General features: G+C 38.9%; 1 protein-coding gene across 4 annotated transcripts; it reads left to right on the top strand.

The window, feature by feature from the left end:
• The first annotated feature begins 80,952 nt into the window (after positions 1–80,952).
• On the top strand, positions 80,953–143,318 carry XPO1 (exportin 1). 4 transcript variants are annotated; one of them, XM_007428833.4, is made up of 25 exons: positions 80,953–81,281; positions 85,982–86,113; positions 88,819–88,920; positions 92,901–92,973; positions 104,500–104,561; positions 104,670–104,714; positions 104,799–104,980; positions 106,076–106,124; positions 106,208–106,327; positions 106,440–106,568; positions 110,948–111,106; positions 114,990–115,187; positions 117,919–118,057; positions 118,622–118,803; positions 120,217–120,373; positions 120,983–121,146; positions 121,452–121,586; positions 124,463–124,646; positions 126,012–126,118; positions 127,193–127,387; positions 130,501–130,669; positions 131,067–131,201; positions 131,302–131,461; positions 131,550–131,646; positions 142,270–143,318. In XM_007428833.4, the coding sequence occupies exons 2-25, from the start codon at positions 85,988–85,990 to the stop codon at positions 142,414–142,416; spliced, it is 3,216 nt and encodes a 1,071-aa protein (XP_007428895.1). In that variant the 5' UTR covers positions 80,953–81,281; positions 85,982–85,987; the 3' UTR covers positions 142,417–143,318. The 4 variants fall into 4 exon arrangements, with proteins under 4 accessions (XP_007428895.1, XP_007428894.1, XP_007428896.1 ...); XM_007428832.4 differs by having other exon boundaries at positions 80,955–82,451; XM_007428834.4 differs by lacking the exon at positions 80,953–81,281 and adding an exon at positions 83,365–83,607.
• Positions 143,319–144,179: the final 861 nt, after the last annotated feature.

Below are 144,179 nucleotides of genomic sequence, written 5' to 3'. Positions count from 1 at the left end.
AGAAAATAAGAAAACACTACAAAAGATATCGAAACCAGTGCGGATTCAACAAAGCTTGGGGCTTCTGGAGTGGATTATAAAATACTTTAATACAAATATACTTATGGATTACAAATATTTAACTTGGAATATAAATGGAGCAAATGCTCCTCAAAAAAGAAAGAAAATTTTTCACTTTTTAAAGAAACTGAACTTGGATATAATCTGTTTGCAAGAGACTCATATTCGTAAAAAAGACATTAAGTACTTGGTTCAGAAGCAAATTGGAGAAGAATTCATATCGGCTGGACCAGAAAAGACTAAAGGAGTTGTTTTGTATATACAATCAAAACTGAACCCACAACTGATCTTGACAGATGACAGAGGAAGATATGTGGCAGTTGAAGTTAGTATACAAGGGGTTAAAACACTAGTTGTTGGACTGTATGCCCCAAATGTTGGTAAAGGGATATTCTATAAAAACCTAATGGACAAATTGATGGACTTACAGTATGAGAATAGGTGCCTTATGGGTGATTGGAACGGGGTAATCTCTCCAATGGAAGATAAACAGACCCCAAGGGGGCTGAGACTTAAACAAGGGAAACTACCCCAAACATTCTTCAATCTGAAAGACATGTTGGACTTACAAGATATTTGGAGACTTTTAAATGGAAATTCTAAGGAATATACATATTATTCCGAGAGATTTAAATCCTTTTCTCGAATAGATATGTTTCTGATTTCTAAAACTCTGATGATGGATGTCGCTAAAGTTGAAATATTACCTAAGACCTTTTCAGATCATAACCCTGTTAAGTTGACTATTAAGAGGAAAAAGAGTACATTTCGATGGAGATTAAATGAGACAATTTTACGGAAAAATGAAATAGTTGATACTTGTAAAAAAAAAAGATAAGAGAGTTTTTTCAACTGAATATGAACAAAGGCACTAATACAGACTGTTTGGGATGCCAGTAAGGCTTACATGAGAGGTTATTTTATATAATATAGCGCCCAGTTGAAGAGGAAAAAACAAGAGAAGATGCCATTGATTTTAGATGAAATTAAAAATAAAGAGATTGAGATGAAAAATAATCCATTGGATGAGACTTTGAACACACAAATTAAATTTCTACAAAAACAAATGTCAGTGTTAATGATACAGGAATTAGAAACTCAACTGAAATTCACAAAACAGAAATATTTTGAATGTGCAAATAAACCAGGTAGATGGCTACTTTACAAATTGCATAAACAAAGGCAGAAAAGATTAATTTCTAAAATACAACACGACAGGAAGACTTCAATGGTAAATGCAGGCATTCAAGAGGCCTTTTTTTGTTACTACTCATCATTATATAAAAAACAAGATGTTCATCCAGATGATATTGATAAATATCTGTCTACACAAAAATTACCTATTCTTACTGATCAACAGAGAAACTTACTTAATGATCCCATAACATTAGAGGAAATGTCAACTGCCTTTAAGAAAATTAATTGTGGAAAAGCACCTGGCCCAGATGGTTTATCAGCGGCCTACTATAAATATTTTGAGAAGGAGCTTTGTCTTCCTTTACAAATGACTATGAATTCAATTTTGGAAACAGGTGTAATGCCAGAAACTTGGAAAGAAGCCCATATTACCTTGATTCCAAAAGACCAACAGGATTTGATTTTGACAAAGAATTATAGACCAATATCTTTATTGAACAATGATTATAAGATATTTACAACAATCCTAGCGGAAAGAATGAAGAATATTCTTGTAAAATTTATCCATCAGGATCAAGCAGGATTTTTACCAAAAAGAGAAATCAGAGATAACATTCGAAATGTTCTGGATATATTAGAGTACTTGGAACAACACTATGAAAAACAAGCAGCCTTGATATTTTTGGATGCTGAAAAAGCCTTTGATAATTTAAATTGGCCTTTTATGTTTAAAGTTTTGGATTTTATGAAATTTGGGGAAAACTTTGTTAAATGGATTAAATCAATATACATACCACAAACCGCAAAAAAAATTGTTAAGAGATTTTTAGGAGATTTTACTAAACCATGTGAAATTCAAAAAAGTATGAGACAAGGATGCCCCTTGTCTCCATTATTATTTATATTGGTTTTAGAAGTATTACTTAGAGATATTAGACAAGCTGACAATATTTGGGGAATAAGAGTTAAAAAAGAAGAATATAAGTTAAGAGCTTTTGCTGACGACCTAGTCATTACCTTAGAAAACCCACTGGATGGGATTGAACCATGAATGCAAAAATTGAGAAACTTTGGGTCACTAGCAGGGTTCAAAGTAAACATACAAAAAACAATGGTTTTAACTAAAAATATAGATCTTTACCAACAGAAGAAACTGAATGAACTAAATGGATTTACAATAGAGAAAAAAATAAAATATCTGGGAGTATATTTGACACGGAAGAATGCTGGTTTATTTCAGAATAATTATGTTCCACTTTGGACAGATATTAAAAAAGACTTAGACCGATGGGAAAAGTTACAATTGTCGCTACTAGGAAGAATATCAGTGATTAAAATGAATATCTTGCCGCAAATTTTATATCTTTTCCAGACAATTCCAATATTGACTTCAGAAGCACCTTTTAAACAATGGCAACACGACATCTCTAAGTTTAAATGGCAAGGGAAAAAACCAAGAATAAAATATAAAGTTTTACAAGACGTGAAAGAAAGAGGTGGTTTGGGTCTTCCCAATTTGAAATTGTACTATGTAGCTTACTGCTTAGTATGGCTTAAAGAATGGATCACCTTGAGAAATGAAAAATTATTAAACTTGGAAGGCCACAGTTTGAGATTTGGATGGCATGGATATTTTTGGTATGATAAAGTTAAAGTTCCCCTTCATGGATCACTGCCTTGTCGTGGCGAAGGGGCTTGCGTAACTCAGTGAAGCCATGAGCTATACCGTGCAGGGCCACCCAAGATGGACAGGTCATGACAGAGAGTTCTGACAAAATGTGGTCCACTGGAGAAGGAAATGGCAACCCACTCCAGTATCCTTGCCAAGAAAACCCCATGGACAATGTCAAAAGGCTAAAAGATATGATGCCGGAAGATGAGCCCCTCAGGTCGGAAGGTGTCCAATATGCTACTGGGGAGGAGCGGAGGGCAATTCCAAGTAGCTCCAGAAAGAGTGAAGCGGCTGGGCCAAAGCCAAAAGGACGATCAGCTGTGGATGTATCTGGAAGCAAAAAGAAGGTCTGATGCTGTAAAGAACAATATTGTATAGGTACCTGGAATGTAAGATCTATGAACCAAGGCAAGCTGGATGTGGTCAAACATGAGATGACAAGATTGAACGTCGACATCTTGGGAATCAGCAAACTGAAATGGACGGGAATGGGTGAATTTAATTCGGGTGACCATTATATCTACTACTGTGGGCAAGAAACCCTTAGAAGAAATGGAGTTGCACTCATAGTGAATAAGAGAGTGGGAAAGGCAGTAATGGGGTACAACCTCAAAAACGCCAGAATGATCTCAGTGCGTATCCAAGGCAAACCATTCAATATCACAGTCATCCAAGTCTATGCCCCAACCACTGGTGCTGAAGAAGCTGAAGCTGACCGCTTCTATGAAGACCTACAACACCTTCTAGAACTAGCACCAAAAAAAGATGTCCTTTTCATCATAGGGGATTGGAATGCTAAAGTAGGAAGTCAAGGAGTAATCGGAATAACAGGCAAGTTTGGCCTTGGAGTACAAAATGAAGCAGGGCAAAGGCTAATAGAGTTCTGTCAAGAGAACAAGCTAGTCATAGCAAACACTCTTTTCCAACAACACAAGAGACAACTCTACACATGGACATCACCAGATGGTCAATACCGAAACCAGATTGATTATATACTTTGCAGCCAAAGATGGAGAAGCTCTATACAGACAGCAAAAACAAGACCAGGAGCTGACTGTGGCTCAGATCATGAGCTTCTTACTGCAACATTTAGGCTTAAATTGAAGAATGTAGGGAAAACCACTAGACCACTTAGGTATGACTTAGATCATATTCCTTGTGAGTACACAGTGAAGGTGATGAATAGATTTGGAGGATTAGATTTGGTAGACAGAGTGCCTGAAGAACTATGGACGGAGGTCCGTAACATTGTACAGGAGGCAGCAACTAAAACCATCCCAAAGAAAAAGAAATGCAGGAAAGCAAAATGGCTGTCTGATGAGGCTTTACAAATAGCTGTGGAAAGAAGGAATGCGAAAAGCAAGGGTGAAAGGGAAAGATATAAGCAACTGAATGCAGATTTCCAGAGAATAGCAAGGAGAGATAAGAAGGCCTTCTTAAATGAACAATGCAAAGAAATCGAGGAAAACAATAGAATGGGGAAGACTAGAGATCTCTACAAGAAAATTGGAGATATGAAAGGAACGTTTAGTGCAAAGATGGGCATGATAAAGGACAAAAAAGGCAGGGACCTAACAGAAGCAGAAGAGATTAAGAAGAGATGGCAAGAATACACAGAAGAACTATACAAGAAAGATCTTAATGTCCCTGATGTCCACGCTGGTGTGATTACTGACCTTGAGCCAGACATCCTAGAGAGTGAAGTCAAGTGGGCCTTAGGAAGCATTGCTAACAACAAAGCTAGTGGAGATGACAGTATTCCAGCTGAGTTATTTAAAATACTAAAAGACGATGGTGTTAAAGTGCTGCACTCAATATGCCAGCAAGTTTGGAAAACGCAACAGTGGCCACGGGATTGGAAAAGGTCAGTTTATGTTCCAATTCCAAAGAAGGGCAACGCCAAAGAATGCTCAAACTATCGCACAATTACACTCATTTCACATGCTAGCAAGGTTATGCTCAAAATCCTACAAGGTAGGCTTCAGCAATACATGAACTGAGAACTACCGGAAGTACAAGCTGGGTTTCGAAGAGGCAGAGGAACTAGAGATCAAATCGCCAACATTCGCTGGATCATGGAGAAAGCACAAGAGTTCCAGAAAAATATCTACTTCTGCTTCATTGACTATGCAAAAGCCTTTGATTGTGTGGATCACAACAAACTGTGGCAAATTCTTAAAGAGATGGGAGTACCAGACCACCTTACCTGTCTCCTGAGAAATCTGTATGTGGGCCAAGAAGCAACAGTTAGAACCGGTCATGGAACAACCGATTGGTTCAAAATAGGGAAAGGTGTACGACAAGGCTGTATACTGTCACCCTGCTTATTTAACCTATATGCAGAGTACATCATGAGAAATGGTGGAATGGCTGGAAGAATCACAAGCCGGAATTAAGATTGCAGGGAGAAACATCAACAACCTCAGATATGCGGACGATACCACCCTAATGGCAGAAAGTGAAGAAGAACTAAAGAGCCTCTTGATGAGGGTGAAAGAGGAGAGTGCAAAAGCTGGCTTGAAACTCAACATTAAAAAAACTAAGATCATGGCATCTGGACCCATCAATTCCTGGCAAATAGAAGGGGTAGAAATGGAAGCAGTAACAGACTTCATTTATTTGGGCTCCAAGATCACTGCAGACGGAGACTGCAGCCATGAAATTAAAAGACGCTTGCTCCTTGGGAGGAAAGCTATGGCAAGCCTAGATAGCATATTAAAAAGCAGAGACGTCACCTTGCCGACAAAGATCTGCATAGTCAAAGCTATGGTTTTTCCAGTAGTAATGTATGGCTGTGAGAGCTGGACCATAAAGAAGGCTGAGCGCCAAAGAATTGATGCCTTTGAACTGTGGTGCTGGAGAAGACACTTGAGAGTCCCCTGGACTGCTAGGAGGTCAAACCAGTCAATCTTAAAGGAAATCAACCCTGATTGCTCATTGGAAGGATCGATAATGAAGCTCAAGCTCAGATACTTTGGTCACTTAATGCGAAGAGAGATCTCTTTGGAGAAGACCCTGATGCTGGGAAAGATTGAAGGCAAAAGGAGAAGAGGACGGCAGAGGATGAGATGGTTAGATAGCATCACTGAAGCAATGAGCATGAAACTGAGCAAACTCAGGGAGGCAGTGAAGGACAGGAAGGCCTGGCGCAATATGGTTCATGGGGTCACGAAGAGTCAGACACGACTTAACAACTAAACAACAACAACAAAAGTTAAAGTTAATGTGGACTTTAAGAATCATTATATTAGAAGATCTCTATTAAAAGTTTGGACTAAATGTAGACCCCTTTTATGCCCTAAGATGCCGATGTGGACCTCTACACAAGAAGCCTTCTATAGAACTGAAACAAGAGATAAAAATAAATGGATGAGATACCAAGACTTATTAGAAAAAGAACAAAGAGAATATAAAATTAAATCAAAAGAACAATTGGTTTTAGAAGGATATACCTTTCAATGGCTTTCTTATATGCAATACAAAGAAAAATTTAAAATTGATAAAAAAGAATTTGGATTTGAACAGAATAAATCGGAATTTGAAATCCAATTATTTGAAACAGATGAACATTTAATAGTAAAAATGTACAAATTATTGTTGAGAGAAGAAATGGTTGAAGAACAAGTTAAAGAATGCATGATTAAATGGGAAAAAAATATTGCTCATAATATACATATGCAGCAATGGGAAAATATGTGGTCTAAAGTATTAAAATTTACTTTATGTTATAACTTGAAAGAAAATTTCTATAAAATGATGTATCAATGGTATATGACACCCCAAAGACTATCAAAGATGTATGGGACAAAATGTTGGAAATATAACCAACAAGAGGGGTCATTTTACCATACGTGGTGGACATGTAAAATTGCAAAGAAATTTTGGACTCAAATACAAACATTGATGCACAGCATACTACAAATACAGATCCCATTTAAACCAGAACTATTCCTGTTGGGGATAATGGACTTTCAAATAGGAAAACACCTTATTAGAATTACTCAATACATGATTACTGCAGCAAGACTTCTTTATGCACAGTTTTGGAAAACCCGGACACTACCAACAAGAATGGTTGTTAAAACTGATGGATATGGCAGAAAATGACAAACTGACTTGCCTATTAAAAGAAAACTCAGACAACTACTACCTCAAAGAATGGAAACCATTGATGGACTATTTGCAAAATACAGGTGGGGTGAAGCTTACATGGGGACTTGAAGATTAGATTATAAATGTAATGGGATATGTTTAGACAAAGAATTATTCCTATTTAATGTATTAAAAACTAGCACTTATGATAGCCTTATTATTTCTAAGGCCAAAGATAGATTGGAAGTTATCTATTTTTCATATCTTTTCTTCTTTTACTTTACCTCACTTTTTCTTTTCCTTTTCTTTATATTTTGTATTTCAAATTTTCCTTTTCATTTCTAACTTTTAAATACGTATCTTTAAAATCTGAATAAAATATTATAAAAATAAATAAATAAAAGGGAAAATAATTTGAAAGAGAAATTGAAACATCTACAGGCACAGATGGTTAGATGTCCATCTCCGGTTTTGTACAGAGAAATACAGAAAAAGAAATATGAATTAACTACTATAATATCACAGCAGACAGAATTTATGGTAACTTATTTGCGACAGAGATGCTGGGAGAACGGTGAAAGACCCAGTATGATCATGGCTAATCTTTAAAGCAAAAAAAAAAAGATAGGACAGTGATTCTGATCATTAGAGGTGAAAGAGATGAAATGTATAAAACTTCAATGGGTATTAATTGTCAATTTTTAAAATTTTATTCAGAAGTATAATCTAGAGACTGTATCAAATGAAGATATAAAGGCTTTTTAAAATAAAATTAACTTACCACAATTAGATGATACACATAAACAACTCTTATTTGCTCCATTATCTGAGCTAGAGATTGAACAAATAATTTTAACAATACAAAATGGTAAAACATTTTAGATTAGATGGAATTCCTAATGAGTAGTACAAAACATTTATAGATCTTTTGGTGCCAAAACTTCAGCAAGTAACGTGAAGAGATATTTGATAAGGGAATGTTATCACCAGCATTTAATCAGGCTTTTATTACAGTTATACCAGAAGCAGGTAAAGATCACGCTCAATATGCTAGCTCTCATCCACTCTCATTTATTAGTGTCAGTACAAAGATTCTAACAGCAGCATTAGCAAATAGATTACAGAAAGTGATATTGCTTGTTATTAAGAATGATCAAGCTGGGCTTATAAAAACTAGGCAAGCAGCAGACAATGTTAGGTTAATCGCAGATTTAATAGACTTGAATAAAAACAAAGATCAGTTTGTAATTTTATCATTAAGTGCTGAAAAAGCTTTTGACAAAATACACAAGCAGTACATGTTTGCCGTATTGAAAAGATTTGGATTTCCTCTGGAATTCATAAAATGGATTAAGATATTATATGAGTTGCCCACATCTAAAGTAAAGGTTAATGGTATGTTTTTTCCCTACTTTTCCACTATTTAGAGGAACTAGACAAGGATGTCCACTTTCACCCTTGCTCTTTAACATTTGCGTGGAACCCTTGGCTTGTGCTATTAGACAACATAGGGAGATCTATGGAATAGTGCATAGTTCAGTTGAACATAAATTGGTTTTATTGGCAGATGACCTTCTTTTGTTTATTTCTAAATCTCATACTCCTATTCCAGTGTTGATGCAAATGATAGATACCTTTAGTAAAATAGCAGGATTCTATTTTAGCAGGGTCCAAATGAGAATCAATGCCAATAGGTGAAAACTTGCTTCCCCGTTCATTTAAGGAATATCAATCCCGTATTTGTACCGAGTCTATTAAATATTTAGGTATGTCTATACCAAAGGATATAACTCAGTTAGCAGCATTTAATATAAACAACATATAGAGAGAGGTTTCTTCAAATGTCAGTAGATGGGAGTCATTAAAGCTCACCTTTTGGGGAAAGGTGAATGCTCTCAAAATGAATATTATTCCCAGATTCATTTATATTCTGAGAGGAATTCCAGTTTTTATATCTGGAAAATATAATTCAGATAAAATTTTAAATTCTTTGTTTAGAAAATTTCTATGGGGTTCTTCAATTCCGAGAATATCTTTACAGACAACACAATTATCAGTTAATGAGGGAGGATTTGGTCTTCCGAATCTGGAGCTATGTCATCATGCTTACCTATTGTCAAGTATTAAATACCGGAAGCCAACACATGGACAGTGTAGGAGCAAAATACACCAAAACTCTAATATCTCTGGAAACAATTTCACCAGTTAGAAAGATATGGAAGGTAATGTCTAATAGAAAAGATTTGAACCTTTTCCCATGCCAAACTGACTTTATGGGGAAACCCAACTTTAAAAATTGGGGAAAAGATGGTGATATGGAAAAATTGGATGGAAGCAGGGATATTGACTTTGGACCAACTGATAGATGATGAAGATGAATGTTTAACGTATGCCGTGTTAAGAGATAAATAGCATCTACCAGATGTAACCCAGTGGCAATATTTACAATTTCAACATTGTTTGGACCAGCAGCATCTTCAGCTTCCGAGACACTAGAACAACTTGTTAAATCCTTTAAAACTAAAACACCTACTATTAGTTTGTATAGATATTTATTATCAATAAATCAGTTTGATATGCAGATACTAAGGGAAGAGTGGAATAAAGAATTAGAAGTTTCTATATTGCCTAGACAATGGGAGAGTGTCTTAACTTCAAGAGTGTCAATGGACCTTAAATTACTACTTATACAACAGAAATTAATATTTAGAATTTATTGGACTCCACTACGTCTGTATAGAAAAGGACTGTCAAAAACAGCATTTTGTTGGAGATGTAATAAGGCAATGCTTCTTTATAAGATATGTTTTTATAATGTTCTATATTTAACAAGTTTTGGGAGAAAGTATTGGACTATATAAATACGACTGTGTGACAAAAGCTAAAATTTTCAGAGGATAATATTCTCTTGAACTATATACTAGTCCATGGAACCTGACAACTGGACAACATAAATGGATTCTCCATGCCCTTACCATGGCCAAAAGACTCATATTGCAACATTGGAAAGATAAATGTATGGCCCATTTAGTCAATGGACTGAAGTCCTGATTACACCTGCTACTTACGAGCGGATTGCTTATAGACATAGACTTTGTATAGACAAGTAGAATGAAATATGGGATTCATTTATACAAAATACACTGGATTAAAAAAAACAGGATAGTCATATAACTCTATTAGAAATATATATGTACTTGAATAACACTTGTATGAGATAAGCATACATAGAATTGGAACTGCGTACTAATATAATGATATATTAACTAATTAATAATATAATAATTAATTAATATAATTAATGATATATTAAGGTGCGTGGCCAGCTGCTGAAGATGTTCTGGTGCCCAGTTATGAGGCTAACCCCAATACCCCAGATAGAGCACTTGTTTTGGAAAGGGTTAGAACTGCTTTCCTTCAGAGACTGCGATTGGGTGTGCTAAAGACAGTGAATTTTCATTGTGTCCATCAAATTGTTCAGGAATCTAAAGAATCCCCTATGGAATTCCTGACATGCCTTAAAGATGGCCACCGCCACTTCACTGATCTTGACCCAGAAGCCCCTGCCAATGAAGTTATGATCAAAGCTGCTTTTGTTGGCCAAAGTGCTCCAGATATTAGGAAAAAGCTCCAGAAGTTACCTGCCTCATCAACCCAAAATTTTGAAACCCTTATCTAGATGGCTTTCACTGTTTATTCTCAGAGAGAGCTCGAAGAAAAAGAAAAAAGATGAAAAGAAAGGAGATAAGAGAATGCATAAACAAGCATCTCTTCTTGCACTGGCCTTTTGCCCACAAAGCAAAGGGAGGCAGGAATCCTCCCCCTCAGAGACTCATATAGAACGATCAATGTGCTAAATGTGAGCAAATTGGCCACTGAAGAAATGAATGTTTGTGGAATGCCAAGTCTGATGCCCGACCTTCAAGGGCCAACAGAGGCTGAAAAAGACCAACACTGCAAGACCAAAAACCACAGAGAGGCAGACCTCAAAACTCCCAGCAGAAGTCTGGACTCCTTTTTCTTTTTAAGTGCCCAAGCCTCTGAATTTTACCCTGAGAACAATTCATATTGAAAGGACTCCAGAGGATTTTTGTTTTCCCCCGATCCTCTGGCTGAGTTAAATGCCAACCCTATCATTTTCTCATTGATACAGGTGCAACTTATAGTGTTTTCAATGACAAAAATATTCCTTGCCCGACCATTTCCTCTGCTCCTGTAATTGGTGCAACAGGAGTTATGGAAATGGCACCAATCAGCTAATTTTTTCAGTTGTTGCTCCCAGGGACCTCAACTGGATCATTCTTTTTTGTTTATGCCACATTGTCCCATCAATCTCCTTGGTTGGGACCTTTTAGGAAAATTAAGAGCTACCATTTAATTCAATGATCAAGGCTTGAGTCTTCACATTCCCCCCGAACAGGCTTATTTTTGTTTTTATCCAAGCCAACTGAAGCCAGCCCACTTGATAACACCCAGATTGACCCACGGGTGTGGTATCAAGGGAAACCAGGGCTTGCTCGGTTTGTCAAGCCCCACATGGCTCAGTTGTTCCCTAAGGCACAACCCATCTCAATCAAGCAATGTCCTATCAGATGGGAAACATGCCTGGGAATTAAAATATTAATTGACCACCCTGTCTAGTGACCAAGTATGGTATACAGTTATTGAAAAACAAGGATGCATATTAGGAGTCCTTACCCAGAAACTAAGACCTGAAAAGGATTCCTATTGCTTATCTATCCAAAGTCATGGATGCCGTGGTAAAAGGCTGCCTTTGTTCAATTGCAGCTACAGCGCTTTTAATTCAAGAGACAGAAAAGATGTCTGCACCCCCCATTCTGTTCAAACATTGCTGGAACAAAAACTTCCTTCATGGGCTACTTCAGCCCGATTGACTAAATATGCCAGCTTAATTTTGGAAAATGATTCAGTTAAACTGTTTCGCTGTGAACAGTTCAACCCAGCCACCCTCCTGCCTCGATCATCAGAGGAGGCTAGCTCATCAGAAGGCCCCCATGACTGCCATCAGGTTGTAGAGACTATTGTTGGAATTCGCCCTGACCTCCAGGTTGAACCTTTTAACTTGGCAGAATGTCAGTTTTGGACTGATGGTTCTTCTTTTGTTGAAAATGGGGTCCGCCAGACCGGTTTGGCTGTGGTCACCACTGATGGACCTATTTTACTACGTAAGCTGCCTTTTCACTGGTCAGCCCAAGCAGCTGAACTGTTAGCCCTCATAGAAGCTTGTTATCTTGCCAACATTTTTACTGACAGCCGCTCACACACGTGCTGCTTTTTGGAAGGCCTGAGGATATGTGGAATGGAAAAGCCCTGAAAATGAAATCTCTTTTTGATCTACCCAATTAGCAATAGTTTATTGCAGAGGCCACCAGACTGATTGAGGTGAAATCTCCCAAGACAATCGTGCTGCTGATTATTGGGCAAAACAAGCTGCTTGTGGGGGTGATGTCATGCCTGCAGAACCTCACCAACTTTTGCCCCTCATTCCTATAGAGCCTGATCACCCGCTTCCCCCTCTCTATGATTAGAGAGATCATCTTGATCCACAAGGAAAGTGGAAGGATGGGTGGTGGATTGTTAACAATCGTGTTCAACTACCTCTTCAAATCCTGTGAAAGTGGCTTTCTCAAAGATACAGCAACAAGAAGCTGAGGCACCTTTGCCAATCAGTTGTAGCTTAATGCACTGTTTGCCACAGAAATAACCCAAAGAGTGATAAACCTACCCCTCCAGGCCACCTCCGTACTGCTCAATACCCAGGAGAAGCCTGGCAAGTGGACTTTACTGAACTTCCCAAAAAGGGACCCAAAAATCATCTTTTAATCTTTGTGGATTTGTTCTCCGGATGGCCTGAAGCCTTCCCTGCTTCATTTCAGCTTGCGGGGAAAAATGGTTAGGGCCTAGTGGAGCACATCATCCCAAGATTTTTGGTCCCTAAAAGGTTAAATCAGATAACAGCCGGCACTTCACCTTTGAAGTCATTCAGCAAGTCAGTAAATTCCTGGACATTCCTTGGTATTCACATTCTAATTACAAGCCTCAGGTTTCAGCCAGGGCTGAAGACATGAAAGGGGGCTGAAGATTGTACTTTAAAAGCTCAGCTTGCAAAGCGACTCAGTTGCCGTGGCCCAAAAATACTGCCCCTTGCTTTAACATGTATCAGGGCTATGCCCAGAGGGCCACTATTGCTGTCCCCCTTCGAAATGCTTTAGGGGAGACCGTTGTACCCCATGAAGTGCAAACTGTATGGACAGGGGAAGCTGGCACATGTTCTATGCTCTATCCCCCTGCAGGTCCAAGATGCCTTGCCAATTGCTCCTGACGTACCACCCATCGCCCAGCCAGGCCAGTGGGTCAGAGTGAAGGAGCTGTTCCCATCCCGCACTGATCTGAAGTGGTCTGAGCCGAAGCAAGTCCTACTGAACATGCCAACTGCTGTAAAAATCGAGGGCATCAAAGCTTGGGCGCACAGATCCAGGATCGAGCAGGTGAAGGAACCCCCAGACATTTGGCAAGTTTCCTCAGTCGATAGACTCAAATTAAAATTGCAGCGCTCTCTAGCTTCTCCAACAGATCTTTTCAAAGACTGATTAGGTCCACCGGTAGTGACCTAATTCAAGAACAACCAGAAGATTGGGCATCATAGATTCTACCAGCCACAACCCCTAGACGTGCTGGCTTTGTCACAAACTAAGTTGTGAAACTGATATTGTTTTATTGTGTTGATTGTTTGTTCTGAAATACTTTCCTTTTTTGTTGGTTTCCCCATGTCTTTTGGGGAAGAGAATTACTATTTATTGAAGGGAAGATGTCTTAATGCCCTGGATGCCCAGGGACAGATCAAAGAGTGTTTGTTTGAAAATTTGATCATAAGCCTATTGATAATTGAAATGTTCCTCTTGGTTGACAATATTGATGCTTATATCCAAAGGTATGGAGTTTGGAAACCACCCTGCCTGCACTGACTTATAAGGTAATACGTAGAAAAGATAAAGAGGAGTTTGTGTCCCGTTTATGGCTTAATAAGGCATATAATGCATACTGTGATTTTGTCCCAAACTCTGCTGCAGGAATGCAACCCCAAAATAGTAAAGGATTGTTGGATATGTTTACTTATAGCCCCAGGGGTTCACTAAGCCCTTCCAGTCCCAGCAGAATGATGGGACAAAATCAGGACTAAGTTGGTTTTCACTGGGAAAAGATCCCAGAGTGGAATTGCTCAAGCTTATTTTGATACACTTAAGAGGATGATATTGGGAATGGGACTGAAACAGGGCCCCCCCATAGATGGGCCTGTTGTTCTTGGAGTAGAAATGTTGGATAAAACCACCAATATGTGTTCAGCAACATGATCCTCATGAACTTAAGAAAGGAGTGGAAGTGGGAAGAATTGATGTGAATGCTTGTTCTATGGTGATTTCAATGGTTTGTAATCATACCCTCACGATGATGAAAGCTATGTATGCACCTACAAAACAGATCAAAAATGTGTATTTAACCAAAGGATCCAGAATAACTATTCTGCAAAGAAAAGTGAGAGAGAACTGGTGTCTGGATAAACCTGCCTGCGCCCAGTTCGATCTCCCCCCTTGGCACTTAAAGAGCAAGAAGGGACAAAATTGTTTTCCCTATTACCCAAAGGTCCCAAGAGGGACAATGGGAAGACTCCTCATATTTTGTGGACCCTTCCCTGCCAGGGGTGGTAGTAAACAAATCAATGGAAGCCCCTGTAAACCCACAAGAAGGGGTGTAACCATTGGTTGGAATGTATGTGACTGAGACTTTCACTGGGAGGTTTAGTGAAAGCTCACAGGAAAAGGTTTATGGATGTAAAGGGAAAGAGAGCGAGTGAGCAAGCTGGTGCTAGCAACAGGATGTGTGATGAGCAATGGCTGTGGACTGCTAACTGCCATAGAGTGTGTATATGTGTGTGAAAAAAGGAAAGGAAAGGAAAGGAAAGGAAATGTTGTTGTTGTTTCCACGATTGATGGTTTAACTGTAATTGCAGCCCCCAGAAATCAAGCCCAAACATTTGCCAAACTTATGATCCTTCGCTTTCTTCCGAAAACGTATAAGTGGAATCACATACATAAGAAGCATCTTATGTTCAAAAGCAAAGGGAGGAAATGAAGGGCATTGTTTTGATACACAATTTTACACTCTCTCATAATGTGTGGGCATGCATGTGATAGTGCACTCTATCTTATTTACAAAGGATTAACTTGCTTTGTAAAGAGCACAGCGTTTCTTTCCCCCACCTTATCTCTTTGTTGAATGCCTGATTGCCTTCTAAGAGAGCACAGCATTCCCCTCCCCCCCCATTTCCTTAGAAGCAATTAGCCAGATGCCTGAAGCCATAAATTAGATCGGTACCAGGCAAAGAAGTTGCAAGGAGAGAGGCCCTACATTCCAAAGAAGTTAGGTATTTCCTTGATAACCAGAAGAAAAAAAGTTAAACTTAGATTCACCTCTTTAGGCCTACCTTTACTTTTCCCTGGGTCATCCCAAAATTCCCTTGTATGGATATGAGGGGATGTACTATCTGAAATATCTGAATATGCCTATAAAATCTTTGTTGCTTGCTTTGCAAGGTGTGGTTCTGGGCAACACTCCTTGAGCCATCCAGAAGGTTTCCTTGGCCAATAAAACCTCTGTTAATTAAAAGCCTCATCTCAAGTCTTCTTATTTGGCTTTACTGAAACTTGGGAAATAAAAGGTGCCATACACTTTCTTTAACTACGTAAGCTTCCCCAGAATCATTTGGAAATTGAATGGCCTTATAAATCTAAACAAATAAAAAATAAATAGAATACAAATTAAACAGGGATGTTTAAAGCACCATTCATGTCTTCAGTCTTAAAGGAGACCACAATGAAAGCAAAATCTGCCTTCCAGACTGACAGTGAGAGTCCCTTGAATCATCTCCTTAGATAGTTAGGGTCTCACAAGCTAGAATGGGCAGGTCAACACTGACAACTTGTGACCAAAGATCATACTTTTCCAAAGGCATTGGATTCAACCCGCAGTTTACACCTAAACCCAGTTTGTTATTTTGAAGATATGGTAGAAATCTTGCCAAGAAACACTAACCAATTGGAGAAAATCCAATTAGCATTTTTAATTACAAAATAACAGTGATCATTGGATTGCAATCCAAGAGTAAAGTCTCAAAATTATAAAGTTATTTTATACCATATACATTTACAGCTAAAAGAGACGTGTCCAGAAGCAATACAGCAAATTACCAATAAAGAACTCACTACTACAGATATAAAAAAAAATGTGGAGGTTTTATCATGTCCAAAATTCCCTGCCCTTCCCCTTGAAAACCAGTTTAGACTAGCTTTTTTGTTATGCTCTGCTCTTTAGCTAAACTGCTAGTGTACACTATAGTACAGGGACCAAAACCCACCAGCTTAAGCAACTACAAACTATGACTAATACACCTAATAGCTAAACGTGTCGCCAGATGAAGTGCTGGTCTTGTGCTCTCTGACTAGAACACAGAAGAAGCCATCTGAGCTCAGAACAATAGACTGGGCAGCCTTATCTGATTCTTAGCAAAGCGAGTTACAGTATTACGCCAACACTCAGGAAAGCTGTTACCAGTTGCAAACACACTTCTTTCACTCTCTCTCTCAAGTGACAGTGAAATGTATGGCATTTCCCTAGCCAAGTTTCAAGTTTTCTGAGAGAGTTGCAGCAATAATAGCAATGAAAGATGAGAGAGATGCAAGATTCAGTTTAAACCAGTGTTTCTCAACCTTGGCAACTTTAAGATGAATGGACTTCAACTTCCAGAATTCCCCAGCTGGCTGGAGAATTCTGGAAGTTGAAGTCCACTCATCTTAAAGTTGCTAAGCTTGAGAAACACTACTTTAAACATTCCACTCAGGACATTAGAGTACACTTCACATAGCAAATAGTTAAAGTAGGGTCCTATGAGTCCTATGAGCTTTTACCTTTGTTCTATTTCAGCAGTGCAATCCAAATTATTGTCATAAAGTTGTATGCCTCTGTGGAATGGCCAATCTCACAAGTGACTCATTGTCAAGCAGCACATGATCAGGGCCAGCTGTAGACAATTTGGAGCCTTAGGCAAAGTCATATTCTGGTGCCCCCTATGGTTTGGCTCATCTTCCAATTTTGTTAGGAATTTCAAAAAGGCACCCCCTTGTTTCTATTTTTCTTCACGTTTTTGAGCTTCATGCTTATGATTTTCAGCTCTGGCCAATTTTTTTTTCTTTTCTTGGACATTTTCACCCTACTTACTGTGAAAGAAGAAAAGATTATCAGATTTTATACTGATATTGTGTATTCAGAAGTCTTTTCAATTTTGGCACCCCCTAAAATATGGTCCCCTAGCAGACTGCCTAGGTTGCCTAGGCCTAGAACCAACCCAGACAAGATATTTAAGAGAGGCAGGGGTTTGAGGGAAGGCAGGAGACTGAAAAATAGACACGTGTCAATAAAGCAACATTTGGAGCAGAGTCTCTGCTTTGGCCCAATATCCCAAGTCTCTTATGGTTTCTCAGGTCTACCCCTTCAGGTTCAGATCTTCTTGCTGGGGCTTTTGTAAACATAGCATGCCCTCAACCTTTGAAAAAAGATCTTTCTCGTGCAAGGAATTTTTCAACAGAGAAGCTATGTAGTATTTTGATAATAATAAGATGCAACAAATGTCTTGCTTAAGACTTGTAAAAGTAAAACACAACAATAGTTGCAATATTTCAGCAATTCATTTTGATGAAGCCATTACAACTCTATGAATAGAGAGGTATGTCCCATCCCAACAACAGGTTTTGATCCAGAAGCGATCCAAAGACAAAAATCCTTTATGTGTTCTGAGCATGTCCTCAACTGTTGAACTAAAGCCCTTCCTCCTTCAAGAACTTTTGCAATAGTGAACCCATATGAGTATTTTGAAAGAAATTATGCCCCAGATAGCTTACTTAAGTCTGGTAAAAGTAATAAGTAATAATCGCTTTTAGCAAATCAGTACAGTATGATGCAATCATCACAATACTATAAATATAGAGGTATTAAGCCCTTCTGAGTAGATAATCTATAGCGCTTCCTTCTGATCAAGTGACAGCCTCTGCTCTGATTGCCTACAGAGCCTGGCAAAAGCCCCTCCATGCAGCAGTTGGTTTGTAGAACAAACATTGTAAAACAAAGAGCAGACTGCATTACCAGTCTTAGTGTCCCCAAGGCCCACACAGCAGTCCCCATAAAGACACAATAGCAGTCAGTGCTAGCCAGATTGCCACAAGCTTAATAAACTCCAGTTTTACTCCAAGCACGTGCATGTTATTATTTACTAGCTAGAATTTCTAATCTATAAACTACATTGCAAGCCAGTGCTGTTTACTGTTTTTAACCAAATAGGTGGTATATGTGGAATACTGAAAAACACTCAGGATGCCAAGGACTCACCCACCCACAGCATCCCTTTTGCTTTCTCTGCAGATCATTCCCTGTCTGAGCAAGAATGTCCTTTGTAAAGAAAAGCCCTGCAAATCAAATCCTTGGAAAGGAAGCAAGAGGACATTCTGAAGAATACACAATACTATAAGTGGGGGCACACCACAAATTTTTCACAGGGAATTAGTACATTAATTATGTTATACTATTGTTTATTCTGTTTATTTGTATAACACTGCAATCCCCATGAACTCCCAGAGGATGACATCAGTAAAAACAGAATGTAACAAACAACACAAATACTACTAGAATTCCCTGGTCATCATCTGCCAAATGCTTTCCAGAAAAGTTCAGTTTTTACCAACTTTTGGAAAGTCAACAGATTCGGCACTAAATTGTCCTTCAGGGGGAGGCTGTTCCAGAGATGGGGACTGCAGCTGAAAGGCACAGTCCCTGCCCCTTGACCTCTCAGAAATGTGGAACCACTAACAGGTTCTGCCAAGGCGTGTTGGGAAATTACTGTGGGTAATGTCCAGTTTAGTTTGCACCCAGCACTATCAGGCTATCTTCAGATCCTTTTATATTTTTATATATATTTCCTTTTCCTTTTATTCTTTGTAAATGTGTTCTCTTATAAATTTTAACTGTATATTTATTTATTGTTTTAATATGTTGTAAGCCACCCAGAGTCCCCCATTGGGGGGAGATGGGCAGGGACATGTTTACTAAATAAATAAATAAACAAACAAACAAATAAATATCCAGATCAGAGCAAGCACATGTGTCACTAAGTTCAGCCAGGGAAAAAATGTAGCTTGATTTTTATTGATAATAAACATCAGCAAACCCCCCAAAATAGAAAAACATGATAAAAAGCAGGCAAGAGCAGGGAACGAGAGAAACATGAACAACAAGCAAGAATTTACATTATCTATATCTATCAAAAGGCACAAAACTTTCCAGAGACAGTCCCAAAGGGAGTGGTATTTGATTATTCTATCCTTAATCCTTTTACACACATACAGTAATAGCAGCAGAACAGAGATATAAAGTAGGACACCAGATGAGCCCTCCTGTATTCTGCACCATGAAGGAAACAGTTTGGTGGATGGGGATCATACACCCAACAGAAAGCATGCATGTATGGGTTGATTCCAGCTGAAGAAGGTCATCCTAGAAGGAGCACCAATGCAGGAGGCAGAGCACATGTATCACATAGCTATGTCAATTTTCATTAGCCAGGAAATGAGCCTCTGCATTTTGCACCAACTGCAGTTTCTAAGTGATCTTCAGAGGTAGCCCGATACAGAACACCTTGCAGTAGTCCAATCACATGGTAATTAGGGCATGAGTGACTATCACCAAGGCTTCCCATTCCAGGTTGGGCCACAATTGATGCACCAGACATAGGTGGGCAAAACTCCTCCTGGCCACTGCCTCAACTTGCCCATTTAGTAGAAACTGGGAATGCAGATGACTCCCAAATCCCAGATGAGACCCCCAGTCCACAGATTGCCCACCTAAATAGTAAACCTTACTAGGTAAGGGTAGGAGGACTTATATAATGTAAGATTTACATTATATCTCTCCCATAGTCACTGCCTTAATTTCTTTGTCATTGTTGTCCTTTTGTCTTATGCTATTTTTGTGTTTTTTGTATTGTATTGTATTGTATTGTATTGTATTGTATTGTATTGTATTGTATTGTATTGTATTGTATTGTATTGTATTGTCTGCCTGTTTCATTGCTGAACAGCTCTTGCCATTAATGATCTCTTCCTGCTGTCCAACCAGAATCTACTTCTTTGTAATTTAAACCCATTGTCCTGTTTTCTGGAGCAATTATGAAAAATTTCTCCTTCTCTAATGAAATTAGAACTTGCAATATCAAAACTAAAGGCAGGGATATTAAGGACCAAGGGAAGGAAGTACTGTACTTTTTTACACAGCTCGTACATGGACATCGACAGTGGGGGCAGGAAGCAAATGGCAAAGCATCCATCATGAAGTCCTGATGCAAATATCATGACTTTCATACTTATATCAAATGTCAAGACGCAAGCCCCTAACTGCAGCATTTACATGATAAGATCATCGTATCTGGGTCAGCAGTTTGATATCATCACAATTTGGGGTATAGATGTCTCTGAGCTTAATTTGTGGAACGTGTGGTCAGTAGTTGTGGTAATGACAGCCAGTCTAGATGGTCTTCAAAGGGGGGACTGGATGGGTTCATATAGGATCAGGCTGTCGGGTATTTGGTAAGCCCAGGAAAAGATACAGCTTATTTGAAGACTTGCAGATGGGCGCTCTATTCTGAGTCGTGCACCCTCCAAAGCCCCTTTTAGATACTGAATCTGAAGCACTGCGTGGCTCTGTTTACTATTTCCTGAATCATGGGCAGCAGGCCTGCAGGAAATAATAACGGAGAGCACCTCTTGCTCTCCAGTGGTCCAAGCTTGCAATGTATGCAACTGGCCCCTGTGTGACACTGACTGTTGGACAAGATGAGTAGAACTCTTTTTACGTTCTTATGGACTTCTGAATCATTTTCAAAGAGGGCACACCTATTATGTACTCAAGCTTCAAACATACCCCAGAAACCTATTTTATTTTATTATTTTATTTTATTGACTCCTGGCAACTGTCTGGACTAGTCCCTGCAGTTATCTTGGCAAATATAATTACAGCAAAATAAATTGTGTCCCCTCTGGAATAGTTCCAACAAGATAATTTGCCCAGGGTACCCATATTATGAGTTTCCACTCCTTCCAACACTGCTGTACTATTTCAAAACTAGGAAAACTGATTTACACTCAGAAAAGAACAGAGAAAACAGTTAATACTACCCCATTGGTTTTCCTGAGGTATAATGTTGACAAGTCTTGCAACAGGGAGCATCTTCAACTAAAGAATAAATATTATCAGTCTCAGCCAAGTATTATAAACTGGGGCCTCCCACAGTGCAAATTCTTTTAAGACCTTAACTCAGTAGTTATTAAAACAGACTTATATGTTCCAGAGGTCTCAAAAGGAAACTATAATTAATAATCAATCATTTCTGAAGCATGCATACCTACTATGCATTCAAGTTTTAAATATAGCTCATAAACCTAAGGCAAATAGATTTCAGTAAAATAAATTGTGTATCCACTGGAACAGTTCTAATGCCCAGGATATCATTATTATGAAATTCCATTTCATCTAACATCAATAACATTCAATCAATAATTTGCAAAGAGTGTAAACACCTATTATGTACTCAAGATTTAAATATACCCCATAAACCTATTGCAAACAGGAATAGGGTAAAATAAATTATGTTGTCTCTAGAACAGTTCCAAAAAGGTAATTTTCCCAGGATACCTACTGTATGTTATGAGCTTCCATTTCTTGTAACAGTACAGTACTTTTTTGGAAATTAGTAAAACAGATTTATATTCAGGAAAGAACAGAGTAAATAGCTAATAAGTCCACACTGGTTCTCCCGAGGTATAAAATTCACAAGGGTGTTGAAGTAAATAACATCTTCAAACAGTATCATAAACTATTTAAACATAAACAGTATCAAGCACAGCCAAATATTATATAATAGGACCTTCTACAGTGCCCATTCTGTCAAGATCTTAACTCTGAAGGTTATTAAACAGACTTATGTATTCTTGAAGTCTCCAGATGAAACTATAGATAGTCCTCGTTTAGCAACCACAATTGGGAACTTGGTTGTTAAGCAAAGTGGTCACTAAGTGAAACTGTGACTATGCTTACAATCTTACTTCAGCTTTCCTTTCCTTTACAGACCTGCAAAAATCATAAATGTGAGGATTGATCGTAAAATTACTTTTTCATCGCTGTCATAACTGTGAGGGTTGCTAAGCAAGGCAGTTGGTAAACAAGGACTACCTGTATAATTAATAACCAATCAATACACATATTAAATAATGTTTGAGACCAATGGTACTGGGCAATCAAATAATATGCAGTTGAGAATTTATGGGCAACATAGCACAGAGAATATTTGAAGTTAATGGCATTTAAGGCAATAAAATAAGAAGCAATGAATATTTTATGGGGACTCTAATATATTGAATTCAATGAAAAAAAGACAAAGCAGGGGTTCAGAGAGTGGCGGGTGGAATGGGGGAGGTGTCCATCGCTTCACACAGTGTTCAATTATAGAAGGAGAAGGCAGGTATTGAAAAATAGAGACTCTTTGAATATTTTCTGCCACAGCAAAGGGGAAGAGAAATTTACAAAATGTAGCATCCACACATACCCAAACACACACATTTACACAGCTAAGAGGTGCACCTTTTGCACAGGATCCCTTTGCTTAGAAATGTAGAATACAATAGCAAGAATGCTTCTGGGTTAAAGAGGGAGAGAAAGAGAGGCCACAAGAGTTAGCAAAGAATCATCTTTCTTTTGCAGCTTGGTCCTCAAAGATCAGTTTTAGGTAACTAACCGAAGGTACAGGCCGGGAAGAGTTCAACTCTGAATGTTATTTTGCACCGACATTCTTTTGCGACCTCTGTGGTCCTTTTAAGAAGACCAAGCAATCAACAATGCAAAAGGAAAGAGTTGAGGGCAGTGGTGTGCTGGACCTGGCTTGCACGAGCTGATTGTTAACTTTTGGGGAATTCTGTGAGCTGGTTGAAAGCAGAGCTGACTCCTGATGCCTAGTGTGCAATCAGCTGTTCGGCAGCTGGCAGTGCGGTGCAGTGGTGGCAGTGGAGCTGGCAAAGCCAGTTGTTAAATATTTATCAGCACGCTACTGGATGAGGGGGTATCTGCACAGGCTTAAACTGAAAAGGTCATGCTTGGACCCTTTTAATATTATTTATATTCTCTGTTGCTACTAGAATTATTGTACACAGGCGGTCAGGGAAGGAGTATTGAAGGCACCCTGTTTTTCTTCAAACTGGGGGCCTTTTCCCAACTAGACATGCATGAGCACCCACAAGATCTTGTTACTTTCATCTCAGTGATAAAAGCAGTTTTGTGCCCCTGCATTGCAAGCTCTGCCTCTTTCATACATGCATGCACCGCTATGACACATCTGCAAAAGGAGCAGAGCTTTCATCAGCACAGTGCAATGCTGCTTTCATCATCCTGTCTCCCCTTGTCCTCCCCCCCCCCCCCCGCCACACACACACACATCCACTGATGTCTGCCAGACTTCTCCAAGCACATAAGGATATCGATTGGACTGTGGTAAGGAACTGTTCTCTGCAATCAGCCTTTTTGACCTGGTGCTTTAACTGTAGTATTATGGTTTCATTAGAAAAGACTAATGGGAAATTAATATTATATAGGGTAACTGTGGCAAAATTATTGTACACAGATGGATGAAAAAGTAATGAAATACTTAGTGGAAGATTGGATTATAACATTAACTGAACTTGCAGAAACGGCGAAGCTGACCAGTTTGGCTAAGGGAAACACTGAGCACAAATACTGAGTGCACTTTGGAAGGGGGAGCAAATCAGATAATTCAAGTTATATCACATTCTATTACATCCAGTTTACAACAGAAATATATCAGAACACAGTAATCTGACTTCCTTGGGGATTTAGATGATTATTAAGTGCCCCTCTCTCCTTCCCCTTCCCCAGAAAACCTCTCGACCCTGCCCTCTGTTTCACAAAAACTTTGCTTTTACCTCCTCTACAACCCTGCAGAGTAGCTTCTCATGAAAGTTAGCAATATGCCATAGACTACAGCTAAGCAGGAGTTTTAAATTCCAGCCTTCCTGGAATAAGAACTAGCATTATTTTGCGACATGCCAAATATTTCAACTCAAACCATTACAAATTTGAAACACATCTGTTTCGTGTGAAAAATGGGCATTTTGGAATTATTTTGTGCTCAAACCGGAGGGTCTCATACTTAATCAGAGCTATTGTGAGCTGGAAGCACTTCCAAAATCCTTGAAACTGTACTTGCAACAGCTGTTCTGCACTTGAGGAAAGGCATTTCCCATTCAAAGCAAGGCAATTTGCACTCAAAACCAGTGCATTTGCCAGTGTCAAACTGGCAAGCGTGATCTGGCAATCTGCCCTTTTTTACACATGTGTCTGCGGAGCTGGGCCTGCCATTTTGGCACTCTTGCTCCTTGTGAATGCCCCTGTTCAAAACTGTTTGCAATTCCAAGTATTATTCTCCACAACTTAGAAGCATCTCTCCATCAACTCCATTGCCACTATGAAATATTTATTTTATTTATCACATACGTAAGGCCACCTGACTCCGTAACAATTCATTGGTGGTCCTCAAGACACCCTCAAGGCAAGCTCAGATTCTGGTGTCTGCATCTAGGTAGCTTTCTGGGCAACTTTATGGAAGTGGTTTGTCCTTGCCTTTTTCCAGGATATTTTTTCCCACTTCCCAGTTCAACCAACCACTCTGGAATTCCCCTCCAAACCCTGGTCCTCTCTGATCATGCTCAGCCTCTCAAATCAGTGAAAGTCAATTAGCTGTTGCTACCGGCTGCCAGTATTGCCAATAATAGTAGCTTACTACACATTTTGTGACAGCCACTTTGGGTACTCCCCAGGTTAAGAACATCCAGTTTAAGGACAACCCACAGTTAAGAACGGAGCCTATTGTAGCAAAATTTGAGTTAAATGCACAGTGATTCAAGTTAAATACACAATGGTTCAAGTTAATTACACAATGCTACTTATACAGTATTATACAATAATACTTCCTGCTTACATACAAATTCGACTTGAGGACAGATCTTGGGAACAGAACTTGTCCTTAAACTGGGGACTACTTGTAGTGGTTAAGACACCAGGCTAGAAACCAGGAGACTGTGACATCTAGTCCCGCCTTAGGTATGAAGCCAGCTGGGTGACCTTGGGCCAGTCCTTCTCTCTCAGCCCTAGGAAGGAGGCAATGGCAATCCACTCCTGAAAAACCTTGCCAAGAAAATTGCAGGGACTTGCCCAGGCGGTCTCTGAGTATCAGACATGATTGAACAGATAGGGAAAAAAAAAAACATTTTTTGTGTTAAAAACATAAGGAATTTAAGTCCATTTTATTAGTTGGCTCAGAAAATGATAGCACTTTAGCTGTTTCCTAATTGGTTATTCTCTGGGATTACTATTCAGAGGTAGTTATAATAAAAAAAAATAGGGCCCCTTCTTTCTGTTTACCCAGATTTCAAGGAGAAATTTTGGTAATCCTTTCATAGTTGTACATCTTTGGCTATGCTGGCATCTAGTGGCTCAACTGGAAGATGCTATTTATCCATCACCAGTAGTGGCAGCAGTTCCTAATACAAGTTCATACCATTGCAAAACTAGGAGGCAGGCAGCTGCTTTTTAGAGAGTTTAACTGGGGTTACCATACATCAGTAAATTCTCAGACAAGTTGTTGCTGTTTTTTTTAACTCTGAACTGCAGGCATGAATTTAAAAAGAGATAAAATGTCCAGAATTGTTTCTAAGGAAGCTGGAGTACCTACCCACTCTACTTCATCCCTCACAGGCCCCCATCATTTTACTTTTATTTATTGCTGTGTTTCTTTCCCTTGTATTCCTATTTCCCCACTTTGTCCTTCTAAGCCCTGATTTCTTCAAATGAAATCAATGCAATTAATCTGGCAAAGCCTAGTTACCTATTAATTGCTTGCATAAGACCTTGGGTTTCAGCAGATGTTCAGAGATCATTACAAGGAAAAGGGTTGGAAGAAAGAAGTCATCTGGACCTCTGCATGGATGTAGTTAGGTCCTCCTTGCTTCTTTATCCTGTCTTGAGCAAATGAAAGCCAGCCCCTCTGGGGATATTGACAGTTGCTTTGTCCAATTAAGTGAAATGTTCCTTTTCTGGTGTCCTAGGTCTAGCTACCAATTCAGAACATTATCTCATAACTGAACTCACCTTCTTAATGATCTCAAAAGGCCTACAATCCAACAAAGAAGTTGATCACTATTTTTCACACAGATTCCTTAACCTCCAAGTGTCACATTAGCCTTCTATTTCTGTGAAATATTGGTGTGTATATCCTTTTAGTACTTATATGAAAACTGTATGGGCTAATCCAGGGTCCTCCAATGTGAGGACAGATATGCTGCCTAGGAATTCTGAACATTTTACTTATCTGGAGAGCACCAAGTTGAGAATATCCAATTAAACTATGAAAGACCATTGCATTCATCCAGCAATAAAACCCTGAAATCCCTTCTAGATGTTCTTTTCTACAATCAGAATCTGTTTTATGTTTTTAGAAAATGTTCTGACATTGCCTCTGACATTATACACTAAAAAAATCAACATATAGATTTTTATACTTTAAAAACAGGTTCATACATGAAAAGGCTGCAAGAAGTTTTTCTGAAGACTGGGCTGGAAGTAATCCATTCCAAGGTTCTAGGCATACTAATGGGAAAACTCTGAAATCACCCTTGATGGACTTCTATCAAAAGAATCAGTTCACACATGACAAAATGCTGGCTAAACATTGTAGCCTTTGCTTGTACAATTTTCAAAAGGACAGCTTTGCAATGTTTCCCTCTTTTGGACTTTTTCTATTATGGCCTATTGGTGCCATCTGGTGGATATAGTGTAAGAAAAACACAACTGCATTTAAGTCAGGAATTTTCAAGAGGAGAGCAACTGATTCTCCCAGAATCCAAAGAAGTATATGAAAACCTTGTGGGGGGGGAAACTACAACCTTATGAATAAACATAGGCTTCATATACAAAAGATCCCAGGATCAACACACTCAGTAACTACTCCAGACAAAAATCTCTTTGATAACTGTGCTGTTCAGATTGGGAAATCCCCTGAAAGCTACAGCCAGTCCAACAAGATCATACTGGCTACAGTATATTATCAATTGTCCATCTCACTTTCATATTGTTATGGGTTTGAAAACTAGTCAAGCTATCTGCTAAAGATCTCTCCTAACTGTACTTATTATTAGATCTAAGACTTTAGATTAAGCTATCAAGTCAGGAGGGTTGAAATAATATCTCTTAACACTTCACAAACACTGTGTTTCCTCATTTGCCTGTAACTGTGGCACAAACATGCCCTAGCAGCACCTTTGTTCTGCTGTGTCCTTATTTTGCCTTCACCACATCCATAGATCATATCTAAGGCAGCCTGGAGTCATCTGTAGGTTCACCAATATTAAAGTAACATTTTCCTCCTTATCCTGACACACATTTTGCCATAGATGCACTCCCACATGCTTCTCCAACTAGTGTGTCAGTGATACAGTCAGATGACCCCTAGGGAGTGGAACAAGCGAGGCACCTATTGGCCACTTTAGGCTGGTGGAGACAAAACTCCTCCCCTCTAGTCCCTTGGCACTGTTATCCAGGGTCATTCTGCTCTGGGCAGTGGAAGAGTCCAGTTCTCTCAAACTGCATCTCTTCTTGTACAGCCAAGTCCCAAGTTGATCACCAGAGACCTGTATTCAACCTCAGCAGCAGAACAACAGCAGTGCACGTGGGTGTGCATGATGAAGTGGGAGAGAGAAAGAGGTGACTCACTCTCTGCTGTTTCACAGTGCCACTTTTCCTACCTGTCAGCTGTTGCTTAGGCTTCTTTCAGTCATGGGGTTTGCACTTGTCTGCAATAGCACTAAACCCATGTCCAACAGAAGCCCAACTGTCAAGTTATCTTAGTTGAGAGCCAGGCTCCTTTTGCACCTGTCCATAGTAAGTAGTAAGTAAGACTGTTGAATATTTTCCCACCAGCTGGTTCTATTAGATGAGAGGGAGGGAAGCAAAGCTGGGGACCCACCAATCCCTGCCTTTAATAAGGACATCCTCAATGGGGTTAGCTCCATTTGCTGCATTGTGCCTGTAGATAGATGCGGATTGCCACGGAGGGCAGCAAATGATGTGATGTGATGGGATGTGATGTGATGTGATGTGATGTGATGTGATGTGATGTGATGTGATGTGATGTGATGTGATGTGATGTGATGTGATGTGATGTGATGTGATGTGATATTCTGCTGGCTCAGGAACTACTAGATAGCATTTTAACTCAGCAGTGAAGATGAACCCTATGTTTTCAGATAGGAATAGGAAGCAAAGAGTAGAGTTTTCTTTCCGCAAGAACTCTTGAACAACTATAAGTTCTTATAGAAATTCAAAAGGAAACTAGATTCTGTTGCCGTGTTGTGCTATGTGAACAAGGTAGGCATACTTTTGGTAAACATGAGCTTCAATTTCACTTGAGGCATGCCAGCCAAAATATGCCACAGTGACCAATACAGTGTCCTTACTATTGGCAAGGAATGCTGTTTGTGACATGGATGCAATTAAGACACATAACCTAGTCTACTCTTTGTCATATTAAAAATATTATATGAAAGCCTCAATTGATGAAAGCCACAATGAGCGACTCAGATCAATATCAACCCATCTGATGACAACCATGGAATATGCAAGATTGTGACTTGGGTTATAAGAGGAGTAAATGGTAAAGAGTATTAATTAAGAAATGAAATGACAAGAAAGAAAAATAGATACGTTGTGCATCAGTGAATCTAAGAGAAAGTGGAAAGATTAATAGACTTGATTGAAGGTTACCTGATCTTATGAAATAGACTTGATGAGTAAATGCATGGAAGTGAAGGTGTAGATTTTATAATGAAAAGGCTAAAATCTGGGTTAGAGAGTACTAATTGGTGTCATCTAGATTCTCGTGGGTATGCGTGAAAGTAGGAATTCATGATACAGTAGTTAAATGTTATGCTTCAGAGAATAGTGATAATGAAAGAACCAAGGATACGTTTGGGAAAAACTTATGCAACATCCTGAATTAATATGATCGAAGAAATGTTACTCAGTGAGATGGCTGCTCATTGGGAATATGACAAGAGAATATAGAAAAAATGATAAGGCCATTTAAAGACTCAAGAATAAAAGAGAATCAAGATTGTTTATAAGGGTATCTGTGGGGGTAGTTAAAAAAATCAAGGTGCAATCACACAGTTGAAGCCCTCCCCCTTTGTTACATGCAGGAAAGCCACATTAGAAAGGAGTAGGGTTTCGATCACGCAGTTACACCCATCCTGATTTTTTTAATCCCCCCCCCCCCGAGATACCTCTGGTGGTTTGATAAGTATGTGCTTAGGAAAAAGGTCTGTTTCTTTAAAATAAATGCTCTCAGCATGTCTATTCATGCATACATATATTGATTGATTGATTGATTGATTGATTGATTGATTGATTGATTGATTGATTATGGGACATCAAGTTGGTGCCAAATCTACATAGATAGATTTTCTCCATGACAATCTGGCATGCATATAACAAAGGAATAAATTTAGAAGCATTACAGATTTGGTTGTTTACGTTGAAAAATGAGACAAATACAGAAGAGTACAAGAGTGACAAGAGGATCTGAATGTGGGTCTGAGCATTATTTGGTAGTGTGAAGAGGGGATCTTGGGAAAAATGGACATGGGAGAAAAAGAAAAAAGTAAAAGAATAATTAAAGTAGAATGAGTACAGGAAGAGAAAGTACAAGTCCTGAACAAAGAAATGTTATGAGACAAATTAATGTCCTAAGAAAATAAATGTAAAGTGGATATAAAGAAAGGTGGTATGGAAGCTTCTTAGAACAAAGTGAAAAAAATCATGTTACATAGTCAAGGACAAGTGTAAATCATGCTCAGGAGGAGTATGAAAAAGGAAACTTGGTGGAGTACTGAGGGAAAGAGGCTGTGGATTAGGAAACCTGCATATAAGAGTGTGACTGCTTTTCATCCACCACTGTTCTTCCTTTGTGATCTGGCCTTTCTTAGTTAGGTCATTGAGTGTTCTCTTGATTAGGGTGTCTAGTTTCTGTATTGGGTTGGTGTTGACAGGGATGTTAACAGGGATTGCAGCAATCCAGAACAGCAGAAAAAGAAAAAGACCACCTATACAACATCTTCCAACAAAATGGATACCCACGTAATTTTATCAAAAAGTGCCTGACCACTCAGCCTACTACAACACAACCCACGCAAGCTATGAAAAGGATCACACTGCCATACATCAGAAACATCTCAGAAGCCACCAACAGACTATTACAACCACATGGCATCTCCGTACCACACAAACCAACAAAATCACTCCAAAATACCTTAAGTAAACCAAAAGACCCAGTTGCCCAAGAAGAAAAAACAGGAATCATCTACAACATACAATGTAAGGACTGTAACAAACACTATGTAGGACAAACAGGCAGAAGACTAGCAGAACGCATCCATGAGCACCAACTAGCAGTCAGAAGACATGATGAAAATTCCTTACTTGCACAACACATGGACAGACTCAACCACAGTTTTAACTGGGAAACTGTCAGCATTTTAAACCAAGCCAAATCCAAATATGCAAGAGGATTCTTGGAAGCTTGGTATTCAGACAAGGCAGCAATCAACAGACACACAGAGATAAACAGCATCTACATACTATTCGAAAGAGACAAAAGACCAAAGATCGCCTCACCAGCAATCATCACCCAGATAAGCAGAGGTTACCACAAGGCACACAATCAAGCAGTCAACATATGCTAATCAATGAACTACCAGAAGAGCAAAACAGAACCCCCAACCCCACCAGCACTGGCAAAGCAGGCCACAGCACATAAACAGAGAGCAAACCTCATCCCATTTTAGCACTGAAGATGTTACCTAGCCAGGTAATGAAACGTTTGCAAGAAAAGAACCAAGCTCAGAGAACCCCAAGGACTCCACAGTTCAACCCTGAGCTACACATATTCGCCTCCATTGCTACAGTACAGATTTCCTGCAGGGGTAAAAAGAAACATTTGAAGGGGATAATTATTGCCCTAAGAGTAACACTAAGGGTTAAGGTTACACTTCAGTGAGCTCTCTGATTCCATGTGGTGCTAGGATTAGCTTTAAGGCAACTTTTAATGGTTAGTAATAGTCTAGCTTTTGGTTAGGTTAGCTTTTGAATGAGTTTTTATCATTATGAGTACTCTTCCATTACTGTGATAGTATAGATCGCCTGTCAGGATAAATTTTAGGGTAAAAAAATTCCCTTGGTAGTATGGTGGTAGTATGGTGAAGTTTGGATTTGAGTTAGACTTCCTTCGGCTTTGGGCTTTAGCTGATGTAAGGATTAGTTTGGCATAAATTGTAATGGTTAGTAGTACCATTAGATTGATAAGATGTGGGAATCGTTTGCCAAAATAACTTTTCAGTAAGAAAAAATGGACCTCAAGGAACCCTATATTCACCCTTCTGCTCACAGAAATTTTTCACCATTAAAACAATACCCAGTCTAAGTCTAATTCAGTCTAAGACTGCCACCAACCATAGCAACTTAGCTTGAAGCAAACCCTAGCGCCAAATCAAACTACAGAGCCCATCAACGCTTAACCCTAACCCTCTGGTCACCATAATGCCAACAACATGTTTTGTTTTGTTTTTTAGTTCCAGAAGTTATCTCTGAGATCCATACAGTAACAGGAACTTAAAATTACTGTTAATGATCAAATCTTGCCCTAGAGCTATCCTTAAGATTAATTTGATTCCCCCTCCCCAGTCTGAAGAGTAATAGCAACAGTTTCAGTAGCGGAGTATGTATAGCAGAATATTATTGTAATCAGTAAATCATGTAGGACATTAGTTTCCAAATACCAGAACAGTTCATGAGTTCACAGACTCAAGCACCAAATCTGTGTAGAATATTGCCTCTGTGTGTGTGTGTGTGTGTGTGTGTGTGTGTGTGCACGCACACATGCATACACATGCATGTGGTTTCCAGGATGATAGTGATAAGGGTGACTCACATTTAATGAATGGCAGAGAGAGTGCTACAGCTGAAAGAATGTGTATATTTAGCTCTGAAGATTTCTGTCTATTTGCAGTTGTGGAAAACAGGATTCGTACTGATCCTTCCTTCCTTCCTTCCAATACATTTTTTGTTTTGGTAGGGAAAAACTGCCACCCTGATTATCAGTCCATGCTTTCTGGATTTTACACAAGGAATCCTGAAGTGTACCTCTTACAGCTAGGTTGCAATCTGAACTTCATCTCAAAGACCAACTCCTTTCATACACTTTACTTGCACAGGTTTGTGGGGGGGTCTTCAAAGAGGTGTGTCAAAACAGAACTTGTAAGGGGCAAGGGAGGTCTTAGACACAGCATGCGGACTGACATGTTGCCTCTGTGGCCACCCAAGCTGTGTCACATTGCAAGCATATGTGATTGAAGATAACAGTATTACCAACAGTCCAGAGTGTTCCCTCAGTTGATGTCAAGGGCCATTCCTGGTACAACAAACACTAGTAAATCCTGATCTCAAAGGTTTTATTCCTCTGATGAATTATCTCTCATGTCTGAATGCTGTCAAACCTCCTGCTCTCATTTCTTGATGTTTCTTGGATCTTGGCCTTCTCTCTGACTGACTCTGCAGCTGTTTCTAGGCATCCTGATTGGCTGGGATCACATAATACACTGGAATGGCCTAAAATGGATTGGGCAGCTTACAGTTTGGCATTTTCTTAGCATACTGTCAGCACTAGGCCACAACATTAGGCTACAATATGGTTTATCTATTTGGCATTTCATATCGTATGGACATAAGAATTGAGTTTTATTAAACTGGTCTTGGGATTTTGTGTTGTGTGGACACAGCCACCTGCTATCACTGCTTTCATTTTTTTATTACTATTTGACTTTTAATGACATACTTGCCTCTGCCCCCCATGATAGTTGTTGTTCTGGAGCTCTACATCCCCCATTTTTAATCACATACTTGCTCTGGAGTCACTTCAGCTAATAGTCAGTTCCTTTAGGACCCTTCAGCTGATATTACACAGCCTGACCTTTGCTGAGACTTTACAACAAACAGGTAGGTAGAGCTGCTTGCGAAGCTAGCACACCTAGGTTAGATTCACCCTGATTCTCGCTAGCACATAGTGACTCTTCTCTTGTGACATGACAGTATTTCTCCTTCCCAAATGGGAATGTAATGATGCAAAATGAACCACAGAAATTCAACATGTGATGGTACTGGATAATAATTTATATCAATAGCAGTACACATTACAGTAAATTAAATATGAATGTAGTACAGGAATCTCATCCTTTCAGACAGTTCTATCCTAATTTTCTAATGATGTGCATTTCAGTGGTATTGCATTAATAAAATAAGTATAGGTGTGCACAGAAAAAAAAGTACAGGTATTCCCTGCTTAGCAACCACAGTTGGGACCAGCAACTGAGTCACTAAGCAGAAAATTACATGACCATGGCAGGCTTACAACCTCCCTTCCCATTTGGTCATTAAGCGTATCACCACAATAGTTAAGCAAGATATTACATGACCATGACTTGCAATTTTACTTCTGCATTCTCCATTAACTCTGCTTGTTGGAAGCCAGTTGTGAAGTACACAAATGGCAATCATGTTACCGCAGGACATTGCGACAGTCATAAATGCAAGGATTGGTAGCAAAGCTTTTTTGTTTTTTTTTACACCATCGTAACTTCGATGCAGACGGTAAGCGAGGACTACCTGTATATGTAAGAACCCAGTTTACATCCTCAGGAAGGGAGACCAAGTCGCTGGACCTCATATTGGTATTTTGCTTTGATCTATATCCAAGGAAGAATCTTCATTTTCTAAAGCTTGGAACACCCCACCCCCCACCTCACCCAGCTAACTATAATGTGGAAATTGTAGAATTGGAAGAGACTAAGTCATCAAGTTTTTATGTCTTGCCAGAACGAGATGAAATAGGCAGGTTCTTATGCAGGAATGAAGTTTGTTTCTATTTTTTAATTGGCTCCCTTATTCTTATGCTAAACCTCTTAAAAGTTGGAAAATCCACAGCAAACAGGTTAATCCACAGTTAACCGGCATAGGGTTTACATAGTATGAAATAACAGCTCCAAACTTTCTATCTTCTTTGGGTGCTTCCTCGTGGCTTTGTTAATGTGCCTTCCTCTTCTCCTAAGTCAGTATATATCAATGTAATATATCAATATAATTTGTGCTGCCCTGCTGGCTAAGCTTTATTGTACCTCAGCAACAAGGCCAGGGAGTCTCCTTACATATTTAATTAACATTTTATGGGAAGTATACACTGTCCTTTATACAAACTCTCAGAATAAAAACCTATAGCTGTTATTATACTGGAGGTTTCAGATTCTACCACTTCTGGGGGTGGGGGGGAAGGGGGACTATTTCAGTATATATTCCTGTGTTTTTTACATTACCTGACCACCAGGAGGCGATATACAACCGGTTTCAACCTTATTGGGACTCATCACACAGCCCTTAGAGTTAGTGTTGAATTTATGTGGTTCAACACCCCCCCCCCCACTGGGAATTGAAGTCAGAGGCCATCATGCTTTGTATACATGTACCTAGCTTAATGAGACATGGTGATCTAGGCTGGCAGGAAGAGAGAGATGTAGACATTCTACAGATTTAATATGAGACAGTTTCAGGACAGCGACCAATGGATTTCTCAGCTTCCTTTCCCTTCCTAACCATCATCACCTGCTATCTCTAAGCACCAATTGCTCTTCATAAAGTGTGTGGTGGGTAGGATTGAGGGACTACAGCACTTTCTCTCATCCCCCACCAGCTGATCAGCTGCATTTTTTTTTTTTGCTTTTGTTTTTTTCATAGGGCTTGCTCCTCTACTTCAGTAGTCCTGTGTCAAAACAAAAAAATCAAGCAACCTGTCAATTGGAATGGAACTCGCACGTACAGTAGACTGACAGAGCTCTAATACTTCATCCATACCCCTCTTAAACCTCACCAAGCAGTCAGCCAGAAATTTATTTTAGTTTTATTTTATCTATTTGCCATAGGACTATCAATCTCCTGTAACATTTCTCCTTCCTGCTTCACACAGCACCCCTCCCAACTGACCCTGGGATTTTTTGTTTGATTTTGATGCAAACGTATATTGATCTCCTAGAATACTGGCATTTAACCAGAAAACATCAGCCTTCCAGGATATTGATATTCCTGTAAGAACAACAACAAAAAGAGCTGCTCAAGTCCAGTGTATCCCAACCAAAATGACCATAAAAGGCATGGACAGGTAACCAGAAGAAGGCTACATCTGCAACAGGCTGAATTTGGCAGATCCATGCCCTTAACTGCTTCATTACTAGCCTTGTCACCACAGCATCGTAGGTTGTTCATAGGGAAAGATGTGCATTGGGAGAAGAGGGAAAACACTTTAACAGCAAAACATCTATAGACAACTTCAGTCTGCTTCTGCAGCAGGCTGGTGATGAGATGGAAGCAACATCATGAAGATATATGCCTTAAAAACAGATGTCTTTGTGCTGTGGTAAGTGGGACATGAAGATGAGGCTTTCATCAGGGAAAATGATAAAACCAGGAGAAAAAAGGAGGAGGAAGATGTGGCTGGTCTTTTTCATCCCTATCTATACTAATTACAGTCTTATATGGAGTATAACGGAATCCTCAGGTATGCAAATTGGTGTTATCTGATGCCCAGTGGTTAACAGTAGTGTCAAGTTGCTCCCAAAAATGCTGAAAAGAAACAAAGAAGCATTTGGTTTACATACTTTATTATTATGATCTATGATCCACATAAAACATAAAAACAAGAATCAGGAATTTGATACCATATTTAACCACAGAAACACAGAACTTAGCCGCATTTGGCTTAAGGCCCGCCATTTTAAAAAATATATATGCACAATTTCCAGCAGTTAGAATCCATACTGTTTCCATGCTATGTGAGATAGACAGATTCCTTAGCTGACATCATTTCTACCCCATGCCTCAAACCTATGTTCTCTATCCAGTGGCATTTCACTTTTGGGTTGAGGCAACTGACTATTAACCAAAAGATTTCATTCCTCCCCTCTAATATTTATAGGGTGACTATAGTTTTGGAGCAACAGTTAGAACCGGTCATGGAACAACTGATTGGTTCAAAATAGAGAAAGGTGTACGACAAGGCTGTATACTGTCACCCTGCTTATTTAACCTATATGCAGAGTACATCATGAGAAATGCCAGGCTGGAAGAATCACAAGCCGGAATTAAGATTGCAGGGAGAATCATCAACAACCTCAGATATGCGGACGATACCACCCTAATGGCAGAAAGTGAAGAAGAACTAAAGGGCCTCTTGATGAGGGTGAAAGATGAGAGTGCAAAAGCTGGCTTGAAACTCAACATTAAAAAAACTAAGATCATGGCATCTGGACCCATCAATTCCTGGCAAATAGAAGGGGTAGAAATGGAAGCAGTAACAGACTTCATTTATTTGGGCTCCAAGATCACCGCAGACGGAGACTGCAGCCATGAAATTAAAAGACGCTTGCTCCTTGGGAGGAAAGCTATGGCAAGCCTAGATAGCATATTAAAAAGCAGAGACGTCACCTTGCCGACAAAGATCCGCATAGTCAAAGCTATGGTTTTTCCAGTAGTAATGTATGGCTGTGAGAGCTGGACCATAAAAAAGGCCGAGCGCCGAAGAATTGATGCCTTTGAACTGTGGTGCTGGAGAAGACTCTTGAGAGTCCCCTGGACTGCTAGGAGGTCAAACCAGTCAATCTTAAAGGAAATCAACCCTGATTGCTCATTGGAAGGATCAATAATGAAGCTCAAGCTCAGATATTTTGGCCACCTAATGCGAAGAGAGATCTCTTTGGAGAAGACCCTGATGCTGGGAAAGATTGAAGGCAAAAGGAGAAGAGGACGGCAGAGGATGAGATGGTTAGATAGCATCACTGAAGCAATGAGCATGAAACTGAGCAAACTCAGGGAGGCAGTGAAGGACAGGAAGGCCTGGCGCAATATGGTTCATGGGGTCACGAAGAGTCGGACACGACTTAACGACTAAACAACAACAACATAGTTTTGGAAATTATGTGCTTTAACTCTTTATAGTATCAATACCCATAAGGCAACTGTAATTATATCAATCTTCTCCTTTGCCTTGATGAAACCAGCATTCCACAATAATATCATTATCTACTACCCATTTCCTGAACATATTACAGCAAGTATAACAGAGTTAAGGTCCATGAAGTAACTTACATTTCAGATATTTACAGAAATCAATACAGTCCTAAAAGATTCCCTTCAAATTACACATTATGACAGCTGATACAGGAATAATGATAAACCCCTAGAGCTCTCCTTGGAGGTCTCAAAAGTAAATTTAGTTACATAGAGTAACAGTTGGTGCCAATAGAGCACAGAGAATGTAAAAGATCTTATCAGTTGACAACTGCCCTATATTTACTTCAGTCTTATTTAAGTCCAACTATGTAATATTCCTATGGTAGAAAAAGGACTCCAAGTGAATGCAGTTAATGAAGTTTATTCTGATGCAAAGGCTAGATTCAAAGGCTGATTAAAAAACAGAAAAAAGTGAATACATGATGCTCCAGATCAACACTATATGTAAAAGAAAATGATAATACTTCAGCACAATCAATGGGAAATTATAACCGAGTTAGGTGAATACAAAGGCAGGGCCCTGCCCAAGAAGCTTACAGTACCGTCATATTACCTATAGTCAGTACAGAGGAAAATAAGATAAGACCCAATATAAAATGAGATAAAGGTGAGATAAGTCATATTTTATAGACAGTGACGGATAGGTCCCATGCACATCTGGTAAACATAAGAACTAGAAATTGGTAATTAAAGTATGGGAAGCTGAAATGTAGCAACTTACATATCATACCAGAATAACAGAGCATATGCTTTACAGGGAAGGGGCCACAGTTCAGTCTTTGACATCTCCAAATAACCAGGATCTGCATAGCAGAGACTTGAGAAAGACCTCTTCCTGAAGCCTTGGAGAGACACTGCCTGTTAGAGTAGACAGCACTGGGCTAAAAATTTCAAGGGCCTCACTTAATACTAGGCTACATCCATCATATACTAGGCTACATCCATCCTTTAAAACAGTTTGGTTAAGTTTTTGTCTTCCTAAATGGTTTTATCCTGACCTTAGATTCATTATATTAAATTATTTTGGATTCTTTTGTTGCAATATACACATTTTATTAATTTTTCTTTTATAAGCCATTACAAAATGACACAGAGGGTCATTTTGATTGCAGCAGAATACAGATAAATTAAATAAATCCTGCTGTCTTTTCAGTTTTCTGGCCTGCACTTGAACTTCTTGTCTTTGTTGCTTCAATGAAACAAAAAGGCTGACTAGCCATCGTGTTTTTAACCCGCAGAATCCTACCGATCAAATAATATAATTCCATGCAGAACTGTGCTTTTCCTGAATACATATATCAGTCCCCATTGCAAAGGGAAGGAATGTGCCTAGACACAATTGCAAGGGAGATGTTGAACTTCTGACTTAATAGGATTCAATCAAAAGCTCATTTTGGGCTGTGTGACACAAGATTTGGCCAAAAGGGAAAACTACATGGGAAGCCGCCCCATTTACTAAGGATGCCTTCCATGCACCAATACTTCCAGGTGGTTTAGCTAGTACTTCTAATGTTTAAAAGCATTTAATGAGGTCTGCTTTAGAATACCTTAGCTAACTTCAGAAACTTATCCCATGTAACTTAAGTACCATCTACTATCCTAATGCTCAGAAGGTAGCATTACATTCCCATACTATCCATACCCATTTCAGTCTTCACAGTTAAAAGTATTCATTACCCTTTAAGTATCATAAGAGGGTTTGCTTCTTAAGCTATCACAGAGTAGGACCAAGGTCACCCAAAGAGCAATGAAATCTGATATGAGGCTCCATTTCTTAAAATGCTGAGCAAGGTGTCCAGCTAAGTTAGATGTTTCATACCAGCAGCTTCAAATTTCACCCCTAAATCTTAGTGCCACACAATACTTACATGGCACAGCTCCATAATCCAAGTGCAAAGCCCACATTTCTCACAAGGCATATGCATTTCCTTAAAAATGAATAACAGTTGGACTAGCAATTCTGCCTATTTCTCTCCCCATTTATGCTGAATCAGGGGCAGGAATGTTTAAGCTTTCCTTAAGGTCACATGAGATTTCCATGGCTTTTGGGATTTGCTGTAAAAATAATCAGAATCTTGAATACTTTTAATTAAAAAAAAAGAAAGAAAAAATGTGAAATTATCTGGATCTAGTGATAGCAAAGCAAAACTATTTTTACTGTTCTAAAACCTCAAAAATCTAGACAGCACTTTATTTGGCTCAAAAGCTGGGACTTATATTTTATTTAATATCTCAAAAATAAAATCAAAAGGTATACAGTAGTTAAATAACAATATGTGAAAAATCAAAACAGTAAACCAGAAACATTTAAACGTAGAGATCATTTCACAGAATATGCTTTCAGTCAAAAGAGGCCCAAACCAGCTTGTACTGTAACAACTTATTCTATTAGCTAATTTAATTTCTGCATGTTTCAGCAACCTGCTTATACATTCTGGTTTGCAAAGAAATACTTCCTGGCAGCCTTGGCCTTATTCTGTATATTTCTCCTATGCACCTCTTCATGTGGCGTTCCTAACCACAGCATGAGGCTGCTCTGTAACTCTTCTTCTACATCAGGTCCTCATGACATTGCCTTTATCTCATCCCCAGCCCACAGAGGAGAAGCCTTCATCTGTTTTCAGTTGCTCCAGTTTGAAAGTAGTGTTTTCCCTCTTCTCCTGACACATTTTAGCTGTGGGTATAATCTAGCATGTTTTTCTGAAGATGTGATTGATATCTTTGTCAGGGGGGCATCTGCCCAGCTCCACAGTAACCATATTTTCTTGGGAAAAGCAAAGGGAAAACCTGAAAAAGGGGCAAATTTGAAAGAGGTTCATAAGGATAAAAAAAATCAATTGTTTATGTTTATAATGTTGCTTTATAAAGGAAAATTCAACAGCAAAGCCAAGAAAAACTTGACAAAAATGCATATATTAATAATATCTAAACAGTATATGTAAATTTATTTTTAAAAGACTGCATTAAGTGGTACCATTTGTACAGTAAAAGTTAAATGACCAAAATAAAGGACAAAAGTAAGTTTTTGAAAAATAAATAAACCTAAAGGACAGCTTTCTGAAATAAAGGACTGTCCTTTATAATAAAGGACGTATGGTCACTGTATCCATAGGTCCTTTTGACTGCTGTGGGCATTACCTTTCCAGCTCCTGGGATCTGCCCTCCATGGCTATTTGGGCTGGGGCTGCAGGACAGGCTGAATATCTGCAGACCTGAGAGATATCTGGCCACTTAACGCCTGACGGGTACTTTCCTAAGTGTCTGTTAGGTTTTATATAGCCTTTTCTGAAAAAGTGCTAAACCTGGGTTTTAAACACAGTCAATTTAAACTAGGAAAGAGAGTTAGGTTCTGCCAGTTATGTGTTGCTGGTTGTCATCTTTGTGGGATTACAGGTTTTCTACCAACAAGGGGTTTAATATGACTATTTTTTACTCTTTTTATTACTTTAGAGGGGAGGAGAGCCATTTTGTCTACTTCATTCCAGCTTCATGGCTATCCATGAGCTATATCCAGGTGCTTCCAGCCACAGGGACAAACCTAGACTCACTGCCACCATTGCCATTCACTTGCAGCATTCCTTAAAACAGTAAGGACAGTACCAGTCTTGCTTCTGTGGCAGAATAGGGGTTGGCAATCAGGGCAGCAAATTTTAAGCTGGCATATATTTCTGCTGATTCAAGGATTGGTGGATAACACTTTCACATGGCTGTCTGGCTGTGTCCTCAGTCCTCTCCTCTGGCTCCTTACCTACTTTTTCAGTTCCACCTTTATACAGATGTTACTGATACAGTGATCTATAACATCTGCATTAAAAAATCAAAATCAGTTTCACTACAATGAGATTCCAAATTAACAAGAACGACATTTAAAAAACTAAGACAGTAATCCATGTACAGATAACCTCAATAGTATATGTTTTTTTTTTAATTTGTTCCCTCAAGAGTCTTTTTTTCTTATAGCAGGATAACATGGTTACTACTTCTATAAAAAAATTCTTAATTCTACTCTCCTTAGTGAAAAGTGGATTAAAAAAAGAAAAGAAAAGTGAATCATTAGATGGAGTGCATAGAAATCAAACTGATTATATTATTGTTAAAAGGTGGTGGAGAAGCTTAATTATAGCATCAAAGACATGGCCAGGTGCTGACTGTGGAACAGATCATGAATTACTCATGTGCAAGTTCCAAGTTAAGCTAAAGAAGAAGAAGAAAGCCAACCAGTTTCCACAATATGATCTTGAGCATATACCCACCATATTCAAAGAGAACATCAGGAATTGCTTTGAAGTCCTGAACCTCAATGATAGAGAACCAGAGGATATGTGGAATGCACTTAAAGAAGCCATTAAGGATTAATGTGAAAAGAGACTACCAAAAATGAAGAAACAGAAGAAAGCAAACTGGATGTAAGAACAAACCGTGGAAATTGCCAAGAAGAGAAGAGAAGCCAAAGCCAAGAAAGATAAAAATGTATTGTCGAAGGCTTTCATGGCCGGAATACGATGGCTGGTGTGGGTCTTCCAGGCTGTGTGGCCGTGTTCTGGAAGTTTTGTTTCCTAATGTTTCGCCAGCATCTGTGACCGGCATCTTCAGAGGGCAGGAGCACAGACAGGAGCAGTTCTCTCTGTGCCCAGGATAACACCAAAACAAGCAGCCACTTGTTAACCCAACCCCCCCAACCCATCCCCTTCAGACACCCTCGCTGATCTCTATAAATACCCACAACAGGGTCACATCATCCTGGGCACAGAGAGAACTGCTCCTGTCTGTGCTCCTGCCCTCTGAAGATGCCTGTCACAGATGCTGGTGAAACGTTAGGAAACAAAACTTCCAGAACACAGCCACACAGCCCAGAAGACCCACACCAGCCAAAGATAAAAATCTCAGAAAGGAACAAAGAGTTTCAGAGAGATGAGAAGCAGCCTTACAACAACTGTAACAGATGTCCTCACTTAACAACCACAATTGGGACCAGACTTTCCGTTGCTAGGCGCTATTTGGAGAAGGAATGGGGCTCGTGATTTGGAGAATGAGGTCTTCTGAATCACCGCGAGAATGGGGCTCCTCCATTCTCCAGGTAGTGCACCCATTCTTGCAAGACCTGGAGAAGGCCAGAAGGTTTCTGAAGGATCACGAGAATGGGGCATGCACTTTGGAGAAGAATGGTGCAAGCGGCTTGGAGAACAGCATGAGTGGCCTTGGGAAGAAGGCCTGGCATGGCCAGCAGCTGTCTTGCATACAGTAGGGTCAGGCTGGGCATGCCTCATCAGCAGAGGGAGGAAAATGACAAAGCTCAGCTGGGCGCAGCAAAGCCTGTGGGATGTAGGGCGGCAGGGGCAACTGGAGCTTTGCGCAATGGTGCTGGAGTGGCTGGCTGCAGTGTGGGGCTTGAGGCAGCATTTCTCAGTGGCAGCACCAGGGCTGGGGCTAAACTAGGCCTGGGGAGTGGTGGCAGCTGGCTGAGACTGCTGAAGGCCCCGGGCCTCTACTTCAGCCCCAGCCCCAGCATTGCCACCAACAAGTGCTGCTGTGCAGGGCAGCCAAAAGGGCATAGATGGGTGGGGGGAGTTGCAACGCTTCTGCAGTTGTAAGTGCAGGCAGGCTGCCAAGTGCCCAAGTTTTGATCACATGACTGCAGGGGCACTGCAATGGCTGTAACTTTGGACACAGGTCATAAGTCCATTTTTTCAGCACCATCATAATTTCAAACAGATACTGAACGAATGGTCATTAAGTGAGGACTACCTGTACTGCAAAGACATTGAAGATGGAAACAGACATGGACAAACAAGGAAAGTCTTTCAGAAGATCTCTAAACTCAGAAGGAGGTTCCAGCCTCAAATTGGTATGCTAAAGGATGCCAGTGGACAAGATAGTAAGGGATTCAAAGGAGGCAAATCAAAGATGGAAGGAGTATACTGAAATACCATACAGTAGAGATGTCAACATCCAAGATACCTTAGAAGATACTCCCTACTTACAAGAACCTCTAGTATTAGAAGATGAAGTCAGTTCAGCACTCTAGTCATTATCAAGTCAGAAGGCTACAGGAACTGATGGAATACCCACTGAAATAGGGCAGTCAAGGTTCTAATGAAGCTATGCCAGCAAATCTGGAAACAACACAGTGGCCAACCAACTGGGAGAGGTCAATCTATATTCCAATATCAAAACAAGGAGACTTAACAGAGTGTGCAAACTATCATACAATATCCTTAATTTTACATGCTAATTTAGGATCATCCAATGCAGATTAAAGCAGATTAAAGCCCTACATGGAAAAAGAGATGCCAGATGTTCCAACCGGCTTTAGAAAAGGCCAAGGAATATGAGATATTACTGCTGATGCATGCTGGATAATTGAGAAAGCCAAAGAATATCAAAAAGAAGTCAGTATGTGCTTAACTCATTATAGAAAGGCCTTTGACTATGTTGATCACGTCAAGCTGTGGAATGTGCTCAGAAAAATGGTAATCCCAGGACATCTCATTGTCCTTATGAGAAACCTATATTCAGTTCAAGAAGCCACAGTACGGACAGAGCATGGTGAAACAGACTTGTTCCAGGTTGGCAAAAGAGAGTGAAACAAGGCTGTATACTTTCCTCTTATTTATTCAACCTATATGCCGAATATATATTAAGGGAAGCTGGACTGGAAGAAGATGAGTGAAGTTGAAAATTGAAGAAACAAACTTCAATAACCTGCACTATGCTGATAACACTACTCCAAATAGCCAAAAATGCAAAGGATCTGCAAGGTCTAGTAATAAAAGTGAAGGAACGTAGTGGAAAAAAATGGGACTAAAATTAAATATAATGAAGACCAAAGTAATGACAATTGGATTATTACAATGTGCTGATAGTCTGTGATCAGACTAGCACCATGAGATGCAGGAAGAGGTCAAATTGTTCCAACTGTGCTGATATTGCAACAGCTTCCCCACCCTGTGCCTACTGGAAACTACAATTGGTTATCGGAAGGAAACTACCAGTGGCATTTGTGGCAATTTATCTGACAATGAGCAGCTTAGATCAGGAGAGGATCAGAAGAGGGGATTAAGCCTTTCTCTCTCCCTGCTGTTTCCCAATTGTGATACAATCCTCAGTCATTCTCTTTCACTTTCAAACAAACAGTGATATGATTAAACACATTCACATACTGTACATAATTTACAGTTTTACTCTAAGATACTTTTCCCCTCCTGGGTGAAGCATGTCTTCCTTTTTTTAAATGGAGAAAGGGGGATAATACAGGGCTTTATTATCTCTCTAACAGAAACTTCACTTCCTCATTTTCCCCCCACCACCTTCCATCCTCCTCTTTGCCCTTTCTTTTGATTTGCAAAAAGACAAGGTGCTCTGATGCAGCTTGTTTATATCTGTCTGGGGTACAAGCCATTGGTGGAAGGTGAATATAAAAGATCAACTCCTGTGTTAGCTGTCAGAACAATTTTTTTACAGCAGCTCTCTCTTTTAACAGACAGGCCTTTCAGAAGCAACCCGTCCCTTCACCCAGATTTTTTCTGAAAAGTTATTATAATGTATTATTGACCTACAAAATAGTTCAAAGACTGAAATTACCCCGAATGAAAGATAACACCTGACCACAACACCAGCAACAATTGGTTTGTTTGATATGTTTTTTCAAAGAAATGCCCTAGCAACTTAAAGGCCAAGAGAAATGGCAGAATTTTTTTTTTATTTCATTCTTCTAAAATTAAAGGAATGTAACTAACACAACTATTCATCTATCAATAAAACCATCAGGAGAACAAGCAGTCAAAAGAAATTTTACACTATTTAAAAGTAGAAACAAGGGTGCAAATCATGGAAGGAGAATGAGACCTAGAGTGGATTTTTCTCCAGAAAGTGTTTGAATTCAGTTCCAAACTTCAGGGCTGAGCATGGGCTCAGAAATAAAGGGTCTGGTGGCAGGGAAGTCCACAGGAGGGTCAAAAAGGTCATGATGATAACTGCAACTGTGCAGTTGAAACTCTATCCCTTTTAACATGTGTTATGGAATTTCAGTTGTGCAGCTGCAGCTGCATCTTGATTTTATGGCACCCCCCCCAGATGCTCCTGATGCAAGAAATAATGTTAATATTTTTGAAGTTATTTTTAAAAAAGCAACTGCGTAAATTTGATGCCCCTCCTGAATCCTGAAGACCCCTGAGAATACCATGGACAGCCAAGAAAACAAGCAAGTGGATCATCAAACAAATCAACCCAGAGTTCTCCCTCAAGGCACAAATGACAGGCTCAAAATTATCCTACTTCAGACATGATGCAAAGACCCAGCTCTCTTGAGAAGGATCTAATGTTTGGAAAGGTGGAAGGAAAGAGAAGAAAATGACCAGCAGCAAAGTAAATGGAATCAGTCATAGTGGCAAAGGGTGCAGCATTAGAAGACCTGAAAGACCAGGTTAGGGACAGATTGACATGAAGAAAATCTATCTATGTGGTCGCTAAAAGTTGACAATGGCTTTATGACTCATAATCAATCAATCCTGAATGTGAGGCCAAGACAAAATGCTCCCTAGGGGATGTTTCTGTTTTGATTGGTTCCAGCAGCACCCTACCTTAACACAATTTTGCCCCATCACTGGGGGGGGGGGTCCCCTTTCATTCTGACAAGTAGTTTTCATTTTTAAAATGGGAGTTATTTTCAAGATAGACATAATTTTCATTTTTTTAAAAAACAGCTGAATCTTATCCATATAACTGAAGATCCCCACCAACTGAAACTGTCAAAACACAATCATACTTAATGTGCTTAAGTGAGTCTGGAAAGGCGGGGCGGGGACGGGGACCTTCACTTTCTAAACAGGAATAAAGGTACCATAAAGGAGGTCTTGATGTAAGATGATACTTACTATATAAACCAAGTAGGGTAGTACGCCATAGGGATTGGTGAGGCCTTGATTAAATTTCACTCAGCCGTAACTTTCATGGGATGAACATGAGCAGTTCTTTCTCAGGGTAAACTACATCACATTGTACCCTGGGGTGGAGTACAGAGAAAAGCTTATGCTGAGCTAGTTGAACGAACAACAAAACATAATCGCAAAAAATAATAATAACAAGCAGAACAAAAAGTATTTGTATTTTCATAGCTCAGGATTATATTTATTTCCACTGGGTATGAATATGTCATTGGCTGCATTTATCGGAAGAATTAAGATGTGTTTCAGCCGTATAAAGAATCTATGCAAAGTAGAATAATATCTATTTCCTCAGTCTTGCAATTCCACCTGACGTGGACAATGTATATCGGAAAAAGTCTCTGCTTGTCTCCTTGTCATATAAAACTGTCTTATTTTAAATGTATGTACATCCTCTCTCTCTCCAGACTGAATCAAGCTGCCATCCAAAGTATATTTAATAAGGTGTAAGCCCTGGTTAAGCTTGGTGGAGCTTATTTCTAAATAAAACAGGCTTAACTGTGCTACATATATTTTAAACTTTATCTGGCATTGTTGATCTCTTTCCTTTCTTCATACCTACCATATGTGTTAACATTTTGTGGCTTTGGGGGGAAAGCCTTTCTACAAACTGGTTTGCTTCATCCATGTTTAGTTCGTGTTTTCCACCCCCATCCAACACATATGGTTTTTGCCTTGTAAATTTCCACTTCTCCTGGTAGAAGTATTTGTCAGCTGCAGAACCTGCCCTGACTCCTTATGGGCAGGGTCATCTTCTGTCATTGTTTAGTGTTTACATGCATTCCATCACCCTTCACATTCCAGGGAGGGGGGCAGCTCTGTTACTAACTACTAAAAAAAGGGGGGGGGGACAAAAGCAATGTTTGCTCCTACCTGTCATTTCTTATCCCCAACATGTTCGAGAAAAAAATAGGATCCCTCTTAATGCATCTGAGAGCCACTGTGGTGCAGTGGTTAGGCACTAAGCTAGAAACTGGGAGACCATGAGTTCTAGACCCACCTTAGGCACGAAGCCAGCTAAGTAACTTTGGGCCAGTCACTCTCTCTTAGCCCTAGGGAAAAGACAATGGCAAACCAGTTACAAAAATGTTGCTAAGAAAAGTGCAGGGACTTGTCCAGGCAGTCACCAGGAATCAAGATTGACTTGAATACACCCACACATCTAATTCACTTACAATATTCCTTTTCCGTGAACCACAACTTGAGTGCCTCCTCACCTTCTATTACATGCCAGTTAGGGCTCTACACTTCTTGTCATCCTTTGTGAAAGTCTTCATAGGGCTGGTTTTTTAACATTTTCCTAAAATGGAAGGGCCATAGCTGAGTGGCAGTGTGTATGTTTTGCATATAGATGCTCACAGGTTATTAATGATATTTCCAGGTAGAGTTGGGAATGCTTGCTCATTAGAACAGAAATGGAGAAATCACAGGGCATGGATCACCCTTCAGCTCCTTTCTAGCCACCCTGAAACCCCCAAGATAGGTCACTGAAATATAAAATTACAGGTTTCCACTTTGTTTTGTCACAAGGAAAAGGAAGAAGAGGGAGAGAGCCTGCAATTAGCTTAAAGCAGCTATTTTACTATTTTTTAAAAGCACACAAACATGGGTAAAAGAGCCAAGAAATCCATCCCTAACCCCTCCAATAATGTCATGGCATCATCACTTTGCTCCTTCCAACACTAAGCTGCAGAAAGGTTTCTCAGCCTACATATAGACCACAGCTTGAACAGCCTGAGTTGTTGGAAGTTCTTGAAAAAAAATGTTTTTCTTTTTCAAATAGTTTTAAGAAAACATGAATAAACAATAAATGTGTCTTGTAAACAATAATCCATAAAATGAGTAACTTTTAAAACTGTTCACTGACTATGCAGATGTCTCAGTTAATTATGCAGAAGACAGACATATAACAAAGAAAAGAGATTCCCCTTCTCTTGTGCCCAGAGAACATGTTCCTTCTGTTATGGTACCTACCATGAATGACGTTGTCCACCTTTTTAAAAATTAGAAAAAAATACTTCCTTCTCAGTACTATTTCTGTATTCACATGTAAATGTGTGCAAATAAAATTATTTAATCAACTAACTTATTCAAAACATAAGAGTACAGAAACAACAAAATGTTACAGGTACGGTTGGCATCCCAGCCAACCCTGGAAATTCCAGAAGAATTTCCCTGCTTCTGGAAATCAGAACTCTAACCTGGAAGCTTTTTGAACCATGCCAAAGAAGTCTTTCCGGATGCTTACTATAGTCTTTTCTGCAATCATTTGATCATCAAAAGCATTTTTTCTATTCCTAGAAAGAAACCTATGGAAGACCCCTATTCCTAGAAAGAAACCTATGGGAGTCAAATGGAATATAAATGTTTATTATACTTGGTCACACAGTCAGCCAGATGTTTAGAGTGGATTTGGCATTTTTATCCACCTATCAAGTCCTTCCCAAGGACCTGGGATAAGCAGATGTTTTTGTTTGATGGTGTTAAAGGTATTGTCACAGGATGCAAGCTGTTCCAAGTAAAGCTGAATTTTTCAATTGACTGGTGGTGATTTTGTCAATGCCAATGGTGTTCAGGTGGTGCTCCAGATGTTTTCGAGGCACCTATTACTATTGATACTATCTTTGCTTTCTTTTGCCACAGTCGTTCTATTTGCAGGTCTTTGTATTTTGTAATATTCTCCAGTTCTTTCTCTTCTATTCTGTCTCCAGTTATTGCAAAGTCCTCTATCCAGACTTTTTTGTCTTTCTTATAAACAATTGTCAAGTCTGGGGTGTTGTGTGGCAGGTGCTTGTCTGTTGGAATTCTAAAGTCCCAGAGCACTTTAACTTCTTCATTTTCTATTACTTTGTTTCATGGTCCCACCAGCTCTTGCTTGCAGGCAAATGGTATTTCTTGCAGATATTCCAATGCACCATTGTGGCTACTTTGCCATGCCATTGTTTGCAGTCAGTCTGTGCAATCTTCTTGCAGCAGTTAACTAGGTGGTCCACTGTTTCTTCAGCTTCTTTGCAGAGGTGGCATTTGCTGTCTGTTACTGTCTTCTCAATTCTGGATTTATATGCATTTGTTCTTAAGGCTTGGTCTTGTACAGCCAGAATTAGCCCCTCTGTCTCTTTCTTCAACTTTCTGTTCTTAGCCATTGCTAGGTTTTGTTGTTATCTGTTTGCCTACTAGTTTGTGTGTGTACGTGTGTATGTGTGTGTGTGTGTTTGTACTGGCTATGTAATATTTTGCCTTGCCATGTCTCTTTTCTATTCATCATTTGGTCTTTCTTATACGCCAGTTTGGTCTCTTCGGTATTCAGTAAGCCTTCATGGTGTACTAGCTTCAGTTCATCTTCTTCACTGTCCTTCAGATATTCTTCCAAAGCCCTTTTTTCTTCTTCAACTGTCTGGTGTACTTGCAATATTCCACACCCACCCATGCTCCTTGGTAAGTAGAGTCTGTCAATGTTGCTGTGTGGATGAAGGGCATGGTTTATTGTCATTGTTTTTCTGGTCTTCCTATCCAGGGCTGCTGCCATCGCCGCCGATGATGATGATGATGATTATATGGTACAGTAATGCATCCTAAAGCATCTGACAACTGACTCCATGATGAGAGGGTTTAATAGATATAATTTTGTTTTTGTTTCTCTAAAGAGCCTCTGCCATGTAATCCCATTTATATGAGGCAGAACTGGTAACAAGAAGACTGAGTCTTGATAAATTCACCAGGGGTTGTTAAGAAGGTGGGTTTAGCCCCTAAATAATTTCTGATTTATCAGGTGGATTCAGGATGACCCAGAACATTGTCTTTAACTGAACAAAGCAACAGTCTGCCTCCCCAAAAAGGCTGCCCTTTACTTGTCCCCACATTCTATAAAACCTACAATGCAGCACCAGGATATATCAGGCATTGCCTTGCCCAAATCCACTCCATCCATCTGGTTCAGTTGCCTTGAAAAGGCCTGCTGAGAGTGTCTCCTCTCTGGGAGGTTCATGGGACTCGAATGAGGTAGCAGGTCTTCTCTGTGGCAGCCCCCCTATAATAGAACATGCTTCACCTAGAGGCCCACATGATATTGTCTCTTCTCATATTTTGGAAAACTGTTAAAAACTAATTTTATCAAGCATTCAGCTCGATTTGAGTGTGGGAACTCATCTGTACATGTATATATCTATTGGTCTGGGCTATTTATTTGTATGTGGTAGTAGCTCTTTTTGCTTTGTTTTATTTTGCTGAACATTGCCCAGCATCATTGGATTGGGGCAATTTACAAATATAATAAGTCAGTCAATCAATTAATCAATCAATCTAAGGAAAAGTGTTCAAAAGGAAGGGAAAAAAATGGAATCAGGAAAATGGCCCTTCCTATCAACATCCAAGCAGAAGGTCCACTTGATCTTGCTCTAACCATTCTCCCTGCAATGACCGTGTGCTGAAACTCAAAATCTCAAGGATGAAATAAGTACCTAGCTTTCCCTAGCTGACTATATTTATTTTATTGGAATTCTCTGTGTGTGACTGCTGCCTTTCTTTATTTTCTCTGTATTTCCCTTCTCCCAATAATGTTTTTATATCTAGAGATTTGGCTTCACTGAATTCATTGAATTTCTCATTAACATGCAGGACTCTACAGCTGCACATCTACCCCTTCTGTTTCTGAATTGGCACAAGGTTTGTCAAGTTTTATATTCTTGGTTTTATGCAGGAAGTTCCAAAACACCTTGTTTTCCTACAGCTGGGCTGAAGAGAGAGGTCCTTGATGGAAGGGCTAAGAACTCCTCAGCTGGACTGATTTAGGGATGTCAGAGCAGACTACTGCAGTGACAATCTATCCTAATTATCTTTATAGAGGAATCCTTAAAAGAAAATGTCTGCCAGTGAGGTTTTTAATTATCCCTCCTTCTGATTTGTAACAGGGGCATGAAGAAAGATTACAGATTACCAAAATGCATTATCATCTCCTTTCTTCTCCATTTCCTGATGGTGATTCTCTCACCCATCCAGGAAAATAGCTCCAGAGAAGGTAAGATGGATGTTTTCTTTCTCAGTGTATGTATTTAATTCCCCACCTTTTATTTAATGCAAGAGCCCTATGGGGAAATGTGGGCTGAGAGACAGTTACTGATCCCAAGTGAGCATCTACTATATAGCTGAGGAAGGATTTGAACCTGGGTCTCCTTGGGCCTAGTATACCCCACCAACTGAAACAATTTCTTTCAGAAAAAGTTTCAAGGATATCTTTGCATTACCACCTGTATATTCTCTCTGGGACCCTTAATGGTTCCATAATCTATAACACAGCCTAGGTAATAATTGTTTCCTTTCTCCCTTTGAATGGCTTCGTTATCATCACTATAGTTGCACCTTTAAGCCAATGCAGTGAAGATACCTGCTTCGGTGTTTTGTTTTGTTTTATTTTGTTTTTTAAGAACAAAAGCCTAGGGACAAAACCGCTTTGGAGTTATAATTACTACTATGGCAACCAGAAGATCTGTAAATAAGTAAGCATAAATGAATGAAAATAGCCTTTTTGTGGGTACACAAGTCTTGATTAATATCCATTTAGAGTTTTCCTGTGATCAAAAAAACAGGCTGGTGCCCACAATGACCTTCAGCATCATGTCTGGTAGCATGTTTAAAAAGAAGTCAGAAATGGAAAAGAAATACAAAAATATAATGGCTGGCAGTGGCATCTGATCAGTTGTCAAAAAGCAAAATTGATACCACATAATAAAAATAGAAATCAACCTTACCACATGTGGTTAACATTATTACATTAGAAGGCTTGTTTGTTTATTTTGATATTTTATTTTGAAATCCACATGTATTCAACCAGAAAACAATGTGGCATCTGCCAGTGGAAAAGATTTTTCTTCCTTCTGATACTTTCTGCATCTCCCTAAAATTTACTCTGCTGTGGAGGGGATAAGAGGAAATACAGTTCAGAAATCTCAGGTCTTATATTACTTAATAGCAGTATACAATATTTTTCAAACAATAAAATGGTTAATCAAGCACCATATATTTAGTTAGGATAGGTTAGAAGTTTCAGTATCTTCAAACTAGTAACTGGCTCCTACCAGCTTCACCAGCATAGCTGTGGTAAGGGCAGGGGGGATTTATAATCCAACAATATTTGTAAGGCTGCTCTTTCCCCACCTTTGCTGTAGGAGGTATTTAAATGAATTTATATGTATCACCTCAATAATAAATATAGCAAGAATATTTAGGGAAGGCAGTATTGCACTCACATAAGGCTGAGTGCCTATGGGCTGTTCTACACTTCTGTAGCTCAGAGACATGCCTCTAACCATTTTTCAAGGGTATACCCTCATGATGCAGCCTGTTTCATCTCCAGCCCACCACGGAGGCATCTAAATTTGTCCTTAGCTGTTCCAGTTTCAAGGTAGTGTCTTCCACCTTCTCTCAATATACAACATTTGGCATAGGAGTGATCTACAATACCTCATTCATTGTCTTGCTGCTGACATGATTAAGGTCTGGCATCTGCTGAGCTCCTATGGGCTGCCTGAAGCTGCTATGAGTATAAGCCCCTCATCCCCAGTCACTGGTCTCTGCCCTCTATAGCCATTTTGGCTTGGGCTGCAAAAGAAACCAGGCAACTGGTTTCCACAGAGGCATCTACCTATGTCATTCATTCATTCATTCATTCATTCATTCATTCATTCATTCATTCATCAGACTCTACCAATTGCTACCCTTAAATTGTTCCATAGTAAAGCTGTAAGGACAGAACCATTCACAAGCCTTGTTACTTAGGCAGATTATGGCTCATCTGACAAGGCACATCAAATTCTGCCGCTGTATTTTCCTGCCAACTCAAGTTCTGAAAGAATGCACATTAATGCAGCCATAAGGAAGAGCCTTATGGCTGCTCAGTTAGTTCATGGCCAAGATCAGATTTTTTAAATTATTATAAACTTTCCTATGTATTTATTTAAGTTCATGTAATAAGACTATAGAGTGAAGCCACCAGGCTAGAGACTGTGAGCTCTAAACCCACCTTAGGCACAAAGTCAGCTAGGGTCTTGGGCCAGTCACTCTTTCTCACCCCTAGGAAGGAGGCAATGGCAAACCACTTCCAAAAATCGTGCCAAGAAAACTGCAGGAACTAGTCCAGGCAGTTGCCAGGAGTCAACACTAACTCAAAGGCACACAATACTTAATATTAATTTATATTCCACATAGAAATCCCCTAATATGGGATAGCCATTGAAAATACCAAAATTGTGTTGGTTCAAACTTGACTTCACAGTGACCAACTTGTTCTCTACAGATAGAATAAGAGGGCAGCCAGACTTCCTTGATATCTCACAAATATATTTTTATTGTTCTTTCCAGGCTAGTGGTCACTGGCACTAGTCCTGCATTTTGCCATTTTTGAAAATAGATATTTGCAATAACAATCAACCATTTCCCATACATTTATCCTAGAAGATTCCTCTGATGATGCAAACTCTTGCCTATGAAAGTTTTTGGTCCAAGAAATGTGTCAGGTGCTACAGTACTAAAAAAATCCTTTGCTGCTTTGATTTAGGTTTACTGGTTAACCTAAATCCAGCCAACCACTCAGTGGCAACAAAGGGATACAGACAACACACTCTGCTGCCAGAGTCTGATAGTCAAGATACTGTAGTCTGGATTTTTATAACCCAGATATGGTAACCTTGTTTGACAACAAAAATCTCCTATAAAAGATTAACATGTCATGTTTATTTGTAACAGGTTAAATGATTCCTATAATCTACGGCATTGTAGTTCAGGAAGCAGGTTAAAACTCTTGACTCACAAGACTAGTTTCCAGAATTCCATGGGAAAAAGATACAGATTAAACCTGTTTATCCAGTAGTATAAGTAATACCCTTACCTATTTGTTTTGATTGAGGATGTAGGTTTTGGATAAGCCAGTAGATGGCGTACAGTCTTTCTTTCAAGAAACTAAATACATTAGCAGAGCTATCTTCAATACAATATTGTTAAGCATCCCTTCTATCCTAATTAGAATACTCTAAAAATTCAAGTTACTGTACAATACATGTGGATTTACAGGTCATTATTTTCCTTCTGCATCTGAACGGTGTTTTCCGGAATCTCTCAACTCACAATCTAATAATATATGCATTCAAAATCTTCTGACTCCAGTTTCCAAGATCTGAGAGTAGGGAATACAAACCCTTCATCTGTCTATTCCCCAGAAAATTCCTCTCCATTTTTAATGGTATTTACTTCTATAAAGGAAATGAATGTAAATTTTCTCTAACAGAGCACATAATAACTTCTCTAGTTAGAATTCTCTATACTGCTGCAGAAAAGGAGCTAGATATTTGCTTGCTGTAAAAAGGCAAAAATACAGGATTCCATTCCGAGCCTAAGATTTTGACTTTGCATCTGGTCATTGTAAGCGGACGACTTCCCTTTCCTTTAAATCCCATTTGAACACAGTTCACTTCTTTCTGGATTCATGGACATACCAGAAATTGTTTTATACTGAGTCAGTCCAATGCTCCATTTAGCTTGGCATTAAACTTCAGTGACTGGCACAATTCATGCAGCATTAAGTCTCTTCCAGCCCTACACAGAGATGCTGAGGAGGGAATTAACCCAGGAATTTCTTCATGGAAATCATATGTTCTGCCTTGGAACTGCAACCTTTCAGCCATAGATGTTTAATACATACTAGCCATGATGATATCCTGTGTCATGACATTATTGGACAAATTATGCCGCTTATATAATTGATCAATGACATGCTAACCTATATGATGTCATCCCCATACTCTTATGCACATACTTTCATAGAATCAAAAAAAGGACTTTTTTCATTTCAACTTCAAATTTTAAGATTTGCTTCAGTCCATGAGTACTGGGTTTTAACATCTTCTGAAAACTGTTCTAATCATAAAACCATTACATTAATTAAATATCATATTACCAGCTTCAGAAGAAAGAGTGCAAGTGCTCTCGGCTTCTGCCATTCTACCCAGCTTGTATAAAATATGGCACCCAGCAAAGGAGGGCTAGCTGCAACAAATGAGAAATTTTGCATTGGTTAAATGAGGGAAAGTATGGTAATTGTTTTAAAGACCTCTAAAAATGTGACAGTATAGTTATTAATTTTCTTAAATGTTGCTCATCATATTAAAATTATCTACAGGTAATCCCTCACTTAGCGACCATTCATTCAGCGACTTTTCGAAGTTACAACAGCACTGAATGAATGGTAGTTACGACCAGTCCTCAAAGTTATGGCCGTTGCAGCACCCCCTGCAGTCACGTGATCAAAATTCAGGCACTTGGTAATCCGCCCACATTTATGACCACAGTGTGCACTTCAACTCCCCCCACCCGCCTATCTCCCCCCATCTCTGCCCTTTTAGCAGCCCTGCACTCTGCTGCCACCACCTATCCCTGCCACCCTCTGCCAGCTCCATGTGACCTTTGCCATCTTCTTCCTCTTGCTGCTCACGAGGCATGCCCAGCCGAGGCATCTGCTGGCCCTTTGCAATGCCTCTGTCTTACCCACTTTTAAGTCCAATGACTTCAGCATTTGATCTTGTTGCACTAATATAGCCAGCTCCTTGCTGAAAAACGTGTGTGGGTAGACAGGTAAATGATTTTAGAATCTAGACTTAACAGTCTTATCGGGAAGGATAGCTGTAGGTACTGATCCCAGCTGCAAAATTCCAGAGAAGCCTCAAAGGGCAGGAAAAAGATGCCAGGAATTCTTTGCTGCTCTCTAGTGGCCGTCTGAATGTTTGCAACCCAGAATAGTAGCCTTAGGGAACTCCTTATGAACCACCATGCAAAACTACCATGTTGTACTTTAAAAAAATAAAATAAAAATAAAACTAATACCTGTGATTTTTATTTGTTTTTAAATAAAAGGGGGATAACATGCGCTATGGCAAACCACATCAGTTCCTCTGGGTGCTGCCTCACTTGCATCAGTCCAGAAATTAACTCAGGGCCTATCTGCTACTCCCTACACAGGTCAACCAGTACATTCTCCAAGTGGATATTGGGGGGCATCCATCCCAGGCTATGAAGCATCTTCAGCCACAAGATCCAGCCTTGTACTTTCTATGTGCCTATGGAAGAGTTTTTCTACCAGTGATGTGAATGAGAACTTTCTGGAAAAATGTCTAGAGCATAATTCTTGCACAGAGAACATTTATTTACCTGTAATTACTTGTTTATTTGCTTACTTATTTTTGTGCCTTTGAATCAATGTTAATTCCTGGCAACTGCCTGGACAATCCCTGTAGTTTTCTTGGCAAGATTTTAGAAATGGTTTGCCATTGCCCTCTTCCTAGGGCTGAGAGAAAGTGACTGGCCCAAAGTCACCCAGCTGGCTTTGTGTCTAAGGTGGGACTAGAACTCACGGTCTCTCAGTTTCTAGTCTGGTGTGTTAACCACTACATCAAATTGGCTCCATATATTTATTATTTATTATATTTATTAGTAATAATTAATGGCAGGCTGTTTCAAAGTTAAATTATTTGGGGGAGGCTTATCCTCAGCAAGTACATGAGAGAAATGTGTATAAGTCTTTCATCAGGTATGTTTCAACCCAAAGTGGAAATTAGATTTTGTTTAAGTTCTAGTTCAATTTTTGTTCAGAATTCCCACATTGTAATTTTCCAGTCATCACATGGTGCTCTCATGCTTTGCTTGGCACTGCATGTGATGAAAGAGATGCTTCTGGTGTAATAACAGCAGTCCACTCTGCTCTCCCAGCTCCAATCTAGGTAGCCTAGATTATTTTACAATGCCACAAACTGAATGCACAGTGCTCAGTCATCCAAAGTTGTTATTTACTAGAGCAGCAGCTTCTAGAATCAGGTTTAAAATGGAAACCTTTCAAAATATGTGCATGATATATAATTTCTCTTCTGGTTCAGTGGTTTTTCTCTGATAAGCCAAAGAAAAGAAGTCTGTGTCTATGTATTTCCTAAAATGATATTACACATTACAACAGTTGCTAAAAGTGCCCAAGGAATTTGAGAGAAGAAATTCATACATCTTAGAAGTAGTGAATGTCCATGGTCCTCGTCAGGTCCAGACACCCAGTATGAAAATGAGTGAAGAGAAAGTGAAAGAGAGTTTTGGGCATGAGTAGGCAAGGAAAATGGTGTTGCTGTTTAATAATCAGAAAATGAGGTTTCAGGGTACAGGTAGGGATGGTAACAAAAAAAGAAAAGAAAACCCCTTTTGAACGTGTTGAATTATGGCTCCCGTTATCTCAAGCAAGCAGGAGAAGACTAGTTAGAGATTTTGGGAACTGTAGCCCAACATATGAGAAGAAGATCTGTTTGGGAAAGTCTGATATGAAAGGATATTCTGGCAGAAAGTCCGAATGGCTCACAGCAATTACAGGTAGTCCTTGACTTACAACGGCAATTGGGACCGGAATTTCCATCACTAAGCGATGCAGTCCTAAAGTGAGACATTACATGACCACATCACTCAGCGACCACAATCCCGGCATTCCCGGTTGCCATCATTAACTGAGAATTGCGGGTTCTTTAGTGGAGGGACTCCCAGGTAAAGAATGCAGAGGTGCCACAGGGGAGTGGGGGAGGCCCTGGGAGGCCTGGCATAGGCCGCGCACAAGTTGGGGGGGTGCTGCAGTGCAGCACAAAGCCACAGCGGGCTCTAGAAGCCTCAACCACCCCAGCCTGGCCCAGTAGTGCTTACAACTGCAGGGGCACTGCAACTCCCCCCACCTGCCTATCCCCCCCCCCATCTATGCCCTTTTGGCCGCCCTTCACAGCAGCAGTCAGTGGCTGCAGCATGAATTCTGACACGAGAGCATCTTATTCCAGATAGTAATATCTAGAACACTAGCCTAAGCTGGGTAATGGGTCCCCTCACTATGCTTCCCTCTGCTGCTCCAGGAGAATCCCAGATCTGCTCCTTCTGGGGACTGTGAGCCTATCAAGAACCAGAGTTAGAACTAGCCTGAATCTAGATAGTTTCTGGATGAATCACCATTCTATCTTGCAAGGATTTAATCTGGGCCTCTTTCATCCCATCCAGAACCTTTTAGCCTCCAGACGTCAGGTTAGCACTTTCACTGCATCCCCTGCTCAATCAGATGCAGATGTATATCTGGTATCATCAGCATGTTTCACTCCAAACTGACACGGGGCCTCACCCAATGGTTCCAAGTAATTGTTAAACAAGGGAAAAGGGGCAATCCTTGAGGCATCCCATATAAGAGTGACCAAGGGCTCAATTTTTCATCTTCTACCACCACTGGCCTGACTGCTGAGGAAGGAGAACCATATAAGTGCTTCCCACTCTCAAACCTTGCAAACAGTCCATAATGATTCCTTTGATTACGGTACTGAACACCACAGAAAGCTCTAGCTGGACCAAAAAGATTGCACTCCATCCCTTCAAGTCCCATGTTCTATTTTATTCCCATGTTCAGGTCTGAAACACAACTGTGAGGGATCATATTATTTTCTTCTAAGATCTTCTGTAGCCAATCCTCCACCAGCTTCCTCAGAAAAAAGAAGATTGAAAACTAGGTAGAATTTATCCAGTACTGTTGGATGAAGAGATAGCTTCTTTAGGAAGGGTGAATCACCTCCTTCAATTGTGGGGTAGCTAAATCACCTGTCATATAAGAAAGTTGGGGAATTTTCAATTGAGAAAAAATTGAATCAAGAGAGACATGATTCAATTTAATGATATCGTGAAAGATGTGGAGAAGATGGTGACATGGTTTCTGTCTCTCATATTATACAAGAACCACATTGGAAGAGCATGAGATTTGCAATATATGTTAATTGTCTGTGCATGTACATGTATGTATGTACAATGATATATATGTATAAAAGTATGTATATGTACTTATGTGTGTGTATGTATGCATGTATGCATATTCATATGTGTGTTCAAAAGCAACATACAAACCATCTTAAAGAACAAACTGTTTAATCAGTGCATTCTACCTGTGTTGATATACGATTGTGAAATTTGGATGTTAAATGTAAAAACAGTACAGAAGTTGAAAGTTGCCCAAAGAAGCATGGAATGGCAAATGTTTAACATAATGCTGCATAACAAGAAAAAGAATATATAGATCTGCTAATAAACGGGAGTACGTGATATAATGAAGCAGGTAGCCTCACAGAAATGGCAATGGGCCGGCCGTGCTGCACAACAAACATGGGACAACAACAATCCTCAGTTGGATATTAACTGACCTTAAAAGACCCAAATGTCCAAAAACTGGGCAGATTATGTAATTCAGTTCAAAGGTGTTAACTGAAAACAGCTTGCCTCCTGGGAAAACAGTTGGAAAGCACCTGAAAAGGCCTTCTACCTGCAGTGAATTTAAAAGCTGATAAAAAATGGGTGATTGTATATAGATACAGATATATAGATATACATTATATATGTGTGTACAAATTATAGATGTATCTATAAAACTCTTTGCAGGCATTAAAGAACAATTTATTTATTTATTTAATTTATTTATTTATCAAATTTGTCACCGCCCATCTCATTGAAAAGTGACTCTGGGCAGTTTACAAAGGAGATAAAATCAATTAAAATACAATATAAAAACAATCTTAAAAATAATAAATTCCAAGAATGAAAAAATTGGCGAATAACTCAGGAGTGACATCAGGGCGCCAATATCAAATTTTGATAAATGGTATCTTCAGTTGTCAGACTTCTGCATGTCTTGAAGTTTATAATAAACTTGTGAGGTATTATACATGTATAGTCATATAGTGGTTAAAAGAATGAGCCATGAATCACGGCAGCCTTGAATCTGCTATGAACTTACTAGGTTACTTTAGGCAACCTATTATCTCACAATCTCAGGTTCCCCATGTAATATGTGGAGAACAAAAGTGACCTTAGTATTGTTATACATTATACCAGCATGATATGAAACTGACTTTGAGTGGGACAGAAAAAATGGAGTCCTTCGTGGCATAGGAGATGCTCTCATTGTGGGGAGGAAATAATCAGCTAATTCTTCAGCAAGAAAGCCAAGCTTGAAAATATCAACAGATACACTGGGAAAGATGTCTAAAAAAGATGACGTTGTGGAATCCCATGCTGCTATGGGTGATTCTAGTGATTTGAACATAATTCTATTTTTCATTGTTATTATCAGAGATAAAATTTCATATGTTTTATGATTATTATTCTTTTTTTAGTATTGTTTTAAATTTTGGATGTATTATGTGTTTTAGATATATTTATAGTTTTAATGTTTTCTGTAAGTCGCCCAGAGTCCCCTATTGTGGGGGAGATGGGCCAGGGAGAAATCCAATAAATAATAATAATAATATTATTATAAGGCAGTTTGAAGTCACAAAGAAAGAAGAAATACAGACATTTTTATAATAATCTTGGCAGCAAATTATGTAAAAAATAACAAATTGAGTGAAGAAGTACTATGTTTCTGGGTACTCGCAGTATACATGATAAATCCTAGCTGCCATGTAGATTTCTGCAGGAATATAAAAACCATCAGGTGTGTTTACAAATTGTTTGCCAAAGTAACATGGAACTAATGTGAAGACAAGGAGAATATTTTAAGGGTATGATAATTAAGTAGCACTAGAAAGCACTAGAAAATGCTTAATCATACAAACGCTGCCTGTTTTCCATTTAAAATTGCCCTAATCAGCTGATTGTCAACTGTAGAACTCTCCTGAAAATGTTCCCCCACTGAATTAGTGTTAGGAGGCAGATACAGAGTATGTTACACAAGGAAAACCTATGTAGATGTTATTTACCCTATAGAGAATGGCTTTCAATTTCTTGGGCATGACACAGAACATTAAACAATTCTCAAAGAACATGGTTCTTCAAGAAACATTGAAACATTTAAGAAACATTCTTTAAGAAACATTGGTTTAATCTATAAATGCTGTACTGTATTGTAAATTAAACAGTTTGTTGCCTAGTTTTAGGCTAGGCTACCCCAGCTGGCACAGACAATGACCAGAAATTATACTAAAAATTGCCTTCCTTGAAGTTCTGCTGGTACTCAACCTCTAAATGCTCATTGAAAGAGACCGATCTTCATGGCTTTCCTGAACATTCATAGTGTAGGAAATGTCTGGATCTTTTGATGTAGATTATTTCAGAAGGATATGAAATACTTGCCTCCAGATACCCATATTTCCATCCACAGGAAAAATGTTTGAACTATGTAAACATTCAGAAATATAAGGAAGATAGATGTTAACACTGAAGCAATGTTCCCTTTAAGCTATGTGTAAGTGCACCTGCATACAGACAGTAAACCTGGTCCACATGGCAAAACATAATGCACGTAACTAACTATTATTGTCAACTAATACCTCAGTCGCTCTCTCTTTTCCTGTGACTAGAGTTGCCTTCCAGCAGTCTGGTCCCAGTGCCTGCCTTACCTTTTGCTGGATGGGAAGACAGCTACGAACAATCTCTGTGACTCCTGGCCCATTCCTGTATGAGACTGGTTGGTGGAACCGGGAACAACATCAGGAAGATCATTGGCTTGTGGTGCTGCTAATCAAACCGGAAGCAATCAGGGCAAGCTTATTCACGTGGTGAAAGAGGAGGACTGGAGAATTGCCTTTTGTTGACAGCAAGCTACCCAAATTAAAGTTACTTAGGTATAGTAAAAGCAATGTTAAAAAATAATTTTAAAAACTTTAAAAATCTATACCCCAGTTGTCACTGTCCAGAATTATGAAGCACAAATAGCTACCTCACTTATATCTAAATGACTGATTGAATGAAATTATTATGCCAAAATCCCACAGAGATGATGAATTTCATAAACTGTGTATATTGAGGGCCATGCAGCTCATTGTACATATTGTCAAGATGCTAAAGTCCTGGAAATATTTACATGAGAATTTATATTTATTTATTTATATTTCATATTTAGACACCTCCCATCTCATGAGGAAGTGGCTCTGGGCAGTTTACAATAAAACAACAAATAAATATTAATTAAAATACAGTAAAAACAGTATAAAAATACAGTAAAACCAAACACATACATAAATAATAATATCTTCCAAGATGCTGGTGATCAATAAGATGTTAACATATGGGAGCATCTTCACGGTGCTAGCCACCCCCAGGGTTGGTTGCCCCTTTTCTCTCCCCATGCCAGTTGGCAGAGCCAGGTCTTGACTGCTTTCCGGAAGGACAAGAGAGTTGGGGCCTGCCTCACCTCTGGGGGAAGGGTATTCCATAGGGCGGGGGCCACAGCAGAGAAGGCTCTTCTTCTGGACTCCACCAGTTGACATTCTTTCATCGACGTGGTCCGCAGCATACCCTATCTGCTTGATGGGTGGGATGGGTGGATATAATGGGGGTGAGACAGTCCCTCAGGTAACCTGGTCCCCTGCTATGTAGGGCTTTAAAGGTGATAACCAACACCTTGAATTGGACCTGGTAGCAAACTGGGAACCAATGCAGTTCGCACAGCAAAGGTGTAACATGTGCCATCTTTGGGGCATGCAAAATTGCCTGCATGGCTGCATTTTGAACCAGCTGAAGCTTCCAGATACTTTTCAAGGGTAGCCCCACATAGAGCACATTGCAATAGTCTACACGGGAGATGATTAGGGCATGAGTGACTGACTGGAGGGACTCCCGATCCAGGAAGGGGTGTAACTGGCGCACAACATGAAATTGAGCAAAGGCCCTCCTGGCCATGACTGCTATCTGCTCTTCAAGCAAGAGTTGTGAGTCCAGGAGGACCCCCAGATTATGCACCAGGTCTCTCTGGGGCAGTGCAACCCCATCCAGAACCAAAGATGGTAAACTTCCAGATACAGAGGAGCCCCCAATCCACAGCCACTCCTTCTTACCAGGGTTCAGGTGAAGCCTGTTGTTCCCCATCCAGACCCCCACAGCCTCCAGGCACCATTAAAGGGTAGTCACAGCATCACTCAGATCATCTGGGATGGAGATGTATAACTGGGTGTCAGAACCTTCAGCAATCAAAATATTAATGTAGTAGTTGCTTGCTCTGTTTCTGCCATTCTGTAGGAGGGGGGGAGGGGGGTAATGAAAGTAGAAGGAAAAGGTATGCTATCAAAGGCCAGGAAGATGGACTGTTACCAAAGGTTAGGAATGTACAAGGCCGCACCTTGGTGAGAAACAGAACAGCGCCTGGAAAGAGGGGGGTGAGAAGTAGGGGTAAAAGTAAAGTGGGAAAAGCACGGGTTTAGTTTCAGCAATGCTTTGCTTAGAGTTGCATGTACGTTCCAATAAATGAAATCTTTTTTGAACCTAACTCGGGTTGCACAAGATTTTTCTTCATTGGGATTTGAACATCGCAGATCTGACACTGGGTATCATCTGCATATTGATGATACCTCATCCCATGCTGGTGGATGATCTCATCCAATGGTTTCATGTAGATGTTAAAAAGGAGCGGGGAAAGTACTAAACCCTGCGGCACCCCACAAAGGAGGGGCCGCGGGCTGGACCTCTCGCTCCCTATCAACACCAATTGGGACCATCCCTGGAGGAAGGAGGTGAACCAGCACAAAACTATGCCACCCACCCCCAACTCCCTGAGCCAGTCCAAAAGGATACCATGGTAGATGGTATCGAAAGCCACTGAGAGGTCAAGAAGAACAAGGATGGATGTACTACCCCCATCCTGCTCCCACCAGAGATCATCCAAAATTGTGACCAGATCCGGGCCTGAAACCCCACTGAAAAGGGTCCAGATAATCCATTTCATCCATGATCCTCTGGAGCTGCAAGGCCACCAGCTTCTCAACCACCTTCCCTAAAAAGGGAAGGTGGGAGACTGGATGAAAATTGTCCAGTATAGTGGGATCCAGTGATGGTTTCTTGAGGAGGGGGTGTACCAGTGCCTCTTTGAAGGCTGCTGGAAACACTCCCTCTCTCAAGGATGAATTCACCATCGCCTGGACCCACCCACACGTCATCTCCCGAGCTACTTTAACCAGCCAGGAGCGGCATGTATCTAATTGACAGGTGGTGGCATTTACAGCCCAGAGGACCCTGTCCACTTCCTCAGGTCCAACAGGATCAAACTGTTCCCAGATAACAGGGTAAATACATACCCCAGGCATCCCCACAGGCCATACCACATGCTTGGCATCCAACTGGGAACGTATCCAAGCGATTTTATCTGCCAGATGCCCAGAAAACTCCTCTGCGTGGCCCTGTAGTTGGGTCACTGAGCCCACCTTTCCCAGAAGAGATCAAATGATCTTAAACAGGGCCGCTGGGTGGCATTCTGTGAATGCAATAAGAGTGGAGAAATGTTGAAATTTTGCCCTTTTTACCACCACAAGGTAGGCCTTAATAGAGGCTCTAGCCTGTGTTTGGTCCAATTCAGTCCTTGTTTTCCTCCAGCGGCACTCTTTTAATCCTTTTCAGAACCCTCAACTCCTCTGTAAACCACGGGGAGTATCGGACTCGATGGGTCAAGAGAGGTTGCATGGGCGCGATCTTGTCCAAGGCCTCGGCCACCTTCTTATTCCAGGTGGCGGCCAGGGCCTTCACTGGACTGTGCAGCAGATCCTCGGGTATAGTCCCCAGCTCCCTCTGGAATCCGATTGGGTCCATCAGTCGCCGGGGGCGGACCAATCAAATGGGTCCTGCCTCCCTGCGGAGATGGGTGGCATAGGAGAATCTCAAGGCCACCAGGGTGTGATCAGACCATAACAAGGGGGTCAGACATCTTAGTATACTCCTTCACACTCCTTTATCTTGGTACAGTGATCCCTCTAATTTTTGGTAGGCTATAACTACAACAATGTTGTTTTATGCAACTTTTTTGTTGCAGTGTTTAAATGTGTGCGGTGTGAGACAAGTGCAACCAAGCAAGAATAATGCAAAATATATAGAGAGAAATTAAGCATTTTTCTTAACTTGTGATGGAAAACCATTTTAAATTACACTAGATACCTTCAAGTCTGCCAAATCTGTTAAATAGCTTCTTTAATTGACCTTGGGGAGTCAGTGACTGCAGAGAGAAAGGTACAATGTAACGTACACTTTAAAAGCAGGATAGAAAGAGTATTGGTGCATTTAAATTTTAGTGTTGGAGAAGACTCCTGAGAATACCAAGGAAAAAGGATCATCAAACAAATTAACCCAAAGTTCTCACTTGAGGCACAAATGACCAGGTGCAAATTATCCTACTTCAGACTCATTACGTGACGACCTAGCTCTTGGAGAAGACTCTAATGCTCAGAAAGGTGGAAGGAAAGAGAAGAAGAGGATGAGTAGCAATAAGGTGGATGGACTCAGTTACAGTGGCAATGGGTGCACCATTGGAAGACCTGAATGACCAAGTTAGGGACAGGTCAATATGGAGAAAATCTATCTGTGTGGTCAATAAAAGTCGACACTGACTTGATAGTACATAATCAATTTTCATTAGGTCAAGCTTGTGCTTCTTTTATAAAACTCTTTGATTGAAGAAACTACTTCAGCAGCATCAATTGTAATATTCTAAATAATTACCAAATAAGATTTTACAGTCTGTAGAACGTATGGATTTAACTGTAGAGTTTCAAGTATTTGTTGATTTAAGCAGTCAAGACCTGGCTCTGCCAACTGGCATGGGGCAAAAAAAGGGGCAACCAACCCTGGGGGTAGCTAGCACCTTGAAGATGCTCCCATATGTTAACATCTTACTAATCACCAACATCTTAGAAGATATTATTATTTGTGTATATGTTTGGTTTTATTCTATTTTTACTGTATTTTTATATTGTTTTATTGTATTTTAATTAATATTTATTGTTGTTTTATTGTGAACTGCCCAGGGCCACTTCTTCATGAGATGGGCGGTACCTAAATTTGAAATATAAAATAAATAAATAAATGTCATATCCTATTTCGTGGCTGTACTGTACAAACATTCAAGAATAGGTGATCCAAACACGAAGGGCAGCAAAGAATGGGTAACACTAAAAAGCAAATTTGGGCTGGCAAATAGTTAATGAATGAAGGCAATAGACAGATGGGAGAAGTTTGTCCATGAAAAGCATTAAATAAAAAGTTTGGTTTTGATGCAAATGATAGGGAGCCAAATGATGGTTTTGACGAAAACCATCACATTATCTGAAGAATTAGCATGTCAACTATTCCAACAGTAGAATGCTGGACAGGTGTGATAACAAACTACACTATTCTTCCCATTCTCAATTGTTTTTTGTTTTTCAGGGGCTATGGCATGAGTCATGTTTTTGGGCTAGGAGATAAATTTGGAATTTTGAGAGGATGTTCTGAATCTCATGGTTACTGGAGGGGCTGCCTGTTCACAAAATAGCTACCATGGTGCTATGACTAGGGACTCCAGGACTGCATCCCTATCTTGGAGAACAGAATTAATAAATTCATTTGCTAATTTTTATATTTTGCAAGGAAAGTGGGAAAAGAACATTCATTTTCTGTGTAATGTTAATTTGTTTATATTTGAGCAATACAGATTATTTTTAAAAAGTTAAGAAAACAAAGAAAGAGGGATAAATATTAAGAGAAAATTATGAGAAGTCAAACTAAAAAGTTCACAAAAAGATACACAACACAGATGCTGTCACTATTTAAAATTCTGTTTGCCTTTAATGTTTTTTATCCTGCTGTAAAAACATTTTCTGTTTGTTCTTAATGTTAGAATATATTAAATGTATTCCTCATTTTATAACGTATATAGCATTATATTTTAACTGTAAGCCCCTCCAGTACTGACAGCTAAAGAGCAGCTACTAAATGCTTTTTAATAAAAATGGGTAATTACACTATCATTCATAGTTTTTTACTGTTATTTAACAAGGTAACATTTTGATTTAAGTAAGCATTTCTTTATCACATATTTCAATACAAGAACTAAGAACATAATTATTATTTTATACCTTTTATATTTTTTATAAATGCATGTTTTGCATTTTGTCTAAACTCTGACCTTAACAATAGTCAATACTTATTTCCTCCCAGGTGATATTGTATTTGTCTTTATTGCTATGTTTAATCTTGTAACAGATTTGGGATCTAAAATATCTGAATTCTATATAAGCTTTTCTATTTCAAAAGATTTATTCACCTGTACCTTAAAAACCCCTTTTTTTTAACATATTCTCTATGTGCTATTCAAGAAAGTTAAATATGCACCATAAACTGAATAACCTGATTCATTTACATCTTTACAAAATCTGTTTTCTGAAGCATTAATCATTTCTCTCTATTTTGCTGCTACTCTGCTCAAAATTGCAGCCTCTTCATTTTAAAAGTAAACAATTTGAAATGTCTGAAATGTATGGCTTGCTTCTACAATGTATACTAAATTCAATCATAGCCACAAAAATGCAAGGGATATTAGATATTTTTGTTAAAGATCCAATGTTGTCAATTTGTAAGCAAAATAGGAATCATTGGGAGAACAATGTCCCATTCCTTTCTGTAGTCCCTTGCAAGCCCCGCAAATCTGCTTAGTGAGATTTAGGGACACTCCAGAGCAGATCTGAGGGGCAAAGTTGAGAAGTCCTTGATGTAAGTAACACTCCATCACACTGACGTCAGAAAGTGTGAAGTCTTCCTCAAGTCAAACGTGACTCCTAGTGGCAATCTGGGCATGCCCAAGTAACTTTCTTAGAAACAATATGGATTTTTTTAAAACTATTTCTTCCTGGATATTTTTTTGCCTTACATATTTTAAACCTACACTCCTGGGATTTCCTAGTAGTCTCTCCCCCAAATACTAACTAGATTCAAAACTTTTTTGAGGTCACCCAAAGTATATGCTTCCATCTCCTATGATGTTGATATTATACAGTAAAGGTAGTCCTCAACTTACGACCACAATTGGGACTGGAAAATTCATTAAACGATGCAGTTGTTAAGAGAGGCGTCATGTTACCGCAACTTAAGACCTTTCCTGCCAGCTTCCCCATTGACTTTGCTCATCAGAAGCCAGCTGGGAAGGTCACAAATGGCAATCATGTGACCACAGGACGCTACAACCATCATAAATGCACAACAGTCACCAAGCACCTGAATCATGATCACATGACCATGGGGACACTGTGATGGTTGTAAGTGTGAGGACCAGTCATAAGTCACTTTTTTCAGCCCATTGTAACTTCAAACGGTCACTAAATGAATGGTTGTAGGTCGAGGACTACCTGTATATACCCAAGAAACAGTAGGAGAGCCAGTTTGGTGTAGTGGTTAAAGGTACACAGCTAGAAACCAGGAGACTATGAGTTCTAGTCCTGCCCTAGGCACAAAGCCAGCTGGGTGACTTAGGTAAGTCACCCTCTCTTAGCCCTAGGAAGAGGCAATGTCAAACCACTGCTGAAAATCTTCCCAAGTAAATTGCAAGTCACCAGGAGTCAAAGACTCACTCGAAGGCACAAAATAACAACAATAAGAAAAAAACAGTAAACAACCCTGCTACATCAAACCAAGCAGTTTGGCATTTTATCTCCCCATGCTGAACAATCATTTTTGTTGATAATAAAAACAAATAATGCATTTTATATAAAATTGTCAAGTGTTAAAAGCTATTTCATAATAAACTTCTTATTACTATAGGAACCCTATAAAAGAAGTTAGTAATAATATCCCTCATATTACAGATTGGGAGACAAAGGAAAAGTATGTACATATGTCAGAGTTGAAATCTGAAGCAGAAAATGCCTGATTTTCACTTTCTTTAAATACATGTTGTAAATAAAAAAAAGATTTTTACTAAAAAGTGCTGATCAAACTTAGCAGCCATGGAGGAATGAGGAGAAATTCTCCTATGAATTGGTAATCCATATGGAGTAAAGAAGAAAAAGCAAGGAAAAGTAATAAATGATCAGTTTTCACAATGAAGAGAGTATAAAAAGCAAATGTGCAAAAATCTGTAAAGGAAACAGTCATTGATAAATGATCTGAAATGAATAGTAAATAGTAGTCAATTTTATTGAAAGTATCAAATTATTTACAGTAGTTAAACACAAATACAAAGAGTTTCAAAAAGAAGTCTAGAATTCTTCACAGAGTATTTGATGTCCTGATGGCCCTCTGGAGGGAATAAACCAGTGTAGCAGGTTTCTGAGATGTTTTTCTCCTGATTTCTTCTCACTCTTCAGAGATCCTTTCTTTAGACGTTGGCCATTGGGAGAGGGAGGGGAAAATAAAGTAATGCATTCCAGGGAAAATATCTTCATATCATAGGAAAGGGAGCTGAGGTGTTGATAGGTAACTCACTTGTTGAGCAAATTCCTATTGGTAAAGGCAACTTATCAAATGAAGCTAGTGGCTAACATAGGACCTTCTAGGCTGTGGTTTATAGAATGCCCTATCATGTTTAGCACCATATTTTTGTCACCAGGCAAAAACATTACTCTATCCTCAGGCATTTCTACGGTTTGATTTTAAGTGCCTGTTCTATATTGGAATAGCAGATGTACAGTAACGTTTTCTAGCTTCCCTATGCTGTTTATTAATTACATGTTATTCTGTAATTTTTTGCTTTTATGCTTTCAGAACTTCCTTACATTTTAAGTAACCTGTAATACGCATAGAGAACTTCAGTTATTGGGCAAATTAGAATAGAAAATAAAAATGTCAACTCAATGTGTAGCTGCTACAAAAAAGGCAAATTCCATGACAGAAGTCATTAGGAAAAGAAGAAACACAAAAATGGATCATTGTTATGCAAATCGCCTTGCTGGATTTCAAATTCTACTTTGCTGCTTGCTGTGTGGTTTGGTTGAGAGAATGGGTGTTGCTGAGAAATAACAAATTACTGAGTTTGGAAGGACACAAATTGAGATTTGGGTGGCACGGCCATTTATGGTATGACAAAGTTAAGGTTAATGTGGATTTTAAGAATCACATTATTTTGAGTGTCATTTTGAGAATTTGGAACAGATATAAACCCAGACTGTGTCTGAGAATATCCCTATGGTTATCTCCACAAGAAACATTTTATAGGAAAGAAATGGTAACTAACCAGAAATGGTTCACTTATGGTGATATCCTTGATATATTCACCAAGGAGAAATTAAAATAAAATCAAGAGAGGATTTGGTATCTCAAGGACATTCATGCCACTGGTTTTCATATGTACAATTTGGAGAAAGATTTAAAGTTGATAAAAAGATATATGGTTTTGAACAAAACAAAGCTGTTCTTGAAACTGAATTGTGTACCAATGATGAACATTTTATTGCTAAAACATATAAGCTTTTGTTGAGCTTTGAAACAGAAGATGAACAAGTTAAAGACTGTATGATAAAATGGGCTAAAAATTTTGGACATAATATACAAATGAAACAACGGGAAAATATGTGGATGAAAGGGTTAAAATTTACATTGTGTTATAATCTGAAGGAGAATTTTTATAAAATGATGTGTAGATGGTATTGTTACCAGAAAGATTATCCAAAATGTATAAAGGTGTTTCAAATATATGTTGGAAATGTGAACAACAAAAAGGGACTTTTTATCATTTTTGGTGGACATGTAATAAGTCCAAAAAATTTTGGGCCCAAATTCATATATTAATTCAGAAGATCTTGAAGGTTAATATACAGGTAAAACCAGAGACTTTCCTTTTGGGACCGATGGACAAGCAATTGGAAAAAGCTCATGGACCTTTGTTTTTATATATGATCATTGCAGCTAGACTTTTACATGCTCAAAGGTAGAAAGACTCAACATTACCTATAATGGAAGAATGGATCGTGAAGATGATGGAGTTAGCTGAGATGGCAAAACTGACAGCTTTGCTTAGAGAAAAAACACTGACTAACTTTATTGCCAGTTGGAAGACCCTTTTGGACTTTTTGCAGGAGACAGAAAAAAATGAAATTATGATTTATGGATTTGATGATTAATTATAATAATAGGTTATACAAAGTATGTATATTAAGATGTAGTTTAAGAGTAAGAGGTCACTATAGAAGGGGTAGAAATGGAAGCAGTAACAGACTTCATTTATTTGGGCTCCAAGATCACCGCAGACGGAGACTGCAGCCATGAAATTAAAAGACGCTTGCTCCTTGGGAGGAAAGCCATGGCAAGCCTAAATAGCATATTAAAAAGCAGAGACGTCACCTTGCCGACAAAGATCCGCATAGTCAAAGCTATGGTTTTTCCAGTAGTAATGTATGGCTGTGAGAGCTGGACCATAAAGAAGGTGGAGCGCCGAAGAATTGATGCCTTTGAACTGTGGTGCTGGAGAAGACTTTTGAGAGTCTCCTGGACTGCTAGGAGGTCAAACCAGTCAATCTTAAAGGAAATCAACCCTGACTGCTCATTGGAAGGACTGATAATGAAGCTCAAGCTCAGATACTTTGGTCACCTAATGCGAAGAGAGATCTCTTTGGAGAAGACCCTGATGCTGGGAAAGATTGAAGACAAAAGGAGAAGAGGACGGCAGAGGATGAGATGTTTAGACAGCATCACTGAAGCAATGAGCATGAAACTGAGCAAACTCAGGGAGGCAGTGAAGGACCGGAAGGCCTGGCGCAATATGGTTCATGGGGTCACGAAGAGTCGGACCCGACTTAACGACTAAACAACAACAACAACATGACTTATCTGCATCTACTGTATAAGAAGTCGGAAGTTATTCTTTCTGTAATTTTTCCTTTTTTCCCTTTTCTTTAATTTTCATCACTTTTGTATTCTTTCTTTATCTCTAGCTCTCTTGTTTTCTACTTTTCTTTTTGATTATTAGTTCTTGTTTGCTTTTATCTGTATGCTTTTTATAACTTAATAAAGTTCTTATAAAAAAGAACATTGTTATACAAATCTATGGCAAAAGACACACTTAGAATACTGTGTACAAACTATTGTCATAAGGACTCAAAGTAATGTAAACTGCAAAATAAACTAATCAAGATAAGAGCAAAATTATATCTGAGTTAGTTACAGGTATAATTTATACTGTTTTATGTAGTATAGAGAAACCTGATCCTAGAAACCAGGATCATGTATTAAACTTGAGTGATTAAAAATTCAATATAGTAAAATGGATTTCATCTCCTAATGCAGACAACCTGCAGAATTTATACCACAAGGTAAACTGCATGCCACTAACTTGACAACTTAAAAAAGGGTGAGAGAATTCATAGAGAATATACCTGCTAAAGTTATCATTAGGATTTATGCATCTATTTATACAATAATTGATAGATTACCCATTTCTACAAACTCAAGGCAGTTACACTCCACAAATAAACACTTCCCACCCTCCAAAATCACCACAAAACCACTACCACCCTATATTCCCATTTTATCTAGTCTAACTAACATAAAGCAACCCTTCTTCAGCAAGGAAGACACTAAGCAGCCAGCAACCCTTTTTTGTAAGCCTCAGCACAAAAATAAAAAGAGTGGTGAAAGATGAATGAAAAGACCAGGAACCAATTAATGTTGTAAGACTTTCATTTCTAGATACCTGAAGTTCTTACAACTGATCAAGTCTCTAAAGAACAATTCTAAGACCAAATCAAATTAGAAGGAAAAGTTAGAGGGAAATAAATCAAATTAGGGGAAGGGTTTGGAGAGGAAAGAATGGGGGAACAGTATACATCTTAATAACTTAACAAGGAGAACAGAACTACTACTACGATGTAAAATTAACTAACACAATTAAATAAGAAACCTTTTCTAATAATGAAAAAGCTTAAAATAGGTTCATAAAGTGTCAATGGATGAAGCTCAGGCATCGAATATAAAAGAATAGCAAAAACATAGACATTACACAAACCTAATTGTATTTTTCTCCAAAATACATGTATCAAACACAGAAAAATATGTTTCCTCTTTTATATAATTTCTGGTAAATGGATGCAAGTTTCAGAAGAATCTAAAGCTAAAGCTGTAGCTATCTGGATATCAACCAGTATAGATTTTTGTTTTCAAGTACAGTAATATAGATCCCAGCAGTACGTTTATTTTCTTTAAAGATACAATACAAGAAATGACAATTACATTGAGTTCAATGTATCATCCAAGGACAAACAACTTTACATTCTTTACACTCCTTCCCCAGAGGCAATATTGTTATTGGAGGATATTGCAATACGGTTCTAGATATAAACATGGATTGTTCTAATCATTCATCTAAGTTTAAAATACAGTAATTTCTTAAATTTCAAAAACTGAAAGAAGGCTAATTCTAAGGATTTTTTTCTCATTTTCATCAAAGCCATTCAAGATTAAATGTTATTTTCTAACAATTGTATAGACAACCCGATTTCTTTTAAATTGGGAAATTTTAGGCTGAGATCATGCATTAATGCTCACCTTATTCCAATAGTGCTCAATAGTACCCAAGTCTTTCTCCCCACTGTTGCATAATACAGAAATTTTAAATGAAATTAAAGAGGAATTAATATGTTTTTCAGAGTAATTTAAATCAAACAGTATGTAATGGTTCCAAGATGGCGACTGGGATAGAATGCCAGCTGCTGTGCTAGGCAAGGTGAAGGGAATGGTTACCATGACCGGTCTAGGTCCTCACCTGGGCGCCCTGGGGGTTCTTTCCCCATCAGACTGTGAGCTTTGGGGGGTGCTTCAGTCTCATGTGCCCAACAGTTAGGTGGAACCTAGTGGAGCTCCACGGAGGCTGGTGGAGCCGGGTGCAGCTCTGTAGATGCAGTGAGTGGCCCAGGGAGCAGCCCGAGGAGAGGCCTGGGCTGCAGCAACTGCAGCAGCCTGGAAAACAGCCTAATCAGTGACAACGGCTCCAGCGGCCCAAATGGCCTGAAAATTGGCCAGATTGGCACCTGGGCAGTAGCAGCAGTAGCAACGGCTTGAGTGGGATCAAGCAGCCCAAAAACCAGCCAGATTGGCACCTGGGCAGTGGCGACAGCCCAAGCACCAGTGAGGACAGCCCGAGGAGTGACCAGGGCAGCAGTGACAGCCTGGGCGACTGTTTGGGAGACCTGAAAAGCGGCTGGATTGACAGTTGGGCAGTAGCGGACCGGCTGTCAGGCCCAGCCCAAGAACAACGGTGAAACAGTCCTGTTGGGTCAAGTTCCTTTATTTGCTTACATCTTATACACAGAATCTTGCCAGACTAAATCTATACTTTGCAACTAGTGGATATTCCCTGGGAGATTCTAGGAAGTGGCTATCCTGAACCTCTTTCGCTTCCCACGCTCCCCCTGTGGACTGTGTTGTCTTTTTTCTCCTTTCCCTTCCTGGAATGCACCCCCTCCCTCCTGATAGCCTTGATCTCTCACATCACCCTCCTCTTCATAGATACATTCCATCACATTAGCTGAGCAGCCCGAGGAGGCAGCTAGAGTGGCCGAGCAGCCCAAGGAGTGGCCTGGGTGGCAACGACAGCACAAGTGGCAGCTGGAGTGGCCTGAGCGATGGCAGGGGTGACAACTGGGCACCAACTGAGCCGCACAGCGGCTTGAGCAGCCCAGGTGGTGGTCCAGAAGTGGCTTGGGCAACAGCAGCGGCAGCCCAAGCAACGCCCTGAGTTGTGAGCAGCCTGGTCAGCAACCAGGTGGCGGCTGGAATAGCAGCCCGAGTGACTGGAGCAGAACAGTCTGAGTGGCCTGGGCAGTGGTGATCTGACTGGCCCCTCTAGCCTGTTCAGAGAAGGCAGAGGTGTGTTGGGGTCCCTCCAGTTTGGGAGAGCTGGGCATTCCCTCCCTAGTGTGAGAGACAGGGAGGGGTTGATGGTATGGCACCAGCCAAGACCCCAGGGCAGGGGAGGAGGGGTAGCCATTGTCATCTGGGAATCTCTGTTGGCCTTCAGAGGCGCCACTCCACAAGTGGACAGTTGTGAGGCCCTGTTTCTGAAGTTGGGCTCTCAAAAGCAGTTGGGATTGTTGCTACTGTACCAGCCTCCCTGCTGTGTAGCAACCTCCCTGCCTGAGCCGCTGGAGGCTGTCTCAGCGCTGGTGGTTGAGTTCCCAAGACTTATGGTTCTGGGGGGCTTCAATCTGCCATCCCTGGGCATGCCTCAGAGGCGGCTTGGGAGTTCACATCCACCATGTTGGCCATGGGCCTCTCCCAGATTATTTTTGGCCTAACTCGAGACAATGGCTTCACACCTTCTGGGAAAGGGTGGCCCAGTGGCCCATCTACAGGACTGCACAGAGGAGTTTTCTGGGCATTGGAGGATAAAATCGCTCAGATCCATTCCCAGTTGGATACCAAGCACATGGCATGATCTATGGAGATGCCTGGGGAATGTACTTATCCTGTTATCTGGGAACAGTTTGATCCTGTTGGGGCCAAGAAAGTGGACAGGGCCCTCCAGACTGTAAATGCCACTACTTCTCAATTAGATCCATGCCCCTCCTGGCTGGTTAAGGCAGCTCGGGAGGTGATGTGTGGGTGGGTCCAGGCAATGGTGAATTCATCCCTGAGGGAGGAAGTGTTTCCAGCTGCCTTTAAAGAGGTGCTTGTGCACCCTATCCTCAAGAAACCATCACTGGATCCCACCATGCAGGACAATTTTTGTCCAGTCTACCACTCTCCTTGTTAGGGAAGGTGGTGGTACTGTAGATCTAGAGGATCCTGGATGAAATGGATTACCTGGACCCTTTTCAGTCAGGTTTCAGGCTAGGATATGGGACAGAAACAGCACTGGTCACACTTCTGGATGATCTCTGGCGGGATCAGGATGGGAGTAGTGCATCCATTCTTGCTCTTCTTGATTTCTCAGCAGCTTTCGATACCATCTACCATGGTATCCTTTTGGGTCAGCTTAGGGAGTTGGGGGTGGGTGGCATAGTTCAGTGGTGGTTCACCTCCTTCTTCCAAGGCCAGTCCCAATCGGTGTTGATAGGGAGAGGTCCAACCTGTGGCCCCTCCTTTGTGGGGTACCGCAGTGCTCAGTACTCTCCCCGCTCCTTTTTAACATCTACATGAAATCACTGGGTGAGATCATCTGTCACCATGGGATATCATCAATATGCAGATGATACCCAATTATACATCTCCATCCCAGGTGATTTAAGTGATACTATGGCCACCCTTTCACAGCGCCTGGAGGCTGTGGGGGCCTGGATGGGGAATAGCAGGCTTCATCTGAATCCTGATAAGATGGAGTGCTAAGGGTTGGGGGCTCTTCTGTATCTGGGAGTTTACCATCTTTGGTTCTGGATGGGGTTGCACTGCCCCAGACTAGACCCAGTGCAGAATCTGGGGTCCTCCTGGACTCACGACTCCTGCTCAAGGAGCAAGTGGCAGTCGTGGCCAGGAGGGCCTTTGCTCAACTTTGCTTTGTGAACCAGTTATGCCCTTTCCTGGATCAGGAAGCCCTCCGGTCAGTCACTCATGCCCTAGTCATCTCCCATATAGACTATTTCAATGTGGTCTACACGGGGCTACCCTTGAAAAGTATCCGGAAGCTATGGCTGGTTCAGAATGCAGCGCATGGGCAATTTTGGGTACCCCAAGGATGGCACATGTAACACCTTTGCTATGGGAGCTGCACTGGGTCCCAGTTTGCTTCCAGGTTCAATTCAAGGTGCTGGTCATTACCTTTAAAACCCTATATGGCATGGGACCAGGCTGAGGGACCATCTTATCCCCATTACATCGACCTATCCCACCCGGTCAGGCAGGGAAGGTATGTTACGGACCCCATCAATTAAAGAATGTTGACTAGCGGGGTCCAGAAAGAGGGCCTTTTTTGCCATTGCTCTCACTCTATGGAGTACTCCCCCCCACAGAGGTTAGGCCAACCCCCATTCTCCTGGCCTTCCAGAAAGGGATGAAGACCTGGCTCGACTAGCTTGCGTGGCACTTGAGGAGGGGTAACCAACCCTGGGGGTGGTTGGCACCCTGAAGACACTCCCATAGGTCGGTAACTTATTATATATCATCAATTCCTTGGAATATATTATTTATTTATGAACACTGTTTTTATTGTATTTTAATTGGTTTTTATTCTTATTTTATTGTAAACTGCCCAGAGTCACTCTGAGTGAGATGGATAGTGACTAAATTTGAAATCTAAATAAATAATGCCATGGTCTGAGATGCAATGAAAGCATTATACATAAAGGTAAAGGCTTGATTATGTGCCATCAAGTCATTTTCGACTCCTAGCGACCACATGGATTTTCTCCATGACAATCTATTGCTAACCTGTTCTTTTAAGTCTCCCGATGGGCCACTCATTGCCATTGTAACTGAGTCCACCCACCTAAAGGCAAAGGCAGCAGAGGTAAAAGAAGGCATACTAAAACAAAAATTACAACATTTGAATAAAATTTCAAATCTGGAAAGTAAACAAATGTCAACTGGTAGTAACAAATTTTATAGGCAATTGGTAGCAAAAATGACAACTTCAAAACAGACATATAAATTATCTTAACCTTTAATTTACAGATAGTTCTCATTTAGCAACTACCTCAGATAGCGACCATTTGCAAATATGACAGTAATAAACGATAGTAAATGATAGTAAAAAAATAATTTTCCAACCAGTGCGCATACTTACACCCAAATTTCTGTGCCTGATAACAACACACAGCAGAGTGAGAGTAACACTGGCATTCCTGCATGATAGAACTTTATCTAAATGAGCCAGCAGCAACCAGAGACCTTTTTTTTAAGTTCCAGAACAGTTTATTAAAGGAACTGAGAAGGTAAATCAGCCACACACTTTAGTAATCAAGTGATGCAATACAAGCCAGGCAGCCTTGGGTTTGTTTTTACTCTGGAGCACCCTTCTTATGGGTCATTCTTTTCTCTTGTAACTGTCCAACCAGCGATCTTCGATCTTCACAGTGTCTCCCTCTGTCTCTCTGAGTCACATGGTTCGCTTAGTGACCATGTTGCTTAATGACCATTCCATTAATTGGAATCAGTTGCGGTTGCTAAACAAGGACTATCTATACTAAGCAAAAATACAGGTAGTCCCCAGTTTAAGAACAAGTTCCATTCCCAAGGTCTGTCCTTAAGTAGAATTTGTATGTAAGTTGGAAAAGTATTATTGTACAATACTGTATAGATAGTATTATGTAATGAACTCAAACCATTGTGTATTTAACTCAAATCATTGTATATTTAACTCAAAGTTTGCTATAATAGGCTCCATTCTTAACTATGGGTTGTCTGTAACCTGGGCATTCTTAACCCAGGGACCACCTGTACTATGAACTTTTGATAAAACTGTAATTAATATAACAAAGCAATATAGAAGCTATATTTTTCCAATGTTAAACTATTTATTAGGAGTATCACTCAAAAGGTTCACTTATGGAAATCGTTAAAACTATCCTGGCTATTACCTCAAACATGTCTATTTTATCACATTTAAAAAAAAATTAAAACCCACTCTCTGACTCTCACTAAAGTAATTATCTAGAAATAGCAAAGATGCTTAATAGTAATATACATACAGGTTTAAGGGCACAGGTTAAAATATTATAAATAACAATGCATGTAAGGGAGGAAAAAGTGTTCCCAAATTACAATGTTACCACAATGCAATATGACTGAACAATATTATTGAACATTTTCCAAATTGGCTTCAGAATGAAAATAATTTGAAATAGATGAAGTTGGAGTATTACTAGTTTCTAGCTATTCAAAAAGAATTAGGTAAAATATCAAATCCCTTTTTTGTATAGCATATTTGCAGTTTGGAAGCGATAACAAAGTAATTTATTTTAGTAGTCACATTTTTTTTTATTCCATTCTTCTTTTTTCAGTAAACAAATTTATTTTAAGAATTAGAATAGAAAAGGATTAGAGAATTTGAGTCTCTCTTTTCAGACTTTATCCATCATCAGGAAAAGACATAAAACAGCAAGGCAATATTTATTATCTTGGATGAAGATATATCAGATTTTTACATGTTGTAGTGACTATCCATCAAAGAACAAAAACTAAAGACACTTACTAGATCAAAAGCACTCCTCCTCCAAAAAAAACCTCAGAAAAAAATGGATAAAATCTCTAATAATTACAAGATTTTACTTGATGCACCTACAGGTATTCTAGGTGATTTAAAATAGATTGGAAAATTAATTTAAATATTAATTTTCATAGTAATTTTTGGATTTCTGCATTGGCAAAACCCCATTTAAAGCAATATCAACTAAAATCAGGAAAAGTTCACTGAAGTTTCTACATAGATGGTGCTTAACTCCTAGGAGGATATTTAATAATAGCGGGAGCAAGGCCAAAGTGTTGGCAAAAATGTAAGAGAATTAGAACATATTTACACATGCAGGTCTTGTGCAAAATTCAAAGGTTTTGTAAAAAAAAAAAAAAGTCCTAATTGAAATAGGGATATTGCATTAGACCCTAGGTTAACCTTATTATCAGCATTTTAAGAAACAAAAAAGTTGCATAAAGAATTGATACTAGTTTTCTGAGTGGTTGCTAATTTATAGATCACATATGGGACAAGACATAACCTTTCAAAGTCAGTTTGGATTCTACAATGTTGGCAAATACTGCCATAATGGAGAAGTTGATAGGGTAAAAAAGTAAGACTTGGTATATATAGCTGAAGGTAATTTTCTAAGAGTTTGGTATAACTTTATTGAATATACACTAGGTGGTACTAATTTATATACTTCTAATGCACCCAGTAATCTATAATCAGATATTAGTTTAGAAGGAATCACTGAGCAAAGTATTATTCTGTACTACCGTTTATTAATATAGTTAACTTATTTGAAAGTTCTATTTGTGTAAGAAATAGTTTACGTTTAATTTTTTTAAACATACATGTGAGACCAAGCTAAATGGGGAAAAGGAGCAGTAGAGGACCACTTGAAGGAAAGGTGAGATATAATTCTAACAACTAAAATAAAATATAAAATATATAGATGTGGCAAACTTCGCGTGCTAAATTCCCGATAAACCAGTCATGACAGGGCTGTAATCCAATTCGCCTGGAGAGTACCAGTTGAGAAAACTGTTCCCTTGTTTTCAAGGATAAATACAAAAAACCGAAGTCCTACTGCACTTTCCGGCTAACACACTTACTATGGTATAAACTGATTAACACCGTAAGTGTCGCAAGAAGCCGCTACGGTTTGGTAGATCAACGTGCCAACTCTTTCAGAAAGAAAGGAACACTCCATGGTTATCTTAATTTCCATAAGAACCAAGAATTTCCGTAAGAACCATCTCCTTCTCTTCACTATGCGGAGCCAGCCCTCCTTCCTAAAGCCACCTTCTTCTCATCTCTACACATCGCCAGATCAACACCTCCTTTCCCCTCAGCGTCCTGCGCTCACGATTCAATTACGACGCCCCGAGCTCTGCCGTAAACGGTTTCCTTCGCCTCGAGCTCGCCTCCTGACGTCATCTAAAGCAGCCACCCAATCAGAGGTAAGCCTTAAGTATAGAACCAGTCCGCGTGAATGCTATTTGAAGACATTGGGGCACGAGAAAAGAAGGTCGAGGCGGGAAGAAATAGGGGTGGGGATGGGCGGGACGACAATAAGAGAGACGGTCCCTCTGCTCCAATCAAAAAGCGTCTATTCCTCCTTCCCTCTTGCACTTTAGTACATTCACTCTTCTCCACTACTGTACTGTATCTCCTTCTGCAGAGAGAATAAGAGCAAGGAAAAAAAGAGCTAGGCTTCCTCCACGAGAACTCCGCGCGTTCGAAAGGGGTAGTGTAAGCAAGATGGACGTCCTGGCTAACCAACGAAACGTAGAGATCTATTATTTGCCTGTAACCCGCGCTAGGTAGTGTGTGTGTATATGCGGATCCCCCTCCACTTTGAAGCTCCCTCCTCCTCTTCTTTCCGTCATCTCCTGGAGCCAATAGAAAGACAGGGCGGCTTGGGGTGGAGGTTTTCCCCCGCCCCTCCCGCACGCTCGGAGGCGCCATGGGCTGAAAACTAAACCGAGATGGAATCTCCCAGTCTGAACCGGTTTGAGCCGGTTCCGAGTCTGTGGCACTAGAGGAGGAGGAGCGGGAAGAGCGGAAGGAGAAGCACCAGCAACGAAGGAAAGCAAGAGCCGGGGGGGAAACGAAAGAGCGAGTGAGAGCGAGGGGGGATTGTGTCCGAGAGAAAGAAAAGCAGTCGCCCCACGCACTCGGCTCCTTTGCCGCCTTTACCGTGTGGGGAGGGGCGGGCGAGCGAGGGAGGAGGAACTGCCGGAGGGCGCGCGTGTGCGAGGAAGCAGAGCGGGGTTCATTAAGCGCAGGAGTGGATTGGCAGGAGGAGAAGCAGAGGGGTTTAAAATAGAGAGAAGGGACGGGGCTAGGTATGGAAGCGAACTGAGGGAAAAGCAGCCCGTGCGTTGTGGGAGCGTGAGGAAAGAAAGGGGGAGGCAGCCCAGCCAGAGACTGACCGTCTGACTGACTCCCGAGAGCGGGGTGGTGAAAAGTGCTTCTGAGTTTTTAAAAATCTATTTAGAGACTCCCAAACAGGCGTGGGGGTCACCTAAGTGAGCATTTTATAGCCTCCCCACCTATTTAATTTTGGAGTGGGAAGGAGCGTGGTGTGGGTGTGTTGTAGGCCCCTGAACCCTCCCCCAAATTGGCAGATCTCCCTCAACTTCAGTGTTCAGCGTGGCTGTATACCTGTATAAGGCAGTGAAGGAGGGTTCTTAAAATCACTGTGTTTTAATAAATGAAAAGTATTGTTTATGTGAAGGGGGTTTAGGAACGCCCCCTACAACTTAAGGCTTTAAGGAAAGGGCGGGAGAGGGAAACCGATAGAGAGTTGCTTCTTGCCTGGAAGACGTGCCTCGAATCAAATCGCACCCCCCGTGTGTCTTTTTCGGGGTGGTTGGAAAAGGGGGTGAATCTTGGGTGCACATTTGAATGGACGGTCAAGCCCTGTTTTTTTGTATGGGCGAATTTGTAACTTTGAGTTTAAGAAACAGAAAGTGATTTGTGTGTTATTGCCCTCTCGGCCCCTTTTTTGTAATTCACCTTTCTTTCCATCCCCATTTGCTAGTAAGTCGGAGAGCTGGGGGGAGGGGTGGGTGGGTTTGAATGACTTTTGGACTGCGTATGAAAAGAGAAAGATACCTTCCTTTTGTATCTGTGTTGCGGGGAGTTGAAAAGGAAGGAAGGCTGGACAGATCTCTTCACTCCTCCTCCTCGTGCTTTTTGGCTTTGCTTGGATTTCTTTTTTTTTTTTTTTAACTGCTCCTCTCCACTACTTGCCTCTCTAGAAGAAGTAGTTGTGATACTCAATTAGGTAAGTGAGAGCTTTCAATTAATGGAAACACATGTATGGGGCATTAAATTGGAAGGGGAGGGAAAGGACGGTCTGATGGAGAAAGTTGGGGTATATAGGAAAGCAACCCTTGGAGAAATCAACTGGAACTTTTGTGGAAAGGGGCAGATATGAAAAGATGTACTAGAAAGATTGCTTTATGCTTAACAATTCTCAAATGCTTTTTAGCTTTTATTTGAAGTAATGGTTGTCAATCCCAAGGCCTAAACCGTATAAACTGTGTGTAAATGATCTTGTCGTTTCCAAGGAAAACAAAAAGGGGGGGGCGCGAAGTATGCGTATGGTGTAGTACGAAGCTTTTTCATAATATAGAGATATGAGAGGGTCATTCTTGAAGACTTGTGTTTGCAGCCACATGGAAAGCAGAAAGAGAAAGGGGCGTGTATCGCAAAGAGACATAGGGCTTGAGTGGATGCCAGCTTTGGAGCAAGACGAAGTTCAAAGAAGGGATGTGGTGCTTGGGAAATCAGAAATAAAAGTAATCAGACAGGGAAGGAAAGTGTAGGAGGTTCCAGCAACCTAGGCCATCCGTGGAGCATGGCGGAGAGAATGGAGCAAAGCAGCAAGTGTAGGTTAGGAAACTGGAGCTGGATAGTAAAACGTAAGCGGGAAAGAGAAGGGCCTGGCGGGAGATGAAAGGAGGACCTTTTCTTATAGGTAGATGAAGGACAAGGCGGGAGACTGGGACTGGATAGAGAAAAGAATGAGCATTATCTCTGAATTATTAGGAGTGGAAGTTTCCAGAAATATTTTTTGTGTGTGTCTCCGTGCAGCAGTATTGAAACGTCCGCCTGGATCACGTGGGGGCCCTGTATAGAAAGCAGGGAAAGAGGAGGGAGGGGCTGCAGCGGCCCAGCTGCTCTTTACTGGTCTTAGGGCGGAAAAGGAACAAGAATCTCTTAATGCGTGGTCCGCTCTTTGCTGAAAAATGCATTAGCTATTTGGGAAAATTCTGAAAATAAAATCGCAGTTTGTAGCTTAGTTGTATGTCAGTACCGTGGATGTCGCATGTTCTGCAGCGTGTCTGCTGTTGGCGAAGGGCGGCAGCCAAGGCCTAACCAATGGGTGTGTGTGTGGATAAGAGTGAAGGTAGCCGTCTCCCTTGGATGTACCCCATGTGCGTAAGGTTTCATCTCTGTTTACATTACGGGCCTATTTATGATTTCGGCGTGAGTTCTTTAATTTGCTAATTTTTCTGTTAAGTTAATTTCTTGTTTCGAGGAAACATTACCGAAGCGACTGTGTATGGGGAGGGGCAGACTGCAGTCCTTAAATACTATATTTTACAGTCGGTTAAAGGTTTTTCGTCTTACGCAGCTTATCTGGAGAGGTTTTATACGAACTACCTGATTGTGAGCATGTATAAAACTTCGGGAGACCTACATTTAGTGTCAGCACAGGGATAACTAAGGATGAATTAGTTGTGCTGAAGTTAATGGAGTCAAATTAAGTGCAGAGAGATAAAGTCATTCTTAAGTTGTAAGTTTGTTTACACTGAACATTGGAGGATGGTTGTCCAAATATGTTTCAAGTAGTAGAGTATTCCCTGTCCAAATTATTTGATATGTATATATGTGTTATAGATAAATCAGATAGACATTATTTATAACTAGTTGTTTTAATCAGTACAATTTTTAAGCTTGCAATTTTAAGAGTGGAAATTTTTCAGTTTCACTAGCTTTTGCAATTAGTAAATAGGTACCTTACAGCATTAGCTTTAACTAAAGCATCTAGTTCTTATAGTAGTGAGGTATGTATAAAGTTGATGTACCCTTGCCCTTTCGTATTGTCTGTTAGAAGCAGCTAGGTCATTTTAATGAGATCATGTGGTAAGAATGCTTCTACTCCATTGATTAAGTTTATAAAATGCAATCATTCCATGCGACTGCTTATAAGCCATCCTTCCTTGTGATGTAGTGAAGTTAGCAAAAAGATATAGATTTTTCTTAAAGGAAAAGCAAGTATCAGTGGAAATTGCATGCAAGTGCCAACAACAAAGTATGTTTGTATGAGCATATAAACTGTTCAAGAAATATATAACCAAGAATGGAAATAGGAGTGTTTGTTGATACTTGGAACTAGGAAATTAAATTCCTGAGAAAAGTGTGCAATTAAATATTGAAAAAATATATAATTCTGTTTTGAACAGTGCTATAAGGAAAATTGTTCTCTGCCATACCAAGTAAAGGTGTCATTTCCAATAGCACAGGGAAGATTGAACTATACCTGATATGCTTAAACATGTCACATTTGGAGGCATGCACTTGGTTAAATTTTGTTTTCAGTAGTTTTCAGGTTTATATAATTTACCATAAGAGTGCTCTGTATGGATATTTGTAGTTCAATCCTAGGGGAATTTAGACCCACTGAATTCAATAGAGCTTTTTCCAGAGTGAATGAATGAAATTTCAGCCTTATTTTGCCAAATTAAAACAACCTCAGCATAATCATTATCTGTTTAGCTATTTCTTTACACATTTTTTATTATGAATTCCAGTAGAAAATTTTAATAGGATCATTTCCAAAAATAATATGATCTGCTGGAACACAAGTAAGGCTTACTCATATGTACCGCCCTTCCCAATCTAGTATCCCCCAGATCTGTTGGACTACAATTCTATCATCTTCAATCATTGTAATCAGTGACCAAGTTTAGTAGGCAATGGGCATTGTAACCCATATGTCTGGTAGGCATCAGAGGAAAGCTATTATGCATATTTAATCTGGGAAAAAATCCTATTTAACTTAGGTAGGGCTTGCTTGTGCATAGGGTAAGGCTAGCATAGACCATATATAGGATTCTTTTAAAAGTTGGGAACAGGAGAATCATGGGTTTCTTAGGCAACACTTTTTCAGCTTCTGATCATTTTTAGTATGCTTGCAGAGAAGGCAAATAAAAATGTGGAGAATGAATTAGGGAAGCTGTAACAGCAGAGAAGCTATTAAATTAAAGGCTTGTTAATTCCCTCTATAGTTTTCAAAAGTTGTACTTTCATTTCATTTAAAATTAGTTTGATTCTTTGTAAATATAAATATTTTTAAAAGTGATTACTAAAATTCAGACTTAATTCTGGGTATATTTATTGATTTAATTTTTTGGAATAATATATTTTTATTTAGAGATAAACATAATATGGAAGAGAGTTCAGTTTCCCACATCAGTTAACTGGGTTCACCAGTTGTGTTCACACAACTTACAGTGTTCAAACAATCTGTTTTATGGTTTAATCTTCTGTCCTGGTTCATACAATGCCTTGAACCAAAAACTATCTACCCTAGTTTAGCCAGTCTAGTGTTTTATGCCAACCTAGCTGCTAAGTAAAAACCCCACTTTTCTTTCTATATATTTGAATTTAATTCAGTCCTTTCAGCTATTTCATTTCATAGTTGTCAGTTCTTTAAAATGTAATTATCTTTATAAAATATCTAGTTGAATATTTAAAGATTTAAATTTAATTTTTTAAACTTGATTTGTCTCTTTACAATTTCAGTAATCTATGCCAGCAATTATGACAATGTTAGCAGACCATGCAGCACGGCAGCTGCTGGATTTCAACCAGAAATTGGATATAAATCTGTTGGATAATGTGGTGAACTGCCTGTATCATGGAGAAGGAGCCCAGGTAGAGTATATGATTGGAAACTAGATAACTGTTATGAGATTTAAGCATAATCAGATCTGTAGAGGAAGAAACAAGTTCTCTTTAAGAATGATCTTATAGCTTGACTTGTAAAGTAATAAAGAGACCTGAGGAAGCAGGAATATTGCATAAATAGTATTCTATAATGGTAGAATCACAGAGCACAGATAATATGGCTAATTCTTTAGAGAGAGTATTTGTAAATATAATCTGCTACTCCCAAATTTGGTTTCAGTACAGAGTGCATCACAGTACTTGAACTGGAAGGCCAATAGCTCACTTAAACTTTTGGTGATTGTTCCTTTAATTTTACTGTCTGTGTGATCCAGTCAGGGTGAATGAGTCTTGCTTGCTTACCTGGGAAGAATTTGGTCCTATAACTCCTGAGGAAATGGACATGATTGTTGAGTTAGTTAACCTGGCCACCTGTTTGTTAGATCTCCGTCCCTCTTGGTTAATGAAAGCCTCCTGGAAAGTGATACGGTTGGGTCCATGTGGTGGTGACTTCCTCTCTGAGAGAAGTGGTAGCTCCATCCACCTTGGAGGATGCAATGATCCTTCTCAAGAAATCATCGCTGGACCCAATAGTCCTGGACAACTTTTGCCCAGTTTCCTCCATTTCTGGATTATCTGGCCTTTCTTCAATTAGGTTTAGCAAGACATAGAATTGAGATGACCTCTGGCATAGCTTGGAAAGGAATGGTGCAACCATCCTGGCTGTCTTTGATCCCTCAGCAGCCTTTGATACAATAGATCATGGTATCCTTCTGAAATCAACTACAGAGATTAGGAGTGGGGGGCACTGTGTTGTGGTGGTTCTCCTTTCTCTTCAGCTTGACAGAAGGGGAGAAATTAAGTCCAGCGCTCTTGATCTGCAGGATGTCCTGGGCTCAACATCTAAATAAAGTCACTGGGTGAGGTCATCAGTTAGCACAGGGCCTGACATCAGTACTCTGATGATACTCAGCTGTATATCTTGATCTCCGGCTGACTGCACAATGCTGTCAAGGTTTTGTCCAAGTCCCTAGTAGCTGTGGGAATCCAGATGGGAAAGGACAGACTTGACCAAGTTCTTATAGGTACCTGAACCTCCCAGATCCAGGGACCTTCCATTTCTTAGTCTGTATGGGATTGCAATTCCCCAGATGGAACCGGTGTGCAATTCAGGGATTTTCCTGGATTCTCCGCTTCTGCTTGAAGTGCAGGGGGTAGCTGTTGCCAGGAAAGCCTTTGCAGAGATTTATTTTTGTGTGCCAATTGCGCCTTTTCCTTCTTATAGTCACTCATGTCTTGGTTACTTCATGTGTGGGTATTGCAGTGCACTTTATTTGGAGCTGCTCTTGAAGATCACTTGGAAGCTTCCACTATTCCAAAGTGTGGTGGCACAAACAGTTATGGGAATGCCACAGTATACCCATATAACACCTCTGCTTTGTGAGTGCACTGCTTTCCAATAGGCTTCCAGATGCACTTCAGTGTGCTGGTTAGTTCTCAGGGCCATTCATATATGGAGCCTAGATATTTGAAGAACCATCTCTCTCCTGTGGTTTTTGTCTGTCCAATAAGATCCGACAGTCACATGCTCAGGGTACCATTCATTAAACATCTGATGTACCCAGGAAGTGTTTCTTCTCTGTTGCACTGTATGCCCTCTGGAACAGTACCACCCTGAAATTTGAATGGCCCCAGTTTTGCTTTAAAGAGCCTTGAAGGCCTGGCTTTTTTCCCAAGCTTGGGCTAGGATGGGCAGTAGGCTACCTTTGTGAGGATTCTTATGTCTGTTTCACCAGGATGACCATTTACTTTTTCTGTTGTTGTTGTTTCTTTGGTTTTCAATCTGCATGCTTCCCAGAGCCATTGAGAAGTTGCGTGGCCTTAGACAAATAAAAAAAATTTTTTTTAATTGCTAGTTGATGATTTGGAACCATTATTCCTGTTCAGGAATAATGAAGAATTTTCCTCAGTTAATGTTTATTTCCTTCTTTTATATTTATGGTGGTGAATAGGAATGGAGGAATTAACATTTAAACATTCATTTTGCATTATTCAATCAAGTGGTAGAATAATATCCAATAAGTTGGGATTTATAGCTCCAAGAGACAATCCATGCTTTTATATTGTGTACTTGGGACCTCTGTCTCTAGATGTTAGGCTCTAAAATTGGATGCTGCAAAACCTTACTTCACCTCTATTCACATTGTAGGTTCATAGCTTGAATCTTCCTTGAAAGCATCCTGTTACATGTGTTATGCATAGATATGCATAGTTTTGCTTTCAAGATCTATAGAAGGGAGAATCTGTATTTCAAATTTAATTTTTAAAATAGTTTTCTTACCACTTGGGTCTCAGAAAATACAGTCTGAAAAACATGTACAAATGTTTCCAGATTTTCCAACTATCATGTGTCTATTTGTCAGGAAGGGTGTTTTCAGAGGTTTAGTAAAGCTGTGTACATGATCAAACATAAAAATTTTTCCCCAATGTATAAGACAATATTGGTCTCTTGATGCAACTTTTAGTTACTAACTAGAGCAACTGAAGAATGCATAAACTTCTATCTTAAAATCTGTGATTTTTGAAACTGAACAGCTATTCCATGTGTCTCAGCTATCTGAAATCCAGATAATGCTATTGCAAATCACTTGTGCGAGCTATTTTTGCAATTATTATTTGTGTCTGATTTTTAGCAAAGGATGGCACAGGAGGTCCTGACTCACTTAAAGGAACACCCTGATGCATGGACAAGAGTTGATACTATTTTGGAATTCTCTCAGAATATGAACACCAAAGTAAGTACATGATTTTAATTGATTTCTTTCTTTCTTCCATTCAGACTTTGAGGAAGGTATCTCAATTTTTAGATTTAGTGTTTGTTTAATTTTTTTGCTTGTTCCTGCAAATCTCTTTAACTTAACCCTATACTATCACATGGTATTTCCATGAGGTTATTGGTTACTTTTTCTTGTAAAAGGCTTGAGAATTTCTGAGTCACATGGGATTTGTGTTAAAAATTATGGTTTGAATGTGAACAGATTTGAGTGTTATAACATTTTATAGCTGTATCATGTCTTTAGATAATGTGTTTGGCTTTCATTTACATTGATGAAAGTCATATGCACATAACTGAGGGCAAGTACGTTCCTCATTTTTTTTTTTTAGATTGGTATTACTCCATATAGTTTAAAACAGGCTAGGCACCCCAGATACTTTCTTCAGTTGGATACAATTTATACTTCCTTGTAGTTCAGTTAAGCCATATCATCAGGATAGTGGCTGGCTGTAGTGGACATTTCTCAGCCTTCTGCAGTTGTTTTTGATCTAGAAATTTTAGAGGTTTAAATATAAATTGTCAAACATGTGAAAGTGGTTGTCATACAGCTGAAGAAACATGTGCATGGCCATGTTCTTTGCGTGCACACACATATACTTTGCTATACCTTGTTTTAGATAATGTACAGCCATGCTCCAAATAGTTCCTACAGAATTTGGATGATATTTATCAAAGTCTTATTTTTTAAAAAAGGCTTCGTAAATTTTAGGACAAGGTTAAGAACTTCCTCAAAGTACTAAATTTAAGTAACCATGTTTGCCTGTTTGCTTGCCTGGTAAACTTTGCTTTTTATACTCACAGACATTACTAATGTTTAAGTTGATTTATCAACAGTATTTTTTAAAACTCAAATTTGTCTTGTGAAAAATGAGATGATTAGAGGAACAGAAAGAAAGCAACAGGTAAAGAATTCTTCAATTTACATAAATTGCAAATGATTTGGTGCTAAATTTATGCACTATGACATTTGGCTTTTATGCAGTCATTTTTTTTCTTAAAGCTGTTAACACTACCTGATATTAATCATAATGTTCCATTATGTTGATTGCTTGTAATAGGAAGAAAAGGGGTGTCTTCCTGTGCAACTGACACAGCTAGGCTTTGACGGCAGGCCTCCACAAGGTCTACCCTTTTGATTCCCTTTAACTGAATTCTGTTCATCAATTGCTTTTTTTCCTTGTTTTGGTTTCTTGGGTGGTGGGAGGGAATGGGTTGGTACATTGAATAAGTGTCCCATAAAAAATTTCTGCCACAGGAATCATGATATACATTTTTTGTCAATCTGCTCTTCTGTCCCATCCTTTGTAATTTCATTGTATCATTTATTTTGAAAATGTTTTTGAGACCTGGAGAAACATACAGTAGTGAATATCAGAAATACTTTGAGGATACTAGCAATACTTATGTGCATACATTTTTGTAGGTAGTCATGAGAACTTTTTAAAAGAGATTGTATGCATTGGTTTTTTGCCAAAAGAACAGAGTTCTGTTAATTTTTAGAACTAAGAGTGAACACTTGCATAACAAAAGTAAAGAAAAAATGCTTGCCTGTTTGCATATTTATAACTAAATGTGCACATATGCTTAATGAAAGAGACTAGTACCATCCTCCAAGCTACATGAAAATAAGGTGCTATGGGCTTTTCAGAATAATTTGAACTAAAATTGCATTAATGATGTCAGCTGGAAAAAGGCATATAGTATAGTGTTCTTGTAAATAAGTCCATAATGTTGGAGTGATCAGTTGTAGATACTTGGAGGAGATGCCTTAGCTAAGTACCCATGCTTTGTATGCATAAGTACCCATAACTGCTATGCAGGTTCAGGGTAGTATCAGTGGAATGGAGTAATGTGGCAATAGCCTCATACCTGTGCACTCTCATCTGCCCTAGAGGATTGGGTGACGTTTTGGGGGGCAGAACTCTACTCATGAGATATTATAAGTGTCTTTCTATATCAGAAAGAAGAAAGGAATGCTCCCTGCCATTCTGTATCTCTAACATCTTGCTGCAGGATGGCAATGAGGTGGCTAATTTTGAGCTGTAAAAACTGTTCAGCCTTTTGTGTATCCCTGTGGTAGTATTCGAAAACTTGTTTCTGAAACTCCTAGATCTGTAACCAGCTACACTGATGGGTACCCTCTCCATGGACAGAAATTAATGCTGGAAACCAGTTAGTCTTAAGAGAAGTGGAACTAATATTAAAGCAAGAAAGATACTTGCACTGGTATCTATTGTACAGTTTTGATTAGAGGGAGTCATTGTAACAGGTGAAGTCTTGTCATGACACTCTGTTGTTCATGTCTGGTGCATTGGCTGCTCTGGATGCTGTTATTTCATGAATGCCAGCACTGTTCAATAGAAATGTTTGTTCATTTGAGATTTAGGCCGCAGTACAAAGAAGTTACGTGCATTGTGGGATAGGAAGAAGAAACAAGAGCTTTGCATATTGCCAGAAATTTGCTTGCTGTTTCTTTGGCACCATTTCGGATTGCCAAGAAAGCAACCTGCTGTTCAGTCTCAGATGTAGCTATTTTTCTCTTCTCTTCTCTTCTCTTCTCTTCTCTTCTCTTCTCTTCTCTTCTCTTCTCTTCTCTTCTCTTCTCTTCTCTTTTCTTCTCTTCTTTTTTCTTTTTTCTTTTTTCTTTTTTCTTTTTTTTTCTTTTCTTAGCATGGAGACCTGCTGAAGAAACAGCAAGCAACAGTCCACTGCTATAGATAATGTTTTTCCTCTGCATTCATAGATAACTACAGTACTTTAGATTACAGCTACAAATTAAAAATGTTTCACCAGCTTCTGCACTGGAAGTAGAATAGCTTATTAGTATTGCAGATGTTTTTGTGAATGCTAACTTTGTACAAACTTCCCTGGAGTCTGAAAGAAATTAGACAATAAACTTTGAGGGAAAGAAAAGCTAGAACATGTCTCAAAAACTTTTGGAGTAAGCACAGTGTAGTTTGGGACAGTCTACATTGTGCTATTCATTTAAAATGGTCTTACATGATACCTCTGGCTGAAATTCAAATTACCCTATTCTGTATAGACACTAACAGTCTTGAAGAACTTTTATTCTCGGCCAAATCTTGACCAGCCATCTTATTACTGAAGCCTAAGTTTGCCTTTCAGGTATTGCCTCCCATCTTCTCACTATCAGCAACTCTTTGACCCCTTTTCCTCCTCTCCTGTGCTATTTCTTTAAATATATTTCTATTTCTCTGCAAGTTATGATAGAGGTCATATTGAACATTTTTACACTGAGATAAAAGGAATAAAATGGGTTGAAGAATATTCATTCCCTACAAATGCATTGCTTTAAAACATGTGTTGGCAGGCTTACCTGGAAGGTAAAACAACCTCAAGGTATATATGGAAATGGTGAACTTTTGACTGAATACAAAAGTTAATATTGAAACTATAGATATGGCTGTTATAGGGGAGAGATTATTGTACCTTGAAATAAACCTGAATTGTCTTGCTGTTCTTTAAGAAACACACCAGTTAATTTTTAGGAAGCACATCTTTCTGAAAGTGTTAGTGGATTTAATGTTAAGCCCCAGTCTTAACAATTCAAGTGACAGAAAGCCCATAAACACCCAAGTTGCTGAACTTGGTTGTATATTTGGAACTTATAAGCAGTCATTTAGGCTATGCTTTTTTGTTGACTGCTGATTTTCCCCCCAAAGATAATTAATTTGGCTTCACAAAACATTTTTTATTCATTCCCTTCTGGTGTGATCATGACCAAACAGCAGGACTTTAGAATAGCAAAGGAAAAAAATGAGGAAAATGCATGGGAAAAACTAGTAAATGGGTGATAGATTTGTTTTTAATCAACATAATCTTAATATTAAGTGTGAATGATGTCAGCTCGAATGAGAATCCTGAAAATTGTTGTTAACTATCCAGTATATTCACATATTTCACTTCTCCAATTTTCAGTATTATGGCCTGCAGATCTTGGAAAATGTGATAAAAACAAGGTGGAAGATCCTTCCAAGAAACCAATGTGAAGGTAGAGACTTTTTTCTGATTGACATAACTATTTAAGATGCTGATCTCATGTGGTTCTTTTTTCTAATCATTGTATACTAGTCTTGTGTGGTCTGTCTTATCTAACCAGCCACTCTTAGTATATTGAGTGACAGGAATCTGTCCTAGTGTAATGCCAGCTTAATGCTATTTGGAATAAAGCAATTACTTACGAGGTTTTAGTGTTGTTTCTGAGTTTCAATTTGTCAAAAAATTAGAGTTCAGATGAGTATTGTTATGCAATCTAATCTAAATGGTAGTATTACATACCTATTACTCCCTCATTAGTTAGTTGCCACTTGTACTGGTGGTAGGCAACCTCCAGGTCTACTTGTAAAGCATGTGTGGCCAGTGAATGGTAATGATTGATTTCATTCTTCTTTTCTCCTTCTTCATAGTGCCCTCAGTGAAACACTTGTTTATACCATACCATTCTATGTTAAGACAGCTGTTTAACACTGACAAATGAATTTGTAATACAAATGCCAAGAGTAGTTGCTTTGGAATTTACTGATGTGTAAAATAAGTCTTGATTAAAATCGAGCCACATATTTTTCCAGTGCTTTGGAGACATACACTAGCAGTCCCTCCAAAGCATCCTAAGTTGTTGTCAAATTTTGTTAAGCCATCATATCCCAGTGTTACCCTTTAAGTTATGGGAAGGATAGAGTTGATATTTGCAGAATGTTTGTTAAAAGGTTCTTGCTAAACAAGAGACTCCTATATTGATAGCAAGAGCAATTGGGTGATTATACTAAATGAGCTGACTTCAGTGCCATCCAAAAAGCTGTTTGCTATCTTGCATATAATGTCAACTTTTGGCATTTAATTTGGCTTCTTGATTAATTGAAGTTACAACAGAAGGGCTGGGTCTGACATAAGCACCTACATCACAGTGTTATACTAGCTCCAGCAAGCTAGTGTAAGAGATGTCAGGATGAGCTTTGATTACCTAATGTCCTTAGATAAAAAGTTGGGAATCAGCTAGTACACTAAATAGAAAATTGAGTTTATGATATAGAACCGAAGGCATCTGCTGTAAACTGGAGTGCACTTTTTGAAAGTTTATTTGTATATGTTGTTCATTAACTTATGTAAATCCTTCACATGAACATATCTATTTCTGAGGTAATAAATAAAAGTAGAAATAATGAAGACTCTTGTATATGACACTGATTATACAGAGTTTTAAGGCAAAGAACATCCAGCAGATAAATGTTTGCTGTTCTGTTTGGGAACAGAAAATATAGGGATAATTTGTATATTCTTGGTGTCCGATCCTAATATCACTTTTAGTGTATTTAGAACTTTTAGATATGTTTAAATGTTTTCAAATCATATTTACGTAGCACTTGGGCAAAACTCAGATAAATGCTAAAATCTTGCATCTTGTCAGAAAGATATGGGAGCATCTCCTTTGTTCAAAAGGAAGTCTGCTGGTCAGATACTCATGTTTCTGTATATTTGCAAATAGTGTGGCTGAGGTTTTGGCAACTAAAAGTATGCAGCTAAATTCCTTGTATTTTATAGAAAGAATGGTAACCCAGTGATGCACAATCTTTACATGTAGGAAGTGTGGTTTGGAAAGATTCCTGCCTGAAACCTGGAGAAGCTGCAATTGGTAGATTATATTGAGGTAGAACCAGTCATCTAAATATATCAAACCACTAGAGTCCAGAAGAATATATTGCTGAGATTTGAAGTGAGGGTTAAATCACTAGAGGTATTAATGTTGCTGAGAATTTAGTCTGCATTTTCTATTATGGTTGCATTTGGTTCACAAGATTGCCAAGAGATTGCTATTAAATATCTAGTGGTAGTCCAAGGGAAATGACAGGTAAAAGGCATTAACTTTAATCTTGGTTGTGGACCACACTTCTCCCCACCCATGTTTGTAAGAGGAAGGGAGGTAGATATTGACTATGTGACCACCATGTGACTAATGATTATTGGAGACCTGTGCAGTCTAAACAGGGGAGAGTGCTGTGTAGGGCAGAGAAATTTGGAGCTTTGTGGGTAAGTTGAGAATATGTCAGGTGAACTATATGCATCAAAAAGAGATACAGGCTACAGGAGGCACAATCTCCCATGTCCTGTTTATCTGAATGAAGAAAAACTCAGAGCATTGTTGCAGGACTTTACTATGATCTCTATATAATAGCAAAGAGTTAGTTTTCAGTATTTCTTTGCTGTCATAATAGTGGTTGTCCAAAGTTTTTCAGACTAGGAGGCTTGTTCCTCTGCTAGTTTCCGCGGTCAAAACACTGGAATGTTGAGTTTTGTTTCAGTGAAATGCAGGCTATTCAGAACAGTTTGAGTTTTGTTCTGTTAAACTGTGGCAAATTCCAGCTGGTTTAATGGAACTTTCAGGGTACAGCTCCAAATAATACATTTTTTTATTTGTACAAACCTTTAGTTGAGACTATAGTATTATATTTGCCATTAGTACACCTTGTCTAGATAGCCTTTAGAGCTATAAATATAATAATAATAATTTATTAAACTTGTATGCCACCCAAATCCCAACTCTGGGTGGCTTACAACAATCAAACAAATTACAATAAAATCAATAAAAGATGGCAAGCACGACAGCTCAGATGGAATGAAACAAGGAGTCTCACTCTCCTTCGCCAACAACCTAGGTGAAGAGTCAGGATTTCACCACCCTTTTGAATAACAGTAGAGTGGGGGCCTATTCCAAAGGGCAGGCACTGCTACAGTGGTGTGCTTTCCTGTTCCCGATAGATGGCATTCTTCAATCAAAGGACCCCAGAGCGTGCCAACCTTGCAAGATTGAAGTTGCTGGATAGATACTATGATTATATGGTTGTTTATGGTGGTTATACAATATTATAGTCGTTGCCTTACAATTATGGACTGGGTAAAAATTTACCATGCTTCCTTGTGTCTTGCATATTAGTAATCAAAAAATAGGGCTAGGCAGATTCAAAGGAAAAAAGCTGATTTGGAGTGCATGGGTATGAGCACATAACATCTGTCTGCAGTGACTTAAGCCAAATGCATTTTAGACTAGTCATGCAATCCCAAGAAAATGCATGCTTCGTTTAAGGAATTGTAGACAAGTACTATATGTGCAGATGACCTTAAGTATCTTTTTGCTCTTGAATTCAAAACCTGGTAAAGCTCCACATTAAAAATTTCATTGCTTATCAGGTTGTTCTTACCTGCACTTTCTGGAATTATTTCTAAGATCTTGGGTGTATTGATAATTAAGGCTGAATTGTTGGATTTTGTGTATAAAATTAGGGTAAGAAACATCCTGTAATATAATGATATGATGATGATTAAATGATAAGAATTAGTAGTCTTGACAGAACAGTTAACTCTGGAGAGCACACGAGTGTAGTTATAATGATACACTATTTTAGGAAGTCAATACCTATTTTATTGATTATCCATAAAGCAAAGTTAAAAGTTTCAGATTTTAATATTAAGCTTTAAAATTCCAGTTCAGAATTTTATATTAAATTAAAAGGTATTAACCTCAGTAAATAAAATGCACATTAATTACCTAATCATCTGTATCTGTTTCCCCTCCTAGATTCCTTGCATTGCTTTAGAGTATTGTGTTTTATTTGTAACATTCAAGAATATCACATTTTAACTTTTAAAGTATTTTAGTTACAGAAATGCATAACATTACTAAAATCTGCCTTCACATGTTTTTCCTTTTTTGTATCCTTTTTTAAAGTCATGCTATCTAGGAATGTTCTGCCAAACAAGGCAATGTTCCAGATGTACTCTAATCATCTTCTGTCATTTTTGTTCTACTAGTCAAATTACACATTTTTAATATGTAATTGAGTAAACGAAGGTAGCTAAACCCTGTGTTTGTGGTAAGAATATTAACCATACAGAATATCTGTTTAGGTACTTGTAATACAAGTGGTTTTGTTTTAGAGAAAATCAGAAATCACATATCAGCCTTACTAAGCTAAGAACATACTAACTTTTAAATTGTATTGTTAATTTTCCAGTGGTTGTTAGGTTTCTTGCTTATTTCTGACAAAACATCTTTGGCTAAAATGCTTTCCATATTTTAAAGAGATTTTTTAGTTTTACTTCACAAAGCACTTAGTATAAGTCTAGGTATATTTGGACATTTCTATCTCTCTGTGTGATAGAATTGGAACAATAAATCAGAGGTAACTCAAGCAGTACTTTTATTAGCTGGTTACCTTTAGCAATTATTAATTTGTACTTTTGGGGAATGATAAACATTAAGTTCCCAATCTCAGTAAACTGATTTACCAATGTAATGTTCTCTGGATTAATAGTACTGTTAAAGTCCAACTTCTAGATTTTTCCCTGTAAGTAAAGCATTGCCATAGTATCATTTAAAAAGAAATTGTATTTATTTTCCCTGTGTGTAAAATCATTTCAATAAGAAATCAAGAGTAAACAATAACAAATTCAGTAGTCCGTGAGGCAATCTCTTGCCTTAGTAGCTGATCCTGGTTGAATTCTTTATTAATGAGAGTGTGTATATTTCCAAATATATTTTGTACAATTAGAGCCAAATTTCATGAAATTCTTGATTTTTGCTTTAAGAGATTTAAGGTAGAAGAATGTGCGTAGATGATGTTCACGTTTGTTGGCCTTATGCTAACTAATATGGGGTCTCACCCTATTTATTTATTTTACTTTATTTATCATGTTTATATAGCCACCTGTCTCATGTAGTGACTATATAATAATAATTATATAATTAAGATGTTATTATGTAAGAGGCTATATAACCTCTTACATTATCTCTTAATTCTTTGAATAAACACTTGTATTTTAATTCTGAAATTACATTATTTTGTGTTTCCAAAATTGCACCCATAATGAGGGAATTTTTTAAAATGTGCTTTAAAACTTTATCTTATTGTTTTTGTTTAACAGTACATCCATTCTGAAGAAAATTTCTTTGTTCAAGATGAAGGGTTTTATCTTACTGATGTCACTGAAGATGTTTTATAAATGAAACAATTCACTTTAAAACTTAATTATTTTGCCACGCTTCATTGAAAAGTCATGAATTACCCTTCCAAAATAAATTATTTTGGCAAATTCACACTCAAGATAACCTAGCTAGGTAATTTTACCACATATTAGAAATCCTGCAGAATCTGATAAATAGGAGCTTACTCACTTAGGTTTATGTGCAGTCATTGAAAAGTTCTTGGAAATCTTTTTGTGAACATCTACTGAACCACTGCTTCTACTTTTCTGTTGATCTTGCAAGATCTGAGTAATAGTACACAGGAACAGTGAATCAACAATACAGGTATATGCTTGTTTGTGGTAAATTTTAGCTAATAGTTTCCTCATGGAAATGGATTTGCACCGTGATTGGAGAGGTCCTAGAACTTTAGACCTATAAAATGGACCCTTTCTTCTACCCAATTGAATTAAATAGCATATATAAAGTTACATTTGTGAGCGAGATGGTAGGATATTGGAAATTGTCAGTTATATTGATCTAAAATCAATCCCCATTTTAAAAGACTTAATTTTTTTATCTAGTGCTAATTTGCCATCTTGGCAAACTGCTTTGGTGCCTCCTATGCTGTTCCTGCTTATTGAATTCTGGAGTTGATGGGTGGGTAGGCAGAAGTTTTTTATTTCTTTTTAAAATAATCTCTTCCCTGATTCCGTGGTCTTTCACAAAAGGTTTTACTTTGGAGGGAAAGAAAGGTGGCTAAACAAGTTAAAGGTGAACATGTGTATTGCATGCAGCAGGATAATTGAGTATGTTTTTCATTGTTAATTGAATATAAAAATATATTTCATTGAATGACCAAAATAATTGTTCTACATATGATCCTTCTGATACTAAATAAATGTTGGCATTTAAATTTAATAATAAATAAACAAATCATATGTGATATACAGAAGTAAACAGAATTACTCAGAATTTCACTGAATTTGGCCATGACTCCTTTCATTCGTATGGAGATTGTGGGAACTTATCTCTGCATATATTAGATAAACGGGGGGCTTTTAATTAATTTGCCTCCAGGGAGTTATTACAGTCACTTTTATTTAACATTTGTACTAAATCCGCACATCCTTATTTTATGATATTCACTAGTGTACAATAGACTCTTTTTTATTTTGGTCATTGAAGTCTAATTATCCTTTTCTTTAGGGTTTTTTTTTAGATCCTTTCTCTAGAATCTTCTCATATTGTTGATATAACATATTTAAGTGGAAGGCAGTCTAGTAGTTTGAAGAACCACTTGCTAATGCAGTTGCTACATGAAATATGATGGAATATTAAAATAGATGGCTGTATTTCTTAAAAAACAAGTTTTTAGCTTTCACAGCTAGAAATGTCTATGTTGGCACAACATGCTTATCCAGATCCGTGTTTTGGGTTTGCACTGCATACTTAACATTAAATTAACCATATGGACCAGGTTTATAAAACACTCAGGTTAAAATGTGGTTGGCTAGTTTATGCTTTAGTGTGTCATACAAACTCAGCTTTGCTGTGGGTTTTTGAAGATTGTATCTTTCCAGCAGCGGAAACTAAATGGGTCTTCTAGATTAAAGGAGAAGTCAGTTGAATTATTAGTCTAAAATAGCAGGGCTTCTTTTTTTCTTGAAATCCATTAGACTTCGCTATCAGATCTCTGAAGTCTAGAATATAAGAAGTAAGTTGATTTGTAAGATTTACTGTTTTTACTGAAACATCAGTGGCTGTAAGGAATGTTGGAATGGATTTTTAAATCACCAGAAGGCCATTTATTAAATCAGTAATTGAAATAAAAACAAAAACAATATCTTAAAGAATTTCTTAGGACTAAATACCAATTATGTAAGAGAGGAGATAAGTTGTGAAACAGAAGCTTTTCAGTATAAGGAAGCTGAATAACACTAGAAAATTATGACATTAGAAAATATGGCAATTGTAGCAATTATACTGTATATTATAACCAAGCAGCTAGATTGTAATGATAAAAGATACTCTGAGACAAGGAATACACTAACTATTCCTATTTTGAAAATGTAGAATATATATCCCATGAATTAATAATGCATTACATAATATGTGGAATATTTCCTATTGTCCTCTATTTTTGGCCAGTCAACTTAATTGAATGAACCCTAATTCTAGTATTAGGTGACATCAAGGAAATGATTTTTTGCCATCCTTTTGCTAGACCATGGATACTTTTAAATTTTAGCCCACATCCTGATCTCTGGGATGAAATTTACCTTTATTATAGCTATCTCTCATTTGGTTGAGGTTTTAATTAATTACCACATTATCCCTTAGATTCCATACCAGTTCAGTCACTTTCACTGTTTGTAAATGCATTTGGTAGAAATTATTGAAAAAACATTTATATTTTTATATTATATTTTAGAGCTCCATGCTATTTGTGTGGAATTTCAGTCTTAAATATTCTGGGATTACCTGTATCACGACAAATTCACTGTACACTACTAACTTTGATTTAAGCATGAAAAAGTTAGCAATCATTGCTTCTGATACAGAATTTGGGAGAACATTGTTTACATTCCATTATAAATGGCTTGTCCCATTTATTTATTTATTTTATTTATACATCACGTGTATATAGCTGCCCATCTCACAAAGCGACTCTGAGTGGTGAACAACAATTAAAATAACAAGTGAATAAAAACAGGCATTATAAAAAGATTAAAAGTTATAGAATAAAAACATCACAACTTAAAAAAAAATTTTTTTTAATTAAAATATACAAACCCCACGGAGAGAGCAGAATATCAATTACAGTGGAGCCATCTAAGAATGTCTCCAGTTCCCAAAGATCCCCAGGCCTGATGACACAACCAGATCTTGAAGGACTTCCTAAATGACAGCAAGGAAGGGGCGAGCCTAACTTAAGGGGGAGAATGTTCCATAAGGAGGGAGCCACAGCAGAGAAGGCCCACCTCCTGGGACCCACCAAATGCAAGTCCCTGGCTGATGGAATGCGTAGCATACCTTCCCTGCCAGATCTAATGGGGCAGGCTGATGGTATTTGTACTTTGTACTTTGTGCTTTCTGTTCTTTAATAATAGTCATACAATGACTATTAAATTTGTTCTTTAATGAGGGGTTAATCTAGAGCTTTTACAGATTTCTACTGGAAAAACTCATGCTGCTGCTCTCATGAAAAAGTTGGTGAAGCAGTGTTTCCCTTGCCGAGGTCATGCTGGTAGATACTTTTGTGAAAATTCTAAGCATTCTTCTTCCAGGAAAGAAATGGCAAAGTTAAATGTCGGCTGCAGCAGAATGAAAAGCCAGTGAATGGACTGGCTCTTCAGGAATTCTCTCCAGACAAGGGGAGGAGCTGAGATCGTCCATGAGTGCTCCAGACGGTTGCTCCTCCAAGGAGACCGCAACACTTTGGAAATTGGGTATTAATTGCTTTTCAGCTATTAGGAACCTTTGGGACAACGAGTTTTACAGCACTGGCTGAGTTTCCTTCAATCCTTAGCGAAATAATTTTTAAATATAAGTTTAAGGACTTAAAACAATTTTTTTTTGGAATAAACAACAGAAGGATGGTTAGAATGTTGATTTCAGAAAGATACAAATGGACTAAGGGCCCAGATGGATTTGAAAATAAGATTTTGAAATTAATTATAAGAATCCTTCCTGTGGGAAAATGCTGCTGTTTTGAATTCTTGAAACAAAAACATGACTTTGAAAGTTGGACACTAGAGGGAACCAGAAAGAATTAAAGATTACAATTAAAGGAGAAGAACACTTAAATTTGACTTAGTAATACAGAATGGAGCAAAATACTTCAACATTGGATGTATTGAAGGATATTTGTAAACAACGGACCCAGAAGTTAATTTTAACAGTGTCTGCCATTATAGATAGACTGTCTTTAAAAGATGTTATGGAACAAGATTTACCAAACAAGACTGAGACTGATCTGAAAGTGGATTTAAAAATGACAGGCTACAAGAATGATGTGGAAAAAGATGTTACACTGGATATACAAATGAGACCGGCTGATGTCTTAATAATTAAAAGGGATATATAAATAACTGAAAGAGTGACTTGGATAACTTTCCTATATTGGATTTACAAAAGAGATCTGTTAAAGTTATGAAGAATTTTATGAGAAAAGACAAAGAAAAAATGAAAATAATCAAATTCTAAGAATTATTTGAAGGGATTAAAGATCAAGATTATTAAAAATAAAAGGAAGGAATTTAAATTTGGTTTATTTGATCAAGGTTAAAGTAGATAGGTTGTTATCTCTGGTAACACTTAATGGACTTTTGCTGATCAGGACTGAACAAAGAGGTTTTAAGGATTTGTTTATAGATAAGAGATGGGATATGGGAAGAAGAGATCATTTGTTGTATTTTAAAAGAAGGTGATAAGGTACTAAAATTGTTTATATTTGTGATGAAAGGGGAAGTCATTTCTTTATTTCTTTACTATATTCTTATTTTTTCCTCTTTTTTTCTTTTTTATTTTCTGCACTTTATATTTTTTTCTGTTATTTTATTTTTCTTAGTTTGTATTAGTTTTTATTTTTCAATTGTAATGTATAATAAAATTATTTTTAAAAATTCTGAGCATCATTCTTTGCACTTCTTCCCGTACGAGGGGAGTGCCCTGTTGGCATTTCTTCTACATTTTGAGAATTGAGTGCTACTTTGTAGAGGGGAGGCTGTTTATGGATCTGTGTAATGTTACGATTGTAAGTAAGTATTCTAGCAAGTTTGTCACAGAAATACTTACTGCTTGTTTCTTGGGTTGCTTGGTCCTGGGATTGTCACAGCATTGGTAAGGAAATGCAATTATTGCTCTTGACAAAGAAGAGGAGGCAAAAGTGTATGGAATGAAGAAAATAGGCACAAGGAAAGATGTTGGAAAACAAAAAGATCCAGAATACAAAATAGAGCCATGGAAAAGGAAAGGCGTAAGCAAGAGGGAATCAAAGAACTGACAACGAAGATTAGATAATCTAAAATAATACGATCATCTGACTACATAGGTGCCACAATTTGCAAAAGCAGCAGGGGCTTGTGGCTTTCCACAGTAGGGCACGTGGAAAGCCGTGAAGGTATTCTGTTGTGCTATAGAAGGGTGCTTCCTAATTGCTGTTTTGCAGGTATCAGAAGTGATCCTGCCAGTGCTAGATTTAGTATAGACCTTACAAGAACAATCAAGAAAATGGCAGTATTGGAAAAGGAACTTAAATCTGTTCAGAGGACATTTTTGCCTTACAGCTTGGATAAGAATGCTGAAAAATTGATTGAAAGATCTATTAGAATTTTACTGTGTTTCAGAAATAATTTAGAAAAGGCACCAACTCTTCCCCCCCCCCAAAATGGCTGCATAAAATTGCAGGCAAGTTACTACATTCATATCCACTCACATTCTAAAGCATTGTTTTAGAAAGGATCTGGAACACTAAACAGTCCTAAAAAAAGTAGCCAAGGCCTAGTAGTCAGATGGGTAAAATGTAATTCTGATAGTCTAAGAAGAAGAGAAAATGCAAGTGCTTCTATTATTTGCTTTAGAGGATTTCTACTCCAGCACCTTTCCTAAAACTTGCAAAATAGCTTACTTTATAACTGCTTAATAGTAACTACTCATGGAAGAAATATATTTTATGAGAAATTATGCTAAAAGTCCTTGAGGGTGTATAGGTCTCCTAAGGAAACGTAAATGGAAGAGTAATGGCATATAAATTGATGCAAATAAATGCAGTCACCAATTAGGGAGATTTGTGAAACACATTTTTTATTATTTATCCAACTCCATATCTGACTGATGTGGATAGATGAGGTACAGAATACCTCAATGGCTTTCCACGTGTCCTACTGTGGAAAGCCACATTGATGACACTGAACTTGTATTGGAGCTGGGAGCTGAGAGTCTCAGGGGAACATGTTAGACAAGGAAAGGATGGTGGGGCATCTTGGGAGTAAAAATACAGCTTCTCAAAAGATGGCTACTGACTGAACAGATGACCTCCAAGACCTGGATTAGGTTCCCAGACTAGAGGTTTCCCATGCCCACTCTATATGAATTTATCCATTTCTGCTCTTTCAGTTGTCAATTTAAAATTCCAGTAGCTTAAGTTTTAGAAAGAGCCAGTTTGGTGCAGTGGTTAAGGCATCAGGCTAGAAACCAGGAGACTGGGAGTTCTAGTTCTGCCTAGGCACAAAGCCAGCTGGATGACCTTGGGCCAGTCATTCTCTCTCAGCCCTAGGAAGGAAGCAGTGGTAAACCACTTCTGAAAAATCTTGCCAAGAAAACTGCAGAGATTTGTCCAGGCAGCCTCCAAGAATCAGACACAATTGAATGGATTAAAAAAAAGTTTCTAAAGTTAAGTTTCTTTGTGAAAGTATAAGGTATAATACTTCATTTTTATTAAGATTGCTATTATGTGAATGCAGGTATGTAAAATTGTGCAGCTAGTTGGCAGCTGATAGTTTTCTATTTATATAGCTGTTGTTTACTATTAAGTAATTATTGTTTACTGTCTTACAGGTATCAAAAAGTATGTTGTTGGCTTAATTATCAAGACCTCCTCTGATCCATCGTGTGTTGAAGTGAGTAAGAGTTTTTTGGGGGTTGGAAGATGGTCCTTGCTAATGAAATAGGATATGCCTTAATTTCTTTATCTTTCTCTCTCATCCTCTCCCTTCCCCCTCCCTTAGAAAGAGAAAGTATACATTGGGAAATTGAATATGATTCTTGTTCAGGTGAGTTGAGTTTCTGATCTTTATATAGTATTTGTAAGACTGGAGTCATAATCATTCACTATATATGCTTTTCATGTTTTGCAGATACTAAAACAAGAATGGCCAAAACATTGGCCAACATTCATCAGCGATATTGTTGGGGCCAGCAGAACAAGTGAAAGCCTTTGCCAGAACAACATGGTTATCTTAAAACTACTGAGTGAAGAAGTTTTTGATTTTTCCAGTGGACAAATAACTCAAGTGAAAGCCAAACATTTAAAGGACAGGCAAGTGATTAATATAAGGAATATACCAGAAGTGGAGTCCTAAAGTGTAATGAAAGCCAAATCAACTTCTTCACCTGATGTCAGGGGCCTGAACATGAGAAAGTGATATCAACTAAGACACATTTTATTGAGTTCTATTCCTTGATACAATTTATTATGCAAGGAGATGGGGATGCAAGGAGCCATTACTTCCCATTTCCTCTGCCACAGAGAAAAGTGGCTTGTCTACTGTACCTCTTTGTCTTCCTCTGCCAAAGAAGATACATGCACACACAACCCCATAGCAGCTGAGCTGCCTCATTTGAAAACATGTGATGAGCCCTGCTGTATTTTGTCCAGAACATATCTTCCTACCTCAGGAATCACTGCATCTTTGGTGAAGGTGCAGAATAGCCTTTGGTGATTCTGACAGCTTTATCTGTGCCCTTTCTTTTTAGGGGGAAAAGGGCTAGTAAACTACTTTAGATTAACCAGCTGGAGATTTCCATTTTTTGATGGATGCAAATAGGCTGTCTCTGTCTTGAATATATTTATAAGGATTTTATATTAAAAGCCTCCTTTTGTTATTTAGCACTGTTTATATGTATCTTAAACAGGTTGTGCTGTAGAAATTAAGCTTTTTAAAAAAGTGGCTTAAATAATGTTTACTTTATTCTTTCATTTAAATGAGTATTTAGTAAACTGGTTGCAATATTAGCAATAACATGACAGGATAATGCAAACAGCTAGAGAATCCCTGCTGGAGGGCCCCTCATGACATTAGGTGCAATGGGAGTGGGAGTTCTCTGTTGGGACTCTCCTCAGTAACAGCTTGTTACTGGCTTCCATTCATGAGCTTCTGGATGCTTAAAAAAGCTTGACTATTCCAGGGAGCCTTTGGGGACTTATTAGCAGAAGATAAAATATTGATATGTCCACATATGTGAAAAAAGAAAAATACTGTACGTGGGGTATAGTTATTTTTTCACATGACTGTAGCTTATATTTGGTTTAATACATTAGTATTTATATACCACCTAGAGTTTGTTAGGATTAAGATGGTAAATAAACTGCATGATACTAAACATGTTTATTTTTATTTTCTTTTGCTAATAGCATGTGCAATGAATTCTCACAGATATTTCAGCTGTGTCAATTTGTGATGGTAAGTTTAATAATATAGTTTTTGTTTAAAAAGTACCACTTCATAATATTGGTGGATTTGCTTATATATCATTTTATTAACAGGAAAACTCTCAAAATGCTCCTCTCGTTCATGCAACATTGGAAACTTTGCTTCGATTTCTCAACTGGATTCCACTGGGCTATATTTTTGAGACCAAATTAATCAGTACGTTAATATACAAAGTGAGTATTTGCTATTCATGGATTAATTTACCGAGAGCAAAAATTAGATCTTAAATGTGGCTAATAAGCAAGACATTTGTTGCAGCTTATGTTGTTTTTTCTTCCTTTATAGTTTTTAAATGTTCCTATGTTCCGAAATGTGTCTTTGAAGTGCCTGACAGAAATTGCTGGTGTCAGTGTAAGTCAGTATGAGGAACAATTTGTCACACTCTTTACTTTAACCATGATGCAGTTGAAACAGGTAACTTTCACCTTCAACTATGTGATCTTTTTTATTTGCTCATTAAATGGGTAGCAAGTTTGTTTCCTTGAATTTGTCCTGCTCACATTGAACAAGCTGCTCTTGGCTTATCTTAAAAGCATTTTTTCCCCAGAAGCCTTTTCTTATCCTCACAAACTGCAAAAGGATTAATATGCAAATTATCCATTAATAATTGTACAAAATGTCAAGTGCATGGTAATATATGGGCTACATTCAGACTCTTCCTTGAAAGGAGATAATCATTAGCTTTGGGCTGGACTTTGATGTAAGGCTTGAGGTCCTTTTGGCCCTAAAATACTTCAGAATGCAACTCCTGTTGAATTTATAAGGGGTTAAGTTCTTATACCATTCAGAAAAGTCAGGATTATCTGATTCAAAATCTTTTTATGTATTTATTTTTCTATTTTGCCTTCCATCTAGAACTACTTTATTGACCTTAACCTTATTTACTTACTACTATTATAAGAAAAAATCTTATAGATACCTTTAACCATAAATAGATAGCTTATTAATTGTAGCTCCTGCTCACAGTGTGCTTAAATTCTGTCATGGGAAATACTTACTTTTGACTTACATGGAGTCTGGTCCACTTAGAAGTTCTTCTGAGCTCAAAGATTGATTGAGCAATTCAAGAAGTTTTACAAAGTATCCTAGACCATCTGCTTGGGTAGAAGAGAAGCGAATATTCCTGTCCTGTGATTTTGTTCTTCAGGGACCTCTTTTAGTCATGGTTCTATTCTGGGCTATTGCAGGTGTTATTCATAAACCAATCCTTAATAGCTAGCAAGTGTTTCTTGAAGACTCTACAGGATGATCAGTTAACTGAAACATAAGAGCATTAGGTCATTTTGGTTAAATAATCAAACTCATTTGTGTTGGTGCACACAGAGTTGGTTTATTTATTCACTTTGCTTGTATGCCATTCATTCCTGAAGGCTCTGGATGGCTAACCCTGACAGCATATAAAATAATAATCCTCCAAATATATATATATAAATAACCAAAAAATACAAATGCCATGTGCCTGTGAAACCCCATTTCCAGTTAGAACACCACCTTCTGTGCAAGTATAGAAAGGGTTTTATAATGTTACTAAAACCTACAAGGGACAGAGCTGATTGAATTTCTGCCAGGACAGAGTTTCAAAGGGTGAAGGGGTTACTGAAAGCACCCACTGCCAGGCAACAATACCATAGGGATGGGACTGGGGCAGGGGGGTGGGAGTTGCCCCTTTTTGAATTGGTTGTATGGGCAGATGAATACAGGAGGAGACAGTCCCTCAGATAACCAAATCTGGAATCATATCAACCCTTAGGTGATAACCAGCACCTTGAATTGCACTCAGAAGCCAATTGGCAACCAGTGGAGCTACTGAAGTAAAGAGGTTACCTGAACATATTGGGACATACCTATCACTGCCAAGAACACTATATTCTGCATCAGCTGTAGCTTCTGAATGTCCTTTAAGGATAACTGTGCATACAATGCATTGCAGCAGTCCAAGCAGAAGGTGACTAGGGCATGAGTAACTGTAAGGAGGGCTTCTCAGTCCAGGAAGAGCCACAACTGGCACACATGATGTAGCTGTACAAAAGCCCTCTTGGCCACAGCTGCCACCTATTCCTTGAGTAGGACCTGTGAGTCCAGGAGGACACCCAAATTGTGGATCACCTCTGAGCAGGGGAGTACAACCCTGCCAAATATGGGCTACCCTGGAATTATTTGACCCGCAGACCCTAAGCCACTCATCTTGGAAAGATTCAGTCTGAGCTTCCCTCTCCAGACATTGACAGCCACCAGGTACTAGGATATCACTTCCACCAAATCACTCATTTGGCCCAGGGTTAAGATGCATAACTGGATGCCATCAGCATATTGATAACATTGGACCCTGTCCTGACCAGTGGCCTCCTCAGGAATTTCATACAGATGTTAAAAAGGAGTAAAGAAAGGAGAGATCCCAGAGGCATTCCACATAGTAGGGGTATCTGGACAGATCTCTCTACCACTGATTGGAACTGCCCTGTCAGGAGGGAGCAAAACTATAGCAGAATAGTGACCCTCACTCCAGTCACTTGGAGATAGTCCAGGATACCTTGTTAGATGGTATCAAAAGCTATCAAGGAGGACCAAGACGGTTATACCTCCTCAATCCTGATCTCTCCACAGGCCATCAACAAACACAACCAGTGCACTTTCTATGATGTCTCATGACCTGAAACCTGAGTGCTGAGGGTCTAAATAATCTATTTCCTTTTGAGTTCTTTGCAGTTGAAAGGACTAATTTCTCTAAAAGGAAGATAGCTGATAGGTCCAAAGTTGTCAAACAGCCAGATTGAGCAAAGGCTTCTTGAGCAGGGGGCTCATTACAGCCTGCATCAGAGGCGATAGAAGCACCTCTCATTTAAAGAAGCATTGATTACTGATTGGGTGCAATCTCCTGCCAGCTCATGGGAGGCCTTAATCATGAGGGTCCCATCCACTTTCTTGGGACTCAGACTCAAAATAGCCCCACTTCATAAGGCAAGACCCCAGTCATCTCTATGGGTGCTGTCTAGCTGGAGTCCAGCTCCTCTCAAACCTGAGTGTTTTTGCCTGCCAAATGCTGCAATAGTTCTTCAGTGATTCTTCAAATGGTCTTGAGTATCTTTCTGTAGAAGGGAGGGAGTCACCTTAAAAGGGCCAAAGGGCAGTATTAAGCCAGTGTCTTAACGGTAGCAAAATATTACCTTTTTGCTGCTTGAATCGCCACTGTATATGCACCAACGTAAGATTGTACAAGAGTCTGATCAGTCTGAAGATAGGTCTTCCTCCAGTAATGTTCTACTTCATCACCCTAAGCTGCTCAGTAAACCACTGAGCTGCAGTGAATCTGTGAACAAGGAGATGCCCCTCTAGCACAATCCAGTCCAGCACTCTGGAGACCCCTTTATTCCACTGGGCAACCAGAATCTCAGATGAACTGCCCACCAGATTCTTGGGAAATTCCCCAAAAGGCCTCTGAAAAACCACAAGTTCCATAAGGCATCTGCAGTGGACTGATCTAATAGGTACTCCTTTGCTGCAGAGGGGGAATCACAATATAAAATTCCATAGCATAGTGTGTGATCTCTCATGTGTCAGGTCCATGGTTGCCATGGCAGCTGTGAATTCCTGAGTCACTCCAGACCCCCTCGCCGAAGAAAGATTGGTTAAAGATTGGTTCCCCCAATGCTAGTATCTTGGGAAATTCTACCATCACAACAATCGGGTTAAGCAAGCTCAAGAATACAGTGGGGCGAGTAGTGCACAAGCAACAAACCCAACTTGCACCTCTGGCCCAGCTCAGTTTACTTCCAGTTATCTGTGGAGTAGCACATCTTAAGTCTCTCAGATTGCAACAGCTACCTACCCACTGCCGGCCTAGGAACTGCATCTAGTGGGAATCTCAAAAACCAGGTGAACAGATTTCCAATTGAGGAACACCATCATCCTCTTGCACCCAGATTTCAGTAATACAAAAGTAAAAGGAGTACATCTGAATGGTTAATCTGCTCAAAGTCAGCCTTAACGCTGTATTTGAATTGTATGCCATGTTTAGCTGAAAATATATGTGGGACTTGCAAGTGGACTGAAATTCCATTCCTCTCAGTTGAATTATTTATGGCTTCAATCCAAAGAAAAGTAAATCAGAATATTTAAGTGAAGATTTGTTACAATAAGTATGGAAGAGTATTGGTTGTCTTTTCTGGAGTGCCTACTAGCTTCGATACTGGCACTTGGTTAACTGGAAAAGTTAACTTATTTGAATTGTTTGAGACCAAGCTATTCTAAATATAACATGGAAGTCTAGTCTTGTATATGGATGAGAACATTCATGAGTTTCTCAGATGCAAGTTGTGTAGGAAGTATCTTATAACTCTAGGGCAGCCTTTCTCAACTGGGGTTCCGCAGGAGATCATGATTTAAAAAAATATACATCATTTTTTGAACTTCATGTACCATGCAATGCTAGCACTCAAATTTTAATGCTCTGAAACTCAGTTTCCAGCCTGTTGTTTTGCTGTTGTTGTAAACATTGTAAAACATGGATTGTGGATTAGAAATGAATTGTATTGTGAAGTTTTCGTATTTTTTTGCAAATTTTATGTAAGGGTTCACTGAGACCAGAAAATTATTTCAAGGGTTCCTCCAAGGTAATTATTTCAAGGGTCCCTCCAAGGTAAAAGTCCCTCCAAGGTTGAGAGAGGCTGCTCTAGGGAACAAATACAATGTAATGTCATTGTTAATGTATGCTTTATAATGTCATACACAAAATAAAAACAAGATTATTGGCATGACTTTCAGTTCAAAATTATAATTATATTTTACTTTCTTAGATGCTTCCTTTGAACACCAATATTCGGCTAGCATACTCCAATGGAAAAGATGATGAACAGAATTTCATTCAGAATCTCAGCTTGTTTCTCTGTACCTTTTTAAAAGAGCATGGTCAACTTATAGAAAAACGTTTAAATCTGAGAGAGACATTAATGGAAGTAAGTTCCTTTTTATTTTTAGTCACATCTCTGTCAAATTGAAGATTTGCAAGATAAATAACAAGACTTGCTTTGGTGACAGGATGTAAAATAAATAAACAGTTTGCTTATTTCTATTCTATTGTTCTCTATATCTCATACGTTTGATTAAAAGTATATTGAGAGCTTGGAGTCAACCATGACAGCAATCTAACTTAAATTAGGAAACCTCATAAATCTATGCCTCAAATGTTCCTCTCTTAACTTCAGCTATGTCTGAGTGATCAGTGCAGATACTGTAACTGCTGTATAAGATATCTTAAGAAACTTTTTTTTAAAAAACCAGCAATTGCCTTTTTATTTTTATTTTTTTTAAGTATTTTGGTCTCAGAGTGCATGGTGAAGTAATGCTGACATATGAATAGGGTCAAGATGTTAGACTGTTCTTTTGTGATTTGGAGCAGAGGATGGGCTATCCTAAAGATGAAAAGAGTGCATTTAACTTCACGTTATAAGAATTCAGCAGTTTGCAGGAAAAGATATGAAAATTGCACAAAAGCCATTTTGCTGTCAAATTTTAGAGGTAAAATCTGGGACTGTAAATTGGGAGCTCATGGGTCTATATGCAGCTGGTGGCATTGATCATGCTTGTGGATGCTGCTTGTGGGACCAGGATAAGATAAGGGAGGTGTGACTTTCCTGGTCATATTTGATTTCTCTGGTTTTGATACTATCAATCATGGAATCCTACTGGACCATCCCTGGGAGTGGGAGGCACTGTGCTACCCTTTTCTCCAGGGACAATTCCAGATGGTGTTGGCAGGGGGGCAGTTGAGGCCCTTGCTTTGTGTAGTTCCTCAGGGATCAGCACTTTCCCCACTCCTGTTTATATGCACATGAGGCCATTAGGGGAGGTCATCTGATAGCATGGGGTCAAATATCATTGATATGCAGATGTTACCAGTTATGTGTCTTGACCTGTGGCCAACTAGGTAATGCTGTTATGATTCTGTCCCATTGCTGATGGCTGTTAGATTCTGGATGGGGAGGAACCAGCTTAACGCTGACAAGACCAAATGATTTTGGATTCAAGGACCCTATATTTCTGGGGATTCTCCATTTGTGTTGATGGAAATGCACTTTCCTAGAGAGATTTTGTGCGCAATTTGGGGGTCCTCTTGCTGGCTTTTACTCATCAAGCAAATGACAGCCACAGCTAGAAGAGTGTTTGCATAGATTCATCTGGTGCACAGTCAGGATGCTCTTCTCACAGTCATTCTTGCCTTAGTCATCTCTCATTTGAACTACTCTACATGGGGCTGCTCTTGAAAACCACTTGGAAGCCAGAGCTTAGTCCAAAATGCAGTGGTGCAAATAGTGATGGATACACCTCATAATTTATTTTATTTATTATATATCACATTTACATCCCACTGCAATCATATGCAGACTCTTGATCTGAATCGCACCCAGAAGCCAGCAGGTGACCAAGGCGTTGGCTATTACCTATAAAGCTCTTCGTGGCTCAGGGCCTAGAAACCTACAGGACTCTGTTCTCCAATGAAGCGATGCCATATTATGGGACTTCAGAGATGAGCCTTCTCTGTGGCTGCCTCTGCATTATAGAAACAAAATCACAAAATCTGCACAGGTCCTGGGGCAGATTGATTTGTGACCCCTCTTTCAATGTTGTCTTAATTTTGATTGATTGTGGAGTTTTGTTTCTCCACCATGGTTTCATATTGTGTTGTTATTATTTTTCCCTGTCTGTTGTTTTACATTGCATTAATTTAATGTTGTACATTACCTGCTTTGGTGATTGGGCAGCTTATAAATTGATTGATTGATTGATTGATTGATTGACTGAAACTGCCTATCCTGATTTATAAAGCGCCTCATCTGAACATGTCCCATGTTCTTTTTCTTCTGTTGCTATTAGTGGTCAGTGTTGATAAACCATTAACTCCTTTTGTGGCTGGTTGCAGGTTTCTGGGAAAATACAGTGGGGCAAAAAAGTATTTCGTCAGCCACCAATTGTGCAAGTTCTCCCACTTAAAAAGATGAGAGAGGCCTGTAATTTTCATCATAGGTATACCTCAACTATGAGAGACAAAATGAGAAAAAAAATCCAGAAAATCACATTGTCTGATTTTTAAAGAATTTATTTGCAAATCATGGTGGAAAATAAGTATTTGGTCACCTACAAACAAGCAAGATGTCTGGCTCTCACAGACCTGTAACTACTTCTTTAAGAGGCTTCTCTGTCCTCCACTCATTACCTGTAGTAATGGCACCTGTTTGATCTTGTTATCAGTATAAAAGACACCTGTCCACAACCTCAAACAGTCACACTCCAAACTCCACTATGGCCAAGACCAAAGAGCTGTCGAAGGACACCAGAAACAAAATTGTAGACCTGCACCAGGCTGGGAAGACTGAATCTGCAATAGGCAAGCAGCTTGGTGTGAAGAAATCAACTCTGGGAGCAATAATTAGAAAATGGAAGACATACAAGACCACTGATAATCTCCCTCGATCTGGGGCTCCACGCAAGATCTCACCCCGTGGGGTCAAAATGATCACAAGAACAGTGAGCAAAAATCCCAGAACCACATGGGGGGACCTAGTGAATGACCTGCAGAGAGCTGGGACCAAAGTAACAAAGGCTACCATCAGTAACACACTATGCTGCCAGGGACTCAAATCCTGCAGTGCCAGACGTGTCCCCCTGCTTACGCCAATACATGTCCGGGCCCATCTGAAGTTTGCTAGAGAGCATTTGGATGATCCAGAAGAGGATTGGGAGAATGTCATATGGTCAGATGAAACCAAAGTAGAACGTTTTGGTCTAAACTCAACTCGTTGTGTTTGGAGGAGAGAGAATGCTGAGTTGCATCCAAAGAACACCATACCTACTGTGAAGCATGGGGGTGGAAACATCATGCTTTGGGGCTGTTTTTCTGCAAAGGGACCAGGACGACTGATCCATGTAAAGGAAAGAATGAATGGGGCCATGTATCATGAGATTTTGAGTGAACACCTCCTTCCATCAGCAAGGGCATTGAAGATGAAACGTGGCTGGGTCTTTCAGCATGACAATGATCCCAAACACACTGCCTGGGCAACGAAGGAGTGGCTTCGTAAGAAGCATTTCAAGGTCCTGGAGTGGCCTAGCCAGTCTCCAGATCTCAACCCCATGGAAAACCTTTGGAGGGAGTTGAAAGTCCGTGTTGCCCAGCGACAGCCCCAAAACATCACTGCTCTAGAGGAGATCTGCATGGAGGAATGGGCCAAAATACCAGCAACAGTGTGTGAAAACCTTGTGAAGACTTACCGAAAACGTTTGATCTCTGTCATTGCCAACAAAGGATATATAACAAAGTATTGAGATGAATTTTTGATATTGACCAAATACTTATTTTCCACCATGATTTGCAAATAAATTCTTTAAAAATCAGACAATGTGATTTTCTGGATTTTTTTCCCCATTTTGTCTCTCATAGTTGAGGTATACCTATGATGAAAATTACAGGCCTCTCTCATCTTTTTAACTGGGAGAACTTGCACAATTGGTGGCTGACTAAATACTTTTTTGCCCCACTGTAAATACAGATAGATTAGGGCAGAAACTGCCTTTCCTATCCACTTGCCTTATCTATGGCATTATGCAATCTCCTGCAATAACTTAGATGACAAAATAAAAATTAAAAATGCTGGAATTCTATGAGATTTTAGTTTTCTCAGTTTTCAGCAATTTTTGAATTTTCTTTTTGCAGAGGATGCAAGTACAGTTTCAGAGCAGTTTTACAAACACTTAATCATTTTAGGTATGTTTTAAAAATAATCCTTGAGCAATTATTTCTAATTTTTTTATTAATTAAGCTCCAAAATAATTTTATATTAGGCTCTCCATTACATGTTGCTGGTATCTGAAGTGGAAGAGACTGAAATCTTCAAGATTTGTCTGGAGTATTGGAATCATCTGGCTGCTGAATTATATAGAGAGAGTCCATTTTCAACATCAGCTTCTCCATTGCTGTCAGGCACTCAGCATTTTGATGTTCCCCCCAGGAGACAACTTTATTTGCCTGTTCTGTCTAAGGTAATAGTAATCTCCAGTTTACTTATGCTTTCTATAAATCTGTAAGAGTTTACTGCAGTACCCCTCTGCGGGGGATTGGGGTTATTTGATTGGTCTGCCCCAGGCACCTAATGGACCCAGTTGGGTTTCAGAGAGCACATGGGGTTGTCACTTAGGCTCTGATACAAGGTTCATCTAAGGCCTTGATCACCGCTTCGAATGAGGCGCTGACGACTTTAGATTGGATTGCGTCTGTGCGGACTCTTGTCGTGCACAGACCCGGTGTGTCCCCTGGTTTACCGAGGACCTCTGGAGAATGAAGTAGCAGAAGAGATGCCTAGGGAACTGCTGGAGGAAAACTAGGAGTGAATTTGGCTGGGCACCGGTAAGCACCTTCATTAGGACCTACCTTGTGGAAATAAGAGTGATGAAACACGTATTTTTCTTCACTCCTGTTGCATTCTCTGAGTGTCAGCCATTGGCCCTGTTCAGAGCAAGCTAACCCCTCCTGGGTCAGGAGGGGCTGGGAAGTACCTGTAGGGTCCCTGTGGAGACTATTCTCAACGTTTTGTGGATAAAATCTCTGATTCGCTCTGAGCTGGACTCCAGCTGGACAAGCCCTATCAAGTTGACTGTGATGTTATCTAGGAGGAGTTTGATCCTGTTGATCACAAGGAAGTGGACAGGAATCTTGGCACTGTGGATGTCACCATCCATATTTTGGATCCATGTTCCTCCTGAATGGTCAAGGTCTCCAGGGAAGGGGTATATGGGCAGATCCATGCAGTGATGAATACTACCTTGAGAAAGGGGATACTAGCAGCTCTGAAAGAGGTGGTGGTCCACCTCTCCTTAATAAACCATCACTGGATCCCATAGATCTGGACAATTTTCATCCAGTCTTCCACCTTCTGTCCTTGGGGAAGGTTGTTGAAAAGGTGGGTTGTCCTTCAGCTCAAAAGTGTCCTGGAGGAAGCAAGTTATCTGGGCTCCTTCCGGTCAGGTTTCAGACCAGGTACAGTATAAGACAGCTTTGATTGTGCTTGTTGATGACCTGTGGCAGGCTCAGGAGGGGGAGGTACTGCCATCCTGCCCCTCAACCTTTCAGCAGCCTTCCACACCATCAACCATAGTGCCCTTCTGGACCAGCTTAGAGAGTAAGGAATGGGGGTTTTGTGGTGTTTCTTCTTCCTCCAGGTCTGGTTCACATCAGTGATGTTGAAGGTGGGGAGCAGCCTGGTCCTAGATCTCTGTATTGTGGGATGTCCTGGTCCTAGACCTCTGTATTGTGGGATGTCCCAGGATTCTCCCCTTTCTTTTTTAACATCTATATGAAACCATTGGGGAAGGTCATCTATCAGCATGGGGTGCAGTATTAACAGTATGCTGATGATAGTCAATTATATGCCTCTGCCCCTAGCTGCCCAAGTGTAATTGTCAAGATTCTGTCCCAGTGTACAGAGGCTTGGGGTTTGTGGATAGGAAAGAACAGGCTTTGGCTTAACCCTACTGTGACCTAGTAGCTGTTGGTTCCTGGCCATACAGGTCCAGGAACTGGAGAGATTTCATCTTTGACTCTGGTTGGTGATTCACTACTTCACTTGGATTCAGTGTATAATCTGAGGATGCTTCTGGACTCCTAACTCCTACTTGAAGAGACAGTGACAGCTGTGACTAGGGAAACCTTTGCACAACTGTGCCAGTTGCACCTCTTCCTAGATCAGAGGACCTGCTCACAGTCACTCAAACTTTAGTCACTTCCCAATTGGATTATTGCGAACTATATGGGGCTGTCCTTGAAAACCATACAGAAGCTTCAGTTGTTCCAGAATGCAGCAGTGTAGGTAGTTATGGGCGTTCCTCATTACACATACATAACAACTCTACTTTGCAAGCTGCATTGCCTCCCTACAGGCTTTCAGGTCAATTCAAGGTGCTGGTTATCACCTATAAAGTCCTGCATGGATTGGACTGATTTATTTGTGGGGTTGCCTTCTCCCAAGAATATCTGTCCATCCCACACACTCCAAGAGAAAGAATACACTCCATGTCTCTTCTCTAAAACAATGTCACCTTGTGAGATCCAGGAGACATGGCTTCTTGGTGGTGGCCCTTGCCCTTTGGAACAGCCGCCCCCCCCCACACAAATACTACAATTGGCCACAACCCCACAGGCCTTTGGAGAGATAGCTAAGACCTGGATCTTTTCCTGGGGTTGGGTCAAGATGAGAAGAATTCCCAATTGAAGAGATACAATATATTTTAGTCCTGAGGGTCATTTTAATTGTTTCAGTTTGTTTTAGTGATATGCATTATTTATATTTGTATTTTTATTTAATGATTCAGTGTAAATGTTTGAAATAAATAACATTTAAAAGTGAGGTGGGAAAGAGAACTTGAGGGAGTTGTAAGGGGGATAACCACAGGTATACAGGCACCCACTGGTAAATGTTAAGGATTCCAGCTGTATGAGTTGCATGCCACGAACATGAGGTTTTGGATTGTTTTTCCTAGGAATAACTTTCTTTTATCACTATTACTATGTAAAACATTTGTTTATATTAAAAAAACAGTATCAGCACTTTGTAAATGCACATCAAGTTTATAATTTGGTTTTCAAGTTTTGTATACTGCAATAATCAACTGTAGACTCTCAGTTGTTAGCTGGTCTCTGCCTCATCTAGCCTATCAGATAAATAGTGATGTGAAAAGATGACTGTTAAATGTTATGATTTTTTTTTTTTAAATATAGGTGCGATTGTTGATGGTTAGCCGCATGGCAAAACCAGAAGAAGTACTTGTTGTAGAAAATGATCAAGGGGAAGTTGTTCGAGAATTTATGAAAGATACAGACTCTATCAACTTATACAAGAACATGAGGGAAACACTAGGTAAATTATATTTGTATGATTATTACCTTTCATTCTGCTTTGTTAAGAAAAACTTTCCCCAAAAGTGAAATGTGGGAATTTATACTACTGAAGTAAGAGTAATTGGGGATGGGAGTGATTAATTAAGAGCCAAAATTAACTCTTAATTTAGTAGCACAAATTCTCCCACTTATTTCAGTTTATGGGAAGGAATAAATTGTTTTTCCCATGACAGCCCCAAGCAAAGGCAATGCATAGGTTGATATCATTCTAACTTTTTATAAGCAAATTTATTTTACCATGATTCTATAGGTTGAAGTTTTAGTTGTAGGTGCTTTTTATAATTTTTATTAAGGTAATTGGTTCCGGTTTGTATTGGTCTCCTTCAACTCTGAAAACCCTAGCAAAACTACAACTGCTAATACATTGAATATGTGTTCCACAGACTTGGGATGACTGCCACATAAAATACAGTGCCTTTAGAATTGTAATTCATCCGATTCACTGTAGCACTTCATTACATATTAGTGGAGAGAATATTCTGAATTCCTGGTAATATCCACTTATTTAAATTATTTCTTCCAGTTTATCTTACCCATCTGGATTATGCAGATACTGAACGAATAATGACAGAGAAGCTTCACAATCAAGTAAATGGTACTGAATGGTCATGGAAAAATCTTAACACCCTATGTTGGGCTATAGGTTCAATAAGTGGAGCAATGCATGAAGAAGATGAGAAGAGGTTTCTTGTAACAGTAATAAAGGTATGGACAGACAGTAATAAAAATGTAGACAGACATTATTAGCTTCTCGGGGAAAGAAAGAAAACATAGTAAGACCGTTTTTTAAAAAAGATTTTTTTTATCCCACCTTTATTATGTTTATAAATAACTCAAGGTGGCAAACATACCTAATATTCCTTTTTCCTCCTATTTTCCCCACAACAACAACTCTGTGAGGTGAGTTGGGCTGAGAGAGAGTGTCTGGTCCAAAGTCACCCAGCTGGCTTTCGTGCCTGAGGTGGGAACTCTCAGTCTCCTGGTTTCTAGTCTGGTTCCTTAATCACTAGAGTTTTGCAAATACTTAGCCATATCAGGAGATACTGAACTTCTGTTGAGGCTTAAATTCTGAAAAGTTTGGTGATTTCATGGAAGTCAAACACTAGTGTTACAGCCTCACTGGCAAACTATTAACAGCACCTTGAATACCTTCAAATCAAAATACTCCTCCTCAATTAGTGACCGCAATTTGTTCCCCTAAATTGGAAGCAAAATTGTTGCTAAGTGAACCATGTGACTGAGAGAAAGAGACACTGCAAAGATGGCTGGTTGCTGCGGTCTCGGTTAGATAAAGTTCTCTCGTGCAGCAATGCCAGCATTACTCTCACTGCAGCATGCATTGTTGTCAGGCACAGAAATTTGATCATAAGTGCACACATTGGTTGGATTTTTAAAAAAATTTATTATTACCATCATATTTATGAACGGCCATTAAATGAGGTAGTCACTAAACAAGGAATGGCTGAATAGGATACAGAGCCTTTAAAAATTCCCTTCAGTATTCATTCATTACTCATACGCAGGCACTTGAAAGAGCATACTCTCTGTTAAACTGTTCAAGCAGGCCAGCCCATTTGATGGGGGAACAACAGTGGGGAGAGTCATTTTGATGACTGCTCTTAGTCTTTGGAAGTTCTGTCAGGCTTGCTCTTTCTGTTATTCTTCCAGGAAGCAAAAACATTTTTATTTAAGCAGCTCTTTATGCTAAAGCTGGTATACTTATTAGGTTGAGGTGAATTTGTTTATTGCAGTATTTTACTGATGTGTTTTAGCTGGTGTATTTTTTATTAAGTTTGAAATCTGCAGTTGGTTAATTTGCATATTAGTGAAACTTTCATTAAGATGGACTTCTGTTAGTAGTATACTCAGGAGAGGATTTGTCTTTTATGTTACTGTGTATTGTTTATTGGTGCTTCATTAATAGGGTCAGGTTATCAAGAAGAATGTCTTCATTTTTTGCATAATTACAGAATTTATTACAAGATGAGGTCATGGCTATTAGTTTACAAGTATTTGATTTCACTTATTTTACCTTATTCCTCTTTCTGTAATGTTGCTTTATGTAACTTTTTATCAAAAGCAAAAATGGAATTCCTTATGAAACTTGTGTTTCTGTAGGATCTTCTTGGACTCTGTGAGCAAAAGCGAGGAAAAGATAATAAAGCTATTATTGCATCAAATATAATGTACATAGTAGGACAATATCCAAGATTTTTGAGAGCCCACTGGAAATTTCTGAAGACTGTCGTCAACAAGCTGTTTGAATTTATGCATGGTAACTTACCTGGAATTTCATTTGGACTGTGCAGTAATAAATGATATTGTTAAAAAGCAGTAATGGTTACTGCTTTTCTATTAAATATCTGAATAGGTGGGTTTTTTTAGAACTACAGGTAGTCCTCGCTTAATGACCATTCCTTTAGTGACCATTCAAAGTTACGATGGCACTAAAAAGTTACTCACAACCTGTGCCCGCAGTTACAACTGTTGCAGCGCCCCCACAATCACATGATTGTGATCCGGGCACTTGGCAACCAGCTCGCACTTACAACAGTTGCTGCATCCTGGGGTCACATGATCACAATTTGTGACCTTCCCAGCCGGCTTCCGGTAAGCAAAATCAGTGGGGAATCATGTGATTCACTTAACAACCACATTGCTTAGCGATCTAAATTCCAGTCCCAGTTGTGGTTGTTGAGTGAGGACTACCTGCATTGCTATTTAAAATATTACTTAAATTTATAGAAAAATAAAAATAAATTTATTACTGTGTGCTTTTCCTTTATCAGTCTGAACAAGCTCAGTATATATACAACTGAGAAATGGCTTCAGAATGCAGAAAAAGCTTCTTGTATCAGCAACTATTTCTAATTTTTCTCTTTAGAAACTCATGATGGTGTCCAGGACATGGCTTGTGATACTTTTATAAAAATAGCACAAAAATGTCGAAGGCACTTTGTTCAAGTCCAAGTTGGAGAGGTAATGCCATTTATTGATGAGATCCTGAACAATATTAACACAATTATTTGTGATCTTCAGCCACAACAGGTAAATATCAGTTATATATTGCAAAAATATCTAAAATAGGGGAATGTGCAGAAGCATGGGCATTAATAAGGTTTTTTAACCTTGAAAGAGTCCTTTTGTTTATAGAAGATACTTTTTGGATCCACTCTAGTGACTGTCTCTTTATATTGAACAGTAAATTACATTCATGGAAATGTAAAGATTTTTAAACAGTTTGAAAAGACACTTGAGATTTGAAATGTATAGCTAAGCAGATTTAGTGAAATTGTTATTCAGTTCCAAACATATTCAGTTACATATTTTACTATGCTTTTTACTTCAATTAGGTGCATACTTTTTATGAAGCAGTTGGATACATGATTGGCGCTCAGACTGACCAGACGGTACAAGAACATTTGATAGAGAAATACATGTTACTCCCTAATCAAGTATGGGACAGCATAATTCAGCAAGCTACAAAAGTAAGGGTTCATAACATATACTCCTTGCAAGCATGATAATAGTTTTAGAAAATGTTGATTTATAGTGAAGTTAAGGTTGGGTTTGATTTGGAATGTGGTTTGCTTTCAAGAAAAATTTGGTTAACAAATATTTTTATGGGAATTGTTTTATTATTATTTAGGAATGTGCAAAATCAAAGCATGAACTATTCCATGCATTAAATAACTAGTTTTGGGTGGTTCATCTCTATATTAAAATACATATGTCACCAATATTTTTGTCCGTATACAGAATAAAACAGGACAGTTTCATTCCAGATATTTTATTTATTTTTTATATATATATAAAATAAATTTATTTATCATAACATTTATTAAGTATTTATTTATTTGGCATATGTACATGGCCGCCCATCTCACAAACAAGTGACTCTGGGTGGCATACAACAAAGCTAAAAACAATATATACAAAGTATTATTATCATTTAAAAAATTTAAATTATAAAAGGCACAAAAATAAAAAATATTAGGTGAAGAGCAGGTGTTAATTACACTGGAGCCATCTCAGTATTTCACTAGTCCCCTGGGGTCCCCAGGCCTGATGATACAATTAGGTCTTGAGGGGCTTCCAGAAAGTTAAAAGGGATGAAGCCAGCCTCTCTTCAGAGGGAAGAATGTTCCGTAAAGTGGGGCAACAGCAGAAAAGGCCCACCACATAGGACCCATCAAGTGAAGCTCCCTAGCCAACGGGACCCGCAGCATGCCCTCTCTAAGCGGGACAGACAAATGTACTCTGGGAGAGGCAGTCCCTCAAATAACCCAGTTCCATGCCATGTAGGACTTCAAAGATCAAAACCAGCACCTTGAATTGGATCCAGAAACAGACTGGTAACCAATGCAGCTCGCCGAACAGAGGTTTAATGTGCATTCTTCTAGAAACAGGTGTAATGTGCTCTTCTAGGAGCACGCATAACTGCCCACACTGCTGCATTCTAAAGCAGCTGAAGCTTCTGGATACTCTTCAAAGGCAGACCATGTAGAGCACATTACAGTAATCCAACCAGGAGGTGACTAGGGCATGAGTGACTGTGAGTAGAACGCCCCCCCCAAACTAGGAATGGGCACAACTGATGCACAATACAAAGTTGAGCAAAGGCCCTCTTAGCCATAGTTGCCACCTGCTCTTCGAGCAGGAGTCGTGAGGTCTAGGAGAACCCCCAGATTGTGCATGGTGTCTGTTTGGGGCACTGCAACCCCATCCAGCACCAAAGATGGTATAGCCATGTAGCCCCAAAGCCACTCAGTCTTGCCAGGGTTCAGTTGAAGGCTGTTGTTCCCCATCCAGACCCTCACAGTCTCCAGGCACCAGGATAAGATGTCCACAGCATCACTTAATTTGCCAGGGGCAGAGATGTATAAGTGGGTATCATCAGCATACTGATGATACCTCACTCCATAGTGCTGAACGAGCTCACCCAGCAGATTCCTGTAGATGTTAAATAGGAAATAGAGAGAGCACCGACACCTGTGGCACCCCACACAGTAGGGGCTGAGGATGGGCCCTCTCCCCCCCAGTCACCACCAACTGGAATTGACCCCGGAGAAAGGCGAACCAGCACCGTGCCGTCCACCCCCAACCCTCTGAGTCAATCCAGAAGGATACCATGGTCAATGGTATTGAAAGCCTCCAAGAGGTCAAGTAGGATGGATGCTTTACCCCCATTCCGCTTGCACCAGAGATTATCCAAAAGCACAACCAGTGCTGTTTCTGCCCCATACCCAGTCTGAATCCTGACTGAAAAAGATCCAGATAATCCGCTTTATCCAGGGTCCTCTGAAGCTGTTGTGCAGCCACCTTCCCCAGAAAGGGGAGGTCAGATACTGGATTAAAATTGTCCAGTATGGTGGGGTCCAGTAATGGCTTCTTGAGAAGGGGGCGAACCAAGCCTTCCTTAAGAGGTAATGGAACAACCCCCTCACTCAAGAAGAATTTACCACCTCTAGAACCTACTCTCACAACACCCCCTGGGCCAGGAGAAGCATAGAGCTAAAGAGCAGGCAGCTGAGCAAACAGTCCTAAGGACTCTGTCAACTTCATCAGCCCCAACAGGTTCAAACCAAAATGCTGTTGTTTGGGGCCAAAGTGTTTCAGAGGAAGAAAAGCAAAGGCTAAGAGGTTTTCTTGGCCAAGGCATGTCCTCATTATGCTATAATAGTCTCGGAGGAAGCAATTGAAAATGAAACATTGAGGAGCTAGTGTCTCATGTGACTTGTTGTATTGTCAGGGCAACCCCATGCATCCCATAGAGGGCGTGCCCACTCCCTTCCTCCTCTTCTACATAGACAACAAGAACTAAAGGAGAATTGGGGAACAGCGAGATTAGTGGGATATATCACACTGGGAGCTGCTAAGACTACTGTAATAAGCAATAGCACAAAGATCACGCAGAAGAAGAAAGAAGAGGAAGAGTGACATAAACCAGAGTATAAAACCATTCAGGAAGCCTTCTGGATTTTTTTTAGCCTAAAACGTGACTAACCAAAGTAGTTCGTCAAAAGTTCAGACTCTGTACAGAAGTTTTGTTCAAGTTCTTGATCATTTCTGTCTACTGTGGTGATCTTGGATTTATATCTTTTTAAAATCTTGTTATTTAACTGTGCTCAATTATCCAATTATGTTTGAATTGAGAGATTTATACTCTCTCAAATGTATGGAAATAGCCTACTAAGTTGTTAAATATGAAAAATATTTAGTAGCTATTTCCATACATTTTGAAGGAATCTTCAGATATGTTTTTTCTGTGCATTTGGCCTGTACTGAACCACAGCATTAACTTTTATACATATTAGATGAAGAGCTGCTTTGCTTGCTAAATGCACACATTTCTGTTTAACAGAATGTTGATATTCTTAAAGACTCTGAAACAGTTAAGCAGTTGGGGAGTATCCTGAAAACTAATGTGAGGGCATGTAAAGCTGTTGGGCATCCATTTGTGATTCAGCTTGGAAGAATCTACTTAGATATGCTGAATGTGTATAAGTGCCTAAGTGAAAACATTTCTGCAGCTATTCAAGCAAATGGTAAGAATGACTGCTTTAATTACAATAATATTTTGGATCTTCTCACTAGATTATTTGTCATGTGAATAAAATGAGCTAGACTTTCTAACATAGAAGAGGAACCTAAAACAAATAATGGGATGATTGAGTAAAGCTAGTTACAGCAAGTTTAAACGTGGGTTGAATTGTGGGTATGATCTGCTTAATATGTGATGGGTGAATAAACTTTGTTGACATGAATACAGTCACATCAGATGATGAATTGTTGTTATAGAGCCTTAATAGCTTCACACAGGGAGCACTATAATATAAAGATAAGTGTGAATAGAAAATCATAATTTGGTAACTTAAAGACACAACAGTATAATTTCTTAATTGAAAGTAGTACTTTAGTCTCAGTTTACTACTGTGGATTTCTTTGGCAGTCACATAAGCTTTCACAGACGTTTAGTGAACATTCAGCTTTCCTAAATTCATTAACTGTTTGGTGCAAACTCTGGCGTAACTTAGAAGGCACCCAAGCTCATTTGAGCATAAAAAAGGAAAAGCAGCTTTTTTTTTCTGTACTTAGTGGCAAGCTTGGGCCTCATTCCAAAAAAGTATGAGTGGAGCCAAAATAAATTTTAATTGAATTTCAATTTAAGATTATTTGAATAATCTTCCCCTTCTCCTTCCTTTCCCTGTGACAGTAAAAATTAAGTCTAGCAACCATTTTTGAGTTCTGCAGGGACCCAGCACGAGGCTTTTCAATTCATGTACTTTTGGCATACAGTAACCATCACTAGTGTCAACACATACAAATACTTCTAATGGTAGAGTTGGAACAGAGGAGAATGGTACACGAGAGAGGAGATGTAATCCTGTGACTAAGTTTTTCAATGGTAAAGGACCAGAAGCATTTTCATAAGGTCAATTAAAGCCTTAGAATATTTTTATACCCAAACAGAATATACATACATTATCATAATCTGCTATAGGCTTTCTGTAATTATAAAAATATGGGTTTGCCTGTTCAGTAGTCATGCCTCAGAGATCAAGGCCTGGGCAACCTGTGTTCTACCAAGATAATGAAGTATGCTTGGTAGATACCAAGGTATCATGTAGATTTTTGGCATTCTCTATCTTGTAGCCTATTCTGGACTTTGTTTAATTACTTTTTTTCATTGGCATTAAAGTTTTCTTTATAGAATGGTTATAGGAAGATTTTGTGACCCTTCTAACATAGCATCTTGAATCTGAATAGCATTTAATAGGTTATTATTTGGTTCTGGATTTTTTTTCTTATTTAATTTTGTTGATCTTTGAAAAGGTAAGGTAAATCTTTCTAAATCGGTTTGCTTTTCCAAGGCTATTCTTGATTTGTAATTGACCTTAAAACTCTTCCAGGTGAAATGGTTACAAAGCAACCTCTGATTAGAAGTATGAGAACAGTAAAAAGGGAAACTTTAAAACTCATTTCTGGTTGGGTGAGCAGATCTAATGATCCTCAGATGGTAAGTGCAATGACCTTAATAAACTACTAAAACATACAGAGGATGCATTTGCATGACACATCAAACTTAGCTTAACATTAACCCTAATAGGAGACTTACCTTGACCTTGGGAACACCCTTCAAGTGGTTAGGTGTTGCTACTAGCAGCAGCAGTTTGACTGCCCTAGGGATCTGCAAAAACATCTCGGATATTCTTACCTCAGAACAAACCTGTGTTCTGGATTTCTGTCCCAAGCTCAAGACAAACTGGGGATTTCACTCTACCTTGTCTTCAGGGTTTCCTAACAGGAAACAATGGGAATTTTAAATCAAGATCTAGCTCCCTCAGTTTTCATCCAAGTAGTAGCCTAAACTTTTTAAAAAATGACCAAGGGGATTATTTCTACAGAAATGTTTAAAATAGTGTTAAATCCCAAGAAATAGTTGAGATGTGGTAGGGTTCAGCACTTCACTTACCACTGTGGTTCTAGAATGGAAAACAAAAGAGCAGAAGACTTGTTCTGAGTTCTTGTCTACATATGAACAATTACAATATTTCCATGTTCATATTGTTGGAACACATAACTCACTCAAAACATTCCAACAGAATAGGTCATGCTGCTTTGTTTGGATTTTGGAACACTTTTTATCCCTGATTATCTCACCACCTCTGCCTGCTGAGAGCAAATATTCCAACTGCCTTTCTGATGTTTTACTGATGGGGGAAGGGATATCTTCATTTTAGACCATTGCATAGGAGAGAGGGAAGTTTATTTTGTTTAAAATTAAGTCACTCAGAGGTAAAGCAAACGGAAGTGAGAAATATAAAGTTGTCTGAAAAGTTTATTACTTAATAATTCTGGCCTATTTTTTCTTAGAAGGTATTTTTGTCTGGCTCATGTAAAGCAAGAATTTATCGCAACTTTAGGATTGTACAAGTCTCTTACTGATTCTTTAAATCTACTACAAACTACAGTTTCTTTTGTGGTTTATTTACATATTGCTTTTGACTATTCTTTAAACATACTATAGTTTAACACATGCAAACTTTAGGAAATGTTGGGTTAACCTACTTCGTTGGGTTTTTTTTTCTAGGTAGCTGAAAACTTTGTTCCACCTTTGCTGGATGCAGTTCTTATTGATTACCAGAGGAATGTTCCAGCTGCCAGAGAACCAGAAGTGCTTAGTACAATGGCTATCATAGTAAACAAGTTGGGGGGACACATTACTGCTGAAATACCTCAGATATTTGATGCTGTCTTTGAATGCACATTGAATATGATTAATAAGGTAATTCAGTGACTCTTAAACATTAAAAAATAGATATAGGGAGGAAGCTTATGAAAACTGATTTCATTAACTTTCAGTAAAGGAAAATGCAGTTTTCTGTAGGTAGAGTTGGAGTTCTGTATTGGTTCTTCTATTGTTTTCCTAATTTATTCCTCAAAAGGCTGATTATTTCCCACAGCTTTTAGTACAATGTTCATGCAACTAACTCTGTATAGTAATCACTTTTCTTTCTCTATTGCCCCTTCATCCTGTTGATCACACATATAACTATTTTTATTATTTCCTATCTCCCGTGCATCCTAATTTCATGTATTTTTTCTACATTGTCAGAATATGACACTACATATTTTATATTGTGACTACTCTTCTTAAAATATTTTTCTGGCTTCCTGTCTGCTCATGGATTGGGCAGACACGCTTTTTTTATCCTTACCTTCCAAGTGCAGAAGGTCCTTTCTTCTCCATATCTTATTGCACTTATATTCTAACAGTAGTTAGAATTCTAAAGGTAGTCATTCACTTAATACTGTTCTCAACCATTCAACGATCTCTCAGATCCTGAAATTACTTACAATCACTTTCTGTTCTTTGCACTAAGATCTGCTTCCCAGAAACTTTCTGTTTCTTTTAAGTTCCATCTCAAAACTTTTAGGTGACATTTGGATCATCCTCCTTGGCTAGAAGTATACCATTTGATGCCCCACAATGGCATGATGTACCGCCAAAAGCTTTGGTGGTAGTTCCCAACAACTCCAAAATCTGTCACCAAATTGTAACATTTTACATCATTGAAGAGGAAAATGAATAAATACATAACTGGAGAGTAATATGAAATGAAATGAGGTTTAGTTTTAAGCTTACAGTCCTAAATTGACTTTCAGCCTAGAAATTCTGTGAATCTCTTCCTCTGTGCCTTATTGTAATTAAGCCAAAATAAAAAGATAGAGTCTCATAGGATGAGTTTCTGTCATAGATATGTCCTTGGCAATAGTATGTTGTGCCATTATCTTTTTCTGTGATTTTAAAACATTCCTCAGTGTAGCCCACAGCACAACAGTTTTTTATTGGTCTTCATCCAAGTACTAACCAGACCTGGCCCTGTTTAGATTTTTTAAATCATCTAGGGCCAGGTAGGTACTTTTACTTCCTGTGGGTAAGTAGAATCACAGGTAGTCCTTGGGTTACAACGGCAATTGGAACTGGGATTGCCATTGCTAAGTGACGTGGTTGTAAAGTGTGGCATCACATGACTGCATTGCTTAGTGACGACAATCCCAGCAGTCCCGGTCGCCATCGGGAAGCATGGGTCGTTAAGCAGGAAGTGCAGGAGTCCCAGGTAAAAGTTGGGGGGAGGCCCAGTGCAGACCACACGAGCGCAAAAAGGCCGTGGGGTGGAGGGTACAGTGCAAGTGCAGGAAGGCTGCAGGGTGGAAGGCATGGCACAAGCACAGGAAAGCCAGGGGGACTTATTGGAGTGACTTGTAACCTTCCCTGCCAGTTTCCCCATTGACTTTGCTTGTGAGAAGCCGGCGGGGAAGATTGCAAATGGTGATCACATGATCATAATTACAAGCTGGGCACATGAGTGCCCAGATTGCAATCATGTGACTATGGGGTTGCTGCAGTGGCCAGAGCTTCGAGAACTGGTTATACATCTATTTTTTCAGCACTGCTGTAACTTTGAAGGGTTGCTGAATGAATGGACGTAAGCCAAGGACTACCTGTATACTATTTTCTATTAGCTATTTGAGATAGTAAGTCCTTTAAGCTAAGTGTCTACGTAGATGAGCTGTGTTAATTAAATAACAGTACCTTCTTTATGTATCAGTCTTACCTCTGAAAATCTAGCCTGTATAAAAATACATTGGAAGTGCATGGGCTGTAAGTTCAACTGGGAAGTAGAAAAAAATCTCAGAAGATAGTGGCACTTCCATATTGCTCAAGAAAGCTATATAAACATATTACCAGAAGTCTGGCTCTAGCATCTAACATCTGCTAACAAAATATATGCAACAACATGGAAAACTTTCTTAAATGGATGTTTAAAAAGATATGCTTTTGAAAAGAATGGAATTTCTGCAAACAAATTTAGATAGGTTCAAATTCCAGTATTAGGCATCAGTCGGCAACCTTGATATCCTCAGCTATAAAGGGAAAGAGATGCATTTTCTCCTCGCATTACAAGAGAATTTATTATAAACTGAACAGCAGTTGTTAGATTGCCTAACTGGAAATCTAAATTGGTAGAACTTGCGGCATTACTATTTGAACCAAGTGACTACCTTATCCTTGAAATGTCTAATGCCAGTGACAGTATTCCTAATGATGATCATGTTGACCAGGTAGGTTTTGGAGCTAAGACCTCTTTCCTTAGATATTAATAATTTTTCACATAATTCATGTCTGTATGCCTCATCCTGCCTTCATATTCAGATTAAAGAGAAAAGAAAGTAGAGAAATATTGCTGTCTTTTCTTGTCCCAATCTCTGAACTGTAAGAGAAGAACTAGCATAATTGGGATGCAGAAGGGGACTGCATTTTAATTTGTATAGGATTTTAGAGATTGCAAAGACCCTTCAGAACTTGTAAGGCCTTGTGAATATTTTTGAGAATAGCTACTTCAGCAGCTTTCCAATTAACTTATAAAAGGTATTTGTGAGGCAGAGCCAACAGATATTTCAGTAGCATTACTCTTTATTGGAGGATGTGCTTCAGAAGTTGATTGTCAGTGTAGTATGACAATTTCTGAATCCAACAAATTCATATTGATTTGTTATTCCCTGATTTGTAGAGTGATCTTCATGAATTTCCAGAGAAAACAAACTTCTTTACCAATTTCTTTGCAGAAAGGGCTTTTGACTCCTTTGAAAATTGATATTTTATTTAAGAAGGCTTTTATGTGTTTTTTGGGTTGAGATGAAGGGCTAATCTTGTTTTTCTACCCTGGTCTGGGGGACAAGGTGTCTATTCCTCTGGAGAGACATTTGAAAATTTGACTTGTGTGATACAAGAGTAGACAGTGTCACAAGGTGAAGAAATTACTTGACTCAGAGAATTACACAAGTAAGGAAGTTTCTGGATTTGCATATAAAAGGATCTCTTTTCTCCCTTAGGACTTTGAAGAGTATCCTGAACACAGAACAAACTTTTTTTTATTACTACAAGCAGTAAACTCCCATTGCTTCCCAGCGTTCCTGGCCATTCCACCTGCACAGTTCAAACTAGTATTGGACTCTATCATTTGGGCTTTCAAGCATACAATGAGAAATGTTGCAGATACAGGTGAATATGCTTTATCCTAATCTTCTAAATTATTACGGTTTAGAAGCATGTAGGTAATGCAGCTTTTTTACAGTCTGTTATCTATCTGTCCAGTCTTGATAAAATGTAGTGTTAAGTATTCCCTCATGAATTTTATCAAATTCCTTTGTCAGAAATTGAGAACTTTTAAACCAGTGTGAGTTGGTTTGCTTAGATACAGTTCAGATTGTAACTGTTAAGAGTCAAATTGATTGTAGGAAGAAATATATATAGTAAATAAATACATGGTAAAAGCAGAAATAAAATTGTAAAATTCAAAGAACAGTAGATGTAGTCATGCACTGGTTTTCTACAATAAAATGTAATACCTGCAAACATTTAACATTTTAGAATGACTTTGCTTTGTGCTCTTTTCCAGGCCTTCAGATCCTTTATACACTTCTACAAAATGTTGCACAAGAAGAAGCTGCTGCCCAGAGCTTTTATCAAACTTACTTCTGTGACATTCTTCAGCACATTTTTTCTGTTGTAACAGACACATCTCATACTGCTGGTAGGAATTGAATCCTGTGGTGGGAAATTAGAAAACTTCTGTTAAGAGTAGAACCTACATCAGTTACAAATATTAACTCTAATTTGTATATTCTAACCAGGTTTGACAATGCATGCATCAATTCTTGCATACATGTTCAACTTAGTAGAAGAAGGAAAAATAAGTACTCCCCTAAATCCTGGAAATCCAGTAAACAACCAAATGTTTATTCAAGAGTATGTCGCTAATCTTCTTAAATCTGCATTTCCTCATCTGCAAGAGTAAGTACTTGATTTCCAAACACAACATAGAATTTATATGCACGTGACAATCATATAAACTAACTCCTTTTTTTTTTTTAAATGTTAGTGCACAGGTTAAACTGTTTGTAACAGGACTCTTCAGTTTAAATCAGGATATTCCTGCTTTCAAGGAACACCTTCGGGACTTCCTAGTGCAGATAAAGGTATGTTTGATGTTTATGAATGCATATTGGATTGCATTCATAGAGGAAGGATTTTCTGTTAAGACTGCTGGGGGAAATTGTTCATGCACAGTTAACCTAATAATTGCCTGGGCAGAAGGTACAGTGGAACCTCAGGTTACGAATTTAATTCGTTCCATGACTCTGGTCGCACCCCGAATTGGTCGCAACCCGAAGGAAATTTCCCCATAAGGTTCAATGTAATTACTGTTAATCCGTTCTGGCGTGGAGGACAGGGAGGCGGCCACTGCTTGGAGGGAGAGTCCCCCTCCCTACGACCACGTGTCGGGTGGAAAAATGGCCGCGGACCACATGTCGGGTGGAAAAATGGCCGCGGACCACGTGTCAGGGGCAGAAAAATGGCCGCGGACCACGTGTCGGGCGGAAAATGGCCGCGGACCACGTGTCGGGCGGAAAAATGGCTGCGGACTGTGTCACGGGAGGGAAAATGGCCGCGTATCCTGTTTGTACCCCGAGGCGGAGTTCGCAAACCGAGGTAAATTTTTGTGGCTGGAGCTGGTCGTAACCCGAAAAGTTCATTAACAGAGGCATTCGTAACCCAAGGTACCACTGTAGATATATACTTCTGAAACACTGTGAACTTTCTTTATAAATTCTTTGAATATTGTCATATTGGTAAATATAGCCATCTTCTAAATTCCGGAGTTAGCTTGAGTTCTCAGATGGATCATATATCCATCTTCTGAGTTTGTATTCTTTATATCAGGCAGTAATGTTTCCACATAAGAGGTGTGCACGAAGTCCAAAAAAATTTGGATACAAATAAATGCATTTATTCAGAAGATTTTAAAGACTAATGTACAATTAAAACCAGAGAGTTTCCTTTTGGGATTAATGGACAGACAGCTAGAAAAAAAACATGGAACTTTGTTTTTATATATGACAACTGCAGCAAGATTACTATATACTCAAAAGTGGAAACGTTTGACACTATCCACAATAGAGGAATGGTTCCTGAAGATGATGGAACTTGCAGGGATGGCTAAATTGACTTCTTTGATTAGAGAAAAAACAATATTTACATTTGTGGCTGACTGAAAACCCCTTACAGACATTTTGTATGAAACAGAAAAAAATGCACTTATGATTTGTAGTTTTGATGATTAGGGGAAAAAAATGGATAATAGGAAAAAGGCGAGGTCTTTTTTTTTTTTTTTGTAATCATAGAGTAAGAGGTAACTTTGTAATCATACTTATATTTGCTGCAAAGGAAATCATAAGCTTCTATTTCTTTTTATATTTCTTTCACTTTTGTCTTTTCTTTCTTTTCTTTCTTTGTTTTCTTTATTCTGTATTAGTTTGTGTTAGTTTTTATGTTTTCTTTAAAACTTTTAATAGTGTGTGTGTGTGTGTGTATACACACACGCGCGCATGAAGTATCTGGATACATTTGGTTCTCATTAACATTTGGGTAAGGTGGGGGGTTCCTAATGGTTAAGAAGTAGCTCAGGAAGTGGACTGTTCTTTGCTGGAGGTGTGAAAAGAGTAGTTAGGAGTCTTGGAAAGTACTTTAATATAGTTAAGGTATTCCAGTACCAATTCCTGCCCTTTGGAATAGTCTCCCCCCAGCGGTGCAGTGGGCCCCTTTCCTCCCAGTCTTCCAGAAAGGATTTAAGACCTGGGTCTGTCAGCTTGCATTGGATGACAAGAGCTGTAATCAATCCTGGGGGTGGCTGGCGCCCTTATGACACTCCCTGAGCTGATCGCCAATTTTATCATTCCTTGGAGTTTATTTATTACTTATTTAAGATTGTTTTATATTGTATTTTAATTGATTTTACCTCTTCCGTAAACCACCCGGAGTTGCTTTTTAATGAGATGGGCGGTGACAAATTTGATATATAGATAAATAAAAAATAGTAGAGAATACTAGACAACACATGACCCATTGGGTCATCTTTTCAGAGATATTTCCTTACCTAAACAGAAACAGAATAACCAAGGGCAAAAAAGCAGTGGGAGTGACTTGCAACTTTCTGCTGGTTTCCCCATTGACTTTGCTTATGGAAACTGGCAGGGAGCATCAGAAATCTTCCTTCCTTCCTTCCTTCCTTCCTTCCTTCCTTCCTTCCTTCCTTCCTTCCTTCCTTCCTTCCTTCCTTCCTATAATATATGCTTGTGCCATTTGCCCTCCCCTCACAACCCTCAGGAGAACCCTGGTGACACCTCCTCCTCCTTAGCTGACCTGTGGAACTGCCTGCCACTTTGCTGAGGGGAGGTGGAGCAAAGGGAGCTGCGGACCATGAGGAAAACTGCACCCCCGCTCCCCATTCTAGCACGTCCCCAAGGGCCCCTCCCTCAAGGGAGGAAGAGGGCTTAACTGTCGACACCAGCACCCCCCAGCCAACCGTACCTCGCCAGCAGACATCCTTATCCTTCCCTCAGTGTCCACAGCCATTAAGAGATTTCACATTTCTGCCTCATTTCCAAAGCAGCCAGTCACCACTCAATTGTCGGGCCTTGCCACCAGCCGACTAAGCACAGGGGACAGAGAGAGGTGGGAAAATCGTGATGTGGGCTGACCATGGTGGCACAGCAGCACAGCAGTGCTGAAGCTGCCACAAATGTCCCAAATTTCAATCCCATGGTATTAATGGGTCCCAGATTTTTGACACATTCTGTAAGTTAGCCCATTTGAGGTACCTCGGTTCAAAAACCGTTGCCCTATGACGCACCGTTTCGCCCAGTTGAAGGTTACAGGCACAAGTACATAGATATGTAGCTCATGGTTGAACTGTTGGGTTCTTGGTGTTCTCTGAGTTTGGCTGTTTAATTACCAAGCTTGGTAACATCATCAGTGCATGGGAGAGTGGAGTTTGCTGGCTGTTTATATATAGTAGCTGGTTCTGCTAGTCTGTCATTGGGGTTTGGTGTCTTCCTTGATGGTTCCTTTATAAGGACATTGTTTCTTCCTTGATTGTGAATCTTGTGCTGTTTCTTGCTTATTGTGGGATTGGCTGCAAAGGAGGGTTGCTCTGGGCTTGTTTCTTTCCTTCCTTTTTGATTGTATACCCAGTGGTTAAGATATTATAATAGAATCTTGAAAGTTTGTCAAAGGCCTTCTCTATTTCAATTAATACCTAATCCAGTCAAGATGGAATTGTTTTGAGTTTTTCTCACATCTGGCCTGAAATACCTCTTTTATAAGAGCTCCATGCTCTCCTGCCATTCTTTTAAAGATTTCCCTGTTCCTAGTGTAATAACAAACTGGATTTTTAAAAGAATACACATATTAGTAACTACCCAGACAGAGGGGCTGGAATATTACATTTTTACCCAAGAAATAAAAACTGATGAAATCCACTTTTCTTCATACCTTGTTGCAAAAAGTTATTTTGTAGCAACAAAAGCTTTCTTTGCATCTTACAAAACTACTTTTGTCTTGATATTATCATAATATAATGTTATAGTATTAATGTTATCAGAGACGTATGATCCTTTCAGAAGAACAATATGCAGGATGAATTATTAATGGTACTCCTTTTATAATTGTGCAGTATAGCAATCAAAGTCTCAGCACCTACATCTAGGATATTGTATGACAGCTCATACAGCTCATAGGCTTCTGTACTGTTTTCATAACAAACCCCACAATATTACGAGGATAGGTCTCTTTTTCAAAGATCATTATGTATATCAAATAATATAGGAGGTAGGCTTTTCCTATATTTTTTGTACTATTCAGTAGGGTTCCCTTCTCAGTTTTCATTGTTTAAATCATTTCAAAATCTTCCACAAAGTTAGAGATGCATCCAAAAGTCTTTTAGGAACAGCATATATATCCTAATAAATAAATAAATAGGTCTCTTGAGTAAGAATAGAAAATCTTTGGAATATTTATTCAACTTAAAAAGTTTTCCACCTTGTTCAATGGGCATTTGTGTATTCATAAAATATAAGTATGAATAGAACTCCCTAAACTGAGAATCGCTTTACAATCTTTATGAATTGTCTCTATAGAATCCCTTATTATAAGTATTTTTATGTGGTGTTTCAGTTCACAGGGAAGCAGTTTCCCAGATTTTTCCCTCTATTCTCAGTGTATCTGCTTAGTATACTTAAATATTTCATATTCAGAGTATACAGTTGCTCACCTTCCAATTTAAAAGATTTATAAACATTTGTAAAACAGCTCCAGAAGACAGTTTGCAGCATAAAACATTCAGACTTTCTTTACAACTTCCTACAATGAGGTTCTTCCTTTTTTTCCCCCCCTCCACACGGCATAGGTTATTGCCTTCCCTCATACAAATGCTTTGAGTGTATCCCAGATGATCCTCACATTTGCTGATTCTCTGTTTGAAAAATTACATTGGTATTATTTTGTTGCTGATTAACTGAGGCTCATCTGAGCAATGACGTATTAAAATATAATCTCCAGCTAATTTGCATTTTCTTAGTAAAAATCAACAACCTAAAAAAAAAATCAATGAGTACAATCAGAAATAGTAATTGAACCAATATAACATTTTTCAACTAGATTATAGATTGAGATATTAAAAACAGGTATAATATAAAGTTGATAAATATGTTCCTGTTTAATTAAATTTAGTTGTTTTGCTATATTAAATTCCTAGGAAAAAATGCATAGAGGGTACTCCAACTGTGAGAATTATTTTGGAAATTTTATTTCAATCCATTTATAAATCCAAAATTAAGACCCCCAGCCACAGTTACCTAGTTCACCACTAAACAAAAAGACTTTTAAAACAGCTGTATAAAATACCTGCTTTGACTTTTGTTGGACCATTAAAGTTCATTTAGGTATCCAACTATCTCCATTCTTAACCACCAAAATTATATTATACACATCAATATCCAAGATATTGATCAGCTATATTTTACTCAGCTATAAAATTTTGAGATTTCTTAATACTGCGTTTTTTAATTCCCACTTGCACAAATCTGATCTACTAACTTTCTAGCCAAAAGATATATAAGAGAAAATGCAGTTTTCTTGTAAAACAAGCAAAAAATTTCAGCTGTCATCAATTCCTAAAAAAAAATGTTCCTTCTCTTAAATAATCCCTTCAGTCTTTTAACAGTCTGTGAAACACCATAATTTAATACAATAACATAATTTTATATTTGAAATAGTAACTAGATTCAAAGTCAAGGTTAAATTATTAACTCTTAAAAAAAAATGGAGACTTTTTAAAATAGAAATTTCAGGCCTTTGTTAGTTGCCTAAACTGAAAGTGATTTTTCCCAACCACAACACTATCTATGTTCTTTTTAGCAAAGATAGGGTTTTGTTTTCTTTCACAGCCTTACAGTGCACCAGATAAGGTGTTGATTTCTTCTTAGGTACAGGGGGAGTTTGCAACTGTGGGTTGTTTGAATGGTTTTTTAAATCCTTATCAGCTCTTTGGTCGCTTTCTTCCTTAAGCCCCTCTTCTCTTCCCTCTTGGAGTCTGGAGTCTCTTCACTCCTCTCCTTTCCTCCTGGAAAAAAATACTGGCTGAGGGGGATAATCCCCACCTGCTCCATTTCCCAGTTCACAGAGTTTGGAGAGAGAAAAGAATCTCCCTCCCATCCTGCAAAGAATGGCCAGGCACAGTTCTTCAAATCAGAATCCTTCTCTCTAACCTCTGGCGAAGGAAAGAGAAGTGGGGGAGCATCCATTCAGCTTACAGAATCAGGAAGGCAAGGAATGAGTGTCCAGACACCCCCTTTCTTTTATTTTAGCAACATGTTCTGAGGACAAAAAGTTAGGAAGGGACAGGGCGGGTATAAATAACCCTTCTCTTACCCCAAGACATTGCTCCCTCTCTCAGAGACTGTAGATATTTTGGATATCTGGGTGGGCCTTGGTTTGTGGAAGTATTGCAAATGAAATTGGCAAAGAAACTAGGGTAGGTGAACATTGTCTGCTGCATAGTTGGGGAGCAGGAATGGCTAGAAGTGCCAGATAAAATAATAATGGTACAATTTAAACAAAAATTCCATAATTTGAAATTAAAAATGTATCTTATAAAATTATTTTAAAACTACAAAGAAAAATACTAACTGGCGAAAACCATTCATTCAAAAAGAAAGGCTACAGGTATACAACAGGAGAGAAAACACAAGAGAGGAAGATGGGATGGGGGATGATGAAAAAGAAAACTATTTCTGCAAGGTTACGCTGTAGAGCTATTTCTAGGTCAGGCATCTTGATCTTTTTGTCTCTTGAGCTGTGAATCTGAGGTAGAGTCCAGTAAGATTTCTAATCAAAAGTTATAAGAATGGGAGGAAGGGGGAAGAAACCTGAGGAAAAGAAGAAAACGGTTTTTGAGTAAATGACTTACGTTGGACTCTCTTAAAATATAAGTTATTTTGTGGAGAGCTATGTTTCAACATAATTTAATTAAGTAATCCTTGATTTTCATGCCACTTTCCAGGGATACACCAACAATGTCACAATAAAGAAAAAAATATCTTTATTCCCACTTGCCTTGCATTGGGATAAATTGAATAAAATTCTTGATGTTTTGCTGCTACTGTTCGGTGCTTTTTTAAAACTCTAGAAGGCAGATCAGGAAAAAAAAAATTCCCAACATGTAGTTGTCTGGTTAGATAGCTACAGAATATTGTCATATTCAGATTAACAACCACCACCATCATCACAGGATGTGGATTATACAACAATTTAAACTTTGCTTGTAGTCTAAAAGCAGTGTCCAAAAAAATGTCCACACTTCATTTGAAACAACATCTCTAAAAATTTCTCTGTGGCAACAAGAAGATATTGTTTATCTTCTTTGTCTTCTACATATAGAAAGTTCAGCACTCCCAAGCACTTGCAACTTGCTTGACCTTCAGTCTGATCTAATTCCTCTTGGCAGGCTATCTGCTTTGTTTTTACCTTGTTGCGTGTGTGTCTTCTAAATTTTTAATTCTTTTTGTGTAATTCCACTACAGTTGTTCTAAGCAATTTCACATCTTTCTGCAAACCTTTATGCTTTCTGATGGATCTGCTTTTGAAGCATAAGGCAAGCTATCTATTGGTACTACAGCATGACTAAAATCTCAGAATTAGAAAGTTCTCTTACCCCAGTATCAGAAGGTATCTCTGGAGTCAAAATCACTTTGCAGACATCTCCCTAATAAGCCCTCAGCCAAAGCACGTGCGTTCTAGGAAAGGGTTACTGTCTCGGATACAGCTGTGCTCTCCAGCTCAGCAACAGGTACTTCAAAAGCTGGAACTGGAGTACACTGTTCAGGATAGGAAGGGGAGAAGCTTGTTTCTTTTGCTTTCAAAGCATCTTACCAAAATTCCAAAAGGAGTGGAGAACAATTCATTTCACTTTTCAGCTTACCAGCTTTTTATTAAAGATTTTAATTACAGAAATAAAAACTAATACAAACTAAACTCAGACAAAGAAAGGAAAGGAAAAAGAGTAAAAAGAAAGAAAAGTAGAAAAAGGAAAGAGTGAGATAAAGAAAAGAAATATCTTAACATTTTTGATATTTTTATTTTAATTTATCTTTTTATGATTTTTTAAATCTATTTGCTGTTTTATTTAATTGTTGTACGCTGCCCAGAGTTGCTTTGTGTTAGATGGGCAGCTGTATAAATGTGACAGAAAGAAAGAAAGAAAAAAGAAAATAAAGAAGTTACTTCCAATCTTTGTCACAAGTATAAGCAAGTTTGGTAGTTCTTCACCCCCTATAAGGTTACAAACAGATATCTCTTCTTCCCAAAACCCAGCCCTTATCTATAAGCAAATCCATAAGACATCAGTTTTTCAATCCTGGTGTCAGCAAAAAGTCTGTAAAGGGTTGCTAGAACTTTATAAAAATATGTCTTATTTTAACCTCGATCAAATAAACCAATTTTATATTCCTTCCTTTTACTTCTGACAATCTTGATCTTTAATTCCTTCAGATGTTGTAGGATTTGGTCTTTCTTCAATTTTTCTTTTTCCCACCCCAAAGGCTTCTTCGAAGCTTTACCTCTTTTGTAATTCCAGTAAAAAGTTATTATCCAGGTCATTATCTTGGTTTATAATTTGTATCTCCCCTTTAATTTTTAAAACTTCAGCCAGTTTCTTTTATATATCCAGTAAAGAGTCCTTATCTGGTTCATTCTCTTGGCCTGTCACTTGTATTTCTGCTTTAAACACCTTCTCTGTCTTGTAATCCACACTTATTTTAAACCCAGTATTTCTGATTCTACTATTTTTGCACCAAGCAAGATTTGTTTCACATCTGTCATTCCTTCATTAACACCTTTTGAACATAGTCTAGCCATAGAAGCAGACATCATCACTGATATGTTGACATTTGTGGCTACTAATTTATGGCCCCATTCTTCGAAGATCTCCTTTAATATTTCAAATGTTAAAGCGTTTTGTGTCATTTCTTAAATCCCAATACTGATCAAAATCAAAAGCAGGTTTATACTTTTCGGGATGGGAGGGGAGCCTGGAATGTTTAATCCCCTCAAGTGTCCAATTTAAGTCATAGAGTTTCTAATCTCTGTTATGACTTACAGTAGCCAAAATAATTTTGGTTCCCACAAAAAGCTGTTTATTTTATATAGTTAGTTCCAAAATCTTATTGTAAAAGTTTCAGTATTCAATATTCCAAATTTTTCTGGACTCTTAATCCTTGGTTAACAACCACTTATTCAGCAACCATTTGAAGTTATGACGGCGCTGAACAAGTGGTGGTTACGACCTGTCCTCAAAATTCCGGCTGTCCAAGCACCCCTGTGGTCACATGATTGCAATGTGGGTGCTTGGCAACCAGCTTGCACTAACATTGGATGCAGTGTCCCACAGTCAGGTGGTCAAAATTTGCAACCTTCCCTGCCAGCTTCCCACAAGCAGAGTCAGTGAAGAAGCCAGCAAGGAAGGTCACAAGTTGCTCGGGTAAATCTCCCCCACCTGTGTACCCTCTGCACTCACGCCATGCCAGCAACCTGCACACTCTCCCTGAGCACCACTGCACTTGTGCCATACCTCCTTGGCTACTTGTGAACTCTCTCCCACCCCAAGAGCAGCAGCCACCCCAAGACTCACTGCGCTTGCGCCACACCTCCCCTGCCTTGGCACCCTCCCCGAGCCTTACCGCACCTCCCCCACCACTCACACACCCCTCACTCCCTCTCCCACCCGGCAGCAGCCACTTATCTGCCTGCTTGCTAGTCACCTGGGACTTCCAACAGCCAAAGTCAGTGGGGAAGCTGGCAGGAAGTTGTGAGGAGGTACTCACTTAATGACCCACAATCCTCGCTTTACAACAGCAATGGGGACTGCAGGGGTTGCCATAGCTAAGTGATGCAGTCACGTGACATTGGACTTTATGACCACATCGTTTAGTGATGGAAATTCCAGTCCCAATTTTAATTGTAACTCAAGGACTACCTCTATAACTTTCTTAGTTCAAAATCTTATTTAGCTTTTTGCCATCTATTTGAGTTCTTAAACTTATAGTTGTTGTTGTTTTTTGTTCAGAAATGAAGATGGGCTCACCAGGTGGCTTTTCAAACTTGTCATTCCAAAGATCTCTAATGGCTTTAAGATAGTTAAATAAGCACTTTCTGAAAGTGATTACAAAGTGAGGTTAGCGAACTTAGTGTCTTTCAGAAGGCTCTGCCATGGTTGTGAGCTTGATGACTGATCCCTTCATCTCTTAGTGCTCATACTCATGGGAGACCACTATCCTGCAGTCTCCTCGCAAGGAGCAGCAACCCAGAGCACATGTAGGTGATCTCCCATCCTCTCCTTGTCCAGAGAGGCTCCAAAGAACCTATCTCACCAGTTCTTCAGTCTTTGCCACTAACATTGTCTCCACTCTCTTGGAGATGTGTTTAGCTCACTGTGCCTCCCCTGGAAGTCCTGAAGGAGAAACAAATTGACTCAGCACCATCTTGGGTGAGAGTTGGACTAGATGATCTGATAAAAGGGAACAGTGCAGTGCACTGTTTTTGAAAGCTTGGGACTGAAGGAAAGAAGGAATTTTAACTTCAAGAGGAACAAGTTAAAAAAAGATCCTTGCCTCAAAGATACAATCAAAAAATATTACTGCATTTAGATAAAAATTGTTTCAGCAGGATCTGAACATAAAAGACTACGTTAAGAGCTGTTCTTCAATGTACATTAACATTAACAAGTTATTATATACTATTAATACTGCCCTTTGGAACACTCTTCCCCCAGAAGTGAGGTTGGCCCCCTCCCTGTTAGACTTCAGGAAAAAAAACTGAAGACCTGGTTTTGTCATCACGCATGGGGTGGGGATGGGAATAGTCAGTTTTGGGGTTGGCTGGTTTCCTAGTCTTCCCTTTGACCGATATTATCCGGTTACAGGCTGAAATAATATCACTATCTCTTGGATTTTATTGTATTTAATAATTGTATTTTATATTTGTATTATTTATGTTTTTACTGATTTTAAATTGTTTTGTTGTGAACTGCCCAGAGTCCCTCCTTGTGAGGGAGTTGGGCGGTGACATAAATTTGATATATAAATAAATAATAAATTAAGTTCCTATTATTGATTATAAGCTTTAAATGCTTGGTGCCTTTTAAAAATTTTTCGACAGTATTTACTATATGTCTGGGTTATAACTCCTAAATTATTTTCTTTCCATAGGAATTTGCAGGTGAAGACACATCTGACTTATTCCTGGAAGAAAGAGAGACAGCTCTTCGACAGGCTCAGGAGGAAAAACACAAACTTCAGATGTCTGTCCCTGGCATCCTTAATCCACATGAAATTCCTGAGGAAATGTGTGATTAAAAAAAATAACCAGTTTTGCTGTTTTCTTTCTGTACAGCTGCTTTGTTGTAGAAGAAAACAGGACTTGGATATTTGTTGACCAAAATGATGCCAATTTGTAAATTTAAGATGTCACCTAGTGGCCCTTTTTTCTTATGTGTTTTTGTATAAGAAATTTTCTGTGAAATATCCTTCCATTGTTTAAGCTTTTTGTTTTGGTCATCTTTATTTAGATTTGCATGAAGTTGAAAATTAAGGCATTTTAAAAATAAAACACTTCATGCCCATTTTGTGGCTAAGAGTAAAAAAAAAAAAAGGCAAAACATATAACTTGTAAAGTCTATTGCAAAATTAAACATTTTTCCAGTTAGAACACCTTTTTTTTTTCTTTTAATTAAGGATCACTTTCTAGTCTGCTCTGCAGTCTAGAAAAAAAGGGTAATAAAGAAATCCATCAAATTAATTGTTAGTAATAGGAAGATGAGTGCTGCATCATCAGACATGAGCAGCTTTGGGGCTAAGTGATAAGGCTAGGCTACTGATATTTGCAAGTCATATGGCAAATTTGCAGCAAGATCATGTGCATATCATCCCATTGTAAAGCAACTTGGAAAAAATATGGGAACACAGTACAGTTAGTTATTTTTACACAGTTCTTTTGTTTTTGTGTGTGTGCTGTCGCTTTGTCGACAACAGCTTTTTGTTTTCCTCAATGAGGAGTGTTGCTCATTTGTGAGCCTTCATTAACTCGAAGTGAAATGGTTAAAATATTTATCCTGTTAGAATAGGCTGCATCTTTTTAACAAGCTCATTAAAGAAGAACTCTGGCTTTTGAGATGACTTCTACTAATTTACATTGTTTACCATGCTGTAGTGCTTTAAGAACACTACTTAAAAAGCAAAATAAACTTGGTTTACATTTATTTTCCTTTCTGTGGCTGTATTCTTTCATTGGAATGCTCTAATCACTCTAAAGTTTAAAATTTCAGTATGGATCTGCAAGAACTGTGTCTGGCACAAACTCCATCAGTTACCATGAAATGTCTACAAGCATTTTCTGTGCAGTAGTTAGCAACTCTCTACACTTGGATTTTGAATATGAATCTATGAATGGCTTGTCAAGTATATTTTTCCACATGAATGTTCTGTGGCTTTTTTTTTTAAGCACAATATAATATAACCAAAAGCAAACAAATGTAATGTTTAGCAATATCTGTTATTTAGCATTTTTCCCAGAATTGTCTGCATATCAAACTCTAGTCTGTTTATTTTGGTTTTCTTGGGGCAGTTCCATACATGTTGCCTTCAGTCCTAGGACTGTCACACTTTTTTAATTCAACATTTTCATGTGCCATTTTTTAAAATTAGGATATATTATTTAATAGATTGATAAATAAGATCGCCTATCTCATACACATGACTCTGGGTGGCTGACAATTAAAATAGAGAAAAAATAAAAACAACCAAAATTAAAAACAACACAAATAGTATAAAAATAGTATCCGAGAACACTCATAAACAAACTAACCACTAAATGGGTTCACCCATACTAGCAGGGCACCAGGCTTGATGGCAAAGCCAGGTTTTTAGTGCCTTGCAAAAGGCCAGCAGTGTTGGGGCAAGTCTGATTTCTGGAGGATGATGTTCCAGAGGGCAGGCACCATAGCAGAAAAGGTTCTTCTGGGTCTCCTAGCAGATGGCACCCAGAGCATGCCTCTCCTGCCAGATCTAACAGGGTAGGTAGACACCAGGTAGTGATGATTCCATAAGCCCTAATAATTATC

This window comes from Python bivittatus, unplaced genomic scaffold (genome assembly GCF_059951505.1).
Source record: "Python bivittatus isolate LINGU-HERP-01145 unplaced genomic scaffold, Pbiv_v1 ctg000020_np1212, whole genome shotgun sequence".
NCBI lineage: Eukaryota > Metazoa > Chordata > Lepidosauria > Squamata > Pythonidae > Python > Python bivittatus.
The sequence above is the reverse complement of the archived record's forward strand: the minus strand, read 5'-3'. Positions and strand labels throughout refer to the sequence as shown.

Excerpts from the sequence above, each read along its gene's own strand:
- XPO1 (XM_007428833.4), top strand. The coding sequence starts at position 85,988 with ATGCCAGCAATTATGACAATGTTAGCAGACCATGCAGCACGGCAGCTG. Across the intron at positions 88,921-92,900 it reads CTCAGAATATGAACACCAAA|TATTATGGCCTGCAGATCTT; the intron begins GTAAGTACATGA and ends TCCAATTTTCAG. Across the intron at positions 118,058-118,621 it reads GAACATGAGGGAAACACTAG|TTTATCTTACCCATCTGGAT; the intron begins GTAAATTATATT and ends TATTTCTTCCAG.